Source organism: Scyliorhinus torazame, chromosome 31, assembly GCF_047496885.1.
Source record: "Scyliorhinus torazame isolate Kashiwa2021f chromosome 31, sScyTor2.1, whole genome shotgun sequence".
Classification (NCBI taxonomy): Eukaryota; Metazoa; Chordata; class Chondrichthyes; order Carcharhiniformes; family Scyliorhinidae; genus Scyliorhinus; species Scyliorhinus torazame.
In genome coordinates, this window is record NC_092737.1 from 6,226,295 (window position 1) to 6,370,473 (window position 144,179).

A 144,179-nucleotide genomic window follows, 5' to 3' on the forward strand; every position below is an offset into this window, starting at 1 on the left:
TGCGTGGGCTGGACGGTCCTGACTTGTCTGCGAGACTGTCGGGGATGTGCCGGATCCATGGGTTGAGCCGAACGACAGTGGGCAGCGTAGTGGCCCATCTTGCCACATCTGAGGCACTGTCGGTTTTTTGCAGGACATTGCCCTTTTAAATGTAGAGCTCCACAATTGCCGCACGTCATGACGTCACGGCGTTCGTTGCGCCACTGCGCATGCGCAGTGCGATCTTGCGGTGGGCGCGCCTGCGCAGTGCGTCCCTCGATGTGGCCGTTATTTTTGGCGCGCACCAGCGCGGGAGACCGCGAAAAGCACGGGAAGCGGCCGCTGTCGTCCGGGCCGTGGGTCGGGAAGTAATCGACGGCCTGGATGCGTTCGACGTCGTGGGCGGCCTGGCTTGCCGATTCGACGGCTGGGGACCCCCTCCGTGCCAACTCGGACGCCTGAAATCGGGCAAAACGGCAGGTAGCATTTTCGTGGAGGACACAGGCTTCCACAGCAGATGCTAAGGTGAGGCTTTTTATTTTAAGAAGCTGCTGGCGTAGGCCACTGGAGGCAACGCCAAAAACAATCTGGTCCCTGATCATGGACTCTGTGGTGCTGCCGTAACCGCAGGACTGCGCTAGAATCCGGAGGTGCGTCAAAAAGGGTTGAAAAAGCTCCTCCTTACCTTGCAGGCGTTGCTGAAAGAGGTATCTTTCAAAACTTTCATTTACTTCAACTTTAAAGTGCTGGTCCAGTTTGAGGATGACCGTGTCATATTTGGATTGGTTTTCGCCTTCTTCGAACACCAGTGAGTTGAAGACGTCGAGGGCGTGCTGACCTGCGTAGAAGAGGAGCATTGCAATCTTCGTTTCATCCGAGGCACTCCGTTTTTCGGTGGCACGGATGTACAGGTCAAATCGCTGCCTGAAGAGCTTCCAATTGGTACCTAGGTTCCCCGCGACTTGCAACGGCTGCGGTTTGTCGGTGCGGTCCATGTCCAGAATGGCAGGTTAGTTGGCAGGTATCGATCCACTCCTGTACCATGTGGTGTTGGGTGTTCTGACACACAGATGAGCCAACACGGTTGTATATGGTACAACGCTATTTTATTTAAACTTACTATGTACAGTTTTGTCTTGACACTCTTCACGTGGGGATTCCCTGTTTGTGATTTTGTAACAGCTCTTCTCCGTGTCTTTGTCCCCAGACCTACTGACCACCAGGTGTCGTGCTCGTGCTTTTTATGTGGTTGGTGTTCTTGTGTGTGATTGGTTGTGGTGTTGTGTGCTCTGATTTGCCTGTTGGTGTGTCCATCATGATGTGTGTGTTTGAATATCATGACACCTCTGACAGTGCGGCACTCCCTCAGTACTGACCCTCTGACAGTGCAGCACTCCCTCAGTACTGACCCTCTGACAGTGCAGCCCTCCCCCAGTACTGACCCTCTGACAGTGCGGCACTCCCTCAGTACTGACCCTCTGACAGTGCGGCACTCCCTCAGTACTGACACTCTGACAGTGCGGCACTCCCTCAGTACTGACCCTCTGACAGTGCGGCACTCCCTCAGTACTGACCCTCTGACAGTGCGGCACTCCCTCAGCACTGACCCTTTGACAGTGCGGCACTCCCTCAGTACTGACCCTCTGACAGTGCAGCACTCCCTCAGTACTGACCCTTTGACAGTGCGGCACTCCCTCAGTACTGACCCTCTGACAGTGCGGCACTCCCTCAGTACTGACCCTCTGACAGTGCAGCACTCCCTCAGTACTGACCGTCTGACCGTGCGGCACTCCCTCAGTACTGACCCTCTGACAGTGCAGCACTCCCTCAGTACTGACCGTCTGACAGTGCGGCACTCCCTCAGTACTGACCCTCTGGCAGTGCGGCATCCCTCAGTACTGATGACAGTGCGGCACGCCCTCAGTACTGACACTCTGACAGTGCGGCACTCCCTCAGTACTGACCCTCTGACAGTGCGGCGCTCCCTCAGTACTGACCCTCTGACAGTGCGGCACTCCCTCAGTACAGACCCTCTGACAGTGCGGCACTCCCTCAGTACCGACCCTCTGACAGTGCGGCACTCCCTCAGTACTGACCCTCTGACAGTGCGGCACTCCCTCAGTACCGACCCTCTGACAGTGCGACACTCTGTTCGTACTCTCCCCGAGTTTGGTAACAGGTTTGATATGATCACGGTCCTGGAGTGGAACTATTGATGGTTCAACCTCATGATTCGATAGATGGAGAGCGACCGGTCCTCGATCAGTCACGTCTGATCACATAAATCCCACACACGCACTCTGACCTTTCGCTTACACATTCTCCTGAAGGTGCTGAGCGTCGTTTCAGCTAATCCCTGCTCCTCATCCTGTCCCAGGCAGCTGCCTCCCAATCCCGCAGAGAATCACGTCCTGATCCCAACCTTTCACCCCGTGGTCAGACTGTGTCTCTGTGACTGACAGTTGCTGAGAGGCGATCACACTGAGGATCCACATTTCAAAGGTGCTAGTCATTTAAGTGCCTCGAGCATTTATAAAGAGAGACTTCCCTTTACAGGCCGTCGATCAGTTAACCAGTTTATTTTTATTGGTGCTGAAGAGCATCTGAAGAGAGACTGTGCCATCCACGGTAGCCCATAATATCCAAACTCTGCTGCAAAACCTTGGAATGAAATGTGACTGCAGAGGCAGATTGAGCCACAACAAACAGAGAGAGTAAAACAAAGGAAGTGATTGAAAGTCGCAAAAGTACCAGTGAACATAGAACATCGAACATCGAAAAATACAGCACAGAACAGGCCCTTCAGCCCACAATGTTGTGCCGAACCTTTGTCCTAGATTAATCATAGATTATCATTGAATTTACAGTGCAGAAGGAGGCCATTCGGCCCGTCGAGTCCGCACCGGCTCCCGGAAAGAGCACCCTACCCAAGGTCAACACCTCCACCCTATTCCCACAACTCAGCAACCCCACCCAACACTAAGGGCAATTTTGGACACTAAGGGCAACTTATCATGGCCAAACCACCTAACCTGCACATCTTTGGACTGTGGGAGGAAACCGGAGCACCCGGAGGAAACCCACGCACACACGGGGAGGACGTGCAGACTCCGCACAGACTGTGACCCAAGCTGGAATCGAACCTGGGACCCTGGAGCTGTGAAGCAATTGTGCTATCCACAATGCTACCGTGCTGCCCTTAAGAACAAATTAATCTACACTATAGCATTCTACCGTAATCCATGTACCTATCCAATAGCTGCTTGAAGGTCCCTAATGTTTCCGACTCAACTACTTCCACAGGCCGTGCATTCCATGCCCCCACTACTCTCTGGGTAAAGAACCTACCTCTGACATCCCTCCTATATCTTCCACCATTCACCTTAAATTTATGTCCCCTTGTAATGGTGTGTTCCACCCGGGGAAAAAGTCTCTGACTGTCTACTCTATCTATTCCCCTAATCATCTTATAAACCTCTATCAAGTCGCCCCTCATCCTTCTCCGTTCTAATGAGAAAAGGCCTAGCACCCTCAACCTTTCCTCGTAAGACCTACTCTCCATTCCAGGCAACATCCTGGTAAATCTCCTTTGCACCTTTTCCAAAGCTTCCACATCCTTCCTAAAATGAGGCGACCAGAACTGTACACAGTACTCCAAATGTGGCCTGACCAAGGTTTTGTTCAGCTGCATCATCACCTCACGGCTCTTAAATTCAATCCCTCTGTTAATGAACGCGAGCACACCATAGGCCTTCTTCACAGCTCTATCCACTTGAGTGGCAACTTTCAAAGATGTATGAACATAGACCCCAAGATCTCTCTGCTCCTCCACATTGCCAAGAACTCTACCGTTAACCCTGTATTCCGCATTCATATTTGTCCTTCCAAAATGGACAACCTCACACTTTTCAGGGTTAAACTCCAATGCTTGGTAGACATGCATGATTCTACCTATCTGAATAGAAAATTGAGTCCGCTCTCACTTTTTCCTATCCTCAGTAATTTATCTATTCAAGCCGATTTGCTCAATGAATGGGTCTCTCCAAAATGTTCAAGTGATTGAACCAAATGACACTGTTTATGTACACATGCCTTGGACACGCTCTCAGTGTTGCTCCGCTGGCCATATTCATTCACAACTTTAGTACCATCCCAATCAAAATTTGTGGAAGAATCAGGTAATATGATTAGGAGCATAATATTGGCTCCCTGCTGCACAGGACTGGGAAATGATTGTTTCCCCACGCTCACTGGACTGAATTAACCCAGCACTAGTATAAAGACCATGGCCGTTGTAGAGCCAGCTAACAGGGAGCGAGCAGGGAATCTAGTATAGGGGTAATTGGGGATAGGACGGGAGCAGTGGGGTACGTGGTCTATTGTTTGTGGTTATTTTAGGGGGTATTTTGTGCGTCGACCCGCGCGGTTGTTTTACAAATGTCAATATGTCAAATTGTGAAAATCACAAATGCTTCAATAAAATATTTTCTTACAAAAACAATAAAAAGATGCACGGACTCCCAGACCACCTGCCCCCTCTGTGACCTCGAGGAGTCCGAGTTCCAGGTGCACCTAGTTGTGTGAGATCGCCCCTCGGAATCCTGTTTGTACTTCAGCCGCCCCCCCATGCTCCTGCTCTCTGGCCAGCCTGGTGAGTCGGGGGCAGGTCAGAGTTCACGGGCCTGCTCCCGGGCCTGAGCAAAGTGGCCGTGGACAGGTCCCGGGGGAGGGAGTGACTCCCTTCGCGGCCGGGTGCCCCTGGGAGAGGGGGCGGACGGTGCTCGCCAGTGCGTTTGAGGCCTTCCGTGAGTGGTGGGGGCTGCCGGGGATGGAGGGCACTATCAGCCCCGGGAATGGTATGTTAATCTGATTTGATAAGGTTCCTTCGCGCGGGGGAGAACGTGCAGACTCCGCACAGGCGGTGACCCAAGCCGGGTAATCGAACCAGAGACCCTGGCGGCGTGATGCAGCAGTGCTAGCCACTCTGCCGCCCTGCCGCCATTTGTCCCCGCTTATTCTGTCACGATACCACGTCCTAGGGATCAGTGTGTTATTGTCAAAGGTCCCAGGGGCAACGTGGAGAGCTTTCAATCTGCCCCACACCCCATCACTTTCCAATGAGGGGGGGGGGGGTGCGATCCACAGGTACAGGAATAAACCATTCAGCCCCTCAAGCCCCTAACGTAGGATTGAGGTTCCACAGCCCACTAGGGTGGAGACTTTTGAAGATTTGCCGCCACGTCAGTCACAAATGGCCTGCCACTCATTCCGAGACTGTGCACCCACCCCCCCCCCCCACCCCCGGTTCGAGACACACTGGCCGGGAGGGGAAAACCTTCCCGTATCGAGCCTGTCACACCCTGTGAGGATACAGTAAGTTTGAATGAGGTGGCCTCTCCCTCTTTGACACGCTGAGAGAGAGATACAGGCCCATTTCCCTCATCGCACAGGAGTTGCAACAGGCCATTCGGCCCATCAGATTGCAGAGTCTGGCGGCCGTGTCCTCTCTTTACCGGCGGGGTACACATCCCAAAGGTGGATGTCCCTGTTTGAGATTGACTGACTGGCCTGAGATGGAGCTCGAGAAACCCCCCCCACCACCACCCCGCACCCCGGGGCCGCCATTTTATTTCTGCAGAGTCCGCCCAAGGGCCAATCAGCCTCGAGCCTTGAACCGTCCATCCGCGACGGGGCACCACAGAAAAAACCCACAGGACACAAAGGAGACAATTGTGCAAGAGTTTATTATCGGCAGGAGGTGCAGCAAGCGGGGGGGGGGGGGGGGGGGGGGAGCATGGGAAGGGGAGCAGGGGGTGGTGTTGGAGGGGGGAATGCCGTTTATTGGACCATGGGAAGTTTACAGCGAGAGGACACTGGGCCAATCATGTCTGCCCCAGGCCGAATAAACAGGTCGCCCCCCCCCCCCCCACCCCGGCCTAATCTCCACCCCCCCCAGGGAATATTCCCTGTGGCCTCCCCGATTAACGGGAGGGTGGCTACTCGGCAGCTCGACTTTCAGAACTCTTTGGTCTTCAGCTGGGCGAAGCCACCAGTGAGGATCGACGGGCTGGACGATTGTTTCGGAGCCGGGCAGCTGTGGGACGAGACAGAGTCGTGTTTGAACAGGACCTGGTTGAAGTCCACGGCAACGCCCTGGAGTCGGACGTCCTGCATGCAGCCCGCGTACAGGTACCAGTCATACCCCAGTTTATCCAGGCCTAGACGGAAAGGATAAATGCACAGAGACATCATTGGCTTGGTGACCAAACCCTCCCTATCTCTGTCACCTCCTCCAGTCCCTACAACCCTCCCTATCCCTAACCTCCTCCAGTCCCTACAACCCTCCCTATCTCTGTAACCTCCTCCAGCCCCTATACCCCTCCCTATCTCTGTAACCTCCTCCAGTCCCTACCCCCCTCCCTATCTCTGTAACCTCCTCCAGTCCCTACAACCCTCCCTATCTCTGTAACCTCCTCCAGTCCCTACAACCCTCCCTATCTCTGTAACCCCCTCCAGTCCCTACAACCCTCCCTATCCCTAACCTCCTCCAGTCCCTACACCCCTCCCTATCTCTGTAACCTCCTCCAGCCCCGACAACCCTCCCTATCTCTGTAACCTCCTACTGCCCCCTACACCCCTCCCTATCTCTACACCCTCCCTATCTCTGTAACCTCCTCCAGTCCCTATAACCCTCCCTATCTCTGTAACCTCCTCCAGCCCCTACAACCCTCCCTATCTCCGTAACCTCCTACTGCCCCCTACACCCCTCCCTATCTCTACACCCTCCCTATCTCTGTAACCTCCTCCAGTCCCTACACCCCCTCCCTATCTCTGTAACCTCCTCCAGCCCCTACACCCCTCCCTATCTCTGTAACCTCCTCCAGCCCCGACAACCCTCCCTATCTCTGTAACCTCCTACTGCCCCCTACAACCCTCCCTATCTCTGTAACCTCCTACTGCCCCCTACACCCCTCCCTATCTCTACACCCTCCCTATCTCTGTAACCTCCTCCAGTCCCTACAACCCTCCCTATCTCTGTAACCTCCTCCAGCCCCTACAACCCTCCCTATCTCTGTAACCTCCTACTGCCCCCTACAACCCTCCCTATCTCTGTAACCTCCTACTGCCCCCTACACCCCTCCCTATCTCTACACCCTCCCTATCTCTGTAACCTCCTCCAGTCCCTACAACCCTCCCTATCTCTGTAACCTCCTCCAGCCCCTACAACCCTCCCTATCTCTGTAACCTCCTCCAGTCCCTACAACCCTCCCTATCTCTGTAACCTCCTCCAGCCCCTACACCCCTTCCTTTCTCTGTCACCTCCTCCAGCCCTACAACCCTCCCTATCTCTGTAACCTCCTCCAGCCCCTACAACCCTCCCTATCTCTGTCACCTCCTCCAGCCCTACACCCATCCCTATTTCTGTAACCTCCTCCAGCCCCTACACCCCCCTCCCTATCTCTGTAACCTCCTCCAGCCCTACAACCCTCCCTATCTCTGTAACCTCCTCCAGTCCCTACAACCCTCCCTATCTCTGTAACCTCCTCCAGCCCCTACAACCCTCCCTATCTCTGTAACCTCCTCCAGTCCCTACACCCCTCCCTATCTCTGTAACCTCCTCCAGTCCCTACACCCCTCCTTATCTCTGTAACCCCCTCCAGCCCCTACACCCCTCCCTATTTCTGTAACCTCCTCCAGCCCCTACACCCCCCTCCCTATCTCTGTAACCTCCTCCAGCCCTACAACCCTCCCTATCTCTGTAACCTCCTCCAGCCCCTACAACCCTCCCTATCTCTGTAACCTCCTCTAGCCCCTACACCCCTCCCTATCTCTGTAACCTCCTCCAACCCCTACACCCCTCCCTATCTATGTAACCTCCTCCAGCCCCGACACCCCTCCCTATCTCTGTAACCTCCTCCAGCCCCTACACGCCCTCCCTATCTCTGTAACCTCCTCCAGCCCCTACACCCCCTCCCTATCTCTGTAACCTCCTCCGGCCTCTACACCCCTCCCTATCTATGTAACCTCCTCCAGCCCCTACACCCCTCCCTATCTCTGTAACCTCCTCCAGCCCCTACACCCCCTCCCTATCTCTGTAACCTCCTCCGGCCTCTACACCCCTCCCTATCTATGTAACCTCCTCCAGCCCCTACACCCCTCCCTATCTCTGTAACCTCCTCCAGCCCCTACACCCCCTCCGTATCTCTGTAACCTCCTCCAACCCCTACACCCTCCCTATCTCTGTAACCTCCTCCGGCCTCTACAACCCTCCCTATCTCTGTAACCTCCTCCGGCCTCTACAACCCTCCCTATCTCTGTAACCTCCTCCAGCCCCGACACCCTCCCTATCTCTGTAACCTCCTCCGGCCTCTACAACCCTCCCTATCTCTGTAACCTCCTCCAGCCCCGACACCCTCCCTATCTCTGTAATCTCCTCCGGCCTCTACAACCCTCCCTATCTCTGTAACCTCCTCCAGCCCTACACCCCTCCCTATCTCTGTAACCTCCTCCAGCCCCTACAATCCTCCCTATCTCTGTAACCTCCTCCACTCCCTACAAACCTCCCTATCACTGTAACCTCCTCCTGCCCTACACCCCTCCCTATCTCTGTAATTTCCTCCAGCCCCTACAACCCTCCCTATCTCTGTAACCTCCTCCAGCCCTACACCCCTCCCTATCTCTGTAACCTCCTCCAGCCCCTACAACCCTCCCTATCTCTGTAACCTCCTCCAGCCCTACAACCCTCCCTATCTCTGCAACCTCCTCCAGCCCTACACCCCTCCCTATCTCTGTAACCTCCTCCACTCCCTACAACCCTCCCTATCTCTGTAACCTCCTCCAGCCCTACAACCCTCCCTATCCCTGTAACCTCCTCCAGCCCTACAACCCTCCCTATCTCTGTAACCTCCTCCAGCCCTACAACCCTCCCTATCTCTGTAACCTCCTCCAGCCCTACAACCCTCCCTATCTCTGTAACCTCCTCCAGCCCTACAACCCTCCCTATCTCTGTAACCTCCTCCAGCCCTACACCCCTCCCTATCTCTGTAACCTCCTCCACTCCCTACAACCCTCCCTATCTCTGTAACCTCCTCCAGCCCTACAACCCTCCCTATCTCTGTAACCTCCTCCAGCCCCTACAACCCTCCCTATCTCTGTAACCTCCTCCAGCCCCTACAACCCTCCCTATCGCTGTAACGTCCTCCAGCCCCTAAAACCCTCCCTATCGCTGTAACCTCCTCCAGCCCGCCCTATCTCTGTAACCTCCTCCAGTCTCTACACCCCTCCCTATCTCTGTAACCTCCTCCGGCCCCTACACCCCTCCCTATCTCTGTAACCTCCACCAGCCCCTACACCCCTCCCTATCTCTGTAACCTCCTCCAGCCCCTACACCCCTCCCTATCTCTGTAACCTCCTCCAGCCCCAACAACCCTCCCTATCTCCGTAACCTCCTCCAGCCCCAACAACCCTCCCTATCTCCGTAACCTCCTCCAGCACCAACAACCCTCCCTATCTCTGTAACCTCCTCCAGCTCCTAAAACCCTCGCTATCGCTGTAACCTCCTCCAGCCCCTGCACCCCTCCCTATCTCTGTAACCTCCTCCAGACCCTACACCCCTCCCTATCTCTGTAACCTCCTCCAGCCCCAACAACCCTCCCTATCTCTGGAACCTCCTCCAGTCCCTACAACCCTCCCTATCTCTGTAACCTCCTCCAGACCCTACAACCCTCCCTATCTCTGTAACCTCCTCCAGACCCTACACCCCTCCCTATCTCTGTAACCTCCTCCAGCCCCAACAACCCTCCCTATCTCTGTAACCTCCTCCAGCCCCAACAACCCTCATATCTCCGAAACCTCCTCCAGCCCCAACAACCCTCCCTATCTCTGTTACCTCCTCCAGCCCCAACAACCCTCCCTATCTCTGTAACCTCCTCCAGACCCTACAACCCTCCCTATCTCTGTAACCTCCTACACCCCTCCCTATTTCTGTAATATCCTCCAGCCCCGCAACCCTCCCTATCTCTATAACCTCCTCCAGCCTCTACCACCCTCCCTATCTCTGTAACCTCCTCCAGCCTCTACAACCCACCCTATCTCTGTAACCCCCTCCAGCCCCTACACCCCTCCCTATCTCTGTAACCTCCTCCAGCCTCTACACCCCTCCCTATCTCTGTAACCTCCTCCAGACCCTACAACCCTCCCTATCTCTGTAACCTCCTCCATCACCAACAATCCTCCCTATGTCTGTAACCTCCTCCATCACCTACAACCCTCCCTATCTCTGTAACCTCCTCCAGCCCCTACACCCCTCCCTATCTCTGTAACCTCCTCCAGCCCCTACACCCCCTCCCTATCTCTGTAACCTCCTCCAGCCCCGACAACCCTCCCTATCTCTGTAATCTCCTCCAGCCCCTACACCCCTCCCTATCTCTGTAATCTCCTCCATCACCTACAACCCTCCCTATCTCTGTAATCTCCTCCAGCCCCACACCCCTCCCTATCTCTGTAATCTCCTCCATCACCTACAACCCTCCCTATCTCTGTAACCTCCTCCAGCCCCTACAACCCTCCCTATCTCTGTAATCTCCTCCAGCCCGAACAACCCTCCCTATCTCTGTAACCTCCTCCAGACCCTACAACCCTCCCTATCTCTGTAATCTCCTCCAGCCCCACAACCCTCCCTATCTCTGTAAACTCCTCCAGCCCCTACAACCCTCCCTGTCCCTGTAACCTCCTCCAGCCCCTACACCCCCTCCCTATCTCTGTAACCTCCTCCAGACCCTACAACCCTCCCTATCTCTGTAACCTCCTCCAGCCCCACAACCCTCCCTATCTCTGTAACCTCCTCCAGCCCCACAACACTCCCTATCTCTGTAATCTCCTCCAGCCCCACAACCCTCCCTATCTCTGTAACTTCCTCCAGCCCCTACACCCCTCCCTATCTCTGTAACCTCCTCCAGACCCTACAACCCTCCCTATCTCTGTAACCTCCTACACCCCTCCCTATCTCTGTAATCCCCTCCAGCCCCGCAACCCTCCCTATCTCTATAACCTCCTCCAGCCTCTACAACCCTCCCTATCTCTGTAACCTCCTCCAGCCTCTACAACCCTCCCTATCTCTGTAACCTCCTCCAGCCCCTACACCCCCTTCCCATCTCTGTAACCTCCTCCAGCCCCTACACCCCTCCCTATCTCTGTAACCTCCTCCAGCCCCGCAACCCTCCCTATCTCTGTAACCTCCTCCATCACCTACAACCCTCCCTATCTCTGTAACCTCCTCCAGCCCCTACAACCCTCCCTATCTCTGTAATCTCCATTACCTACAACCCTCCCTATCTCTGTAATCTCCTCCAGCCCCATAACCCACCCTATCTCTGTAACCTCCTCCAGCCCCTACAACCCTCCCTATCTCTGTAACCTCCTCCAGCCTCTACAACTCTCCCTATCTCTGTAACCTCCTCCATCACCTACAACCCTCCCTATCTCTGTAACCTCCTCCAGCCCCGCAACCCTCCCTATCCCTGTAACCTCCTCCAGCCCCTGCAACCCTCCCTATCTCTGTAACCTCCTCCATCACCAACAATCCTCCCTATCTCTCTAACCTCCTCCATCACCAACAATCCTCCCTATCTCTGTAATCTCCTCCATCACCAACAATCTTCCCTATCCCTGTAATCCCCTCCAGCCCCTACAACCCTCCCTATCTCTGTAATATCCTCCATCACCTACAACCCTCCCTATCTCTGTAATCTCCTCCATCACCTACAACCCTTCCTATCTCTGTAATCTCCTCCATCACCTACAACCCTCCCTATCTCTGTAATCTCCTCCATCACCTACAACCCTCCCTATCTCTGTAATCTCCTCCATCACCAGCCCCTACAACCCTCCCTATCTCTCTAATCTCCTCCATCACCAGCCCCTACAATCCTCCCTATCTCTGTAACCTCCTCCATCCACTACAATCCTCCCTATCTCTGTAACCTCCTCCATCCACTACAATCCTCCCTGTCCCTGTAACCCCTCCAGCCCATGCAACCCTCCCTATCTCTGTAACCTCCTCCAGCCCCTACGACACTCCCTATCCCTGTAACCACTCCAGCCCCTGTAACCTCCCTATCTCTATAACCTCCTCCAACTCCTACAATCCTCCCTATCTCTGTAACCGCCTCCAGCCCCTGTAACCCTCCCTATCTCTGTAACCTCCTCCAGCCCCTGCAACCCTCCCTATCTCTGTAATCTCCTCCAGCCCCTGTAACCCTCCCTATCTTCTTAAACTCCAGCCCCTGCAACCCTCCCTATCTCTGTAACCTCCTCCAGCCCCTACACCCCTCCCTATCTCTGTAACCTCCTACACCCCTCCCTATCTCTGTAACCTCCTCCAGACCCCTACAACCCTCCCCATCTCTGTAACCTCCTACACCCCTCCCTATCTCTGTAACCTCCTCCAGACCCTACACCCCTCCCTATCTCTGTAACCTCCTCCAGCCCCTACACCCCTCGCTCTCTGTAACCTCCTCCAGCCCCTACAACCCTCCCTATCTCCGAGGCTGGTGAGTGGGGGGGGGGGCGGGGGGATGTTTGTTTTTCTCACCAGGAACACCTCCCAGGAACATCAAGGTGTCTCTGTTGAACCAGGAAGTCTTCAGCGCTGCGAAGTCGCTGGCGTCCACAGTTTGACGACCGCGCTGATCGCCGATTTGCAATGTCGCCTCGCTCTCGGAGATGGTCAGGTTCAGCTGCTGCCCGTCACAGAGCCTGGCAGGGCTCTCGATGCTGATGGTCGTCGCCGTGCCCAGGGACAGCTTGAATTGCTGAGGAGGCAACCAACACAGCGGATCAAAGAGGCGAATGGACAGTGCTCGAAGGTTTGGCGTTTGGCGCAGGTGAAGGAAGTTGGACATCTGTAAGACTGGATGGCCAACCTTGATTGGTCCCACACGTGGAGGTTTCGTCACATGCCCTCCAATGCATCCCCCCCGCCCCCCACAATCCACTCATTTGCCGGGCGACATGCCCTTCGCCCCAATATCCCAACCTCCCGGGGTGAATTGGAGGACAGACAAATGTTTCCTTGCTTTCTTCCTTGCTATCTTCGCTGTTTGGCCTTTTGAAAGTTCCTGTTGAATCTGCTTAGGCAGCGCCTTCCAGATCCTACTCACCCCCAGTTTGGTCACTGAAACACTTCCTCCTCGTTTCCTCCATCCAAACCCCTCGTGATTTCTGAGCGCATCGATTAAATCTCCCCCTTAACCTTCCCTGCTCCAGGGAGATCGATCAGGTGCACCAGTATGGCGCACAATGGTTCAAAACCCTGACCTTCCCGACTTGGAAATCCACAGGCCGTTCCTTCGCGGTCGCCGGGTCACGACCCTGGAACTCCCCCCTGAGCAGCAAGGTGGGTGGGACCTCGCTATCAGCCTCCTCCCGTTCCCCCTCCACCCAGACTCTCGGCACCCGACGGCTATTTGACGAGTGCGGGAATCCTAATTGCCCGCCAGTGTTAGACTCAGCCATCCTCCACTGGGACAATTTTCGGGATGGGGGATTTGGTGAGCGACGAGGTAGGATGATCATTGGTTAGCAATGTTTCTCCGTTTCCCCCTCCGCAGTCAAGGGACACAGAGCCATATCTAGGTGAGATCGGTCCAGGAAGCCAGGGTGTGGTGATATGCATCACTGTAAATACACAAGGGGTTAATGTGAATACACTACATCTAAGTAAACACTAGAGGGAGCACCAGAGACATCATGACATGCAGACATACAGCTAATGAACACATAGAATAGGACACGACCAATGGGCAGTCAAGACACCCAGAGGTGGCACTACCACAAGGGGGCAACCCATTTAAAAGGACAAGGCATACATGCTCTTCGACAGGTGAAACTTAGAGAGAAGGACAGGGGCAGATCAGATGCATCACACCCACCGCATGGCTTAGAGCAGACTGGTTAGTTAGACTGAGTTACTATAGCAAGATTAGCAGGAGAGTCAAACTCAAGTAGAATTGTTAACTGTTCAATAAATGTGCTAAACCTATCTCCGAGTCGGAACCTTCCGTTGTCAGAGTGCACATCTAGGAAGCAGCTTATGCTACATGAAGAAGCAGAACACAACACAGGGAGCTTCGGCCGTGAGAACGGGGGCGGTTAATGTCCCCCCCCCCTCCCACCTCCCCCACTCAGGGAGGTCTCCCTCGCCAGGTTCCGGGGGAGACAACAACATGATGCAATGTCACTGGGCTGGTATTCCTGAGGCCCGGCCTAACATTGCGGGGACGAGGGTTCAAATCTCGTCCAATATTGATTCAAATTCAATGAATGAAATCTGGAATTGTAAAGTTACTCTCAGTCATGGTGACCATGGAGTTATCATCGATTGACGTTAAATCCCATCTGGTTCACCTTTAGGGAAGGGGAAATCTGCCGTCCCTACCCTGGTCTGGCCTACACGTGACTCCAGACCCACAGCCAATGGGGTTGACTCTTAAATGCCCCCTCTCTCGGAAGTGGGCCGAGCGAGACACTGGGTTCGAGGGCAGTTAGGGGAGGGGGCGACGAAGACTGGCCCAGCCCCCAATGACACTCGCGTCCCCACGAGAGAAGTTACAAAGAAGGTTCACGCACCTCGTGGTTGTCCTGGAGGGAGAACTGAATCTTTAGGAGAGGGTCGTGTCCCCCTGTCAGTAGCGCCATCACAAGGCCGTTGTGTTTGTTCGGACGTATCACCACCTCGAAGCTCAGGGACCAGCTCACCTCGGTCCCGGATGCGTTCAGGAGATCTGGGGGGCGTCAGAGGAGACAGACGTTGGGGTGCCGGCTGGGCATGGGGGGGGGGGGGGTTCATGCAGAGACTCAAGGGGAGGGTTGTCGGGGCGGGGGCGGGAGGGAGGGGTGTAGGGGGCTAATTTCCGAGATTCTCTTACCACTGCATCTGAACACTGCCATTCCCAACCCGGGGAAGAAGGAACCGGTCATGATGTCGGTGTGACACTGCAGGTTGGGGTTCCTGGCCACCTTCTCCTTGATCCATGAGGTGTTTTGCTGCAGCCAATTCCAGTTCACGATGCAGGCGTCCAGAGAGTGCCGGAGCTGAGGGGGGGGCCGGAGATAAAGGTTTGTCACCTCAACCAGGAAGTGCGTCGCCCATCCCTCCCCCACCGGAGACCCCCACCGCGGAACCCCCTCCCCCGCTCCGCTGTAGTCCAGCAAACTTTCCCTTTCCGATTTTTCCCATCCCCTCCGCTGATTGTGCGTCCGGGGGAAACTCACTGGCACCAGGAGGCTGGATTCGTTGATCAGAAGCCCACCCAGGGCAATCCTCATGTCCACCATGCTGTCGTCCAGCCCAATGCTGGGGAAAATCGCAATGACCAGGGCGATCTTGTCATCCACAGTCAGTACAATCTCGTTCTTTTGGCTATTCACAGCTATCTGTTAGGGGTGGGGGGGGGGGGGGGGGGCGAGAAGAACACACAATGACAGCCCGCTTCGTAGACGCTGACATCGAAGATTTACACCGCGGAAGGATGCCGTTCGGCACATCCTGTTCGGAGCTATCCAGTCCCGTCCCACCTCCCACCGCTCGGTCCGCGTGTCGCCTGGGCGCGCAGCATTGTTACGGGCAGAAGGAGGCCATTCAACCCACCGTGTCTCTACTGGTTGGCTGAATGAGCAACCTAGTGAGCATCTAGTGCCACCCCCTTTCCCGCTCTCCCTTCCTCTGCTTATTCTTCTCTAATTACAGTGGAATTTCTTCTCTTAACGCCTCCGCACTCTTCCCAAAGCTGAACACGACACTCCAGCTCACATCGAACCGTTCATTCGGCTGGTTTCTGGGATGGGAGGAGTTGTCCTGCGAGGGAAGGTGGGGCGGGTTGGGGCCTGTACCCAGTGGGACCCCCGGCTGGACGTGCTGGAGAGCATCCCAGGAGGCCGGAGAATCGGCCAGCCTGCCCGATGATGATATTAAGGTGGGGACAGGTCGGGAGACTCACAATGTCCTGAATCCCGTTTCCTGCTTCCCGTCCCATCCTCCGGGTCACCCCCGTTCCCGCCGCTATTTTTGAAGCTGAGATCGATCAATGTTTGTCGGCCGAAGGCATTAAGAAATTTGGGTCGCAAGTCAGCCATGACCTCAGTGAAATCCAAACTGACTCATGGGGCCTGTTTCCTGAGTTCCCCCACGTAGTTAAGGTGAAATTGGTGAGTGGGCGAGTGGGGGGGGGGGGGGCAGCTTACCTTTCTCCATATTCCATCGTTGAGGATGTTGCCAGATGACACCACGAGGCGACAATGTTCATTGCTAATCTGAATTTCCGGCCTTCCGTTTCTTAGTGCCAGAACGAACCAGTTGTTACCAGCGTCAGCATCACCGTAAAACACAACTCCTTCCGGGTCGTAGGTTCGCAGGTAAAACTCGGACTCAAAGCTGAGGCACAGGGAGAAAGGGACAGGTAGATTTTCTATTCACAAGACCCGCAAAACCCACATTTACCCCTGCATGTTTAAAATTATTTCGTGGGATGTGGGCATCGCTTCCCTAATTTTTTAATCGGCACCCTACCACAAACATTCACTTCCTCCACCACCGACGCACAGTGGCAGCCGTGTGTACCGTCTACAAGATGCACTGCAGCAACTCACCGAGGCTCCTTAGGCAGCATCTTCCAAACCCACGGCCTCTACCATCTAGATGGACAAGAGCAGCAGATACCTGGGAACCCCACCACCTGGAGGTCCCCCTCCGAGTCACTCCCCACCCCGACTGGGAAAAATATCGGCCGTTCCTTCACTGTCGCTGGGACAAAATCCTGGAACTCCCTCCCTAACAGCACAGTGGGTGTACCAACATCTGAAGGACTGCAGCCGTTCAAGAAGACAGCTCACCCACCACCTTCTGAAGGGCAACTAGGGGTGAATAAATAATAAATGCTGGAATAACCGCAACGCCCACATCCCATAAATGAATTTTTTTTAAACTCTAGTGAGTGACGGGCCAATCAATGTGAAACTTACGAATTACAACACAAGTGAAATACAAAACTGTGTGAGGATTAATGAGGCGGCAAAAGGCTGATGTGTTATGTACTCTGGGATAACACAGGCTGCAACTCGATGCAGCTTTGACCAAAAGATACTCCAGACTTTGAAGTATGTTCAATGTGATTTATTGAACCATTAGCACAGTTCTCTATGAGTTCAACTCTCCTGCTAATCTTGCTGTAGTATCTCAGTCTAACTAACCAGTCTGCTCTAAGCCACATGGTGGGTGTGATGCTTCTTATCTGCCCCTGTCCTACTCTCTAAGTCTCGCCTGTGGAAAGGGACAGAGCATGTGCCAGAAGACTGGAGGATAGCAAATGTTGTCCCCTTGTTCAAGAAGGGGAGTAGAAACAACCCCGGTAACTATAGACCAGTGAGCCTTACTTCTGTTGTGGGCAAAATCTTGGAAAGGTTTATAAGAGATAGGATGTATAATCATCTGGAAAGGAATAATTTGATTAGAGATAGTCAACACAGTTTTGTGAAGGGTAGGTCATGCCTCACAAACCTTATTGAGTTCTTTGAGAAGCTGACCAAACAGGTGGATGAGGGTAAAGCAGTTGATGTGGTGTATATGGATTTCAGTAAAGCGTTTGATAAGGTTCCCCACAGTAGGCTACTGCAGAAAATACGGAAGCATGGGATTCAGGGAGATTTAGCAGTTTGGATCAGAAATTGGCTAGCTGGAAGAAGACAAAGGGTGGTGGTTGATGGGAAGTGTTCAGACTGGAGTCCAGTTACTAGTGGTGTACCACAAGGATCTGTTTTGGGCCCACTGCTGTTTGTCATTTTTATAAATGACCTGGAGGAGGGCGTAGAAGGATGGGTGAGTAAATTTGCAGATGACACTAAAGTCGGTGGAGTTGTGGACAGTGCGGAAGGATGTTACAAGTTACAGAGGGACATAGATAAGCTGCAGCGCTGGGCTGAGAGGTGGCAAATGGAGTTTAATGCAGAAAAGTGTGAGGTGATTCATTTTGGAAGGAATAACAGGAAGACAGAGTACTGGGCTAATGGTAAGATTCTTGGCAGTGTGGATGAGCAGAGAGATCTCGGTGTCCATGTACATAGATCCCTGAAAGTTGCCACCCAAGTTGAGAGGGTTACATAGAACATAGAACATAGAAAATACAGCACACGATGTTGTGCCGAACCTTTGTCCTAGATTAATCATAGATTATCAGGGTTGTTAAGAGGGCGTATGGTGTGTTAGCTTTTATTGGTAGAGGGATTGAGTTTAGGAGCCATGAGGTCATGTTGCAGCTGTACAAATCCCTGGTGCGGCTGCATTTGGAGTATTGCAATTCTGGTCACCGCATTATAGGAAGGATGTGGAAGCATTGGAAAGGGTGCAGAGGAGATTTACCAGAATGTTGCCTGGTATGGAGGGAAGATCTTATGAGGAAAGGCTGAGGGACTTGAGGCTGTTTTCGTGAGAGAGAAGAAGGTTAAGAGGTGACTTAATTGAGGCATACAAGATGATCAGAGGATTGGATAGGGTGGACAGTGAGAGCCTTTTTCCTCGGATGGTGATGTCTCGCACGAGGGGACATAGCTTTAAATTGAGGGGAGATAGATATAAGACAGATGTCACAGGTAGGTTCATTACTCAGAGAGTAGTAAGAGCGTGGAATACCCTGCCTGCAACAGTAGTGGACTCGCCAACACTAAGGGCATTCAAATGGTCATTGGATAGACATATGGACGATAAGGGAATAGTGTAGATGGGCTTTAGAGTGGTTTCACAGGTCGGCGCAACATCGAGGGCCGAAGGGCCGGTACTGCGCTGTAATGTTCTATGTTCTTTGTTCTATGTGTGCCCTGTCCTTTTATATGGCTTGTGTAATGCCCCCTTGTGGTAATTACGCCACTGGGTGTCTTGACTGCTCATTGGCTGTGTCCTAGTCTAAGTGTTCATTAGCTGCATGTTTGCATATCATGACATCTCTGGTGCTCCCTCTAGTGTTTACTTAGTTGTAGTGTATTTACATTAACCCCTTGTGTATTTACAGTGATGCATATCACCACAAAGGCATGAGTCCTGTTATGATTCCGGACCAGACCTCAACTTCTGTTAGGATATTGGACAACCCTGAGCACTTTTTTTTAAAGATTTGTAAAACTGGGGGAAAGGATTCTTGCCAACAAACTTCATTCTTAACACAGGATTAAACACATTAACATAACAGAAAGTAGCTTCTCAATTAACCGTTAAACAACCCTTCACAACAAACAGAAATACTTTAACTGCGAGTGGCAGGGGATAAGGAGGGGACAGAGGGAGCATCGGGTGTCGCTCTCTGCCGATGACCTCTTGCTGTATGTTTCGGATCCGTTGGAGAATATGGGAAGGATTATGGGCCAGTTGGGGAGGTTTGGAGGGTTCTCGGGATACAAGCTGAATGTAGGGAAAAGCGAGGTATTCCCGGTGAATGAGCTGGCACAGTGGGCTAATTTAAGGGGGATGCCATTTACGGTAGCGAGGGATAGGTTTGGGTACTTGGGGATTCAGGTAGCGAGGGAATGGACGGGGCTCCATAAGTGGAACTTAACGAAGCTGGTGGAGGAGGCCAGGGAGGATCTTAAGAGGTGGGATTCACTGCACTTAACGTTGGCGGGGAGGGTCCTAGTGGTGAAAATGAATATTCTGCCGAGGTTCTTATTTATCTTTCAGGCTCTCCCGATCTTTATACCAAAGGCCTTTTTTCGGAAAGTGGACACGATCATCTCGGACTTTGTATGGGCGGGGAAGGTGCCGAGGGTGGGGAGGACCCTGCTACAGAGGCAGAGGCAGCAGGGGGGGTTGGCGTTGCCAAACTTGCTTCATTATTATTGGGCGGCGAATGTGGACAAGGTGCGGCGGTGGTGGCAAGGACAAGGGGTAGAGTGGGTTAGGATGGAGGAAGAATCTTGTATGGGTCTAGTTTGAGGGCTATGGTGACGGCAGCATTGCCAATGGCTCAGTCCACGGTGCAGTCCACGGTGAAGATATGGAATCAGCTGAGGAGGCATTTTAGGGTGGAAGGGATGTCGGTGCTAACGCTGCTGTGCGAGAATCCTGGGTTTGAGCCGGGGGGGGGGGATAGTGTATACAGGAGGTGGAGGGAAGTGGGGCTGGTCAAGGTGAGGGATCTGTATTTGGAGGAAGGGTTCGCCAGTCTGGAGGAGCTAAGGGGGAGGGTAGAGCTGCCGAGGGGGAGTGAGTTCAGGTGTCTGCAGGTTAGGGACTTTGCACGAAAGGTCTGGAAGGGGTTCCCTAGGTTGCCGGATACACCCTGCTGGAGCGACTGCTGCTACCAGATGTGGAAGGGGAGGGAAGAATTGGGGATATATATAAGTGGCTGGGGGAGCAGGGAGGCGAGCGGGTGGTGAAGATCAAGGAGAAATGGGAAACGGAGTTGGGAGGGGAGATCAATTGGGGAGTATGGAGTGAGGCACTGTGAAGGGTAAACGGGACCTCCTCTTGTGCGAGGATGAGCCTGATACATTTTAAGGTTGTGCACAGGGTGCATATGACTCGGGCGAGAATGAGTGGGTTCTTTCAGGGGTTAGCAGATGAGTGTGAGAGGTGTGGGCGGGGGCCAGCGAATCACATGCACATGTTTTGGGGTTGTGAAAAATTGGGAAGATTCTGGGTGGGAGTGTTCGCGGTCTTAGCCAGGATAGTGGAGGAGGGAGTGGACCCGGACCCTTTGGTGGCGATATTTGGGGTTTCAGAGGAGCCAGAGCTCATGGAGAGGAGGAAGGCCGATATCGTGGCCTTCGACTCTCTGATTGCACAGCGACGAATTTTGCTGGAGTGGCGGTCGGCATCGCCACCGGGGGTAGCAGCATGGTTGGGTGATCCGTACGACTTCCTGCGGTTGGAGAAGATAAAGTATAAGTTAAGGGGCTCAGCATGTGAGTTTGAGAAAAGGTGGGGGATGTTTGTGACCATGTTTGAGGAGCTGTTCGTCGCAGGGGTGGGGGGAGGGGGGGGGGGGGTGGGGAGGGGGGGTGAAAAGGGAGAAAAATCTGTACAAACTGTATAGTTGATTGTTGGGGAGAATGTTTCCCGGGGTGTTTATTTGCTGTAACCTACTTTGATACAAGTTTGAATAAAATGCGTTTTAAAAAAAAGAAATATTTTAACTGCTAAATTACACCTTCTCTCTCTCCAATCAAGCAAAACCCATTACAGGTCAAAAGCCGCTTGTAGTGTAGCCACCTAAGTTGGCCAAGTCCCGATTTAAAATGGCGAACGGCAAAGGCTGCAGGGAAATTCAGCCAACACAGGCAGAAACCAGCAGGTGCCGGTTTGCTGTGTATTTAACTCTGCAAAAGCCCAGACAGCATTGATACCAGCGACCATTAGCATAATAATGTAGCAGCCATCTACATACTAATGCGCAATGCCCGGGTGCAATTGAAACATTTGGGACACACAAAGCCAAGCCAGACTCCCCGGCGCCAGCAGGAGCCAACGCAAAACGGACACCTCAAGACCGCCCATCGTCCAGGGAACCGCTCCAGTATTGGAGAAATCGAACCAAGCGATTGGAACGAAGACCAATCACCTAGAACCAGGTACAGAGTCCGCCCCGAAAGGCGGGAAGCCGCTGGGGACTATAAAGTTAAGCCCCAAGTTCAAATCGCCCTCTCTTCTTCCTGCCCGGGTCACCCAGCAACGCAAACCAATGTTGACCGTGACCGGTGCAGTGATCGCCGAAAGACCGTAAGTCTTAATTCAACGCTCGCTACGAGATAGGCGCTCTTAGCTACCAATCCGTACCAACTTAGAATCCCGCAGGCTCAGAACCCGAACGAAAGGCCATTTATTCCCCTGACCTGGTGGGCCAGTCCGATGTTAAGTATAGGCCTGTTAGTTGTAGAAGTAGCTTAGACATAGAATTTGTGCATGAGTAGCGATTACTGTGTATAATAAATGTGCTTTGATTTAAACCTTACTAATCGGTGTATTGAGTTATTGATCATTACTTGGACTTGAACCTCATGGCGGTATCATAAAGATACCTGGCGACTCGAGAGCAAAGGTAATAAAACAGCAATTGAACCAACCGAAAACTTAGCAACAGTAAATAAAGTGAGCAAACACTGGTCTACATGCTTAGAGATTTCTTGGAAAGAATGCTTGAAGAGAGAGAGAGATCCTGTCAGGAAACAGCCTATAGATCCTTCTGCCCGTGTCAGACTATTGCTTAACCTGATGGCCTTTGTCAAAAGCTGCTGCTCAGCTTCAAAACTCCTAGCAGATTGCCAAGCCCGTATCAAAACTGCAAATCTACAGGCAGACCTGGCTACTCACAATAATTACAGCATCTTTATTGCAGCACGTGGCACGACCTGGGTAAGGCGCTCGCTGCGTGCGATCCAGATAATCATACATAAATTAGCCATTTTTTAATACCATTACTACAACAGAAATATATATATAATACAATCGGTAGAAAAATTGCCTACATTCATCACAGACCATACCTGAAAACTTTCTCCAGCTTCACCGTGACGATCTCGATAGGGATTGGTGCGTCCCACTGGTGAGCTAAAGTTAGAAAGTGTGGATTCTTGTTGATCGACCAGAAGAAGCAGGAACTAAATATCTATTGGTGTTCCAGATAAAAGAGGGAGAAAGATAATATAAACCACATGACAAAATAAAACTGATAATATAAAACTGATAATATAAAACATCTGATAATAGAAAACACCTGATAATATAAAACTAATAATATAAAACACCTGATAATATAAAACTGATAATATAAAACTGATAATATAAATCTGATAATATAAAACGGATAATATAAAACTGATAATATAAACCTGATAATATAAACCACATGACAAAATAAAACTGATAATATAAAACATCTGATAATAGAAAACACCTGATAATATAAAACTAATAATATAAAACACCTGATAATATAAATCTGATAATATAAATCTGATAATATAAATCTGATAATATAAAACTGATAATATAAAACTGATAATATAAAACTGAGAATATAAAACTGATAATATAAAACATCTGATAATATAAAACATCTGATAATATAAAACTGATAATATAAAACTGATAATATAAAACACCTGATAATATAAATCTGATAATATAAATCTGATAATATAAATCTGATAATATAAAACTGATAATATAAAACTGATAATATAAAACTGATAATATAAAACATCTGATAATATAAAACATCTGATAATATAAAACTGATAATATAAAACTGATAATATAAAACACCTGATAATATAAATCTGATAATATAAATCTGATAATATAAATCTGATAATATAAAACTGATAATATAAAACTGATAATATAAAACATCTGATAATATAAAACATCTGATAATATAAATCTGATAATAAAAAACTGATAATATAAAACTGATAATATAAAACACCTGATAATATAAAACACCTGATAATATAAATCTGACAATATAAAACTGATAATATAAATCTGATAATATAAATCTGATAATATAAATCTGACAATATAAATCTGATAATATAAATCTGATAATATAAATCTGATAATATAAATCTGATAATATAAAACTGATAATATAAATCTGATAATATAAATCTGACAATATAAATCTGATAATATAAATCTGATAATATACAACTGATAATATAAATCTGATAATATAAAACTGATAATATAAAACAGATAATATAAATCTGATAATATAAATCTGACAATATAAATCTGATAATATAAATCTGATAATATAAATCTGATAATATAAATCTGACAATATAAATCTGATAATATAAATCTGATAATATAAATCTGATAATAAAAAACTGATAATATAAAACATCTGATAATATAAAACACCTGATAATATAAAACACCTGATAATATAAATCTGACAATATAAAACTGATAATATAAAACTGATAATATAAATCTGATAATATAAATCTGACAATATAAATCTGATAATATAAATCTGATAATATAAATCTGACAATATAAATCTGATAATATAAATCTGATAATATAAAACTGATAATATAAATCTGATAATATAAAACTGATAATATAAAACTGATAATATAAAACACCTGATAATATAAAACACCTGATAATATAAATCTGACAATATAAAACTGATAATATAAAACTGATAATATAAATCTGATAATATAAATCTGACAATATAAATCTGATAATATAAATCTGATAATATAAATCTGACAATATAAATCTGATAATATAAATCTGATAATATAAATCTGACAATATAAATCTGATAATATAAATCTGATAATATAAAACACCTGATAATAGAAAACACCTGATAATATAAAACACCTGATAATATAAATCTGACAATATAAAACTGATAATATAAAACTGATAATATAAATCTGACAATATAAAACTGATAATATAAATCTGATAATATAAATCTGATAATATAAAACTGATAATATAAAACTGATAATATAAAACACCTGATAATATAAAACTGATAATATAAATCTGACAATATAAAACTGATAATATAAATCTGATAATATAAAACTGATAATATAAATCTGATAATATAAAACTGATAATATAAAACACCTGATAATATAAAACACCTGATAATATAAAACACCTGATAATATAAATCTGACAATATAAAACTGTTAATATAAAACTGATAATATAAATCTGATAATATAAAACTGATAATATAAAACTGATAATATAAAACACCTGATAATATAAAACTGATAATATAAAACTGATAATATAAAACACCTGATAATATAAAACACCTGATAATATAAATCTGACAATATAAAACTGATAATATAAAACTGATAATATAAATCTGATAATATAAAACTGATAATATAAAACTGATAATATAAATCTGATAATATAAAACTGATAATATAAAACTGATAATATAAAACTGATAATATAAATCTGATAATATAAAACTGATAATATAAAACTGATAATATAAAACTGATAATATACAACTGATAATATAAAACTGATAATATAAAACTGATAATATAAATCTGATAATATAAATCTGATAATATAAAACATCTGATAATATAAAACACCTGATAATATAAAGCTGATAATATAAATCTGACAATATAAAACTGATAATATAAATCTGATAATATAAAACTGATAATATAAAACTGATAATATAAAACACCTGATAATATAAATCTGATAATATACAACTGATAATACAAAACTGATAATATAAAACTGATAATATAAAACACCTGATAATATAAAACACCTGATAATATAAATCTGACAATATAAAACTGATAATATAAAACTGATAATATAAATCTGATAATATAAAACTGATAATATAAAACACCTGATAATATAAAACACCTGATAATATAAATCGGACAATATAAAACTGATAATATAAAACTGATAATATAAATCTGATAATATAAAACACCTGATAATATAAAACACCTCATAATATAAAACATAATATAAAACTGATAATATAAAACTGATAATATAAAACACCTGATAATATAAAACACCTGATAATATAAATCTGACAATATAAAACTGATAATATAAAACTGATAATATAAATCTGATAATATAAAACTGATAATATGAAACTGATAATATAAAACACCTGATAATATAAAACACCTGATAATATAAAACACCTGATAATATAAATCTGACAATATAAAACTGATAGTATAAAACTGATAATAAAAATCTGATAATATAAAACTGATAATATAAAACACCTGATACTATAAAACACCTGATAATATAAATCTGACAATATAAAACTGATAATATAAAACTGATAATATAAATCTGATAATATAAAACTGATAATATAAAACGCCTGATAATATAAAACTGATAATATAAAACTGATAATATAAAACTGATAATATAAATCTGACAATATAAAACTGATAATATAAAACTGATAATATAAATCTGATAATATAAATCTGACAATATAAATCTGATAATATAAATCTGATAATATAAATCTGACAATATAAATCTGATAATATAAATCTGATAATATAAATCTGACAATATAAATCTGATAATATAAATCTGATAATATAAAACACCTGATAATAGAAAACACCTGATAATATAAAACACCTGATAATATAAATCTGACAATATAAAACTGATAATATAAAACTGATAATATAAATCTGACAATATAAAACTGATAATATAAATCTGATAATATAAATCTGATAATATAAAACTGATAATATAAAACTGATAATATAAAACACCTGATAATATAAAACTGATAATATAAATCTGACAATATAAAACTGATAATATAAATCTGATAATATAAAACTGATAATATAAAACACCTGATAATGTAAAACTGATAATATAAAACTGATAATATAAAACTGATAATATAAAACACCTGATAATATAAATCTGACAATATAAAACTGTTAATATAAAACTGATAATATAAATCTGATAATATAAAACTGATAATATAAAACTGATAATATAAAACACCTGATAATATAAAACTGATAATATAAAACTGATAATATAAAACTGATAATATAAAACACCTGATAATATAAAACACCTGATAATATAAATCTGACAATATAAAACTGATAATATAAAACTGATAATATAAATCAGATAATATAAAACTGATAATATAAAACTGATAATATAAAACTGATAATATAAAACTGATAATATACAACTGATAATATAAAACTGATAATATAAAACTGATAATATAAATCTGATAATATAAATCTGATAATATAAAACATCTGATAATATAAAACACCTGATAATATAAAGCTGATAATATAAATCTGACAATATAAAACTGATAATATAAATCTGATAATATAAAACTGATAATATAAAACTGATAATATAAAACACCTGATAATATAAATCTGATAATATAAAACTGATAATACAAAACTGATAATATAAAACTGATAATATAAAACACCTGATAATATAAAACACCTGATAATATAAATCTGACAATATAAAACTGATAATATAAAACTGATAATATAAATCTGATAATATAAAACTGATAATATAAAACTGATAATATAAAACACCTGATAATATAAAACACCTGATAATATAAATCGGACAATATAAAACTGATAATATAAAACTGATAATATAAATCTGATAATATAAAACTGATAATATAAAACTGATAATATAAAACACCTGATAATATAAAACACCTGATAATATAAATCTGATAATATAAAACACCTGATAATATAAAACACCTGATAATATAAATCTGATAATATAAAACTGATAATATGAAACTGATAATATAAAACACCTGATAATATAAAACACCTGATAATATAAATCTGACAATATAAAACTGATAATATAAAACTGATAATATAAAACTGATAATATAAATCTGATAATATAAAACTGATAATATGAAACTGATAATATAAAACACCTGATAATATAAAACACCTGATAATATAAATCTGACAATATAAAACTGATAGTATAAAACTGATAATAAAAATCTGATAATATAAAACTGATAATATAAAACACCTGATAATATAAAACACCTGATAATATAAATCTGACAATATAAAACTGATAATATAAAACTGATAATATAAATCTGATAATATAAAACTGATAATATAAAACGCCTGATAATATAAAACTGATAATATAAAACTGATAATATAAAACTGATAATATAAATCTGATAATATAAAACTGATAATATACAACTGATAATATAAAACTGATAATATAAAACTGATAATATAAAACTGATAATACAAAACTGATAATATAAAACATCTGATAATATAAAACACCTGATAATATAAATCTGACAATATAAAACTGATAATATAAAACTGATAATATAAATCTGATAATATAAAACTGATAATATAAAACTGATAATATAAATCTGATAATATAAAACTGATAATATAAAACTGATAATATAAAACACCTGATAATATAATACTGATAATATAAAACTGATAATATAAAACTGATAATATAAATCTGATAATATTATACTGATAATATAAAACTGATAATATAAATCTGATAATATAAAACTGATAATATACAACTGATAATATAAAACTGATAATATAAAACTGATAATATAAAACGGATAATATAAAACACCTGATAATATAAAACTGATAATATAAAACTGATAATATAAAACTGATAATATAAAACTGATAATATAAATCTGATAATATAAAAAGGATAATCTCAAACACCTGATAATATAAATCTGATAATATAAAACACCTGATAATATAAATCTGATAATATAAAACTGATAATATAAAACTGATAATATAAAACTGATAATATAAATCTGATAATATAAAACTGATAATATACAACTGATAATATAAAACTGATAATATAAAACTGATAATATAAATCTGATAATATAAATCTGATAATATAAAACATCTGATAATATAAAACACCTGATAATATAAAGCTGATAATATAAATCTGACAATATAAAACTGATAATATAAATCTGATAATATAAAACTGATAATATAAAACTGATAATATAAAACACCTGATAATATAAATCTGATAATATAAAACTGATAATACAAAACTGATAATATAAAACTGATAATATAAAATACCTGATAATATAAAACACCTGATAATATAAATCTGACAATATAAAACTGATAATATAAAACTGATAATATAAATCTGATAATATAAAACTGATAATATAAAACTGATAATATAAAACACCTGATAATATAAAATACCTGATAATATAAATCTGACAATATAAAACTGATAATATAAAACTGATAATATAAATCTGATAATATAAAACACCTGATAATATAAAACACCTGATAATATAAAACTGATAATATAAAACTGATAATATAAAACTGATAATATAAAACACCTGATAATATAAAACACCTGATAATATAAATCTGACAATATAAAACTGATAATATAAAACTGATAATATAAATCTGATAATATAAAACTGATAATATAAAACTGATAATATAAAACACCTGATAATATAAAACACCTGATAATATAAATCGGACAATATAAAACTGATAATATAAAACTGATAATATAAATCTGATAATATAAAACTGATAATATAAAACTGATAATATAAAACACCTGATAATATAAAACACCTGATAATATAAATCTGATAATATAAAACACCTGATAATATAAAACACCTGATAATATAAATCTGATAATATAAAACTGATAATATGAAACTGATAATATAAAACACCTGATAATATAAAACACCTGATAATATAAATCTGACAATATAAAACTGATAATATAAAACTGATAATATAAAACTGATAATATAAATCTGATAATATAAAACTGATAATATGAAACTGATAATATAAAACACCTGATAATATAAAACACCTGATAATATAAATCTGACAATATAAAACTGATAGTATAAAACTGATAATAAAAATCTGATAATATAAAACTGATAATATAAAACACCTGATAATATAAAACACCTGATAATATAAATCTGACAATATAAAACTGATAATATAAAACTGATAATATAAATCTGATAATATAAAACTGATAATATAAAACGCCTGATAATATAAAACTGATAATATAAAACTGATAATATAAAACTGATAATATAAATCTGATAATATAAAACTGATAATATACAACTGATAATATAAAACTGATAATATAAAACTGATAATATAAAACTGATAATACAAAACTGATAATATAAAACATCTGATAATATAAAACACCTGATAATATAAATCTGACAATATAAAACTGATAATATAAAACTGATAATATAAATCTGATAATATAAAACTGATAATATAAAACTGATAATATAAATCTGATAATATAAAACTGATAATATAAAACTGATAATATAAAACACCTGATAATATAAAACTGATAATATAAAACTGATAATATAAAACTGATAATATAAATCTGATAATATTATACTGATAATATAAAACTGATAATATAAATCTGATAATATAAAACTGATAATATACAACTGATAATATAAAACTGATAATATAAAACTGATAATATAAAACGGATAATATAAAACACCTGATAATATAAAACTGATAATATAAAACTGATAATATAAAACTGATAATATAAAACTGATAATATAAATCTGATAATATAAAAAGGATAATCTCAAACACCTGATAATATAAATCTGATAATATAAAACACCTGATAATATAAATCTGATAATATAAAACTGATAATATAAAACTGATAATATAAAACTGATAATATAAATCTGATAATATAAAACTGATAATATACAACTGATAATATAAAACTGATAATATAAAACTGATAATATAAATCTGATAATATAAAACTGATAATATAAATCTGATAATATAAAACTGATAATATAAAACTGATAATATAAAACACCTGATAATATAAATCTGATAATATAAAACTGATAATACAAAACTGATAATATAAAACTGATAATATAAAATACCTGATAATATAAAACACCTGATAATATAAATCTGACAATATAAAACTGATAATATAAAACTGATAATATAAATCTGATAATATAAAACTGATAATATAAAACTGATAATATAAAACACCTGATAATATAAAATACCTGATAATATAAATCTGACAATATAAAACTGATAATATAAAACTGATAATATAAATCTGATAATATAAAACACCTGATAATATAAAACACCTGATAATATAAAACTGATAATATAAAACTGATAATATAAAACTGATAATATAAAACACCTGATAATATAAAACACCTGATAATATAAATCTGACAATATAAAACTGATAATATAAAACTGATAATATAAAACTGATAATATAAAACTGATAATATAAAACACCTGATAATATAAAACACCTGATAATATAAATCTGACAATATAAAACTGATAGTATAAAACTGATAATATAAATCTGATAATATAAAACTGATAATATAAAACACCTGATAATATAAAACACCTGATAATATAAATCTGACAATATAAAACTGATAATATAAAACTGATAATATAAATCTGATAATATAAAACTGATAATATAAAACTGATAATATAAAACACCTGATAATATAAAACACCTGATAATATAAATCTGACAATATAAAACTGATAGTATAAAACTGATAATATAAATCTGATAATATAAAACTGATAATATAAAACACCTGATAATATAAAACACCTGATAATATAAAACTGATAATATAAAACTGATAATATAAAACTGATAATATAAAACTGATAATATAAATCTGATAATATAAAACTGATAATATACAACTGATAATATAAAACTGATAATATAAAACTGATAATATAAAACTGATAATACAAAACTGATAATATAAAACATCTGATAATATAAAACACCTGATAATATAAATCTGACAATATAAAACTGATAATATAAAACTGATAATATAAATCTGATAATATAAAACGGATAATATAAAACTGATAATATAAAACACCTGATAATATAAAACTGATAATATAAAACTGATAATATAAAACTGATAATATAAATCTGATAATATTATACTGATAATATAAAACTGATAATATAAATCTGATAATATAAAACTGATAATATACAACTGATAATATAAAACTGATAATATAAAACTGATAATATAAAACGGATAATATAAAACACCTGATAATATAAAACTGATAATATAAAACTGATAATATAAAACTGATAATATAAAACTGATAATATAAATCTGATAATATAAAACGGATAATCTCAAACACCTGATAATATAAATCTGATAATATAAAACACCTGATAATATAAATCTGATAATATAAAACTGATAATATAAAACTGATAATATAAAACATCTGATAATATAAATCTGATAATATAAAACTGATAATATAAAACAACTGATAATATAAATCAGATAATATAAATCTGATAATCTAAAACTGATAATATAAAACTGATAATATAAAACTGATAATATAAAACTGATAATATAAAACGGATAATATAAAACTGATAATATAAATCTGATAATATAAAACGGATAATCTCAAACACCTGATAATATAAATCTGATAATATAAATCTGACAATATAAATCTGATAATATAAATCTGATAATATAAATCTGACAATATAAATCTGATAATATAAATCTGATAATATAAATCTGACAATATAAATCTGATAATATAAATCTGATAATATAAAACACCTGATAATAGAAAACACCTGATAATATAAAACACCTGATAATATAAATCTGACAATATAAAACTGATAATATAAAACTGATAATATAAATCTGACAATATAAAACTGATAATATTAAGCTGATAATATAAATCTGATAATATAAAACTGATAATATAAAAGTGATAATATAAAACTGATAATATAAAACTGATAATATAAATCTGATAATATAAAACAGATAATATAAAACTGATAATATAAAACTGATAATATAAAACGGATAATATAAAACTGATAATATAAATCTGATAATATAAAACTGATAATATAAAACTGATAATATAAATCTGATAATATAAAACAGATAATATAAATCTGATAATATAAATCTGATAATATAAAACAGATAATATAAAACTGATAATATAAAACTGATAATATAAAAGTGATAATATAAAACTGATAATATAAAACTGATAATATAAATCTGATAATATAAAACAGATAATATAAAACTGATAATATAAAACTGATAATATAAATCTGATAATATAAAACAGATAATATAAATCTGATAATATAAATCTGATAATATAAAACGGATAATATAAAACTGATAATATAAATCTGATAATATAAAACTGATAATATAAAAGTGATAATATAAAACTGATAATATAAAACTGATAATATAAATCTGATAATATAAAACAGATAATATAAAACTGATAATATAAAACTGATAATATAAATCTGATAATATAAAACTGATAATATAAAAGTGAAAATATAAAACTGATAATATAAAACTGATATTATAAATCTGATAATATAAAACAGATAATATAAAACTGATAATATAAAACTGATAATATAAAATGGATAATATAAAACTGATAATATAAATCTGATAATATAAAACTGATAATATAAAACTGATAATATAAATCTGATAATATAAAACTGATAATATAAAAGTGATAATATAAAACTAATAATATAAAACTGATAATATAAATCTGATAATATAAAACAGATAATATAAAACTGATAATATAAAACTGATAATATAAAACGGATAATATAAAACTGATAATATAAATCTGATAATATAAAACTGATAATATAAAACTGATAATATAAAACTGATAATATAAAACAGATAATATAAAACTGATAATATAAAACTGATAATATAAAACTGATAATATAAAAGTGATAATATAAAACGGATAATATAAAACTGATAATATAAATCTGATAATATAAAACAGATAATATAAAACTGATAATGTAAAACTGATCATATAAAAGTGATAATATAAAACTGATAATATAAATCTGATAATATAAAACTGATAATATAAATCTGATAATATAAAACACCTGATAATATAAAACTGATAATATAAAACTGATAATATAAAACTGATAATATAAATCTGATAATACAAAACTGATAATATACAACTGATAATATAAAACTGAAAATATAAAACTGATAATATAAAACTGATAATATAAAACTGATAATATACAACTGATAATATAAAACTGATAATATAAAACGGATAATATAAAACTGATAATATAAATCTGATAATATAAAACTGATAATATAAAACTGATAATATAAAACTGATAATATAAAACTGATAATATAAAACTGATAATATAAAAGTGATAATATAAAACGGATAATATAAAACTGATAATATAAATCTGATAATATAAAACAGATAATATAAAACTGATAATATAAAACTGATAATATAAAACTGATAATATAAATCTGATAATATAAAACTGATAATATAAATCTGATAATATAAAACACCTGATAATATAAAACTGATAATATAAAACTGATAATATAAAACTGATAATATAAATCTGATAATACAAAACTGATAATATACAACTGATAATATAAAACTGATAATATAAAACTGATAATATAAAACTGATAATATACAACTGATAATATAAAACTGATAATATAAAACGGATAATATAAAACTGATAATATAAATCTGATAATATAAAACGGATAATCTCAAACACCTGATAATATAAATCTGATAATATAAATCTGATAATATAAAACTGATAATATAAATCTGATAATATAAAACTGATAATATAAAACTGATAATATAAAACTGATAATATTATACTGATAATATAAAACTGATAATATAAATCTGATAATATAAAACTGATAATATACAACTGATAATAAAAAACTGATAATATAAAACTGATAATATAAAACGGATAATATAAAACTGATAATATAAAACTGATAATATAAATTTGATAATATACAACTGATAATATAAAACTGATAATATAAAACTGATAATATAAAACGGATAATATAAAACTGATAATATAAATCTGATAATACAAAACTGATAATATAAATCTGATAATATAAATCACCTGATAATATAAATCTGATAATATAAAACTGATAATATAAAACTGATAATATAAATCTGATAATATGAAACTGATAATATTATACTGATAATATAAAACTGATAATATAAAACTGATAATATAAATCTGATAATATAAAACGGATAATCTCAAACACCTGATAATATAAATCTGATAATATAAAGCTGATAATATAAAACTGATAATATAAATCTGATAATATAAAACTGATAATATAAAACTGATAATATAAAACTGATAATATAAAACTGATAATATAAAACTGATAATATAAAAGTGATAATATAAAACGGATAATATAAAACTGAAAATATAAATCTGATAATATAAAACAGATAATATAAAACTGATAATATAAAACTGATAATATAAAAGTGATAATATAAAACTGATAATATAAATCTGATAATATAAAACTGATAATATAAATCTGATAATATAAAACACCTGATAATATAAAACTGATAATATAAAACTGATAATATAAAACTGATAATATAAATCTGATAATACAAAACTGATAATATACAACTGATAATATAAAACTGATAATATAAAACTGATAATATAAAACTGATAATATACAACTGATAATATAAAACTGATAATATAAAACGGATAATATAAAACTGATAATATAAATCTGATAATATAAAACGGATAATCTCAAACACCTGATAATATAAATCTGATAATATAAAGCTGATAATATAAAACTGATAATATAAATCTGATAATATAAAACTGATAATATAAAACTGATAATATAAAACTGATAATATTATACTGATAATATAAAACTGATAATATAAATCTGATAATATAAAACTGATAATATACAACTGATAATAAAAAACTGATAATATAAAACTGATAATATAAAACGGATAATATAAAACTGATAATATAAATTTGATAATATACAACTGATAATATAAAACTGATAATATAAAACTGATAATATAAAACGGATAATATAAAACTGATAATATAAATCTGATAATACAAAACTGATAATATAAATCTGATAATATAAATCACCTGATACTATAAATCTGATAATATAAAACTGATAATATAAAACTGATAATATAAATCTGATAATATAAAACTGATAATATAAAACTGATAATATGAAACTGATAATATTATACTGATAATATAAAACTGATAATATAAAATGGATAATATAAAACTGATAATATAAATCTGATAATATAAAACTGATAATATAAAACTGATAATATAAATCTGATAATATAAAACTGATAATATAAAAGTGATAATATAAAACTAATAATATAAAACTGATAATATAAATCTGATAATATAAAACAGATAATATAAAACTGATAATATAAAACTGATAATATAAAACGGATAATATAAAACTGATAATATAAATCTGATAATATAAAACTGATAATAAAAAACTGATAATATAAAACTGATAATATAAAACAGATAATATAAAACTGATAATATAAAACTGATAATATAAAACTGATAATATAAAAGTGATAATATAAAACGGATAATATAAAACTGATAATATAAATCTGATAATATAAAACAGATAATATAAAACTGATAATATAAAACTGATCATATAAAAGTGATAATATAAAACTGATAATATAAATCTGATAATATAAAACTGATAATATAAATCTGATAATATAAAACACCTGATAATATAAAACTGATAATATAAAACTGATAATATAAAACTGATAATATAAATCTGATAATACAAAACTGATAATATACAACTGATAATATAAAACTGAAAATATAAAACTGATAATATAAAACTGATAATATAAAACTGATAATATACAACTGATAATATAAAACTGATAATATAAAACGGATAATATAAAACTGATAATATAAATCTGATAATATAAAACTGATAATATAAAACTGATAATATAAAACTGATAATATAAAACTGATAATATAAAAGTGATAATATAAAACGGATAATATAAAACTGATAATATAAATCTGATAATATAAAACAGATAATATAAAACTGATAATATAAAACTGATAATATAAAAGTGATAATATAAAACTGATAATATAAATCTGATAATATAAAACTGATAATATAAATCTGATAATATAAAACACCTGATAATATAAAACTGATAATATAAAACTGATAATATAAAACTGATAATATAAATCTGATAATACAAAACTGATAATATACAACTGATAATATAAAACTGATAATATAAAACTGATAATATAAAACTGATAATATACAACTGATAATATAAAACTGATAATATAAAACGGATAATATAAAACTGATAATATAAATCTGATAATATAAAACGGATAATCTCAAACACCTGATAATATAAATCTGATAATATAAAGCTGATAATATAAAACTGATAATATTATACTGATAATATAAAACTGATAATATAAATCTGATAATATAAAACTGATAATATACAACTGATAATATAAAACTGATAATATAAAACTGATAATATAAAACGGATAATATAAAACTGATAATATAAAACTGATAATATAAATTTGATAATATACAACTGATAATATAAAACTGATAATATAAAACTGATAATATAAAACGGATAATATAAAACTGATAATATAAATCTGATAATACAAAACTGATAATATAAATCTGATAATATAAATCACCTGATAATATAAATCTGATAATATAAAACTGATAATATAAAACTGATAATATAAATCTGATAACATGAAACTGATAATATTATACTGATAATATAAAACTGATAATATAAAACTGATAATATAAATCTGATAATATAAAACGGATAATCTCAAACACCTGATAATATAAATCTGATAATATAAAGCTGATAATATAAAACTGATAATATAAATCTGATAATATAAAACTGATAATATAAAACTGATAATATAAAACTGATAATATAAAACTGATAATATAAAAGTGATAATATAAAACGGATAATATAAAACTGAAAATATAAATCTGATTATATAAAACAGATAATATAAAACTGATAATATAAAACTGATAATATAAAAGTGATAATATAAAACTGATAATATAAATCTGATAATATAAAACTGATAATATAAATCTGATAATATAAAACACCTGATAATATAAAACTGATAATATAAAACTGATAATATAAAACTGATAATATAAATCTGATAATACAAAACTGATAATATATAACTGATAATATAAAACTGATAATATAAAACTGATAATATAAAACTGATAATATACAACTGATAATATAAAACTGATAATATAAAACGGATAATATAAAACTGATAATATAAATCTGATAATATAAAACGGATAATCTCAAACACCTGATAATATAAATCTGATAGTATAAAGCTGATAATATAAAACTGATAATATAAATCTGATAATATAAAACTGATAATATAAAACTGATAATATAAAACTGATAATATTATACTGATAATATAAAACTGATAATATAAATCTGATAATATAAAACTGATAATATATAACTGATAATAAAAAACTGATAATATAAAACTGATAATATAAAACGGATAATATAAAACTGATAATATAAATTTGATAATATACAACTGATAATATAAAACTGATAATATAAAACTGATAATATAAAACGGATAATATAAAACTGATAATATAAATCTGATAATACAAAACTGATAATATAAATCTGATAATATAAATCACCTGATAATATAAATCTGATAATATAAAACTGATAATATAAAACTGATAATATAAATCTGATAATATAAAACTGATAATATAAAACTGATAATATGAAACTGATAATATTATACTGATAATATAAAACTGATAATATAAATCTGATAATATAAAACTGATAATATAAATCTGATAATATAAAACTGATAATATAAAACTGATAATATGAAACTGATAATATTATACTGATAATATAAAACTGATAATATAAATCTGATAATATAAAACTGATAATATACAACTGATAATATAAAACTGATAATATAAAACTGATAATATAAATCTGATAATATAAAACTGATAATATAAAAGTGATAATATAAATCTGATAATATAAAACTGATAATATAAAACTGATAATATAAATCTGATAATATAAAACTGATAATATAAAAGTGATAATATAAAACTGATAATATAAAACTGATAATATAAAACTGATAATATAAAACTGATAATATAAATCTGATAATATAAAACGGATTATCTCAAACACCTGATAATATAAATCTGATAATATAAAGCTGATAATATAAAACTGATAATATCAATCTGATAATATAAAACTGATAATATTAAGCTGATAATATAAATCTGATAATATAAAACTGATAATATAAAAGTGATAATATAAAACTGATAATATAAAACTGATAATATAAATCTGATAATATAAAACAGATAATATAAAACTGATAATATAAAACTGATAATATAAAACGGATAATATAAAACTGATAATATAAATCTGATAATATAAAACTGATAATATAAATCTGATAATATAAAACAGATAATATAAATCTGATAATATAAATCTGATAATATAAAACAGATAATATAAAACTGCTAATATAAAACTGATAATATAAAAGTGATAATATAAAACTGATAATATAAAACTGATAATATAAATCTGATAATATAAAACTGATAATATACAACTGATAATATAAAACTGATAATATAAAACTGATAATATAAATCTGATAATATAAAACTGATAATATAAAAGTGATAATATAAAACTGATAATATAAATCTGATAATATAAAACGGATAATCTCAAACACCTGATAATATAAAAATGATAATATAAAGCTGATAATATAAAACTGATAATATCAATCTGATAATATAAAACTGATAATATTAAGCTGATAATATAAATCTGATAATATAAAACTGATAATATAAAAGTGATAATATAAAACTGATAATATAAAACTGATAATATAAATCTGATAATATAAAACAGATAATATAAAACTGATAATATAAAACTGATAATATAAAACGGATAATATAAAACTGATAACATAAATCTGATAATATAAAACTGATAATATAAAACTGATAATATAAAACAGATAATATAAATCTGATAATATAAATCTGATAATATAAAACAGATAATATAAAACTGATAATATAAAACTGATAATATAAAAGTGATAATATAAAACTGATAATATAAAACTGATAATATAAATCTGATAATATAAAACTGATAATATAAATCTGATAATATAAAACAGATAATATAAATCTGATAATATAAAACAGATAATATAAATCTGATAATATAAATCTGATAATATAAAACGGATAATATAAAACTGATAATATAAATCTGATAATATAAAACTGATAATATAAAAGTGATAATATAAAAGTGATAATATAAAACTGATAATATAAATCTGATAATATAAAACAGATAATATCAAACTGATAATATAAAACTGATAATATAAAACTGATAATATAAATCTGAGAATATAAAACTGATAATATAAAAGTGATAATATAAAACTGATAATATAAAACTGATAATATAAATCTGATAATATAAAACAGATAATATAAAACTTATAATATAAAACTGATAATATAAAACGGATAATATAAAACTGATAATATAAATCTGATAATATAAAACTGATAATATAAAACTGATAATATAAATCTGATAATATAAAACAGATAATATAAATCTGATAATATAAATCTGATAATATAAAACAGATAATATAAAACTGATAATATAAAACTGATAATATAAAACTGATAATATAAAACTGATAATATAAAACTGATAATATAAATCTGATAATATAAAACAGATAATATAAAACTGATAATATAAAACTGATAATATAAAACGGATAATATAAAACTGATAATATAAATCTGATAATATAAAACTGATAATATAAAACTGATAATATAAAACTGATAATATAAAAGTGATAATATAAAACGGATAATATAAAACTGATAATATAAATCTGATAATATAAAACAGATAATATAAAACTGATAATATAAAACTGATAATATAAAAGTGATAATATAAAACTGATAATATAAATCTGATAATATAAAACTGATAATATAAATCTGATAATATAAAACACCTGATAATATAAAACTGATAATATAAAACTGATAATATAAATCTTATAATATAAAACTGATAATATAAAACTGATAATATAAAACTGATAATATAAAACTGATAATATAAAAGTGATAATATAAAACGGATAATATAAAACTGAAAATATAAATCTGATAATATAAAACAGATAATATAAAACTGATAATATAAAACTGATAATATAAAAGTGATAATATAAAACTGATAATATAAATCTGATAATATAAAACTGATAATATAAATCTGATAATATAAAACACCTGATAATATAAAACTGATAATATAAAACTGATAATATAAAACTGATAATATAAATCTGATAATACAAAACTGATAATATACAACTGATAATATAAAACTGATAATATAAAACTGATAATATAAAACTGATAATATACAACTGATAATATAAAACTGATAATATAAAACGGATAATATAAAACTGATAATATAAATCTGATAATATAAAACGGATAATCTCAAACACCTGATAATATAAATCTGATAATATAAAGCTGATAATATAAAACTGATAATATAAATCTGATAATATAAAACTGATAATATAAAACTGATAATATAAAACTGATAATATTATACTGATAATATAAAACTGATAATATAAATCTGATAATATAAAACTGATAATATACAACTGATAATAAAAAACTGATAATATAAAACTGATAATATAAAACGGATAATATAAAACTGATAATATAAATTTGATAATATACAACTGATAATATAAAACTGATAATATAAAACTGATAATATAAAACGGATAATATAAAACTGATAATATAAATCTGATAATACAAAACTGATAATATAAATCTGATAATATAAATCACCTGATAATATAAATCTGATAATATAAAACTGATAATATAAAACTGATAATATAAATCTGATAATATAAAACTGATAATATAAAACTGATAATATGAAACTGATAATATTATACTGATAATATAAAACTGATAATATAAAATGGATAATATAAAACTGATAATATAAATCTGATAATATAAAACTGATAATATAAAACTGATAATATAAATCTGATAATATAAAACTGATAATATAAAAGTGATAATATAAAACTAATAATATAAAACTGATAATATAAATCTGATAATATAAAACAGATAATATAAAACTGATAATATAAAACTGATAATATAAAACGGATAATATAAAACTGATAATATAAATCTGATAATATAAAACTGATAATATAAAACTGATAATATAAAACTGATAATATAAAACAGATAATATAAAACTGATAATATAAAACTGATAATATAAAACTGATAATATAAAAGTGATAATATAAAACGGATAATATAAAACTGATAATATAAATCTGATAATATAAAACAGATAATATAAAACTGATCATATAAAACTGATCATATAAAAGTGATAATATAAAACTGATAATATAAATCTGATAATATAAAACTGATAATATAAATCTGATAATATAAAACACCTGATAATATAAAACTGATAATATAAAACTGATAATATAAAACTGATAATATAAATCTGATAATACAAAACTGATAATATACAACTGATAATATAAAACTGAAAATATAAAACTGATAATATAAAACTGATAATATAAAACTGATAATATACAACTGATAATATAAAACTGATAATATAAAACGGATAATATAAAACTGATAATATAAATCTGATAATATAAAACTGATAATATAAAACTGATAATATAAAACTGATAATATAAAACTGATAATATAAAAGTGATAATATAAAACGGATAATATAAAACTGATAATATAAATCTGATAATATAAAACAGATAATATAAAACTGATAATATAAAACTGATAATATAAAAGTGATAATATAAAACTGATAATATAAATCTGATAATATAAAACTGATAATATAAATCTGATAATATAAAACACCTGATAATATAAAACTGATAATATAAAACTGATAATATAAAACTGATAATATAAATCTGATAATACAAAACTGATAATATACAACTGATAATATAAAACTGATAATATAAAACTGATAATATAAAACTGATAATATACAACTGATAATATAAAACTGATAATATAAAACGGATAATATAAAACTGATAATATAAATCTGATAATATAAAACGGATAATCTCAAACACCTGATAATATAAATCTGATAATATAAAGCTGATAATATAAAACTGATAATATAAATCTGATAATATAAAACTGATAATATAAAACTGATAATATAAAACTGATAATATTATACTGATAATATAAAACTGATAATATAAATCTGATAATATAAAACTGATAATATACAACTGATAATAAAAAACTGATAATATAAAACTGATAATATAAAACGGATAATATAAAACTGATAATATAAAACTGATAATATAAATTTGATAATATACAACTGATAATATAAAACTGATAATATAAAACTGATAATATAAAACGGATAATATAAAACTGATAATATAAATCTGATAATACAAAACTGATAATATAAATCTGATAATATAAATCACCTGATAATATAAATCTGATAATATAAAACTGATAATATAAAACTGATAATATAAATCTGATAATATGAAACTGATAATATTATACTGATAATATAAAACTGATAATATAAAACTGATAATATAAATCTGATAATATAAAACGGATAATCTCAAACACCTGATAATATAAATCTGATAATATAAAGCTGATAATATAAAACTGATAATATAAATCTGATAATATTAAACTGATAATATAAAACTGATAATATAAAACTGATAATATAAAACTGATAATATAAAAGTGATAATATAAAACGGATAATATAAAACTGAAAATATAAATCTGATAATATAAAACAGATAATATAAAACTGATAATATAAAACTGATAATATAAAAGTGATAATATAAAACTGATAATATAAATCTGATAATATAAAACTGATAATATAAATCTGATAATATAAAACACCTGATAATATAAAACTGATAATATAAAACTGATAATATAAAACTGATAATATAAATCTGATAATACAAAACTGATAATATACAACTGATAATATAAAACTGATAATATAAAACTGATAATATAAAACTGATAATATACAACTGATAATATAAAACTGATAATATAAAACGGATAATATAAAACTGATAATATAAATCTGATAATATAAAACGGATAATCTCAAACACCTGATAATATAAATCTGATAATATAAAGCTGATAATATAAAACTGATAATATAAATCTGATAATATAAAACTGATAATATAAAACTGATAATATAAAACTGATAATATTATACTGATAATATAAAACTGATAATATAAATCTGATAATATAAAACTGATAATATACAACTGATAATAAAAAACTGATAATATAAAACTGATAATATAAAACGGATAATATAAAACTGATAATATAAATTTGATAATATACAACTGATAATATAAAACTGATAATATAAAACTGATAATATAAAACGGATAATATAAAACTAATAATATAAATCTGATAATACAAAACTGATAATATAAATCTGATAATATAAATCACCTGATAATATAAATCTGATAATATAAAACTGATAATATAAAACTGATAATATAAATCTGATAATATAAAACTGATAATATAAAACTGATAATATGAAACTGATAATATTATACTGATAATATAAAACTGATAATATAAATCTGATAATATAAAACTGATAATATAAATCTGATAATATAAAACTGATAATATAAAACTGATAATATGAAACTGATAATATTATACTGATAATATAAAACTGATAATATAAATCTGATAATATAAAACTGATAATATACAACTGATAATATAAAACTGATAATATAAAACTGATAATATAAATCTGATAATATAAAACTGATAATATAAAAGTGATAATATAAATCTGATAATATAAAACTGATAATATAAAACTGATAATATAAATCTGATAATATAAAACTGATAATATAAAAGTGATAATATAAAACTGATAATATAAAACTGATAATATAAAACTGATAATATAAAACTGATAATATAAATCTGATAATATAAAACGGATTATCTCAAACACCTGATAATATAAATCTGATAATATAAAGCTGATAATATAAAACTGATAATATCAATCTGATAATATAAAACTGATAATATTAAGCTGATAATATAAATCTGATAATATAAAACTGATAATATAAAAGTGATAATATAAAACTGATAATATAAAACTGATAATATAAATCTGATAATATAAAACAGATAATATAAAACTGATAATATAAAACTGATAATATAAAACGGATAATATAAAACTGATAATATAAATCTGATAATATAAAACTGATAATATAAATCTGATAATATAAAACAGATAATATGAATCTGATAATATAAATCTGATAATATAAAACAGATAATATAAAACTGCTAATATAAAACTGATAATATAAAAGTGATAATATAAAACTGATAATATAAAACTGATAATATAAATCTGATAATATAAAACTGATAATATACAACTGATAATATAAAACTGATAATATAAAACTGATAATATAAATCTGATAATATAAAACTGATAATATAAAAGTGATAATATAAAACTGATAATATAAATCTGATAATATAAAACGGATAATCTCAAACACCTGATAATATAAATCTGATAATATAAAGCTGATAATATAAAACTGATAATATCAATCTGATAATATAAAACTGATAATATTAAGCTGATAATATAAATCTGATAATATAAAACTGATAATTTAAAAGTGATAATATAAAACTGATAATATAAAACTGATAATATAAATCTGATAATATAAAACAGATAATATAAAACTGATAATATAAAACTGATAATATAAAACGGATAATATAAAACTGATAACATAAATCTGATAATATAAAACTGATAATATAAAACTGATAATATAAAACAGATAATATAAATCTGATAATATAAATCTGATAATATAAAACAGATAATATAAAACTGATAATATAAAACTGATAATATAAAAGTGATAATATAAAACTGATAATATAAAACTGATAATATAAATCTGATAATATAAAACAGATAATATAAAACTGATAATATAAAACTGATAATATAAATCTGATAATATAAAACAGATAATATAAATCTGATAATATAAATCTGATAATATAAAACGGATAATATAAAACTGATAATATAAATCTGATAATATAAAACTGATAATATAAAAGTGATAATATAAAAGTGATAATATGAAACTGATAATATAAATCTGATAATATAAAACAGATAATATCAAACTGATAATATAAAACTGATAATATAAAACTGATAATATAAATCTGATAATATAAAACTGATAATATAAAAGTGATAATATAAAACTGATAATATAAAACTGATAATATAAATCTGATAATATAAAACAGATAATATAAAACTTATAATATAAAACTGATAATATAAAACGGATAATATAAAACTGATAATATAAATCTGATAATATAAAACTGATAATATAAAACTGATAATATAAATCTGATAATATAAAACAGATAATATAAATCTGATAATATAAATCTGATAATATAAAACAGATAATATAAAACTGATAATATAAAACTGATAATATAAAACTGATAATATAAAACTGATAATATAAAACTGATAATATAAATCTGATAATATAAAACAGATAATATAAAACTGATAATATAAAACTGATAATATAAAACGGATAATATAAAACTGATAATATAAATCTGATAATATAAAACTGATAATATAAAACTGATAATATAAAACTGATAATATAAAAGTGATAATATAAAACGGATAATATAAAACTGATAATATAAATCTGATAATATAAAACAGATAATATAAAACTGATAATATAAAACTGATAATATAAAAGTGATAATATAAAACTGATAATATAAATCTGATAATATAAAACTGATAATATAAATCTGATAATATAAAACACCTGATAATATAAAACTGATAATATAAAACTGATAATATAAATCTGATAATACAAAACTGATAATATACAACTGATAATATAAAACTGATAATATAAAACTGATAATATAAAACTGATAATATACAACTGATCATATAAAACTGATAATATAAAACGGATAATATAAAACTGATAAAATAAATCTGATAATATAAAACGGATAATCTCAAACACCTGATAATATAAATCTGATAATATAATGCTGATAATATAAAACTGATAATATAAATCTGATAATATAAAACTGATAATATAAAACTGATAATAGAAAACTGATAATATTATACTGATAATATAAAACTGATAATATAAATCTGATAATATAAAACTGATAATATAGAACTGATAATAAAAAACTGATAATATAAAACTGATAATATAAAACGGATAATATAAAACTGATAATATAAATTTGATAATATACAACTGATAATATAAAACTGATAATATAAAACTGATAATATGAAACTGATAATATTATACTGATAATATAAAACTGATAATATAAATCTGATAATATAAAACTGATAATATAAAACTGATAATATGAAACTGATAATATTATACTGATAATATAAAACTGATAATATAAATCTGATAATATAAAACTGATAATATACAACTGATAATATAAAACTGATAATATAAAACTGATAATATAAATCTGATAATATAAAACTGATAATATAAAAGTGATAATATAAAACTGATAATATAAATCTGATAATATGAAACTGATAATATTATACTGATAATATGAAACTGATAATATTATACTGATAATATAAATCTGATAATATAAAACTGATAATATAAAACTGTTAATATAAAACTGATAATATGAAACTGATAATATTATACTGATAATATAAAACTGATAATATAAATCTGATAATATAAAACTGATAATATACAACTGATAATATAAAACTGATAATATAAAACTGATAATATAAATCTGATAATATAAAACTGATAATATAAAAGTGATAATATAAAACTGATAATATAAATCTGATAATATAAAACGGATTATCTCAAACACCTGATAATATAAATCTGATAATATAAAGCTGATAATATAAAACTGATAATATCAATCTGATAATATAAAACTGATAATATTAAGCTGATAATATAAATCTGATAATATAAAACTGATAATATAAAAGTGATAATATAAAACTGATAATATAAAACTGATAATATAAATCTGATAATATAAAACATATAATATAAAACTGATAATATAAAACTGATAATATAAAACGGATAATATAAAACTGGTAATATAAATCTGATAATATAAAACTGATAATATAAAACTGATAATATAAATCTGATAATATAAAACAGATAATATAAATCTGATAATATAAATCTGATAATATAAAACAGATAATATAAAACTGATAATATAAAACTGATAATATAAAAGTGATAATATAAAACTGATAATATAAATCTGATAATATAAAACAGATAATATAAAACTGATAATATAAAACTGATAATATAAATCTGATAATATAAAACTGATAATATACAACTGATAATATAAAACTGATAATATAAAACTGATAATATAAATCTGATAATATAAAACTGATAATATAAAAGTGATAATATAAAACTGATAATATAAATCTGATAATATAAAACGGATTATCTCAAACACCTGATAATATAAATCTGATAATATAAAGCTGATAATATAAAACTGATAATATCAATCTGATAATATAAAACTGATAATATTAAGCTGATAATATAAATCTGATAATATAAAACTGATAATATAAAAGTGATAATATAAAACTGATAATATAAAACTGATAATATAAATCTGATAATATAAAACAGATAATATAAAACTGATAATATAAAACTGATAATATAAAACGGATAATATAAAACTGATAATATAAATCTGATAATATAAAACTGATAATATAAAACTGATAATATAAATCTGATAATATAAAACAGATAATATAAATCTGATAATATAAATCTGATAATATAAAACAGATAATATAAAACTGATAATATAAAACTGATAATATAAAAGTGATAATATAAAACTGATAATATAAAACTGATAATATAAATCTGATAATATAAAACAGATAATATAAAACTGATAATATAAAACTGATAATATAAATCTGATAATATAAAACAGATAATATAAATCTGATAATATAAATCTGATAATATAAAACGGATAATATAAAACTGATAATATAAATCTGATAATATAAAACTGATAATATAAAAGTGATAATATAAAACTGATAATATAAAACTGATAATATAAAACAGATAATATAAAACTGATAATATAAAACTGATAATATAAAACGGATAATATAAAACTGATAATATAAATCTGATAATATAAAGCTGATAATATAAAACTGATAATATCAATCTGATAATATAAAACTGATAATATTAAGCTGATAATATAAATCTGATAATATAAAACTGATAATATAAAAGTGATAATATAAAACTGATAATATAAAACTGATAATATAAATCTGATAATATAAAACAGATAATATAAAACTGATAATATAAAACTGATAATATAAAACGGATAATATAAAACTGATAATATAAATCTGATAATATAAAACTGATAATATAAAACTGATAATATAAATCTGATAATATAAAACAGATAATATAAATCTGATAATATAAATCTGATAATATAAAACAGATAATATAAAACTGATAATATAAAACTGATAATATAAAAGTGATAATATAAAACTGATAATATAAAACTGATAATATAAATCTGATAATATAAAACAGATAATATAAAACTGATAATATAAAACTGATAATATAAATCTGATAATATAAAACAGATAATATAAATCTGATAATATAAATCTGATAATATAAAACTGATAATATAAATCTGATAATATAAAACTGATAATATAAAACTGATAATATAAAACTGATAATATAAAACTGATAATATAATTCTGATAATATAAAACAGATAATATAAAACTGATAATATAAAACTGATAATATAAAACTGATAATATAAAAGTGATAATATAAAACGGATAATATAAAACTGATAATATAAATCTGATAATATAAAACAGATAATATAAAACTGATAATATAAAACTGATCATATAAAAGTGATAATATAAAACTGATAATATAAATCTGATAATATAAAACTGATAATATAAATCTGATAATATAAAACACCTGATAATATAAAACTGATAATATAAAACTGATAATATAAAACTGATAATATAAATCTGATAATATAAAACAGATAATATAAAACTGATAATATAAAACTGATAATATAAATCTGATAATATAAAACAGATAATATAAATCTGATAATATAAATCTGATAATATAAAACGGATAATATAAAACTGATAATATAAATCTGATAATATAAAACTGATAATATAAAAGTGATAATATAAAACTGATAATATAAAACTGATAATATAAATCTGATAATATAAAACAGATAATATAAAACTGATAATATAAAACTGATAATATAAAACTGATAATATAAATCTGATAAAATAAAACTGATAATATAAAAGTGATAATATAAAACTGATAATATAAAAGTGATAATATAAAACTGATAATATAAAACTGATAATATAAATCTGATAATATAAAACAGATAATATAAAACTGATAATATAAAACTGATAATATAAAATGGATAATATAAAACTGATAATATAAATCTGATAATATAAAACTGATAATATAAAACTGATAATATAAATCTGATAATATAAAACAGATAATATAAATCTGATAATATAAATCTGATAATATAAAACAGATAATGTAAAACTGATAATATAAAACTGATAATATAAAAGTGATAATATAAAACTGATAATATAAAACTGATAATATAAATCTGATAATATAAAACAGATAATATAAAACTGATAATATAAAACTGATAATATAAAACGTATAATATAAAACTGATAATATAAATCTGATAATATAAAACTGATAATATAAAACTGATAATATAAAACTGATAATATAAAACAGATAATATAAAACTGATAATATAAAACTGATAATATAAAACTGATAATATAAAAGTGATAATATAAAACGGATAATATAAAACTGATAATATAAATCTGATAATATAAAACAGATAATATAAAACTGATAATATAAAACTGATAATATAAAAGTGATAATATAAAACTGATAATATAAATCTGATAATATAAAACTGATAATATAAATCTGATAATATAAAACACCTGATAATATAAAACTGATAATATAAAACTGATAATATAAAACTGATAATATAAATCTGATAATACAAAACTGATAATATACAACTGATAATATAAAACTGAAAATATAAAACTGATAATATAAAACTGATAATATAAAACTGATAATATACAACTGATAATATAAAACTGATAATATAAAACGGATAATATAAAACTGATAATATAAATCTGATAATATAAAACGGATAATCTCAAACACCTGATAATATAAATCTGATAATATAAAGCTGATAATATAAAACTGATAATATAAATCTGATAATATAAAACTGATAATATAAAACTGATAATATAAAACTGATAATATTATACTGATAATATAAAACTGATAATATAAATCTGATAATATAAAACTGATAATATACAACTGATAATAAAAAACTGATAATATAAAACTGATAATATAAAACGGATAATATAAAACTGATAATATAAATTTGATAATATACAACTGATAATATAAAACTGATAATATAAAACTGATAATATAAAACGGATAATATAAAACTGATAATATAAATCTGATAATACAAAACTGATAATATAAAACTGATAATATAAAAGTGATAATATAAAACGGATAATATAAAACTGATAATATAAATCTGATAATATAAAACAGATAATATAAAACTGATAATATAAAACTGATAATATAAATTTGATAATATACAACTGATAATATAAAACTGATAATATAAAACTGATAATATAAAACGGATAATATAAAACTGATAATATAAATCTGATAATACAAAACTAATAATATAAAACTGATAATATAAAAGTGATAATATAAAACGGATAATATAAAACTGATAATATAAATCTGATAATATAAAACAGATAATATAAAACTGATAATATAAAACTGATAATATAAAATTGATAATATAAAACGGATAATATAAATCTGATAATACAAAACTGATAATATAAAAGTGATAATATAAAACGGATAATATAAAACTGATAATATAAATCTGATAATATAAAACAGATAATATAAAACTGATAATATAAAACTGATAATATAAAAGTGATAATATAAAACGGATAATATGAAACTGATAATATAAATCTGATAATATAAAACAGATAATATAAAACTGATAATATAAAACTGATAATATAAAAGTGATAATATAAAACTGATAATATAAAACTGATAATATAAAACTGATAATATAAATCTGATAATACAAAACTGATAATATAAAACTGATAATATAAAAGTGATAATATAAAACGGATAATATAAAACTGATAATATAAATCTGATAATATAAAACAGATAATATAAAACTGATAATATAAATCTGATAATATAAAACTGATAATATAAAACTGATAATATAAAACTGATAATATAAATCTGATAATACAAAACTGATAATATAAAACTGATAATATAAATCTGATAATATAAAACTGATAATATAAAACTGATAATATAAAACTGATAATATAAAACTGAATATAAATCTGATAATACAAAACTGATAATATAAAACTGATAATATAAAAGTGATAATATAAAACGGATAATATAAAACTGATAATATAAAACTGATAATATAAATCTGATAATACAAAACTGATAATATAAAACTGATAATATAAATCTGATAATATAAAACTGATAATATAAAACTGATAATATAAAACTGATAATATAAATCTGATAATACAAAACTGATAATATAAAACTGATAATATAAAAGTGATAATATAAAACGGATAATATAAAACTGATAATATAAATCTGATAATATAAAACAGATAATATAAATCTGATAATATAAAACGGATAATATAAAACTGATAATATAAATCTGATAATATAAAACAGATAATATAAAACTGATAATATAAATCTGATAATATAAAACTGATAATATAAAACTGATAATATAAAACTGATAATATAAAACTGATAATATAAATCTGATAATACAAAACTGATAATATAAAACTGATAATATCAATCTGATAATATAAAACTGATAATATAAAACTGATAATATAAAACTGATAATATAAAACTGATAATATAAAAGTGATAATATAAAACGGATAATATAAAACTGATAATATAAATCTGATAATATAAAACAGATAATATAAAACTGATAATATAAAACGTATAATATAAAAGTGATAATATAAAACTGATAATATAAAACTGATAATATAAAACGGATAATATAAAACTGATAATATAAATCTGATAATATAAAACTGATAATATAAAACTGATAATATAAAACTGATAATATAAATCTGATAATATAAATCTGATAATATAAAACAGATAATATAAAACTGATAATATAAAACTGATAATATAAAACGGATAATATAAAACTGATAATATAAATCTGATAATATAAAACTGATAATATAAATCTGATAATATAAAACTGATAATATAAAACTGATAATATAAAACTGATAATATAAATCTGATAATATAAAACGGATAATATAAAACTGATAATATAAATCTGATAATATAAAACTGATAATATAAAAGTGATAACATAAAACTGATAATATAAAACTGATAATATAAATCTGATAATATAAAACAGATAATATAAAACTGATAATATAAAACTGATAATATAAAACTGATTATATAAATCTGATAATATAAAACAGATAATATAAAACTGATAATATAAAAGTGATAATATAAAACTGATAATATAAAACTGATAATATAAAACAGATAATATAAAACTGATAATATAAATCTGATAATATAAAACAGATAATATAAATCTGATAATATAAATCTGATAATATAAAACAGATAATATAAAACTGATAATATAAAACTGATAATATAAAAGTGATAATATAAAACTGATAATATAAAACTGATAATATAAATCTGATAATATAAAACAGATAATATAAAACTGATAATATAAATCTGATAATATAAAACTGATAATATAAATCTGATAATATAAAACTGATAATATAAAACTGATAATATAAAACTGATAATATAAAACTGATAATATAATTCTGATAATATAAAACAGATAATATAAAACTGATAATATAAAACTGATAATATAAAACTGATAATATAAAAGTGATAATATAAAACGGATAATATAAAACTGATAATATAAATCTGATAATATAAAACAGATAATATAAAACTGATAATATAAAACTGATAATATAAAAGTGATAATATAAAACTGATAATATAAAACTGATAATATAAAACGGATAATATAAATCTGATAATATAAACCTGATAATATAAAACTGATAATATAAAACTGATAATATAATTCTGATAATATAAAACAGATAATATAAAACTGATAATATAAAACTGATAATATAAAACTGATAATATAAAAGTGATAATATAAAACGGATAATATAAATCTGATCATATAAAACGGATAATATAAAACTGATAATATAAATCTGATAATATAAAACTGATAATATAAAAGTGATAACATAAAACTGATAATATAAAACTGATAATATAAATCTGATAATATAAAACAGATAATATAAAACTGATAATATAAAACTGATAATATAAAACTGATTATATAAATCTGATAATATAAAACAGATAATATAAAACTGATAATATAAAAGTGATAATATAAAACTGATAATATAAAACTGATAATATAAAACAGATAATATAAAACTGATAATATAAAACTGATAATATAAAACGGATAATATAAAACTGATAATATAAATCTGATAATATAAAACTGATAATATAAAACTGATAATATAAATCTGATAATATAAAACAGATAATATAAATCTGATAATATAAATCTGATAATATAAAACAGATAATATAAAACTGATAATATAAAACTGATAATATAAAAGTGATAATATAAAACTGATAATATAAAACTGATAATATAAATCTGATAATATAAAACAGATAATATAAAACTGATAATATAAATCTGATAATATAAAACTGATAATATAAATCTGATAATATAAAACTGATAATATAAAACTGATAATATAAAACTGATAATATAAAACTGATAATATAATTCTGATAATATAAAACAGATAATATAAAACTGATAATATAAAACTGATAATATAAAACTGATAATATAAAAGTGATAATATAAAACGGATAATATAAAACTGATAATATAAATCTGATAATATAAAACAGATAATATAAAACTGATAATATAAAACTGATAATATAAAAGTGATAATATAAAACTGATAATATAAAACTGATAATATAAAACGGATAATATAAATCTGATAATATAAACCTGATAATATAAAACTGATAATATAAAACTGATAATATAATTCTGATAATATAAAACAGATAATATAAAACTGATAATATAAAACTGATAATATAAAACTGATAATATAAAAGTGATAATATAAAACGGATAATATAAAACTGATAATATAAATCTGATAATATAAAACAGATAATATCAAACTGATAATATAAAACTGATAATATAAAACAGATAATATAAAACACCTGATAATATAAAACTGATAATATAAAACTGATAATATAAAACTGATAATATAAAACTGATAATATAAAACTGATAATATAAAACTGATAATATAAAAGTGATAATATAAAACGGATAATATAAAACTGATAATATAAAACTGATAATATAAAACAGATAATATCAAACTGATAATATAAAACTGATAATATAAAACTGATAATATAAAAGTGATAATATAATACGGATAATATAAAACTGATAATATAAATCTGATAATATAAAACAGATAATATAAAACTGATAATATAAAACTGATAATATAAAACTGATAATATAAAAGTGATAATATAAAACTGATAATATAAAACTGATAATATAAAACGGATAATATAAATCTGATAATATAAACCTGATAATATAAAACTGATAATATGAAACTGATAATATTATACTGATAATATAAAACTGATAATATAAATCTGATAATATAAAACTGATAATATAAAACTGATAATATAAAACTGATAATATAAATCTGATAATATAAATCTGATAATATAAAACAGATAATATAAAAGTGATAATATAAAACTGATAATATAAAACTGATAATATAAAACTGATAATATAAAACGGATAATATAAATCTGATAATATAAAACTGATAATATAAAACTGATAATATAAAACGGATAATATAAATCTGATAATATAAAACTGATAATATAAAACTGATAATATAAAACGGATAATATAAAACTGATAATATAAAACTGATAATATAAAACTGATAATATAAAACGGATAATATAAATCTGATAATATAAAACTGATAATATAAAACTGATAATATAAAACTGATAATATAAAACAGATAATATAAAAGTGATAATATAAAACTGATAATATAAAACTGATAATATAAAACTGATAATATAAAAGTGATAATATAAAACTGATAATATAAAACTGATAATATAAAACGGATAATATAAATCTGATAATATAAAACTGATAATATAAAACTGATAATATAAAACGGATAATATAAATCTGATAATATAAAACTGATAATATAAAACGGATAATATAAAACGGATAATATAAAACTGATAATATAAAACGGATAATATAAATCTGATAATATAAAACTGATAATATAAAAGTGATAATATAAAACTGATAATATAAAACTGATAATATAAAACTGATAATATAAAACGGATAATATAAAACTGATAATATAAAACTGATAATATACAACTGATAATATAAAACTGATAATATAAAACTGATAATATAAAACTGATAATATAAAACTGATAATATAAAACGGATAATATAAAACTGATAATATAAAACTGATAATATAAAACGGATAATCTCAAACACCTGATAATTCTATGCATCTGATGATCTAAAAACCTGCCTATTTTCAATGTCTTGGTGCGAGAACGATGCTTCTCTGATGTGATGCTGATAAAGTTATTTTTCTCTCCTTGATCTTCGTTCCGACTGTTGGAAAATGTTGGCACTCTAACCGTTCCCTCGACATTGTCTGACCAGTTGTTGTGTCTGCCACCTTGAACCTTGACTGATGGACAATTTTCCCCGTCAGTCCCTGCTGCGCTTTACCTTCTCAGAATGAATAAATCCTCCACGTTGATAGAGTTCGAAATCTCCCAGGGCAGTGCTGAGGGAGAGCAGGAGCAGCAGACAGGAGGGGTGCATGGTAATGGCAGAATGTGAGACCTTGAGGAGTGACGGGGGTCTGCGCTCAGCGTTGTGCTGTCCCGCTGACCACCAGGAAAGGCTGGCAAGCAAATGGACAGATCTTCTTGGCATTTGGGTTTTATACGTGTCTCCTAGTGATTGGAGCGATTTCTCAAGAGCACCCGTGTGGCTGGCAGTAAACTGTGTTCTGATAAACTGCAGCCTCATTCTATTCATTGCCTGTGTTGTGTACAGAGGCTGGACTCGAACAGGAGGAGCAGGGACAACCAACGTGACGAAATCTGAACCCGTTTCTGCCGCTTCGAGATCTGCCGTAGATATCGAGCTTCCCGGAGATCAGAGAGGGAGCGAGCTGCCAGGTAACAGAAATCAGCACAGCGCGAGCCACACGATTAGTGGTCTCAATATCCTCAGCCGCTTATTGTTGGCCATGAATCGAGCTGTTGCCTCTGCCCGTAACGGGTGTTTGGCGAGGTGTGTCTGTGCTGGTGTGGGAGAGGCTGGTGGAAATCGCCCAGGGGTCTGGTGGCGGGGGGGGGGGAAGTCATTGCCGGCTGCCCGCCTGCCACCTCAAGGTGCCCCGTAGGCGGGCACTGTGACACTGATGCTTGTTCCTTCCAGTGTCACCAGACGTGTGAGGGACTTGCTTTGGGATTGTGTCGCCCGTCATTAGGCCGCGATAAGCCCATTTTCCTGATCGCCCCTCACCCCACTGCCCAGTGTCCCAGTCATCACTGCGGGCGTACCGGAGGCTGCGGGCCCCGCAGTGGTGGAATTGGCAACTCCTACCCATTGCCCAATGGGGGATCAGGTGGTCAGACCCCCGCGGGACCCCATGGATCTGCCGTGTGGGATGGGAATGGCGGAGTTTTCCAAGCCTAACCCCCTCCCCGTGACGGTGGGCAGCAGAGCGACCAATCCGGCGGTAACTAATCGTCCGCATCCCAAGGGAATGAAGGTGAAAACGTGCGCTCCGACCTGTCACAGTGCGGGCGAATTGCGGGATCTTTCTCTACGCTGCGGGCTCCGGGAAACAGCCCACTCGCTAAACGCACTGTTGAGCCGATTTTACGTCGACTCCGCTGAATCGCGCCCCACAGAGGCTCCCATAAATTCTTGCCTCCATCGAAATTGGCGCCACATCCCAGACCTCCATTCGACATCGGACGACATCAATCAAACCACATTCTCCCTTTAGCTTCATCCGGGGCCTTCACTTCTGGAGCCTCCACCCGATGGCGCGCATCGATAGGCACTGCGGCACGCCCTCACCGCCAATCGTGGCGGGCGTCCACCTCACCGTGTGCACACCAGTTACCTTCAATCGTAAACTTGAACATTCTCATTTCCCGCCGCAGGGGAGCTTAATTCCGACAACCGGGACTTTTAATCGGCATTCACCAGACGCACTGTCAGAGGGTCAGTGCTGAGGGAGTGTCGCACTGTCAGAGGGTCAGTACTGAGGGAGTGCTGCACTGTCAGAGGGTCAGTACTGAGGGAGTGCTGCACTGTCAGAGGGTCGGTACTGAGGGAGTGTCGCTCTGTCAGAGGGTCAGTACTGAGGGAGTGCTGCACTGTCAGAGGGTCAGTACTGAGGGAGTGCCGCACTGTCAGAGGGTCAGTACTGAGGGAGTGTCGCACTGTCAGAGGGTCAGTACTGAGGGAGTGCTGCACTGTCAGAGGGTCAGTACTGAGGGAGTGCTGCACTGTCAGAGGGTCGGTACTGAGGGAGTGTCGCTCTGTCAGAGGGTCAGTACTGAGGGAGTGCTGCACTGTCAGAGGGTCAGTACTGAGGGAGTGCCGCACTGTCAGAGGGTCAGTACTGAGGGAGTGTCGCACTGTCAGAGGGTCAGTACTGAGGGAGTGCTGCACTGTCAGAGGGTCAGTACTGAGGGAGTGCCGCACTGTCAGAGGGTCAGTACTGAGGGAGTGCCGCACTGTCAGAGGGTCAGTGCTGAGGGAGTGCTGCACTGTCAGAGGGTCAGTACTGAGGGAGTGTCGCACTGTCAGAGGGTCAGTACTGAGGGAGTGCCGCACTGTCAGAGGGTCAGTGCTGAGGGAGTGCCGCACTGTCAGAGGGTCAGTACCGAGGGACTGCTGCACTGCCAGAAGGTCAGTACTGAGGGAGTGCCGCACTGTCAGAGGGTCAGTACTGAGGGAGTGCTGCACTGTCAGAGGGTCAGTACTGAGGGACTGCTGCACTGTCAGAAGGTCACTACTGAGGGAGTGCTGTATTGTCAGAAGGTCAGTACTGAGGGAGTGCTGTACTGTCAGAGGGTCAGTACTGAGGGAGTGCCGCACTGTCAGAGGGTCAGTACTGAGGGTGTGCCGCACTTTCAGAGGGTCAGTACTGAGGGAGTGCCGCACTGTCAGAGGGTCAGTACTGAGGGACTGCTGCACTGTCAGATGGTCAGTACTGAGGGAGCGCCTCACAGTCAGAGGGTCAGTACTGAGGGAGTGCCGCACTGTCAGAGGGTCAGTACCGAGGGACTGCTGCACTGCCAGAAGGTCAGTACTGAGGGAGTGTCGCACTGTCAGAGGGTCAGTACTGAGGGAGTGTCGCACTGTCAGAGGGTCAGTACTGAGGGAGTGCTGTACTGTCAGAGGGTCAGTGCTGAGGGAGTGCCGCACTGTCAGAGGGTCAGTACTGAGGGAGTGCCGCACTGTCAGAGGGTCAGTACTGAGGGACTGCTGCACTGTCAGAAGGTCACTACTGAGGGAGTGCTGTATTGTCAGAAGGTCAGTACTGAGGGAGTGCTGTACTGTCAGAGGGTCAGTGCTGAGGGAGTGCTGCACTGTCAGAGGGTCAGTACTGAGGGAGTGCCGCACTCTCAGAGGGTCAGTACTGAGGGAGTGCCGCACTGTCAGAGGATCAGTACTGAGGGAGTGCCGCACTGTCAGAGGGTCAGTACCGAGGGACTGCTGCACTGTCAGAGGGTCAGTACTGAGGGAGTGCCGCACTGTCAGAGGGTCAGTACTGAGGGAGTGCCGCACTGTCGGAGGGTCAGTACTGAGGGAGTGCCACACTGTCAGAGGGTCAGTACTGAGGGAGTGCCGCACTGTCAGAGGGTCAGTACTGAGGGAGTGCCGCACTGTCAGAGGGTCAGTACTGAGGGAGTGCCGCACTGTCAGAGGGTCAGTACCGAGGGAGTGCTGCACTGTCAGAGGGTCAGCACTGAGGGACTGCCGCACTGTCAGAGGGTCAGTACTGAGGGAGTGCTGCACTGTCAGAGGGTCAGCACTGAGGGAGTGCAGCACTGTCAGAGGGTCAGTACTGAGGGAGTGCCGCACTGTCAGAGGGTCAGCACTGAGGGAGTGCCGCACTGTCAGAGGGTCAGTACTGAGGGAGTGCCGCACTGTCAGAGGGTCAGCACTGAGGGAGTGCCGCACTGTCAGAGGGTCAGTACTGAGGGAGTGCCGCACTGTCAGAGGGTCAGTACTGAGGGAGTGCCGCACTGTCAGAGGGTCAGCACTGAGGGATTGCTGCACTGTCAGAGGGTCAGTACTGAGGGAGTGCCGCACTGTCAGAGGGTCAGTACTGAGGGAGTGCCGCACTGTCAGAGGGTCAGCACTGAGGGATTGCTGCACTGTCAGAGGGTCAGTACTGAGGGAGTGCCGCACTGTCAGAGGGTCAGTACTGAGGGAGTGCCGCACTGTCAGAGGGTCGGTACTGAGGGAGTGCCGCACTGTCAGAGGGTCAGTACTGAGGGAGTGCCGCACTGTCAGAGGGTCAGTACTGAGGGAGTGCTGCACTGACAGAGGGTCAGTACTGAGGGAGTGCCGCACTGTCAGAGGGTCAGTACTGAGGGAGTGCCGCACTGTCAGAGGGTCAGTGCTGAGGGAGTGCCGCACTGTCAGAGGGTCAGTACTGAGGGAGTGCCGCACTGTCAGAGGGTCAGTACTGAGGGAGTGCCGCACTGTCAGAGGGTCAGTACTGAGGGAGTGCCGCACAGTCAGAGGGTCAGTACTGAGGGAGTGCTGCACTGTCAGAGGGTCAGTACTGAGGGAGCGCCGCACTGTCAGAGAGTCAGTACTGAGGGAGTGCCGCACTGTCAGAGGGTCAGTACTGAGGGAGTGCCGCACTGTCAGAGGGTCAGTACTGAGGGAGTGCCGCACTGTCAGAGGGTCAGTACTGAGGGAGCGCCGCACTGTCAGCCTTTCTATCAAAGTGGTGTTCCCACCAGATTCCTCGGGCCAACCTTGAGCAAACGTCCCACATCCCTTTCCCAGGTCACAGAGCTGCTAAATGGGTCAGAGTGTGCCAAAATGCAGCATTTCCCACACCGAAATAGTCAGCACACTGCGGACAGTGTTTCCACGGATGCAGGAAGCTGCTTTGGGGACATCTAAGTCTGGGGACATGCGCTGGTAAAATGCATGTTTATTGTTATTGCCCCCGGACAATGGAGATGTAGGGGAATGGGAAGATCCCGTTGAGGTTTACCCAGTGCCCGGTACCTCCACCCCACCCCCACCCCGCACAGGTCCGAGAAGGACAGATGTCCAATCGCAGGTCCAGTCAATGATCGCAGCGCTCAGCTAAATCCAGTGCGACGTCCTCGATTCGAACCTTTGCCCTCGGTGAGGTCAGTGCCTCCACGGGCAATTTAGCCCTCCGAGTTGTTGTTGGAATTTCCTCCCCTCCTTGGCTGGCTGACGGACTTAGCGAACCGTCTATCGCCGTCATGGCCATGTGAGTGGGAGCAAGGGCAAATTGATCGAACAAACAAATCTTCTGTTAATGAATGATTTTTGTCATCGCTTCGATTCGAGCCTTGATAAAATTCTCAGCTCCAGTGGCCTACTTCGGGGAGGACAGACTTAAAGGCCAGGGTGCAGGACATCACGGGCCAGAAGATAGTCAAGAGCATACCGGTTCTGCATTGCAAACAACCGCAGCTGAGACAATTCCTTGGTTACTGCCCCGAGGGCTCCCAAGGTTTCGTTTCCCAGGATGGTAAGGCCACAAATAAAACTCGAGATGGATTTGTAGGCATAGTATTATTTATTTTTAACCAACTTGCAAGTCTGACTCGCTTCTCAGGGACACAGAACCAGTCTCCTGGACCCCTTGGAACCGAGTGAGGTCGGAGACAAAGGGATCTCTGCAAATACGTTCAAATGGCATCAAGTTTCACATACACGATTCCCATAGGTCATCCTATACCCCTCCTGACCTGGCCATACATCCTGATTGGCTCACTTCTCATTCCTTAACCCTGGGCCTCTTGTTACCCAGCATCCTTTTCTCCTCCTCTACCAGACACCCCTCCCCCTCCTTTGCCATGCGTGTGAAATCCTTTGTCCTTTGTGAACTCACTAGAATTAGACCGGCCTCTATCTACATTACTGTAACTAATATAAACTAACTATTTTATATCACATCCGTCAGCTTTACCCCTCGATTTGTAGCCCAGAACCCTCCAGGCTAATGCTCTGCAGAGGCAGGTTCAATTCCCACCAGGACAGCTGGGAAAACCCAATGAGCAAATCTGCAATTATAAAGTTAGTCTCAGCGTTGGTGACTGTGGCAAATATTGTCGCCAAAACCCATCTGGTTCACTAATGTCCTTTAGGGAAGAAAATCTGCCGTCCTTACCCGGTCTGGCCTACACGTGACTCCAGACCCCACAGCGACGTGAGGTGGAACTTTCCATTCTCGCGATTAAGGCCAGGATCATCCACCCATGTTTGGGTTGGGAGGGTTTGGCGGCAAGAGGGGGGCCAAGGTAGCGTTTCACCTTGACGTGAAAGCAGCAGGAAGCGATCGTCCCCTCCCCCTTCACCCCCCTCGCTCCCCTCCCCCTTCTCCCCCCTCACCCTATAGCTGGCCACCTTTCCCACCCTGCTTTGATACCAACCTCAAAATTTATATGCATTCTTGTTACGATTGACAGCTGATCGCCACTGCAAAAGGAGTTAAGTGCTTTCTGCTGTGAATAAGAGGAAGTGAAGCCACTTGGCTCCTTTTGATGTGGTGAGGAGCTGTCAATCATAGCAAGTGTTTGTAAATGTTGTGGTTAGCAGCGAAGCAGGTAATGGTGGTGCCCTCCAGCGTGAAGGGAACGATAGATAAACAATCCACCCGTCTCTGGAGTCATAAAAGTGTTCGGAGGAGTCTCTGACACTTGGAACAGCTAATGCTTCAAACACTTTTGTCTGAGGCAGCAGATGTTGGGGAAGGGTGAGTGATCTTTCGTTGCGGCTACCTGAGCTGCTTTTCAACTTTCAGACAGGGGTGACTGATGGAGAGGTCTGATGGGTCGGGGGGTCAGATGGAGGGCTGATGGGGGGCAGATGGGGTGACTGATGGGGGGATCTGATGGGTCTGGGGGTCGGATGGGGATTGGATGAGGGATCTGATGGGAGTCTTTGGTGGGGGTCTGATGGGGGTAACAGATCTGTTTGTCTGATGGGAGGGTGACTGATGGGGGGGTCTTCGATGGGGATTTTATGGGGGTGACAGATGGCACATGAAGAGGACGTGTTAACTCTGCTCAGAGCATCCACCCACACACCCGCCCTTACCTCCTTACCCAGCTCATCTTCCCATTTACGCTTTACCTCGCCTATCTCGCGTTCATTAACAGAGGGATTGAATTTAAGAGCCGTGAGGTGATGATGCAGCTGTACAAAACTTTGGTAAGGCCACATTTGGAGTACTGTGTACAGTTCTGGTCGCCTCATTTTAGGAAGGATGTGGAAGCTTTGGAAAAGGTGCAAAGAAGATTTACCAGGATGTTGCCTGGAATGGAGAGTAGGTCTTACGAGGAAAGGTTGAGGGTGCTAGGCCTTTTCTCATTAGAACGGAGAAGGATGAGGGGCGACTTGATAGAGGTTTATAAGATGATCAGGGGAATAGATAGAGTAGACAGTCAGAGACTTTTTCCCCGGGTGGAACAAACCATTACAAGGGGACATAAATTTAAGGTGAAAGGTGGAAGATATAGGAGGGATATCAGAGGTAGGTTCTTTACCCAGAGAGTAGTAGGGGCATGGAATGCACTGCCTGTGGAAGTAGTTGAGTCGGAAACATTAGGGACCTTCAAGCAGCTATTGGATAGGTACATGGATTACGGTAAAATGATATAGTGTAGATTTATTTGTTCTCAAGGGCAGCACGGTAGCATTGTGGGTAGCACAATTGCTTCACAGCTCCAGGGTCCCAGGTTCGATTCCGGCTTGGGTCACTGTCTGTGCGGAGTCTGCACGTCCTCCCCGTGTCTGCGTGGGTTTCTTCCGGGTGCTCCGGTTTCCTCCCACAGTCCAAAGATGTGCGGGTTAGGTGAATTGGCCAATGATAAATTGCCCTTAATGTCCAAATTGCCCTTGGTGTTGCGTGGAGGTGTTGAGTTTGGGTAGGATGCTCTTTCCAAGAGCCGGTGCAGACTCAAAGGGCCGAATGGCCTCCTTCTGCACTGTAAATTCAATGATAATCTATGATTAATCTAGGACAAAGGTTTGGCACATCGTGGGCCGAAGGGCCTGTTCTGTGCTGTATTTTTCTATGTTCTATGTTCTATGTTCTATCTGGGTTTCCTCCCACTCCGTCAGTTCTTTATAGATTTCCAATACCTTCCCCTCCCCCACTCCCGTTCTAGAAACGACCTTGTCCTGTATCCCCTGTGGCGGTAGCAGCGGAAATCTGCCTTCGCACAAAGTCTCTCACCTGCAGATAGCGAAACCCATTCCCCCCCCCCCGGCAATTCAAACTCCTCCTCCAGATCCTCCAAACCGGGAAAGCTCCCATCGATAAACAGATCCCCCAGCCTCTCAATCCCTGCTCTCTGTCACCTCCGAAACCCCCCCACCCAGCCTCCTCGGGACAAACTGGTGGTTGCCACAAATTGGAGCCCACGCCGACTCTCCCTCCGCTCCCATGTGCTTCCGCCGCTGCCCCCAAACTCTCAGAGCCGCCACTACCACCGGGCCTGTGGCGTACCGGGCCGGCGAGAACGGCAGAGGAGCCATTGTCCAGCGCCCCCAAACTTGTGCCCCTTACACGATGCCGCCTCTACCCGCTCCCACATCGAACCCTCCCCCGCTACCCACTTCCTAATCGTGGCTATGTTTGCCGCCTAGTAATAGTTCCTGAAGTTCGGCAGTGCCAACCCTCTCCCCCCCGCGGCTCTGTTCCAACAACACTTTTCTTCACTCGCAGGGTTTCATTCTGTCCACCTGGAGGATCTCCCTAACCAACCTATCCAACTCTGTCCGTTCCACCTTCTCCCTGTGAGCCCGTATCGAAATCAGCTCCCCCCTAACACCCGCCTTCAGCACCTCCCATACCGCTGCTGCCGAAACCTCCCCCGTGTCATTTATCTCCAAATAATCCTGGATGGCCTCCTTCACCCGATCACACCCCCCCCTCATCCGCTAACAGTTCTATGTCCAATCTCCATTGCGGGTGCTGACCCCCCCCCCCCACCCCACATCGCTCACCCGTAAATCCGCCCAGCGTGGAGCATGGACCGACACAACAATCGTTGAATTAGGGCAGCACGGTAGCATTGTGGTTAGCACAATTGCTTCACAGCTCCAGGGTCGCAGGTTCGATTCCCGGCTTGGGTCACTGTCTGTGCGGAGTCTGCACGTCCTCCCCGTGTCTGCGTGGGTTTCCTCCGGGTGCTCCGGTTTCCTCCCACAGTCCAAAGATGTGCAGGTTAGGTGGATTGGCCGTGATAAATTGCCCTTAGTGTCCAAAATTGCCCTTAGTGTTGGGTGGGGTTACTGAGTTATGGGGATAGGGTGGAGGTGTTTACCTTGGGTAGGGTGTTCTTTCCAAGAGCCGGTGCAGACTCGATGGGCCGAATGGCCTCCTTCTGCACTGTAAATTCTATGATAATTCTATGAATACTAGGCATCCACCAGCCCCCCCGCCAGAAAAGCCCTGTTCAAAATGAAAAAATCACTCCGGGAGTACACTTTGTGGACATGGGAGAAAAAAGGAAACTCCCTCGCTCTTGGCCGTCCGAACCTCCACAGGTCCACCCCCACATCTCTTCCATAAACCCCTTTAGCTCCTTTGCTACAGCTGGCACCCTCCCTGCTCTTGACCTCGACCGATCCAGCCTCGGGTCAAGGACCGTATTGAAGTGTCCCCCCCCCATGATCAGCCTGTGCGAGTCCAGGTCCGGGATCGTCCCAACACCCGCCTCATAAACTCCACGTCGCCCCAGTGTTGCTGCATAGATATTCGCTAATACCGCCAGCATCCGCTGCAGCTTCCCGCTCTCCATAACGTACCTGCCCGCCGAGTCTGACAGGATGCGCCCTACCGCCAATGACACCCGTTTATTGATCGAGAGCGCTACCCCTCCTAGTCCCGAATGTGAAATACCTGCCCGACCCACCCCTTCCTCAGGCTGGTCTGATCCACTACCCTCCAGTGTGTGTCCTGTCCGCCTTCAAACTCTTAGCTGGGCCGTGCTCGGAATGTCCACTGCCCATAATTATGAGGGAGCCCCTTAAATCAGGCGACAATTGCACTCGTTGAGTCCTCCCACACACCCTCAAACTCCTCCCCGACAATGTTTTTCCAAGTGTTATTTTCCAACTGGGTCATTCCAAGGGGGGGGGGGGGGGGGGGGGGGGAGGGGATGCTGTGGTTTATCCGGGCGATCAGCTTTCAACCCCCCTCCCCCCCGACCTCCCCCCCCCCCTCACCTTACCTCCGAGGCCCCCCCAATCCTCCTCCTGCATCCCCTGTACCTTTGCTCCCATCCTTCCCCTGGAGCCAATCTTTCTTCGTCAGATGTTCCTCCTCCTCTCTCCCCCCCCCCCCCCCCCCCCCCCCCCCCACCCGCCCGCCCGCCCGCCACACCCTGCCCACCACCACACGACTTACCAACTCCCTATTTACAGGTTTGCCGGAGCCTCCTCCGCCCGTGATTGCGCCCCCTGCAAACCCCAGAACCGAAATCTGCCACCGAATGACCACGCTGGCCGCCCCAGAGAGGCCCCCCCCCCCCCCCAGGGCCAAGACCAAGCCACGGGTGGCAGGAAGAAACCTCGAGGACGGCCTGACCCAGGCCTGTCTTTGGAATCCTCCCCCCCCCACCCCCCCTCAAAGCGGGGTCTCAGGGCCCAGGACATTCTCACGCTCGTCCCCTCTGTCGGTTCAACACACCACCCCTCCCTCCGGGAACCCCCCCGGAAACAGCATCCAGCAACCTCGACAACCGCCACGGCCCTGAGACCATCTGACCCGGTCGGCGGCTTTCCAGCCTGGGGCGAGAACGCTCGTGATGCAAAAGTGGCTCCCGGCTGGGGTCGGGCGGGGATGTTGACCAGCCAGCCGGGGATCAGAATTCCGAACTACATTCCGCTCCGGCGGCAAAGTGGCTTTTCCCGTCACTCCAAACCCCTGCCGCCAAAGGCCTCGCCACTGGCAGGAATGGTAAGTACTACCCGGGGCCGACCCTGAGCCGACCCCCGTAATGTCCCAGCAGGGCGGTCAGTTCCCGGGATGCTGAAGAAGGGGAGACAAAGATTGGCCCAGGTGGGGGCAGCACTGCTGCCTCGCGGCGCCAAGGTCCCGGGTTCGATCCCGGCCCCGGGTCCCTGTCCGCGTGGAGTTTGCACATTCTCCCCCGTGTCTGCGTGGGTCTCGCCCCCACGACCCAAAAGATGTGGATTGGCCGCGCTAAATTGCCCCTTAATTGGGAAAAATGAATTGGGCGCTCTAAATGTATTCAAAGAAAAGATTTGCCCCGGGCCCGGGGCGCGACAGAGTGGCTTCACCGTCATGGAGGAAATACCTGCAGCGGCTAAGATTTCTGAGTCATTACCCCCCCCCCCAACCCCGCCCGCACAACATGGCATTTCCCATATTCGCTGGGGCAAGGACCGGGGGCTCCAGACGGGATTCACGGATGCCCGATGGGCGGGAGGCAGCTGGCCACTCCCATTTGCTGAGCTGCCTTCCCGGAAGTGCGAGTTTGGGAAAAGCTGCGTGGAATCCGGGACATTCAGAATGGAACAGGTAAGAGGAGATGGGAACTTGACGGTTGTATTTGGGAAACCCAGGCACCCTTTGGGAGAGGTGGGGAATTCTTTGGAGGGATAAGGCGCCCTCTGAGGCTGTTAAAAGTGAACCTGAATCTGCACTTTTTGGGGCACACAGGATCATTGCCGAGCTGTCAAAGAGCTGTCCAGCTGTCAAGGAACTGTCCAGCTGTCGAAGAAATGTTCAGGAGGACGTCCAGATGTCAAACCTGTCAAAGCCAACCAATAAATGTCAAAGCTGTCAAGGACCTGACCAAGAATACAAGGTGGGTTGTGGGAGGGTAAGGGCAAAGGGTGGTAGGCGGGGTGGGGGAGGGCATGTTGGCATAGAGGGCTTGCGGGCATGAGGGCCTTGGAAAGTGGGTAGAGGAGCGCTGAGTTGGCATGGGGTATGAGGGGCAATGGGGAGGGGGAGTGGGTGACATGGGTGGGCACGAATTGGCATGGATGGAGAAGAGGGAGTGTGTGAGGTGAAGGGTGGGGGGGGGGAGTGGGTGGCTGAGGGCTTTTTGATTTTTATTGCTTATTTATTTCAAACACAGCACCCGGGACGTTGAGACAGGACCTGCTCCCAGACGCACCTGGCTGTCTTGGGTTTGTTCCGGAGTCGTCCCACCTCCCTCCTGCCTCAGCTGTGCCCTTGCGGAAGGTACGCCAGGCGGCGGGGGGTGGGGGGGGGGGTTTGATGGTGGAGTTCGCCAAGCCGAGATATCTTCGTGACTCAACAGTCCAGACTCCAAGAATGATACAACCAAGGAAGCTCCTCCGCAGGGGAGGGACTCACCCACGTCCCGGGAAGAGTTAACAAGCTCCCAGACATTGAGCACCAGAGTTGAAAGAGGGCATGTGGACACTGGGTAAATATTACACCCCCAGCTTCAGACAACAAGTATTTAAAAATTAAACCGCTCAGGCACCTGATTTTGGCGTTGTAAGTATTAACAAAAGCAAAGTCCCAATGCAAAGTGTTTCTCAATCCCAAATGTTTGCCGGGCCAAAGTGGATTCAGTGACCTTCAGCTCCGCTGCATTCCTACCCATGGTTTTAAATGGATTGATGCGATTAACGTTAAGGGCTTGACGGGGGGCTGGGGTGGGGGGGGGCGGGGGGGTGGGGGGGGGGGGGGAGTGAAGGGCCTCAGAATTAACTCCATTTCCTGATATCACTGCATCAGAAACTGAACTGGACAAGACGTTAAATCTTGCGTCCACAACGTCAGGTCAGTGGCGAGCGACCTTGCGGACGGTAACTCTCCTTCTAACTCGCTGTCAGCATCCAGCTCGGAGCCAGGGGGACACTCCCTCTAGATACCCACACCCACATTATGCCCTCACATCACACCAATGAAATTACCAATGGCGGACGCCCTAATTCTCGTTGATAAATAGACATCTAGACTCAAAACATTAGGTCCCTTATCGCTCCACACGTGCTGTCAGACCGGCTGAGGGTCAGTACTGAGGGAGTGCCGCACTGTCAGAGGGTCAGTACTGAGGGAGTGCCGCACTGTCAGAGGGTCAGTACTGAGGGAGTGCCGCACTGTCAGAGGGTCAGTACTGAGGGAGCGCCGCACTGTCAGAGGGTCAGTACTGAGGGAGTGCCGCACTGTCAGAGGGTCAGTACTGAGGGAGTGCCGCACTGTCAGAGGGTCAGTACTGAGGGAGTGCCGCACTGTCAGAGGGTCAGTACTGAGGGAGCGCCGCACTGTCAGAGGGTCAGTACTGAGGGAGTGCCGCACTGTCAGAGGGTCAGTACTGAGGGAGTGTCGCACTGTCAGAGGGTCAGTACTGAGGGAGTGCCGCACTGTCAGAGGGTCAGTACTGAGGGAGTGCCGCACTGTCAGAGGGTCAGTACTGAGGGAGTGCCGCACTGTCAGAGGGTCAGTGCTGAGGGAGTGCCGCACTGTCAGAGGGTCAGTACGGAGGGAGTGCCGCACTGTCAGAGGGTCAGTACTGAGGGAGTGCCGCACTGTCAGAGGGTCAGTACTGAGGGAGTGCCGCACTGTCAGAGGGTCAGTACTGAGGGAGCGCCGCACTGTCAGAGGGTCAGTACTGAGGGAGTGCCGCACTGTCAGAGGGTCAGTACTGAGGGAGTGTCACACTGTCAGAGGGTCAGTACTGAGGGAGTGCCGCACTGTCAGAGGGTCAGTACTGAGGGAGCGCCGCACTGTCAGAGGGTCAGTACTGAGGGAGTGCCGCACTGTCAGAGGGTCAGTACTGAGGGAGCGCCGCACTGTCAGAGGGTCAGTACTGAGGGAGTGTCGCACTGTCAGAGGGTCAGTACTGAGGGAGTGCCGCACTGTCAGAGGGTCTGTACTGAGGGATTGCCGCACTGTCAGAGGGTCAGTACTGAGGGAGTGCCGCACTGTCAGAGGGTCAGTATTTAGGGAGTGCCGCACTGTCAGAGGGTCAGTACTGAGGGTGTGCCGCACTGTCAGAGGGTCAGTACTGAGGGAGTGCCGCACTGTCAGAGGGTCAGTACTGAGGGAGTGCCGCACTGTCAGAGGGTCAGTACTGAGGGAGTGCCGCGCTGTCAGAGGGTCAGTACTGAGGGAGTGCCGCACTGTCAGAGGGTCAGTACTGAAGGAGAGCCGCACTGTCAGACGGTCAGTACTGAGGGAGTGCCGCGCTGTCAGAGGGTCAGTACTGAGGGAGTGCCGCAGTGTCAGAGGGTCAGTACTGAGGGAGTGCTGCACTGTCAGAGGGTCAGAACTGAGGGAGTGCCGCACTGTCAGAGGGTCAGTACTGAGGGAGTGCTGCACTGTCAGAGGGTCAGTACTGAGGGGGTGCCGCACTGTCAGAGGGTCAGTATTGAGGGAGTGCCGCACTGTCAGAGGGTCAGTACTGAAGGAGAGCCGCACTGTCAGTCGGTCAGTACTCAGGGAGTGCCGCACTGTCAGAGGGTCAGTACTAAGGGAGTGCTGCACTGTCAGAGGGTCATTACTGAGGGAGTGCTGCACTGTCAGAGGGTCAGTACTGAGGGAGTGCTGCACTGTCAGAGGGTCAGGACTGAGGGAGTGCCGCACTGTCAGAGGGTCAGTGCTGAGGGAGTGCTGCACTGTCAGAGGGTCAGTACTGAGGGAGTGCCGCACTGTCAGAGGGTCAGTACTGAGGGATTGCCGCACTGACAGCGAGTCAGTACTGAGGGAGCGCTGCACTGTCAGAGGGTCAGTACTGAGGGAGTGCCGCACTGTCAGAGGGTCAGTACTGAGGGAGTGCTGCACTGTCAGAGGGTCAGTACTGAGGGAGTGCCGCACTGTCAGAGGGTCAGTACTGAGGGAGTGCCGCACTGTCAGAGGGTCAGTACTGAGGGAGTGCTGCACTGTCAGAGGGTCATTACTGAGGGAGTGCTGCACTGTCAGAGGGTCAGTACTGAGGGAGTGCCGCACTGTCAGAGGGTCAATACTGAGGGAGTGCCGCACTGTCAGAGGGTCAGTACTGAGGGAGTGCTGCACTGTCAGAGGGTCAGTACTGAGGGGGTGCCGCACTGTCAGAGGGTCAGTATTGAGGGAGTGCCGCACTGTCAGAGAGTCAGTACTGAGGGAGAGCCGCACTGTCAGACGGTCAGTACTGAGGGAGTGCCGCACTGTCAGAGGGTCAGTACTGAGGGTGTGCCGCACTGTCAGAGGGTCAGTACTGAGGGAGTGCCGCACTGTCAGAGGGTCAGTACTGAGGGAGTGCCGCACTGTCAGAGGGTCAGTACTGAGGGAGTGCCGCGCTGTCAGAGGGTCAGTACTGAGGGAGTGCCGCACTGTCAGAGGGTCAGTACTGAAGGAGAGCCGCACTGTCAGACGGTCAGTACTGAGGGAGTGCCGCGCTGTCAGAGGGTCAGTACTGAGGGAGTGCCGCAGTGTCAGAGGGTCAGTACTGAGGGAGTGCTGCACTGTCAGAGGGTCAGAACTGAGGGAGTGCCGCACTGTCAGAGGGTCAGTACTGAGGGAGTGCTGCACTGTCAGAGGGTCAGTACTGAGGGGGTGCCGCACTGTCAGAGGGTCAGTATTGAGGGAGTGCCGCACTGTCAGAGGGTCAGTACTGAAGGAGAGCCGCACTGTCAGTCGGTCAGTACTCAGGGAGTGCCGCACTGTCAGAGGGTCAGTACTAAGGGAGTGCTGCACTGTCAGAGGGTCATTACTGAGGGAGTGCTGCACTGTCAGAGGGTCAGTACTGAGGGAGTGCTGCACTGTCAGAGGGTCAGGACTGAGGGAGTGCCGCACTGTCAGAGGGTCAGTGCTGAGGGAGTGCTGCACTGTCAGAGGGTCAGTACTGAGGGAGTGCCGCACTGTCAGAGGGTCAGTACTGAGGGATTGCCGCACTGACAGCGAGTCAGTACTGAGGGAGCGCTGCACTGTCAGAGGGTCAGTACTGAGGGAGTGCCGCACTGTCAGAGGGTCAGTACTGAGGGAGTGCTGCACTGTCAGAGGGTCAGTACTGAGGGAGTGCCGCACTGTCAGAGGGTCAGTACTGAGGGAGTGCCGCACTGTCAGAGGGTCAGTACTGAGGGAGTGCTGCACTGTCAGAGGGTCATTACTGAGGGAGTGCTGCACTGTCAGAGGGTCAGTACTGAGGGAGTGCCGCACTGTCAGAGGGTCAATACTGAGGGAGTGCCGCACTGTCAGAGGGTCAGTACTGAGGGAGTGCTGCACTGTCAGAGGGTCAGTACTGAGGGGGTGCCGCACTGTCAGAGGGTCAGTATTGAGGGAGTGCCGCACTGTCAGAGAGTCAGTACTGAGGGAGAGCCGCACTGTCAGACGGTCAGTACTGAGGGAGTGCCGCACTGTCAGAGGGTCAGTACTGAGGGTGTGCCGCACTGTCAGAGGGTCAGTACTGAGGGAGTGCCGCACTGTCAGAGGGTCAGTACTGAGGGAGTGCCGCACTGTCAGAGGGTCAGTACTGAGGGAGTGCCGCGCTGTCAGAGGGTCAGTACTGAGGGAGTGCCGCACTGTCAGAGGGTCAGTACTGAAGGAGAGCCGCACTGTCAGACGGTCAGTACTGAGGGAGTGCCGCGCTGTCAGAGGGTCAGTACTGAGGGAGTGCCGCAGTGTCAGAGGGTCAGTACTGAGGGAGTGCTGCACTGTCAGAGGGTCAGAACTGAGGGAGTGCCGCACTGTCAGAGGGTCAGTACTGAGGGAGTGCTGCACTGTCAGAGGGTCAGTACTGAGGGGGTGCCGCACTGTCAGAGGGTCAGTATTGAGGGAGTGCCGCACTGTCAGAGGGTCAGTACTGAAGGAGAGCCGCACTGTCAGTCGGTCAGTACTCAGGGAGTGCCGCACTGTCAGAGGGTCAGTACTGAGGGAGTGCTGCACTGTCAGAGGGTCATTACTGAGGGAGTGCTGCACTGTCAGAGGGTCAGTACTGAGGGAGTGCTGCACTGTCAGAGGGTCAGGACTGAGGGAGTGCCGCACTGTCAGAGGGTCAGTGCTGAGGGAGTGCTGCACTGTCAGAGGGTCAGTACTGAGGGAGTGCCGCACTGTCAGAGGGTCAGTACTGAGGGATTGCCGCACTGACAGCGAGTCAGTACTGAGGGAGCGCTGCACTGTCAGAGGGTCAGTACTGAGGGAGTGCCGCACTGTCAGAGGGTCAGTACTGAGGGAGTGCTGCACTGTCAGAGGGTCAGTACTGAGGGAGTGCCGCACTGTCAGAGGGTCAGTACTGAGGGAGTGCCGCACTGTCAGAGGGTCAGTACTGAGAGAGTGCCGCACTGTCAGAGGGTCAATACTGAGGGAGTGCCGCACTGTCAGAGGGTCAGTACTGAGGGAGTGCTGCACTGTCAGAGGGTCAGTACTGAGGGGGTGCCGCACTGTCAGAGGGTCAGTATTGAGGGAGTGCCGCACTGTCAGAGGGTCAGTACTGAAGGAGAGCCGCACTGTCAGACGGTCAGTAGTGAGGGAGTGCCGCGCTGTCAGAGGGTCAGTACTGAGGGAGTGCCGCAGTGTCAGAGGGTCAGTACTGAGGGAGTGCCGCACTGTCAGAGGGTCAGTACTGAAGGAGAGCCGCACTCTCAGACGGTCAGTAGTGAGGGAGTGCCGCGCTGTCAGAGGGTCAGTACTGAGGGAGAGCTGCACTGACAGAGGGTCAGTACTGAGGGGGTGCCGCACTGTCAGAGGGTCAGTATTGAGGGAGTGCCGCACTGTCAGAGAGTCAGTACTGAGGGAGAGCCGCACTGTCAGACGGTCAGTACTGAGGGAGTGCCGCACTGTCAGAGGGTCAGTACTGAGGGAGTGCCGCACTGTCAGAGGGTCAGTACTGAGGGAGTGGCGCACTGTCAGGGGGTCAGTACTGAGGGAGCGCCTCACTGTCAGAGGTTCAGTACTGAGGGAGTGCTGCACTGTCAGAGGGTCAGTACTGAGCGAGTGCTGCACTGTCAGAGGGTCAGTACTGAGGGAGTGCTGCACTGTCAGAGGGTCAGTACTGAGGGAGTGCCGCACTGTCAGAGGGTCAGTACGGAGGGAGTGCTGCACTGTCAAGGGGTCAGTACTGAGGGAGTGCTGCACTGTCAGAGGGTCAGTACTGAGGGAGTGCCACACTGTCAGAGGGTCAGTACTGAGGGAGTGCCACACTGTCAGAGGGTCAGTACTGAGGGAGTGCTGCACTGTCAGAAGGTCAGTACTGAGGGAGTGCCGCACTGTCAGAGAGTCAGTACTGAGGAAGTGCCGCACTGTCAGAGGGTCAGTACTGAGGGAGTGCCGCACTGTCAGAGGGTCAGTACTGTGGGAGTGCCGCACTGTCAGAGGGTCAGTACTGAGTGAGTGCCGCACTGTCAGAGGGTCAGTACTGAGGGAGTGCTGCACTGTCAGAGGGTCAGTACTGAGCGAGTGCCGCACTGTCAGAGGGTCAGTACTGAGGGAGTGCTGCACTGTCAGAGGGTCAGTACTGAGGGAGTGCCGCACTGTCAGAGGGTCAGTACTGAGGGAGTGCTGCACTGTCAGAGGGTCAGTACTGAGGGAGTGTCGCACTGTCAGAGGGTCAGTACTGAGGGAGCGCCGCACTGTCAGAGGGTCAGTACTGAGGGAGTGCCGCACTGTCAGAGGGTCAGTACTGAGGGAGTGCCGCACTGTCAGAGGGTCAGTACTGAGGGAGTGCCGCACTGTCAGAGGGTCAGTACGGAGGGAGTGCTGCACTGTCAAGGGGTCAGTACTGAGGGAGTGCTGCACTGTCAGAGGGTCAGTACTGAGGGAGTGCCACACTGTCAGAGGGTCAGTACTGAGGGAGTGCCACACTGTCAGAGGGTCAGTACTGAGGGAGTGCTGCACTGTCAGAAGGTCAGTACTGAGGGAGTGCCGCACTGTCAGAGAGTCAGTACTGAGGAAGTGCCGCACTGTCAGAGGGTCAGTACTGAGGGAGTGCCGCACTGTCAGAGGGTCAGTACTGTGGGAGTGCCGCACTGTCAGAGGGTCAGTACTGAGTGAGTGCCGCACTGTCAGAGGGTCAGTACTGAGGGAGTGCTGCACTGTCAGAGGGTCAGTACTGAGCGAGTGCCGCACTGTCAGAGGGTCAGTACTGAGGGAGTGCTGCACTGTCAGAGGGTCAGTACTGAGGGAGTGCCGCACTGTCAGAGGGTCAGTACTGAGGGAGTGCTGCACTGTCAGAGGGTCAGTACTGAGGGAGTGTCGCACTGTCAGAGGGTCAGTACTGAGGGAGTGCTGCACTGTCAGAGGGTCAGTACTGAGCGAGTGCCGCACTGTCAGAGGCTCAGTACTGAGGGAGTGCTGCACTGTCAGAGGGTCAGTACTGAGGGAGCGCCGCACTGTCAGAGGGTCAGTACTGAGGGACTGCTGCACTGTCAGAGGGTCAGTGCTGAGGGATAGCCGCACTGTCAGAGGGTCAGTACTGAGGGAGTGCCGCACTGTCAGAGGGTCAGTACTGAGGGAGTGCCGCACTGTCAGAGGGTCAGTGCTGAGGGATAGCCGCACTGTCAGAGGGTCAGGAATGAGCGAGTTCTGCACTGTCAGAGGGTCAGGACTGAGGGAGTGCCGCACTGTCAGAGGGTCAGTACAGAGGGAGTGCTGCACTGTCAAGGGGTCAGTACTGAGGGAGTGCTGCACTGTTTACAACGTCATCCTTTAAATGGGAATTAAACCAAAGTCCCCTCCCTATCTGTGTGCTCTGTAAATAAAACCCGGTGCCACTACCCCGAGGGACATCTCCTCTTTCCCGACCATCATTTACCCTCGCTCTGGATCCCGAGAACAGGGTGTGGTGAACGTATTCTGGTAATCATTCATCACTGTACTGCACTGTATCACGCTGGTGCCCATGTGGGCTCCACCTATGGACCATTGCACTGTACTACACTGATTGTATCATGTTGGTGCCCTTGTGGGCTCCGCCCCTGGCTCCGCCCCCTAGAGGGGAGGTTTAAGAGCAGCTGCCCTGTAGGCGGCTCTCATTGCAGAGCAGTCGCAGGCAGGCCCTGTTCTGGGTGACTGAAGCCTCTGTTCACTTCTATTCTCTGTCCCGAGTGAATTGAAGGTTGCATGACAGGGATACGTGGCGAGTTATCAGGTTGCACTTTTGGGCAACGTGAAACGTGGAAATGAAACATGTCCTGCTTGGCGACAGTGCCCGGCACTCAGAAGGTTGCTGGGTCGGGCGGGACGCATTCCGTGCGACCCCGAGATAGTGACAGGCGCTAGGAAAATGCAGTTGGGGGTGTTTCGTCAGGGAACCTCTGTACATACCCAGGTCCAAACTAAAACAGGACTCAGAAGACAAGTGTGGCTGTGTTGATTGTGGAGATTATACTTTATTTTGTGATGTTCATTTATTGTAACATACACACATATATATATATATTATATATATATATAGAGAGAGAAGCAATCTGCCAGTTTATCTATACACAGGTTCGACATGGACAAAAGCCTCATTTTGAACAATGACCAAAAGCCTAATACGAATAATGTGGAATAATGATTCAGCTACTAAAAATAGCAAATACATTCAGTAGCAAATAGAAGGGATTTCTCAGGCTTCAGTGACAAAGTGCAAGTTACTTCGAGTATTCCAAACAAATTTTAAGAAAAGAAATGAGTGACCTCCATTCTAATTCAACCTACCCTAGCGCACGCACACGCACACACACACCCACACACACACACACACACACATGGAAATCTAGAAACGCGTTGGTCTCTTCGGGGGCCCCCAAGTGTGTCAGGAGTATTTCAGTCTTCCCCGCCTGGTTCGCTGCCCTCCGAGCAGTCACAGTACCCCAGACCAGGGGTTCCGGCAAACAAAAAATTAACAATCTCTTGGAGCCCCTTCGGTGCCAGGTGTCCTTCGGAGCTGGCAAGGTAGTCTCAGAATGTGCATCGGGTACTTTACATACGTGCAGCATTAAAGGGTAAAGTGTACTTCATGTCACATACCCCGGGGGTGAGTTACAGACTGGAATCTAATCGAGGGGTTTGGGGTGGTTTATATATAGAATAACAGATACCCGGGAGTGAGTTACAGACTGGAATCTAATCGAGGGGTACGGGGTGGTTTATATATAGAATAACAGATACCTGGGAGTGAGTTACAGACTGGAATCTAATCGAGGGGTTCGGGGTGGTTTATATATAGAATAACAGATACCCGGGAGTGAGTTACAGAATCTAATCGAGGGGTTCGGGGTGGTTTATATATAGAATAACAGATACCCGGGAGTGAGTTACAGACTGGAATCTAATCGAGGGGTTCGGGGTGGTTTATATATAGAATACCAGATACCCGGGAGTGAGTTACAGACTGTAATCGAATCGAGGGGATCGGGGTGGTTTATATATAGAATAACAGATACCTGGGAGTGAGTTACAGACTGGAATCTAATCGAGGGGTTCGGGGTGGTTTATATATAGAATAACAGATACCCGGGAGTGAGTTACAGACTGGAATCTAATCGAGGGGTTTGGGATGGTTTGTATATAGAATAACAGATACCCAGGAGTGAGTTACAGACTGGAATCTAATCGAGGGGTTCAGTGTGGTTTATATATAGAACAACAGATACCCGGGAGTGAGTTACAGACTGGAATCTAATCGAGGGGTTGAGGGTGGTTTATATATAGAATAACAGATACCCGGGAGTTACAGACTGGAATCTAATCGAAGGGTTCGGGGTGGTTTATATATAGAATAACAGATACCCGGGAGTGAGTTACAGACTGGAATCTAATCGAGGGGTTGAGGGTGGTTTATATATAGAATAACAGATACCCGAGAGTGAGTTACGGACTGGAATCTAATCAAGGGGTTCGGGTTGGTTAATATATTGAATAACAGATACCCGGTAGAGAGTTTCAGACTGGAATCTAATCGAGGGGTTCGGGGTAGTTGACAGAGAGAATAACAGATACCCGGTAGAGAGTTACAGACTGGAATCGAATCGATGGGTTCGGGGTGGTTTATATATAGAATAACAGATACCCGGGAGTGAGTTACAGACTGGAATCTAATCGAGGGTTTCAGGGTGGTTTATATATAGAATAACAGATACCCGGGAGTGAGTTACAGACTGGAATCTAATCGAGGGGTTCAGGGTGGTTTATATATAGAATAACAGATACGCGGGAGTGAGTTACAGACTGGAATCTAATCGAGAGGTTCAGGGTGGTTTATATATAGAATAACAGATACCTGGGAGTGAGTTACAGACTGGAATCTAATCGAGGGGTTCGGGGTGGTTTATATATAGAATAACAGATACCCGGGAGTGAGTTACAGACTGGAATCTAATCGAGGGGTTCGGGGTGGTTTATATATAGAACAACATATACCTGGGAGTGAGTTACAGAATCTAATCGAGAGGTTCAGTGTGGTTTATATATAGAATAACAGATACCCGGGAGTGAGTTACAGACTGGAATCTAATCGAGGGTTTCAGGGTGGTTTATATATAGAATAACAGATACCTGAGAGTGAGTTACAGACTGGAATCTAATCGAGGGGTTCGGGGTGGTTTATATATAGAAGAACAGATACCCGGGAGTGAGTTACAGACTGGAATCTAATCGAGGGGTTCGGGGTGGTTTATATATAGAACAACAGATACCTGGGAGTGAGTTACAGAATCTAATCGAGGGGTTCAGTGTGGTTTATATATAGAATAACAGATACCCGGGAGTGAGTTACAGACTGGAATCTAATCGAGGTGTTCGGGGTGGTTTATATATAGAATAACAGATACCCGGGAGTGAGTTACAGACTGGAATCTAATCGAGAGGTTCGGTGTGGTTTATATATAGAATAAGATACCCGGGAGTGAGTTACAGACTGAAATCTAATCGAGGGGTTCGGGGTGGTTTATATATGGAATAACAGATACCCGGGAGTGAGTTACAGATTGGAATCTAATCGAGGGGTTCAGGGTGGTTTATATATGGAATAACAGATACTCGGTAGTGAGTTACAGACTGGAATCTAATAAAGGGGTTAAGGTGGTTTATATATAGAATAACAGATATCCGGGAGTGAGTTACAGACTGGAATCTAATCGAGGGGTTCGGAGTGGTTTATATATGGAATAACAGATACCCGGGAGTGAGTTACAGACTGGAATCTAATCGAGGGGTTCGGGATGGTTTATATACAGAATAACAGATACCCGGGAGTGAGTTACAGACTGGAATCTAATCGAGGGGTTCGGGGTGGTTTATATTTAGAATAACAGATACCCGGGAGTGAGTTACAGATTGGAGTCTAATCGAGGGGTTCAGGGTGGTTTATATATAGAATAACAGATACCCGGGAGTGAGTTACAGACTGGAATCTAATCGAGTGGTTTGGGGTGGTTTATATATAGAATACCAGATACCCGGGGGTGAGTTACAGACTGGAATCTAATCGAGGGGTTTCGGGTGGTTTATATATAGAATACCAGATACCCGGGACTGAGTTACAGACTGGAATCTAATCGAGGGGTTCGGGATGGTTTATATATAGAATACCAGATACCCGGGAGTGAGTAACAGACTGGAATAAAATCAAGGGGTTCGGGGTGGTTTATATATAGAATAGCAGATACCCGGGGGTGAGTTACAGACTGAAATCTAATCGAGGGGTTTGGGGTGTTTTATATATGGAATAACAGATACCCGGGCGAGAGTTACAGACTGGAATCTAATCGAGGGGTTCGGGGTGGTTTATATACAGAATAACAGATACCCGGGAGTGAGTTACGGACTGGAATCTAATCGAGAGGTTCGGGGTGGTTTATATATAGGATAACAGATACCCGGGAGTGAGTTACAGACTGGAATCTAATCGAGGGGTTCAGGGTGGTTTATTTATAGAATAACAGATACCCGGGAGTGAGTTACAGACTGGAATCTAATCGAGGGGTTCGGGGTGGATTATATATAGAATAACAGATACACGGGAGTGAGTTACAGACTGGAATTTAGTCAAGGGGTTCGGGTGGTTTATATATAGAATAACAGATACACGGGAGTGAGTTACAGACTGGAATTTAGTCAAGGGGTTCGGGGTGGTTTATATATAGAATAACAGATACCCGGGAGTGAGTTACAGAGTGGAATTTAGTCAAGGGGTTCGTGGTGGTTTATATATAGAATAACAGATACCCGGGAGTGAGTTACAGACTGGAATCTAATCGAGGGGTTCGGGGTGGTTTATATATAGAACAACAGATACCTGGGAGTGAGTTACAGAATCCAATCGAGGGGTTCAGTGTGGTTTATATATAGAATAACAGATACCCGGGAGTGAGTTACAGACTGGAATCTAATCGAGGTGTTCGGGGTGGTTTATATATAGAATAACAGATACCCGGGAGTGAGTTACAGACTGGAATCTAATCGAGAGGTTCGGTGTGGTTTATATATAGAATAAGATACCCGGGAGTGAGTTACAGACTGAAATCTAATCGAGGGGTTCGGGGTGGTTTATATATAGAATAACAGATACCCGGGAGTGAGTTACAGATTGGAATCTAATCGAGGGGTTCAGGGTGGTTTATATATGGAATAACAGATACTCGGTAGTGAGTTACAGACTGGAATCTAATAAAGGGGTTAAGGTGGTTTATATATAGAATAACAGATATCCGGGAGTGAGTTACAGACTGGAATCTAATCGAGGGGTTCGGAGTGGTTTATATATGGAATAACAGATACCCGGGAGTGAGTTACAGACTGGAATCTAATCGAGGGGTTCGGGATGGTTTATATACAGAATAACAGATACCCGGGAGTGAGTTACAGACTGGAATCTAATCGAGGGGTTCGGGGTGGTTTATATTTAGAATAACAGATACCCGGGAGTGAGTTACAGATTGGAGTCTAATCGAGGGGTTCAGGGTGGTTTATATATAGAATAACAGATACCCGGGAGTGAGTTACAGACTGGAATCTAATCGAGTGGTTTGGGGTGGTTTATATATAGAATACCAGATACCCGGGGGTGAGTTACAGACTGGAATCTAATCGAGGGGTTTCGGGTGGTTTATATATAGAATACCAGATACCCGGGACTGAGTTACAGACTGGAATCTAATCGAGGGGTTCGGGATGGTTTATATATAGAATACCAGATACCCGGGAGTGAGTAACAGACTGGAATCAAATCAAGGGGTTCGGGGTGGTTTATATATAGAATAGCAGATACCCGGGGGTGAGTTACAGACTGAAATCTAATCGAGGGGTTTGGGGTGTTTTATATATGGAATAACAGATACCCGGGCGAGAGTTACAGACTGGAATCTAATCGAGGGGTTCGGGGTGGTTTATATACAGAATAACAGATACCCGGGAGTGAGTTACGGACTGGAATCTAATCGAGAGGTTCGGGGTGGTTTATATATAGGATAACAGATACCCGGGAGTGAGTTACAGACTGGAATCTAATCGAGGGGTGCAGGGTGGTTTATTTATAGAATAACAGATACCCGGGAGTGAGTTACAGACTGGAATCTAATCGAGGGGTTCGGGGTGGATTATATATAGAATAACAGATACACGGGAGTGAGTTACAGACTGGAATTTAGTCAAGGGGTTCGGGTGGTTTATATATAGAATAACAGATACACGGGAGTGAGTTACAGACTGGAATTTAGTCAAGGGGTTCGGGGTGGTTTATATATAGAATAACAGATACCCGGGAGTGAGTTACAGAGTGGAATTTAGTCAAGGGGTTCGTGGTGGTTTATATATAGAATAACAGATACCCGGGAGTGAGTTACAGACTGGAATCTAATCGAGGGGTTCGGGGTGGTTTATATACAGAATAACAGATACCCGGGAGTGAGTTACAGAGTGGAATTTAGTGAAGGGGTTCGGGGTGGTTTATATATAGAATAACAGATACCCGGTAGTGAGTTATAGAGTGGAATTTAGTCAAGGGGTTCGGGGTGGTTTATATATAGAATAACAGATACCCGGGAGTGAGTTACAGACTGGAATCTAATCGAGGGGATCGGCTTGGTTTATATATCGAACAGATACCCGGGCGAGAGTTACAGACTGGAATCTAATCGAGGGGGTCGGGGTGGTTTATATATAGAATAACAGATACCCGGGAGTGAGTTACAGACTGGAATCTAATCGAGGGGTTCAGTGTGGTTTATATATAGAACAACAGATACCCGGGAGTGAGTTACAGACTGGAATCTAATCGAGGGGTTCGGGGTGGGTTATATATAGAATAACAGATACCCGGGAGTGAGTTACAGACTGGAATCTAATCGAGGGGTTGAGGGTGGTTTATATATAGAATAACAGATACCCGGGAGTGAGTTACAGACTGGAATCTAATCAAAGGGTTCGGGGTGGTTTATATATAGAATAACAGATACCCGGGAGTGAGTTACAGACTGGAATCTAATCGAGGGGTTCGGGGGGTTTATATATAGAATAACAGATACCCGGGAGTGAGTTACAGACTGGAATCTAATCGAGAGGTTCGGTGTGGTTTATATATAGAATAAGATACCCGGGAGTGAGTTACAGACTGAAATCTAATCGAGGGGTTCGGGGTGGTTTATATATAGAATAACAGATACCCGGGAGTGAGTTACAGATTGGAATCTAATCGAGGGGTTCAGGGTGGTTTATATATGGAATAACAGATACTCGGTAGTGAGTTACAGACTGGAATCTAATAAAGGGGTTAAGGTGGTTTATATATAGAATAACAGATATCCGGGAGTGAGTTACAGACTGGAATCTAATCGAGGGGTTCGGAGTGGTTTATATATGGAATAACAGATACCCGGGAGTGAGTTACAGACTGGAATCTAATCGAGGGGTTCGGGATGGTTTATATACAGAATAACAGATACCCGGGAGTGAGTTACAGACTGGAATCTAATCGAGGGGTTCGGGGTGGTTTATATTTAGAATAACAGATACCCGGGAGTGAGTTACAGATTGGAGTCTAATCGAGGGGTTCAGGGTGGTTTATATATAGAATAACAGATACCCGGGAGTGAGTTACAGACTGGAATCTAATCGAGTGGTTTGGGGTGGTTTATATATAGAATACCAGATACCCGGGGGTGAGTTACAGACTGGAATCTAATCGAGGGGTTTCGGGTGGTTTATATATAGAATACCAGATACCCGGGACTGAGTTACAGACTGGAATCTAATCGAGGGGTTCGGGACGGTTTATATATAGAATACCAGATACCCGGGAGTGAGTAACAGACTGGAATCAAATCAAGGGGTTCGGGGTGGTTTATATATAGAATAGCAGATACCCGGGGGTGAGTTACAGACTGAAATCTAATCGAGGGGTTTGGGGTGTTTTATATATGGAATAACAGATACCCGGGCGAGAGTTACAGACTGGAATCTAATCGAGGGGTTCGGGGTGGTTTATATACAGAATAACAGATACCCGGGAGTGAGTTACGGACTGGAATCTAATCGAGAGGTTCGGGGTGGTTTATATATAGGATAACAGATACCCGGGAGTGAGTTACAGACTGGAATCTAATCGAGGGGTGCAGGGTGGTTTATTTATAGAATAACAGATACCCGGGAGTGAGTTACAGACTGGAATCTAATCGAGGGGTTCGGGGTGGATTATATATAGAATAACAGATACACGGGAGTGAGTTACAGACTGGAATTTAGTCAAGGGGTTCGGGTGGTTTATATATAGAATAACAGATACACGGGAGTGAGTTACAGACTGGAATTTAGTCAAGGGGTTCGGGGTGGTTTATATATAGAATAACAGATACCCGGGAGTGAGTTACAGAGTGGAATTTAGTCAAGGGGTTCGTGGTGGTTTATATATAGAATAACAGATACCCGGGAGTGAGTTACAGACTGGAATCTAATCGAGGGGTTCGGGGTGGTTTATATACAGAATAACAGATACCCGGGAGTGAGTTACAGAGTGGAATTTAGTGAAGGGGTTCGGGGTGGTTTATATATAGAATAACAGATACCCGGTAGTGAGTTATAGAGTGGAATTTAGTCAAGGGGTTCGGGGTGGTTTATATATAGAATAACAGATACCCGGGAGTGAGTTACAGACTGGAATCTAATCGAGGGGATCGGCTTGGTTTATATATCGAACAGATACCCGGGCGAGAGTTACAGACTGGAATCTAATCGAGGGGGTCGGGGTGGTTTATATATAGAATAACAGATACCCGGGAGTGAGTTACAGACTGGAATCTAATCGAGGGGTTCAGTGTGGTTTATATATAGAACAACAGATACCCGGGAGTGAGTTACAGACTGGAATCTAATCGAGGGGTTCGGGGTGGGTTATATATAGAATAACAGATACCCGGGAGTGAGTTACAGACTGGAATCTAATCGAGGGGTTGAGGGTGGTTTATATATAGAATAACAGATACCCGGGAGTGAGTTACAGACTGGAATCTAATCAAAGGGTTCGGGGTGGTTTATATATAGAATAACAGATACCCGGGAGTGAGTTACAGACTGGAATCTAATCGAGGGGTTCGGGGGGTTTATATATAGAATAACAGATACCCGGGAGTGAGTTACAGACTGGAATCTAATCGAGGGGTTCGGAGTGGTTTATATATAGAATAACAGATACCCGGGAGTGAGTTACAGACTGGAATCTAATCGAGGGGTTGAGGGTGGTTTATATATAGAATAACAGATACCCGAGAGTGAGTTACGGACTGGAATCTAATCAAGGGGTTCGGGTTGGTTAATATATTGAATAACAGATACCCGGTAGAGAGTTCCAGACTGGAATCTAATCGAGGGGTTCGGGGTAGTTGACAGAGAGAATAACAGATACCCGGTAGAGAGTTACAGACTGGAATCGAATCGATGGGTTCGGGGTGGTTTATATATAGAATAACAGATACCCGGGAGTGAGTTACAGACTGGAATCTAATCGAGGGTTTCAGGGTGGTTTATATATAGAATAACAGATACCCGGGAGTGAGTTACAGACTGGAATCTAATCGAGGGGTTCGGGGTGGTTTATATATAGAATAACAGATACCCGGGAGTGAGTTACAGACTGGAATCTAATCGAGGGTTTCAGGGTGGTTTATATATAGAATAACAGATACCTGGGAGTGAGTTACAGACTGGAATCTAATCGAGGGGTTCGGGGTGGTTTATATATAGAATAACAGATACCCGGGAGTGAGTTACAGACTGGAATCTAATCGAGGGGTTCGGGGTGGTTTATATATAGAACAACAGATACCTGGGAGTGAGTTACAGAATCTAATCGAGAGGTTCAGTGTGGTTTATATGTAGAATAACAGATACCCGGGAGTGAGTTACAGACTGGAATCTAATCGAGGGTTTCAGGGTGGTTTATATATAGAATAACAGATACCTGAGAGTGAGTTACAGACTGGAATCTAATCGAGGGGTTCGGGGTGGTTTATATATAGAACAGATACCCGGGAGTGAGTTACAGACTGGAATCTAATCGAGGGGTTCGGGGTGGTTTATATATAGAACAACAGATACCTGGGAGTGAGTTACAGAATCTAATCGAGGGGTTCAGTGTGGTTTATATATAGAATAACAGATACCCGGGAGTGAGTTACAGACTGGAATCTAATCGAGGGGTTCGGGGTGGTTTATATACAGAATAACAGATACCCGGGAGTGAGTTCCAGACTGGAATCTAATCGAGGGGTTTGGGGTGGTTCATATATAGAATAACAGATACCCGGGAGTGAGTTACAGACTGGAATCTAATCGAGGGGTTCGGGGTGGTTTATATATAGAATAACAGATACCCGGGAGTGAGTTCCAGACTAGAATCAAATCGAGGGGTTCGGGGTGGTTTATATATAGAATAACAGATACCCGGGAGTGAGTTACAGACTGGAAACTAATCGAGGGGTTCGGGGTGGTTTATATATAGAATAACAGATACTCGGGAGTGAGTTACAGACTGGAATCTAATCGAGGGGTTCGGGGTGGTTTATATATAGAATAACAGATACCCGGGAGTGAGTTCCAGACTGGAATCTAATCGAGGGGTTCTGGGTGGTTTATATACAAAATAACAGATACCCGGGAGTGAGTTCCAGACTGGAATCTAATCGAGGGGTTCGGGGTGGTTTATATATAGAATACCAGATACCCAGGGGTGAGTTACAGACTGGAATCTAATCGAGGGGTTCGGGGTGATTTATATATAGAATAACAGATACCCAGGAGTGAGTTACAGACTGGAATCTAATCGAGGGGTTCGGAGTGGTTTGTATATAGAATAACAGATACCCGGGAGTGAGGTACAGACTGGAATCTAATCGAGGGGTTCGGGGTGGTTTATATTTAGAATAACAGATACCCGGGAGTGAGTTACAGATTGGAGTCTAATCGAGGGGTTCAGGGTGGTTTATATATAGAATAACAGATACCCGGGAGTGAGTTACAGACTGGAATCTAATCGAGTGGTACGGGGTGGTTTATATATAGAATACCAGATACCCGGGGGTGAGTTATAGACTGGAATCTAATCGAGGGGTTTAGGGTGGTTTATATATAGAATACCAGATACCCGGGACTGAGTTACAGACTGGAATCTAATCGAGGGGTTCGGGATGGTTTATATATAGAATACCAGATACCCGGGAGTGAGTAACAGACTGGAATCAAATCAAGGAGTTCGGGGTGGTTTATATATAGAATAGCAGATACCCGGGGGTGAGTTACAGACTGAAATCTAATCGACGGGTTTGGGGTGTTTTATATATGGAATAACAGATACCCGGGCGAGAGTTACAGACTGGAATCTAATCGAGGGGTTCGGGGTGGTTTACATACAGAATAACAGATACCCGGGAGTGAGTTACAGACTGGAATCTAATCGAGAGGTTCGGGGTGGTTTATATATAGAATAACAGATACCCGGGAGTGAGTTACAGACTGGAATCTAATCGAGGGGTTCAGGGTGGTTTATTTATAGAATAACAGATACCCGGGAGTGAGTTACAGACTGGAATCTAATCGAGGGGTTCGGGATGGTTTATATATAGAATAACAGATACCCGGGAGTGAGTTACAGACTGGAATCTAATCGAGAGGTTAAGGGTGGTTTATATATAGAATAACAGATACCCGGGAGTGAGTTACAGACTGGAATCTAATCGAGGGGTTCAGGGTGGTTTGTATATTGAATAACCGATACCCGGGAGTGAGTTACAGACTGGAATCTAATCGAGGGGTTCGGGGTGGATTATATATAGAATAACAGATACACGGGAGTGAGTTACAGATTGGAATTTAGTCAAGGGGTTCGGGGTGGTTTATATATAGAATAACAGATACACGGGAGTGAGTTACAGACTGGAATTTAGTCAAGAGATTCGGGGTGGTTTATATATAGAATAACAGATACCCGGGAGTGAGTTACAGAGTGGAATTTAGTCAAGGGGTTCGGGGTGGTTTATATATAGAATAACAGATACCCGGGAGTGAGTTACAGACTGGAATCTAATCGAGGGGTTCGGGATGGTTTATATATAGAATAACAGATACCCGGGAGTGAGTTACAGACTGGAATCTAATCAAGGGGTTCAGGGTGGTTTATATATAGAATAACAGATACCCGGGAGTGAGTTACAGACTGGAATCTAATCGGGGGGTTCGTGGTCGTTTATATATAGAATAACAGATACCTGGGAGTGAGTTACAGACTGCAATCTAATCGAGGGGATCGGGGTGGTTTATATATAGAATAACAGATACCCGGGAGTGAGTTACAGACTGGAATCTAATCGAGGGGTTCGGGGTGGTTTATATATAGAATAACAGATACCCGGGGGTGAGTTACAGACTGGAATCTAATCGAGGGGTTCAATGTGGTTTATATATAGAATAACAGATACCCGGGAGTGAGTTACAGACTGGAATCTAATCGAGGGGTTCAGGGTGGTTTATATATAGAATAACAGATACCCGGGAGTGAGTTACAGACTGGAATCTAATCGAGGGGTTTGGCGTGGTTTATATATAGAATAACAGATACCCGGGAGTGAGTTACAGACTGGAATCTAATCGAGGGGTTCGGGGTGTTTCATATATAGAATAACAGATACCCGGGAGTGAGTTACAGACTGGAATCTAATCGAGGGGTTCGGGGTGTTTCATATATAGAATAACAGATACTCGGGAGTGAGTTACAGTCTGGAATCTAATCTAATTGGATACCTGTTACTCTATGTCAAACCCACCAGAACCCCTCAATTAGATTCTGTATCTCACTCCCAGGTGTTGGTTGAACAAACATCTGGACAGGTGGGGAGACTGGTGTAAGTTCTCTCCTATTGGGTGAGGAATGTATCTTTAATGTGGCTGAATCCCAATGTAAGTCGCGCCTCACTGGTAACGAAGTTGTCATCCACTGAGCGTCTCCATGGCAAGATGGAGGTCTTTCAATGGAAGGATGCCATAGGGGAAACATAGGGAAGGTGTCTCCACTTGTGAGGGAGACGACTACTGAGGGAGGCTTCCCGCATAAGACACACACACAGTAACCCAATGAGGAATTCAGGAGGAACCACTTTCCCCAAGGAGTGGGGAGAACGTGGGGCTCACTCCCACGGGGAGTGGGGAGAACGTGGGACTCCCTCCCACGGGGAGTGGGGAGAATGTGGGACTCGCTCCCACGGGGAGTGGGGAGAACGTGGGACTAGCTCCCACGGGGAGTGGGGAGAACGTGGGGCTCGCTCCCACGGGGAGTGGGGAGAACGTGGGACTCCCTCCCACGGGGAGTGGGGAGAATGTGGGACTCGCTCCCACGGGGAGTGGGGAGAACGTGGGACTAGCTCCCACGGGGAGTGGGGAGAACGTGGGACTAGCTCCCACGGGGAGTGGGGAGAATGTGGGACTCGCTCCCACGGGGAGTGGGGAGAATGTGGGACTCGCTCCCACGGGGAGTGGGGAGAACGTGGGGCTCGCTCCCACGGGGAGTGGGGAGAACGTGGGACTCGCTCCCACGGGGAGTGGGGACAACGTGGGGCTCGCTCCCACGGGGAGTGGGGAGAACGTGGGGCTCGCTCCCACGGGGAGTGGGGAGAATGTGGGACTCGCTCCCACGAGGAATGGGGGAGAATGTGGGACTCGCTCCAACGGGGAGTGGGGAGAATGTGGGACTCGCTCCCACTGGGAGTGGGGAGAATGTGGGACTCGCTCCCGCGGGGAGTGGGGGAGAATGTGGGACTCGCTCCCACGGGGAGTGGGGAGAATGTGGGACTCGCTCCCGCGGGGAGTGGGGAGAATGTGGGACTCGCTCCCGCGGCGAGTGGGGAGAATGTGGGACTCGCTCCCACGGGGAGTGGGGGAATGTGGGACTCGCTCCCACGGGGAGTGGGGAGAATGTGGGACTCGCTCCCGCAGGGAGTGGGGGAGAATGTGGGACTCGCTCCCACGGGGAGTGGGGAGAATGTGGGACTCGCTCCCACGGGGAGTGGGGAGAATGTGGGACTCGCTCCCGCGGGGAGTGGGGAGAATGTGGGACTCGCTCCCACGGGGAGTGGGGAGAATGTGGGACTCGCTCCCGCGGGGAGTGGGGAGAATGTGGGACTCGCTCCCACGGGGAGTGGGGAGAATGTGGGACTCGCTCCCACGGGGAGTGGGGAGAATGTGGGACTCGCTCCCACGGGGAGTGGGGAGAATGTGGGACTCGCTCCCGCAGGGAGTGGGGGAGAATGTGGGACTCGCTCCCACGGGGAGTGGGGAGAATGTGGGACTCGCTCCCACGGGGAGTGGGGAGAATGTGGGACTCGCTCCCACGGGGAGTGGGGAGAATGTGGGACTCGCTCCCACGGGGAGTGGTCGAAGGTGAAAAGTATCGAGACATTTAAGGGGGGAAAGTTGGATAAAGTGAAGAGGGAGAGGGGAATCTGCTGATAGGGTGAGATTGGGCTGGGTGGGAGGAGGCTGGTGTGGGGCAGAGACACCAGTAGGGGGCAGATGGGCCGAATGGCCTGTTTCTGTGCTGTAGACTCGCTGGAATTCTATGCCTGGAGGACCCAGAGACTAATGTGAAGACGATTCATCGGCTCAATGCAGTGACGCACCGGGTACACCACTGACCGCACCCCCTCTGCCTCCCGCACCTTCACCCCCGTGGTCTCAGTGAGTGGCGGGGGGGGGGGGGGGGGCGGGGGGGGGGGGGGGGGGGGGGTTGTTGGTGAAGGTCAAAACATCACGAGAAAACAGGACCGATAAATCGGATTCAGGCACGCCGGGGGATCTGTCCAGAAAACCTCATTCGAAGCCTGGCTCCTGCACGCACTGAGGGAATACAGGTCCACGGGCCTGCCCGACATTCGCCGGGGGCAGCTGGTAATCTGCCGGGGGGGGGGGGCAACGACCAGGCGGGTGGGGTGGAGGTGGGGTGAGGGGGCGAGGGGGGCAGCTCCTACTGGTCTATATTGCAAATGATCACAAGTTTCAAGAACGTTTTCTACACCCATCATGGCCAACACAGCTTCCGATCGAACACGAGACAATAACAAACAATTACATTGGAAGTGGCGATCTTCGTAAGATTGGTAAGAGTCGAGTGGTCCCGAAATCGAGGTCCAGCGTGTTCTATTTGTCTTTGTGCCCGCACACCTGTCGCACAGGTAATAACAAGAGAAATTTGAAGCGTCTGAGCAATATGGTGATGTCCCCACGGTGCACAGGGGGGCGCTGGGGATGTGGAAGGTGCGGGGGGGGGGGGGGGGGGGGGGCATCAGACAACCCAAGTACAGTTACAGGACAAAAATGGTTCGGAATCTGGGTGCTTTCCGATTGGCCCGTCGCTCGCCAGGCCAATAACGCATACTCTGCTTGGCGGTAGGCCGTTGGCGCCATTGCCTCGGGCGGGGTCAGGCCATCAGCAGTCCCGCTGACGGGCCATGTCCATCCCTCCAATCTTCATCCCATCTCCCGAAACGGACGTCATGTTACACTCACCGCAGGACCCAAGAGGTGGCTTCCAATCCAGCAGAAAGATTATTCTTTCAATAGCTTTGGCACTGTCATGGTGGACCTTATTAGTTACTTAGGCACAGGGATTAGATACAGAGTAAAGCTCCCTCTACACTGTCCCCATCAAACACTCCCAGGACAGGTACAGCACGGAGTTAGATACAGAGTAAAGCTCCCTCTACACTGTCCCCATCAAACACTCCCAGGACAGGTACAGCACGGGGTTAGATACAGAGTAAAGCTCCCTCTACACTGTCCCCATCAAACACTCCCAGGACAGGTACAGCACGGGGTTAGATACAGAGTAAAGCTCCCTCTACACTGTCCCCATCAAACACTCCCAGGACAGGTACAGCACGGGGTTAGATACAGAGTAAAGCTCCCTCTACACTGTCCCCATCAAACACTCCCAGGACAGGTACAGCACGGGGTTAGATACAAAGTAAAGCTCCCTCTACACTGCCCCCATCAAACACTCCCAGGACAGGTACAGTGGGGGTTCGATACAGAGTAAAGCTCCCTCAACACTGTCCCCATCAAATACTCCCAGGACAGGTACAGCACGGGGTTAGATGCAGAGTAAAGCTCCCTCTGCACTGTCCCCATCAAACACTCCCAGGACAGGTACAGCACGGGGTTAGATACAGAGTAAAGCTCCCTCTACACTGTCCCCATCAAACACTCCCAGGACAGGTACAGCACGGGGTTAGATGCAGAGTAAAGCTCCCTCTACACTGTCCCCATCAAACACTCCCAGGACAGGTACAGCACGGGGTTCGATACAGAGTAAAGCTCCCTCTACACTGTCCCCATCAAACACTCCCAGGACAGGTACAGCACGGGGTTAGATACAGAGTAAAGCTCCCTCTACACTGTCCCCATCAAACACTCCCAGGACAGGTACAGCACGGGGTTAGATACTGAGTAAAGCTCCCTCTACACTGTCCCCATCAAACACTCCCAGGACAGGTACAGCACGGGGTAAGATACAGAGTAAAGCTCCCTCTACACTGTCCCCATCAAACACTCCCAGGACAGGTACAGCACGGGGTTAGATACTGAGTAAAGCTCCCTCTACACTGTCCCCATCAAACACTCCCAGGACAGGTACAGCACGGGGTGAGATACAGAGTAAAGCTCCCTCTACACTGTCCCCCATCAAACACTCCCAGGACAGGTACAGCACGGGGTTAGATACAGAGTAAAGCTCCCTCTACACTGTCCACATCAAACACTCCCAGGACAGATACAGCACGGGTTTGGATACAGAGTAAAGCTATCTCTACACTGTCCCCGTCAAACACTCCCAGGACAGGTACAGCACGGGGTTAGATACTGAGTAAAGATTCCTCTACACTGTCCCCATCAAACACTCCCAGGACAGGTACAGCACGGGGTTAGATACAGAGTAAAGCTCCCTCTACACTGTCCCCATCAAACACTCCCAGGACAGGTACAGCACGGGGTTCGATACAGAGTAAAGCCCCCTCTACACTGTCCCCATCAAACACTCCCAGGACAGGTACAGCACGAGGTTAGATACAGAGTAAAGCTCCCTCTGCACTGTCCCCATCAAACACTCCCAGGACAGGTACAGCACGGGGTCAGATACAGAGTAAAGCTCCCTCTACACTGTCCCCATCAAACACTCCCAGGACAGGTACAGCACGGGGTTAGATACAGAGTAAAGCTCCCTCGACACTGTCCCCATCAAACACTCCCAGGACAGGTACAGCACGGGGTTAGATACAGAGTAAAGCTCCCTCGACACTGTCCCCATCAAACACCGTCATCCCCCTAACCCCCCAGCAACCAGGAATGAAATATAAAGTTTGTCAAGGTGAAGGCAGATAGCCCACGTAGAAATGTCCCCCCATCGCTCGGCCATTTTGTGATGGTCCCCCTCAGTCACAATATAATAATATTCCAGGAACAAATCCCCTTTGACGACTGGACAAACACGTGTAATATTGACTCTAAACTACAAAAATAAACTCTGAAACAACTTTGTATATATAATATATATAGAAAAATAAAAAATCTTAAACGCTCTGCTTCTCCTACGCCCTCTTAGATTCTAATCATCCTTCCTTAAATCATTCTTTTTACGAATCTTATGCTTCCTTTTTGTGCTAATTATTGCCCCTCTATTCTTTGGAAAAATAAGCTTCAACACTTTATATGCCTACTTGGTCCGATAACTGTCTCAGTGTCGATTCTGGAGATTGGAGTGAAATGCCTACAAGTCCGTCACCCCCCCCATTGTCAAGGGTCCTGGTTTTGACCCCGAGGCTTAATTTGTTAAACTTAATTTAGGGGCTTTGCTGTACCTGCTCTAGGCCGGGGACACGGTCTCAGAGTAAAGGGATTGGCCATTTAGGGACTAAGATGAGGAGGCGGCCAGTCTTGGGAACTCTCTACCCCAGAAGGTCAGTCGTAGAGGGTTGTCAAGACAAAGAGAGCGATGGATTTCTGGGTATTGAAAGCGTCAAGGGCTACAGGGATAGTGCCGGTGGGGGGGGGGGGGGGGGGGGCTGTGTTTCGTTCACCGCCCACCCCACCCCCAACACCGGGCATTGGGGAGGGTGAATAGTCTGTGTGTGAGAGAGGGAGTGAGAGAGAGAGGGGGAGTGAGAGAGAGAGGGAGAGTGTGTGAGAGAGAGGGAATGAGGGAGAGAGGGAGGGAGAGTGTGTGAGAGAGAGGGAATGAGGGAAAGAGGGAGTGAGAGAGGGAGGGAGAGTGTGTGAGAGGGAATGAGGGAGAGAGGGAGTGAGAGAGGGAGTGTGAGAGAGATGTGGTAAACCACTGTTAGATGTGGTAAACCACTGCCTGATGGCACCTCCCCTCGGGCTCGGTATAAAGGTTCACTGCTCGCCTCGTGTTAATTGATGGCACATCAATTTAATAAGCTGAACAGAAAACCTCCTGGCAACTGATCCCGAACTGGGGCAGGGCCAGAGGTCAGCCACCTTTATACCGGGCCCGAGGGGAGGAGCCACAGGCGGTGCCAGCAGGCAGTGGTTTACCACAATACATGTAGTGCAGTAACCATTTACCACAATACATACAATACACTAACAGTGGTTTACCACAAGAGAGGGAGTGAGAGTGAAGAAATGAGAGAGGGAGTGTGAGAGAGAGGGAGTGAGAGAGAGAGGGAGTGTGAGAGAGAGAGACGGGGTGAGAGAGAAAGGGAGTGTGAGAGAGAGAGGGAGTGAGAGAGAGGGACTGAGAGGCAGTGAGAGAGAGGAAGTGATAGAGGGAGTGTGAGCGAGGGAGTGAGAGAGAGGAAGTGAGAGAGCAGTGTGAGAGAGAGGGGGACTGAGAGAGGGGGTGTGAGAGAGAGAGTGTGAGACAGAGAGAGGGAGAGGGAGTGATAGAGGGTGTGAGAGAGGGAGTGAGAGAGGGAGTGAGAGAGAGGGAGGAAATGAGAGGGAGAGAGAGAGAGAGGGAGAGAGACAGGGAGCGTGAGAGAGAGGGAGTGAGAGGGGGAGAGAGGGAGTGAGAGAGGGAGTGAGAGAGGGAATGAGAGAGAGAGAGTTGGAGAGTGGGAGAGAGAGGGAGAGGGAATGAGAGAGGGAGAGACAGAGAGTGGGAGAGGGAGTGATAGAGGGAGTGAGAGAGAGGGAGGGAATGAGAGAGAGACGGAGAGAGGGAGGGAGAGGGAGTGAGAGGGAGAGAGGGAGGGGGAGTGAGTGAGAGAGGGAGAGAGGAGAGAGGGAGAGAGAGAGGGAGATGGACTGAGGAAGTGAGGGAGTGAGAGTGTGAGAATGTGAGAGTGGAAGTGAGAGAGACGGAGGGAGGGAGAGAGGGAATGAGAGGGAGAGGGAGTGAGAGAGGGAGACGGGGAGAGGGAGTGAGAGAGGGAGGGAGGAAGAGAGGGAATGAGAGGGAGAGGGAGTGAGAGACACAGAGGGAGAGAGGGAGGGAGAGAGGGAGGGAGGGAGGCAGAGAGGGTGAGGGAGTGAGAGAGACAGAGGGAGAGAGGGAGGGAGGGAGAGAGGGAGGTGGGAGGCAGAGAGGGAGAGGGAGTGAGAGAGACAGAGGGAGAAAGGGAGGGAGGGAGGGAGAGAGGGAGAGGGACTGAGAGAGAGAGGGAGAGAGGGAGAGAGGGAGGGAGGGAGGGAGAGAGGTAGAGGGACTGAGAGAGACAGAGGGAGAGAGGGAGGGAGAGAGGGAGAGGGAATGAGAGAGACAGAGGGATAGGGAGTGAGAGAGACAGAGGGAGAGAGGGAGGAAGAGAGTGAGAGAGGGACGGAGAGAGAGGGGGAGGGAGGGAGAGAGAAAGGGACGGAGAGAGAGGGGGAGGGAGGGAGAGAGGGAGGGAGGGAGAGAGGGAGGGAGGGAGAGAGGGACGGAGAGAGAGGGGGAGGGAGGGAGAGACGGAGAGAGGGACGGAGAGAGAGGGGGAGGGAGGGAGAGAGGGAGGGAGGGAGAGAGGGACGGAGAGAGAGGGGGAGGGAGGGAGAGAGGGAGGGAGGGAGGGACGGAGAGAGAGAAGGAGGGAGGGAGAGAGGGAGAGGGAGTGAGAGAGACAGAGGGAGAGAGGGGCGGAGAGGGAGGGGGAGGGAGGGAGAGAGGGAGAAACGTAGAGTGTATATCAGCGGTTGGCTGAGAGTCAGTGAAGGAAATTCTGAGTCACCAGATTGCAAACAGGAGGCTGCGTCGGTTCCAATTGGCGGAGATTGAGGTTTGAAGAATAAAACATTAAAGAGAAGACCAATAACTAGAGACAGACAGCAGAGGGAGCAAGTGAGCAGGGAGCGAGGGAAGGGAAGGGAAAGAGGGAAGGGGAGGGAAAGAGGGAAGGGGAGGGAAAGAAGGAGGAAGGGGAAGGGAAGAGGGCGGGGAGGGGAAGAGGGAGGGGAGGGAAAGAGGGAGGGGAAGAGGGAGGGGAGGGGGGAGGGGAAGAGGGAGGGAAAGAGGGAGGAAGGGAGTGAGTAGGAGAGAGAGGGAGAGGAGAGGGCAGGACAGAGTGAAAGGGGAGGGTAGGGAGGGTGGGGGACAGACAGGAGGAGAGAGAGTGAGGGGGCGGAGGAAGAGAGGGGGAGGCAGGGATGGAGGGAGGGGAGAGTGGGAGGAGACGAGGGAGAGAAGGCAGAGAGAGGGGGGGATAGAGAGTAGGAAGGGAGGAGGGAGGAGGGAAGAGAGAGCGAGGGGACAGAGAGAGGAGGGATGAGGGATGGAGGGGGTCGGGGAGGGGGGTGGGAGGATGAGAGGGGTGAAGGAGGCAGGGGAAGGAGATAGAAAAGTGGGAGGAAAGAGGGAGCGGAGATGGAGATGGGGAGAGACAAGGTGATGAAGGAGGGCAAGAGGATGGGAGTCGGGTGGGATCAGGGTATTGAACTTGATGATCAGTCATGATCAAAATGAATGTAGGGGCCGGAGGAGGTTACAGAGATAGGGAGGGTAGTCGGGGGCTGGAGGAGGTTACAGAGATAGGGAGGGTTGTACGGGCTGGAGGAGGTTACAGAGATAGGGAGGGTTGTAGGGGCTGGAGGAGGTTACAGAGATAGGGAGGGTTGTAGGGGCTGGAGGAGGTTACAGAGATAGGGAGGGTTGTCGGGGCTGGAGGAGGTTACAGAGATAGGGAGGGGTGTAGGGGCTGGAGGAGGTTACAGAGATAGGGAGGGGTGTAGGGGCTGGAGGAGGTTACATAGATAGGGAGGGTTGTAGGGGCTGGAGGAGGTTACAGAGATAGGGAGGGTTGTAGGGGCTGGAGGAGGTTACAGAGATAGGGAGGGTTGGAGGGGCTGGAGGAGGTTACAGAGATAGGGAGGGTTGTTGGGGCTGGAGGAGATTACAGAGATAGGGAGGGTTGTTGGGGCTGGAGGAGGTTACAGAGATAGGGAGGGTTGTAGGGGCTGGAGGAGATTACAGAGATAGAGAGGGTTGGAGGGGCTGGAGGAGGTTACAGAGATAGGGAGGGTTGTTGGGGCTGGAGGAGGTCACAGAGATAGGGAGGGTTGTAGGGGCTGGAGGAGATTACAAAGATAGGGAGGGTTGGAGGGGCTGGAGGAGGTTACAGAGATAGGGAGGGTTGGAGGGGCGGGAGGAGGTTACAGAGATAGGGAGGGGTGTAGGGGCTGGAGGAGATTACAGAGATAGGGAGGGGTGTAGGGGCTGGAGGAGGTTACAGAGATAGGGAGGGGTGTAGGGGCTGGAGGAGATTACAGAGATAGGGAGGGCTGTAGGGGCTGGAGGAGGTTACAGAGATAGGGAGGATTCATAGATTATCATAGATTATCATAGAATTTACAGTGCAGAAGGAGGCCATTCGGCCCATCGAGTCTGCACCGGCTCTTGGAAAGAGCACCCTACCCAAGGTCAACACCGCCACTCTATCCCCATAACCCAGTAACCCCACCCAACACAAAGGGCAATTTTTTGGACACTAAGGGCAATTTATCATGGCCAATCCACCTAACCTGCACATCTTTGGACTGTGGGAGGAAACCGGAGCACCCGGAGGAAACCCACGCACACACGGGGAGGATGTGCAGACTCCACACAGACAGTGACCCAAGCCGGAATATAACCCGGGACCCTGGAGCTGTGAAGCAATTGTGCTATCCACAATGCTACCGTGCTGCCCCTTATTGTAGGGGCTGGAGGAGGTTACAGAGATAGGGAGGGTTGTAGGGGCTGGAGGAGGTTACAGAGATAGGGAGGGGTGTAGGGGCTGGAGGAGGTTACAGAGATAGGGAGGGGTGTAGGGGCTGGAGGAGGTTCTAGAGATAGGGAGGGGTGTAGAGTATGGAGGAGGTTATAGAGATAGGGAGGGTTGTAGGGGCTGGAGGAGGTTACAGAGATAGGGAGGGTTGTAGGGGCTGGAGGAGGTTACAGAGATAGGGAGGGTTGTAGGGGCTGGAGGAGGTTACAGAGATAGGGAGGGTTGTAGGGGCTGGAGGAGGTTACAGAGATAGGGAGGGTTGTAGGGGCTGGAGGAGGTTACAGAGATAGGGAGGGTTGTAGGGGCTGGAGGAGGTTACAGAGATAGGGAGGGTTGTAGGGGCTGGAGGAGGTTACAGAGATAGGGAGGGTTGTAGGGGCTGGAGGAGGTTACAGAGATAGGGAGGGGTGTAGGGGCTGGAGGAGGTTACAGAGATAGGGAGGGGTGTAGGGGCTGGAGGAGGTTATAGAGATAGGGAGGGGTGTAGGGTATGGAGGAGGTTATAGAGATAGGGAGGGTTGTAGGGGCTGGAGGAGGTTACAGAGATAGGGAGGGTTGTAGGGTATGGAGGAGGTTACAGAGATAGGGAGGGTTGTAGGGTATGGAGGAGGTTACAGAGATAGGGAGGGGTGTAGGGGCTGGAGGAGGTTACAGAGATAGGGAGGGGTGTAGGGAGTGGAGGAGGTTACATAGATAGGGAGGGGTGTAGGGTATGGAGGAGGTTACAGAGATAGGGAGGGTTGTCGGGTATTGAGGAGGTTACAGAGATAGGGAGGGGTGGAGGGTATGGAGGAGGTTACAGAGATAGGGAGGGTTGTTGGGTATGGAGGAGGTTACAGAGATAGGGAGGGTTGTAGGGTATGGAGGAGGTTACAGAGATAGGGAGGGGTGTAGGGTATGGAGGAGGTTACAGAGATAGGGAGGGTTGTTGGGTATGGAGGAGGTTACAGAGATAGGGAGGGTTGTAGGGTATGGAGGAGGTTACAGAGATAGGGAGGGGTGTAGGGTATGGAGGAGGTTACAGAGATAGGGAGGGTTGTTGGGTATGGAGGAGGTTACAGAGATAGGGAGGGTTGTAGGGTATGGAGGAGGTTACAGAGATAGGGAGGGGTGTAGGGGCTGGAGGAGGTTACAGAGATAGGGAGGGGTGTAGGGTATGGAGGAGGTTACAGAGATAGGGAGGGTTGTTGGGTATGGAGGAGGTTACAGAGATAGGGAGGGTTGTAGGGTATGGAGGAGGTTACAGAGATAGGGAGGGGTGTAGGGAGTGGAGGAGGTTACATAGATAGGGAGGGGTGTAGGGAGTGGAGGAAGTTACAGAGATAGGGAGGGGTGGAGGGTATGGAGGAGGTTACAGAGATAGGGAGGGTTGTTGGGTATGGAGGAGGTTACAGAGATAGGGAGGGGTGTAGGGAGTGGAGGAGGTTACATAGATAGGGAGGGGTGTAGGGAGTGGAGGAAGTTACAGAGATAGGGAGGGGTGGAGGGTATGGGGGAGGTTACAGAGATGGGAGGGGTGTAGGGACTGGAGGAGGTTACAGAGATAGGGAGGGGTGTAGGGACTGGAGGAGGTTACAGAGATAGGGAGGGGTGTAGGGAGTGGAGGAAGTTACAGAGATAGGGAGGGGTGTAGGGTATGGAGGAGGTTACAGAGATAGGGAGGGGTGTAGGGAGTGGAGGAAGTTACAGAGATAGGGAGGGGTGTAGGGTATGGAGGAGGTTACAGAGATAGGGAGGGTTGTAGGGGCTGGAGGAGGTTATAGAGATAGGGAGGGGTGTAGGGGCTGGAGGAGGTTACAGAGATAGGGAGGGGTGTAGGGTATGGAGGAGGTTACAGAGATAGGGAGGGGTGTAGGGAGTGGAGGAGGTTACATAGATAGGGAGGGGTGTAGGGAGTGGAGGAAGTAACAGAGATAGGGAGGGGTGTAGGGGCTGGAGGAGGTTACAGAGATAGGGAGGGGTGTAGGGACTGGAGGAGGTTACAGAGATAGGGAGGGGTGTAGGGAGTGGAGGAAGTTACAGAGATAGGGAGGGGTGTAGGGTATGGAGGAGGTTACAGAGATAGGGAGGGGTGTAGGGACTGGAGGAGGTTACAGAGATAGGGAGGGGTGTAGGGAGTGGAGGAAGTTACAGAGATAGGGAGGGGTGGAGGGTATGGGGGAGGTTACAGAGATAGGGAGGGGTGTAGGGACTGGAGGAGGTTACAGAGATAGGGAGGGGTGTAGGGACTGGAGGAGGTTACAGAGATAGGGAGGGGTGTAGGGAGTGGAGGAAGTTACAGAGATAGGGAGGGGTGTAGGGTATGGAGGAGGTTACAGAGATAGGGAGGGGTGTAGGGAGTGGAGGAAGTTACAGAGATAGGGAGGGGTGTAGGGTATGGAGGAGGTTACAGAGATAGGGAGGGTTGTAGGGGCTGGAGGAGGTTATAGAGATAGGGAGGGGTGTAGGGGCTGGAGGAGGTTACAGAGATAGGGAGGGGTGTAGGGGCTGGAGGAGGTTACAGAGATAGGGAGGGTTGTAGGGGCTGGAGGAGGTTATAGAGATAGGGAGGGTTGTAGGGGGCTGGAGGAGGTTACAGAGATAGGGAGGGGTGTAGGGGCTGGAGGAGGTTACAGAGATAGGGACGGGTGTAGGGTATGGAGGAGGTTACAGAGATAGGGAGGGTTGTAGGGGCTGGAGGAGGTTACAGAGATAGGGAGGGGTGTAGGGTATGGAGGAGGTTACAGAGCTAGGGAGGGGTTGTTGGGTATGGAGGAGGTTATATAGAGAGGGAGGGGTGTAGGGTGGTGATTTGAAGATGATGAATATTTTAAAATTGAGGAAGAGCTCGGTGTGAGGGCCGGATGGGCACTGTCTCCGAAGGTCTCTGCCCTCAGAGACTCAGGGTGACAAAGTGTTCCGTGACGATCTGTACGGGCGTCTGGGCTCTGGGGGGGGGGGTTGTGGATGCCGTGAGCCGGTAAGGGTGGTAGGGATTCCCATAGCGCTGCGAGCGGACTCTACACTGCGCCCTCGTGACTCAAAGCCACTGCCAACATCCCCGGGTCTGTCTGACGGGCAGAGTGTTTGCCACATCTTTGCACGTAGTGAGTGACGGAGATGGCGCGGGCACACTCCATGGTATTGCGTGACGGTGTCGCCACAACACAGAAGGAGGCCATTCACCCGTCGGGTCCATGCTGTCTCCCTGTGGGGCAGTCCTGCGCAGGAACGGTCCGGGGGACTGAGAGGGATGTGTAAGAGAGGGTGGAGGGGAAAGGTGTGGAGGGGTTGGAGTGGGGTAGAGCAGGGGACAGTCGGTTCGAGTGGCCGGTCTCCGTGGGCAGCTGTGCCCTTCGCTCGAACTCGCTCCGTGTTTGCGGGGTCAGGACTGGACCCCGCTACCCGGGGCTAGGGTGTGAAATCCGTCACGTCGCCCCAAACCAGTGACCCGCCTTGGGAGAGCTTCCTGGGTGGCCCACCTCTCTCTCACTGGAAGCCCCCTCTTGATGGTGGTCCCTGGCGAATGTGACATAACGCCCCCATGGTGCCTCAGAGTGTCAATACTCCATCTACTTCCCCGGGGGTCAGTTTTGGTGGGGGGGGGGGGGGGGTGTGGACGTGAGAGAATGGCCCAGCTACATCTGAGGTACTATGCTGGCTCCCCCCCCTTCACGCCCCTCCGCAAGGGGGCCGGGCTCAGTACATCGGTCCCCCCTTCTCGCCAGCCAGCAGCTGGTGAGCCGCTTCGTCGCGGCTCCCATTGGGTGACGGCGGGGGGGCCAGGGCCAGGGCGGGGGCTTCGTCGCGGCAGGGGGTGGGGTAGACGAACATCCTGTGCAGGAGGGGCAACTGCTGCCCCTTCTCGTCCCTGATGACCATGTTGAGAGCCACGGGGAGCGGCGAGACGTGAGCGAAGTTGTACGGGTAGGCTCCCGTCAGCAGCTGGTGGCCGTACACCAGCTGGTAGGGGTCTTGGTAAAACGCCACCTTGCTCAGATCCTCGCCTCCTTCCTTGAACCGGACGGTGCCCGGCTGGAACGCCAGCGCCTTGCCACCCTCGGTGTGCGAGCGGAAGTTGCCGCTGGTGATCAACGGGATGGGGTAGTCCTGGGTGGGGTAGTCGAAGTCCCGGGCCGCCTCCAGGCCCGGCTCGCTCTGCTCGAACACTGCCACCTCCCGGGGGATCATGGGCTCCAGCGTGTGGAAGTCCCGGCCCTGGTCCCTGGCGTCCCGCAGTGGTGAGCGCTCGGTGTGCGGCACCGCCGCCCGCTCCTGGCCGTGCACTGCCGCGGGCGAGCCGGGCACACTTTGCCCACTGGCCCCCCTCGAATGCGCCGGGTGCATCTCTTGCGCCTGGGCCTCCGGGGCGCTGGCGTTGGCGTAGGGCGCCTGGGCCTCTGGCGTATCAGCGGCACGAGACTCCTCTCCGTGAAGCCTCAGCATTGAACCCACGGGATTGACGGCCAAGGCGGGTCCCACTTCCCGTCCTGGGACCTCGTCGCCACTGGCCCTGGAAATGTGCAGTGGATTCTGGGCAGCGATGGAGGGGCTGCCTCCAGGAGGGCACATCTCAGTTTCCTGGGTATTCTCCGCCCTGGCGCAGTCCTCGGCATAAGGTGCAATGGGTGTCCTCTGAAGCAGCTCAACACTCCCTGCCCCTCTTGTGCTCGCCGCCCCTGTAACTCCATTTCTGTCCCCTCGTGTTGGGAGGGCACCGTCCTCCTCGAGGGGCCGAGGGCAATGGACGGTGATGGCTGCTCTTTCGAACGGTTCCGAGGAACCTCCATCTTGCCCCGGCCTGGATGCTTCACCCGCCGGAGCCACCGCGGACCTCTCCTCTGCCTGGTGCCATTTCTGGTGCCTCCCCAGGGCCGCGGCGGTCTTGCACGTTTTGGAGCAGTGGGCACAGGGGTGCTTGCTCGCCGCCCTCCTACCGCCGCCGTGGGTGGGCGGCTTGGGGGCTTCCCCGGGGGGCTGGGGCGGAGGGGCCCAGAGTTTCTGGCAACCGTGCGTCTTCTCGTGCTTCCTCAGGGTCTTGGGCAAGGTGAAGACCCTGGCGCAGAAGCGGCAGCTCAGCTCTGCGGGCGTCAGGTGGGCCTCCTCGTGTTTCCGCAGGTTCTTGAGGGCCGAGAACTCCTTCCCACAGGTGGGGCAGGTGAAGACCCTCCCGGCGCTCTTGGCCCACCTGTCCTGCTCCGGCGATGGCCGATCGCAGAGGGTCTTGGAGCAGGAGGAGCCGCCGGGTTGGCTGGGATTCTCTGGCTCCTTGGTGCCTTCCTCGTCCTGGGGACTGCAGTCCATGGGGTCCAGCAGGGCCTCTCGATCTTTGGCCGCTCGCTGCAGCCACCGGGTGGAGTGCCTGTACCGCAGTTTGCGCCTCCAGCCTGATTTCTTCGCCTTGTGGAACCCGCCGGACCTCCTCTTGGGCTTGTAGGAGTAATAGGGACGCCAGAGGTTGTCATCCGTGTCGTTATCGCTGATCTCATCCCCCGTCTCGTTGCCCAGGAAGTAGTCGCTCTTGTGTTGGGACTCCCGCTCGGCCCCGTCCTTACAGTTCCTCTTCCCCCCCGCCTGGGGGTCCTCGCCCCGCCTCCCCTTGCCGCTGCTACCCGTGTCCCGGATCAGATCCGACTCCGAGATCCTTCTCTTCACGATGGCCTCTTCGCCGATGCGCATGGTAATCTGGCAGAGCGGGGCTCCCCGGCTCTCCGCGGCAGCTCCCGAGCAGGCTGGCTTGGCCACGTAGGTCGTCCCCTTGGCCGACGGGAAGTGTTTCTTTGGCTTGTGGCTCCGGGCTTCCTTCTGGTGATGGTGTCTTTGGTTGGTGGCTGCGCCCGGGCCGGAGGGCTTTTCCTGCGGCTGGGCGGAGTCCTTCCAGGCCTGCTTCTTCGGGGGCCGGGCGGCCACGGGCTGGCGGGGGGGGGGCGAGGGGTCGCCCGCCCCCCTCTCTCGGGCGCACCTGCCGTTGTAGGCGATGACCGAGGACTGGCTCCGGTGGGCGACGGCGGGCCGCAGGGCGTTGCTGTGCACGATCACCGAGGAGGCGGGGCGGCCGTACGTGATGACGGAGGAGACCGGCGGGGGGCTGGAGACGGCCGGGGGTGGCTGCGGCGCCTCCCCTTCGCCCGGGGGGCAGCCCCCGCCCGGCGCCGCCTCCCCGTGTGCGGCGGCGGAGGCCCCGGGGGGCGGCGAGATCCCGTCCCGGGCGCTCCCTGCCGGGGACGCTCGCTGCATCGGCCTGCCGAGCACGTCCTGCGCCGAGGGAATTCCCCGTCCCTCGGGGACCCGCGAGCGAATGGGTTGGCTTTCCCCCTGAATGGATTGGGCTGGCGAGGGTTGAGATAAAGTGGCGAGGTCGCTCTCGGCAGGGGCGTCGGCTGGCAAAGGCGCGGGTGCGTTCTGGGCGTACTTTAGGAGCTCAGCTGACATGGCGTGGCTGTACGTTTTATACGGGCGTTTCGGCGACCTCATAGGCAACAAGCGGTACAGCTTAAACGCGTTGAGTTTTGGTTTATATCCCCCATTGGGGGTCTTCTGGCTAATAGTGAGCCCAGGGTCAACGCCGTGGAAGGATTTTTGGTGTGTTTTTAGGTTGTAATAGGTCACAAATGTCTCCCAGCAGAAGATGCACTGGTATCTCCTCTCGCCCGTGTGCCATACCTCGTGTTTCGTTCTGTACTCTGCAAGGGCGAACACCTTCTCGCAGTAACGGCAGGGGTACTTGCGACGCCAGGAGTGGACGTTCGCGTGCCGCTTGAGGCTGGAGAGGGTGATGTAGGAGCGCTCACACACGGCGCAGAAGTAGAGCAGGTGCCCGTCCACCACCTTCATGAAGTGCTCCTCCTCGGTCAGGATGTCCATCCTTGGCAGGGCCCGCCGCTTCCTGTCCCCGCCTCCGGCCAGCAGCAGGCCCAGGGGCCGCCCGGGGCTCCCCTCCGCCCCCGTCCCCCCCGGGCTCTCCTGGCCCCCCGGGGACGGGAGGCCCCCAGGGGAGGGGGCCCTTTCGGACCGGCGACACAGCATCTGGTGGGTGTGCAGCCGCTTGACGTGGATGAAGGTCTTGTGGCAGTAGCGGCAGCTGAGGGCCTTGCCGGCCCGGTGGAGTCTGCCGTGCAGGCTGAGGGCGGCGTTGGTGCTGAAGGAGCGGGCACAGAGGCCGCAGGTAGGGACGCTGGGCGGGTAGCTCACGGCCGCCGCCATATCGGCCGGCGGGACTTTGGTGATGCCCAACTCCTCCTCCTCTGATGGGCTGTTAACCGGTGGCAGAGCCCAGGCAGCATCAGGTTCTGTCACGACCACCTCCGGCTCCTTATCCGGGGGGGCGTTGGAATTGCCCGAATCCTCTACACTGAACCCCAACCCTCTGAAGGCCAGGGTGCTGAGGGTGTATAGCGTTTTCTCCGCCTCACTGGCATCCACTGCCGGCTCCTGCGACGCTCCGTTTCGGAAATCCGCCTGGAAGAGGCCATTTAGTGAGGTGCTCTCGTTGGCACAGCATCCACTGCCCTCTTGGCTTGGAGGAGGGTCACCTCCCTCCCGTTCTGGGCTCACTGCGCCGGAACGTTCCGCCGGATGGTCCCCCGCGCCGTCTGGCCGGCTGGATGTACTTTGGGAATGGTAGGGGCGAGGAGTCCTCTCCTCGTCGCCACTCCGCCTGCTGGTGGGCGGCGTGAGGTCAGTCGGGAAGGGCCGGCCCACCAACGCGTCTGACGGGAACGGCGGATCGGCTGGCCAACGGCGGAGGGGCGCGGCGTCGTCCTCGAAGTCCGTGCCGCCGCCGCGGCGTCGACGGCCCTCTTTCGGGCCCTGCGACATCTGGGAGAGGTCAGGCGATTGGGCGAGGGAAGAGGGCGTGGAGGAGGAGGAGGAGGTGGCCGGCCTGTCGATGCAGGTTCCCGCCCGGGAGGACGCCTCGAGCAAATCTTTCAGGAAGTGTATCCCCAGCTGGCGGCCAGCGCTGGCCAAATCGTTGGCCTCCTCCAGCCGCTCCACCACCACCCTGGAACTGTAGATGAAGTTGAGGATCTTGGCGAAGACCTCGGCCCTCATCTCCCTCAGCTCCAGCACCGGGTCCCGGGCCCAGTTGCTCTGGCCGGCCAACAGCTCCTTGAAGTAACGGCTGAAGGCGGCGAGGATGTTCTTGTGGGCTTTGAACTTGCTGTCCTGCACCACGATGGTCACATCGCAGAAGACGCCTCGAATTCGCTGCTCGTTCAGCTCGTGAAGGAGGACCTTGGAATGACCTCTGTCCATCACCTCAAAGCTGGAAGCCATCTTGTCTTTGAACCTGCCAACGAAACACACACAAAAAAAAGAGACCATTAGAGGTGCTTAAAGATCCATTCGGCCCGTCCATTCAACCCATCGTTCATAAGTCGCGAACTCGATCCAATTGGTTCATTTCCCACAGGAAGGTTCAAGAACAGTCCTTCGCGCTCTAGGAGGTAAATCAAGGGAACTATCTGCCTCTCCCGTCCAGCCCCGTACTCTGCCGAATTTCAACCCCCCTCTCGAGATATACCCATCATCCAGACCCTCTACCCCAAGGTTTGCCGGGTTGTAAGGTGGGATATTGGGCCTGTGTGTTTGAGGCCATGGAGCTGGGACATGATTACTCAATATGTCCAGGGGGGCAGGTCCTGGCTGAATGGGCAGCTTGTCTGTGGCCCGATAGATTCGGAGGAGGTTACAGAGATAGGGAGGGTTGTCGGGGCTGGAGGAGGTTACAGAGATAGGGAGGGGTGTAGGGGCTGGAGGAGGTTACAGAGATAGGGAGGATTGTAGGAGCTGGAGGAGGTTACACAGATAGGGAGGGGTGTAGGGGCTGGAGGAGGTTACCGAGATAGGGAGGGTTGTAGGGGCTGGAGGAGGTTACAGAGATAGGGAGGGTTGTAGGGGCTGGAGGAGGTTACCGAGATAGGGAGGGTTGTCGGGGGCTGGAGGAGGTTACCGAGATAGGGAGGGTTGTAGGGGCTGGAGGAGGTTACAGAGATAGGGAGGGTTGTAGGGGCTGGAGGAGGTTACCGAGATAGGGAGGGTTGTCGGGGGCTGGAGGAGGTTACAGAGATAGGGAGGGTTGTCGGGGGCTGGAGGAGGTTACAGAGATAGGGAGGGTTGTAGGGGCTGGAGGAGGTTACAGAGATAGGGAGGGGTGGAGGGGCTGGAGGAGGTTACAGAGATAGGGAGGGGTGTAGGGGGCTGGAGAAGGTTACAGAGATAGGGAGGGGTGTAGGGGGCTGGAGGAGGTTACAGAGATAGGGAGGGGTGTAGGGGCTGGAGGAGGTTACAGAGATAGGGAGGATTGTAGGAGCTGGAGGAGGTTACAGAGATAGGGAGGGGTGTAGGGGCTGGAGGAGGTTACCGAGATAGGGAGGGTTGTAGGGGCTGGAGGAGGTTACAGAGATAGGGAGGGTTGTAGGGGCTGGAGGAGGTTACCGAGATAGGGAGGGTTGTCGGGGGCTGGAGGAGGTTACCGAGATAGGGAGGGTTGTAGGGGCTGGAGGAGGTTACAGAGATAGGGAGGGTTGTAGGGGCTGGAGGAGGTTACCGAGATAGGGAGGGTTGTCGGGGGCTGGAGGAGATTACAGAGATAGGGAGGGTTGTCGGGGGCTGGAGGAGGTTACAGAGATAGGGTGGGTTGTAGGGGCTGGAGGAGGTTACAGAGATAGGGAGGGGTGTAGGGGCTGGAGGAGGTTACAGAGAAAGGGAGGGTTGTCGGGGGCTGGAGGAGGTTACAGAGATAGGGAGGGTTGTAGGGGTTGGAGGAGGTTACAGAGATAGGGAGGGGTGTAGGGGCTGGAGGAGGTTACAGAGATAGGGAGGGGTGTAGGGGCTGGAGGAGGTTACCAAGATAGGGAGGGTTGTAGGGGCTGGAGGAGGTTACAGAGATAGGGAGGGTTGTAGGGGCTGGAGGAGGTTACCGAGATAGGGAGGGTTGTAGGGGCTGGAGGAGGTTACAGAGATAGGGAGGGTTGGAGGGGGCTGGAGGAGGTTACAGAGATAGGGAGGGGTGTAGGGGCTGGAGGAGGTTACAGAGATAGGGAGGGGTGTAGGGGCTGGAGGAGGGTACAGAGATAGGGAGGGTTGGGGCTGGAGGAGGTTACAGAGATAGGGAGGATGGTAGGGGCTGAAGGGGGTTACAGAGATAGGGAGGGGTGTATGGGCTGGAGGAGGTTACAGAGATAGGGAGGGGTGTAGGTGCTGGAGGAGGTTACACAGATAGGGAGGGTTGCAGGAGCTGGAGGAGGTTACAGAGATAGGGAGGGTTGTAGGGGCTGGAGGAGGTTATAGAGATAGGGAGGGGTGTAGGGGCTGGAGGAGGTTACAGAGATAGGGAGGGTTCTAGGGGCTGGAGGAGGTTACAGAGATAGGGAGAGTTGTGGGGACTGGAGGAGGTTACAGAGATAGGGAGGGTTGTAGGGGGCTGGAGGAGGTTACAGAGATAGGGAGGGTTGTAGGGGTTGGAGGAGGTTACAGAGATAGGGAGGGTTGTAGGGGCTGGAGGAGATTACAGAGATAGGGAGGGTTGTCGGGGGCTGGAGGAGGTTACAGAGATAGGGAGGGTTGTCGGGGGCTGGAGGAGGTTACAGAGATAGGGAGGGTTGTAGGGGCTGGAGGAGGTTACAGAGATAGGGAGGGTTGTAGGGGTTGGAGGAGGTTATAGAGATAGGGAGGGTTGTAGGGGCTGGAGGAGGTTACAGAGATAGGGAGGGGTGTAGGGGCTGGAGGAGGTTACAGAGATAGGGAGGGTTGTCGGGGGCTGGAGGAGGTTACAGAGATAGGGAGGGTTGTAGGGGTTGGAGGAGGTTACAGAGATAGGGAGGGTTGTCAGGGGCTGGTGGAGGTTACAGAGATAGGGAGGGTTGTCGGGGGCTGGAGGAGGTTACAGAGATAGGGAGGGGTGTAGGGGCTGGAGGAGGTTACAGAGATAGGGAGGGGTGTAGGGGCTGGAGGAGGGTACAGAGATAGGGAGGGTTGGGGCTGGAGGAGGTTACAGAGATAGGGAGGATTGTAGGGGCTGAAGGAGGTTACAGAGATAGGGAGGGGTGTAGGGGCTGGAGGAGGTTACACATATAGGGAGGGTTGCAGGAGCTGGAGGAGGTTACAGAGATAGGGAGGATTGTAGGGGCTGAAGGAGGTTACAAAGATAGGGAGAGGTGTAGGGGCTGGAGGAGGTTACAGAGATAGGGAGAGTGTAGGGGCTGGAGGAGGTTACAGAGATAGGGAGGGTTGCAGGAGCTGGAGGAGGTAACAGAGCTAGGGAGGGCTGTAGGGGCTGGAGGAGGTTATAGAGATAGGGAGGGTTCTAGGGGCTGGAGGAGGTTACAGAGATAGGGAGGGTTCTAGGGGCTGGAGGAGGTTACAGAGATAGGGAGAGTTGTGGGGACTGGAGGAGGTTACAGAGATAGGGAGGGTTGTCGGGCTGGAGGAGGTTACAGAGATAGGGAGGGGTGTAGGGGCTGGAGGAGGTTACAGAGATAGGGAGGGTTGGGGCTGGAGGAGGTTACAGAGCTAGGGAGGGGTGTAGGGGCTGGAGGAGGTTACAGAGATAGGGAGGGGTGTAGGTGCTGGAGCAGGTTACACAGATAGGGAGGGTTGCAGGAGCTGGAGGAGGTTACAGAGATAGGGAGAGGTGTAGGGGCTGGAGGAGGTTACAGAGATAGGGAGAGTGTAGGGGCTGGAGGAGGTTACAGAGATAGGGAGGGTTGCAGGAGCTGGAGGAGGTAACAGAGATTGGGAGGGTTGTAGGGGCTGGAGGAGGTTACAGAGATAGGGAGGGTTGTAGGGGCTGGAGGAGGTTACAGAGATAGGGAGGGGTGTAGGGGCTGGAGGAGGTTATAGAGATAGGGAGGGGTGTAGGGGCTGGAGGAGGTTACAGAGATAGGGAGGCTTCTAGGGGCTGGAGGAGGTTACAGAGATAGGGAGGGGGGTAGGGCTGGAGGATGTTACAGAGATAGGGAGGGGTGTAGGTGCTGGAGGAGGTTACACAGATAGGGAGGGTTGCAGGAGCTGGAGGAGGTTACAGAGATAGGGAGAGGTGTAGGGGCTGGAGGAGGTTACAGAGATAGGGAGAGTGTAGGGGCTGGAGGAGGTTACAGAGATAGGGAGGGTTGCAGGAGCTGGAGGAGGTAACAGAGATTGGGAGGGTTGTAGGGGCTGGAGGAGGTTACAGAGATAGGGAGGGTTGTAGGGGCTGGAGGAGGTTACAGAGATAGGGAGGGGTGTAGGGGCTGGAGGAGGTTATAGAGATAGGGAGGGGTGTAGGGGCTGGAGGAGGTTACAGAGATAGGGAGGGGGGTAGGTTTGGAGGATGTTACAGAGATAGGGAGGGTTGTGGAGACTGGAGGAGGAAACATAAGTCCTTGGAAACACAGGTCCATGGAAACACAGGCCCATGGTAATACAGGTCCATGGAAACACAGGTCCATGGTAATACAGGTCCATGGAAACGCAGGCCCATGGAAACACAGGCCCATGGTAATACAGGTCCATGGAAACACAGGTCCATGGAAACACAGGTCCATGGAAAGACAGGTCCATGGTAATACAGGTCCTTGGAAACACAGGCCCATGGTAATACAGGTCCATGGAAACACAGGTCCATGGTAATACAGGTCCATGGAAACACAGGCCCATGGTAATACAGATCCATGGTAATACAAGTCCATGGAAACACAGGCCCATGGTAATACAAGTCCATGGTAATACAGGTCCATGGAAACACAGGCCCATGGTAATACAGGTCCATGCAAACACAGGTCCATGGTAATACAGGTCCATGGTAATACAAGTCCATGGAAACACAGGCCCATGGTAATACAGGTCCATGGTAATACAGGTCCATGGAAACACAGGCCCATGGTAATACAGGTCCATGGTAATACAAGTCCATGGAAACACAGGCCCATGGTAATACAGGTCCATGGAAACACAGGTCCATGGTAATGCAGGTCCATGGTAATACAGGTCCATGGAAACACAGGCCCATGATAATACAGGTCCATGGTAATACAAGTCCATGGAAACACAGGCCCATGGTAATACAGGTCCATGGTAATACAGGTCCATGGATACACAGGTCCATGGTAATGCAGGTCCATGGTAATACAGGTCCATGGAAACACAGGCCCATGATAATACAGGTCCATGGTAATACAAGTCCATGGAAACACAGGCCCATGGTAATACAAGTCCATGGAAACACAGGCCCATGATAATACAAGTCCAACATAGCACTAGCCAACAACACAATCCCAAAACACAGGCCACGTACTAATCATCCTGCCACAATGCATGCTAATCACAACACGGACCCATAAATAAAACATAAAACACAGGCCCCTAAAACACAAACCCATCACAGCACAGGCCCAACATTACACAGGCCAATAAAATGTGGATGTAATTTAACGGAAAGGAAGCAGAGTTCTGCACCGAGGGCGTTTAGCCGGTGTTTCCCAGCGCAGGCAGCGCCAAGAACAACCCCACTACTAACCGGGATCTGCTTCAATTCTGGGCCTCAGGGAGGAACGTTGGCCGAGGCAGCACTTAGTCCCATTTCCTGCGTTAACGAACTCCGCTCGCCTGCGCAGGGCGAAACTCCCAGGCGCCATTTTTATATGGTGACCTAATCTCTAGACACCTAACCGTGGCCTCCGGACCCCCCATCACCCAAATGAGGGGGTCATCGAGCACCCGCACCCCACCTCATAACGGCAGGGCACTCCCAGGCCTGATCTCCGGCTCCTCAGCTCTGCTCAGAGCCAGACCACCCAAGGGCCCCCGATCACGTGGGAGATGCTCCCAGGTGCTGGTACGGCTGTTCCACGTTTGTGTTAAACGGTGCCCGCTGAGGGTCTCCGAGGCAAGGCCGTTAGGTCCCGGGTCAGTCTGGGATAGGCACATTCAAGTGAGACTAACTCCTCACTTGAAGATGGAAATCAGGGTCCCGTCCTCAACACCTAGCGCGATCGCGTTAGATTCACCTCTCGCGAGAATTACTGCGCCCCTAGACAGGCGCAACAAGGACAATAAATCCCGCCCCGCAAATCCATCACAACGCAGGCCCCATCACTACACAAGACCTGAAATACAAAACCAACACAGGCCCCATCACTACACAAGACCTGAAATACAAAACCAACACAGGCCCCATCACTACACAAGGCCTGAAATACAAAACCAACACAGGCCCCATCACTACACAAGGCCTGAAATACAAAACCAACACAGGCCCCATCACTACACAAGGCCTGAAATACAAAACCAATACAGGTCCCAACTCTACACAAGACCTGAAATACAAAACCAACACAGGCCCCAACTCTACACAAGACCAGAAATACAAAACCAACACAGGCCACATTACTACACAAGACCTGAAATACAAAACCAGCACAGGCCCCATCACTACACAAGGCCTGAAAAACAAAACAAATACAGGCCCCATCACTACACAAGGCCTAAAATACGAAACCAACACAGGCCCCAACTCTACATAAAACCTGAAATACAAAACCAACACAGGCCCCAACTCTACACAAGGCCTGAAATACAAAACCAACACAGGCCCCATCACTACACAAAGCCTGAAATACAAAACCAACACAGGCCCCATCACTACACAAGGCCTGAAATACAAAACCAACACAGGCCCCATCACTACACAAGGCCTGAAATACAAAACCAACACAGGCCCCATCACTACACAAGGCCTGAAATACAAAGCCAACACAGGCCCATCATTACACAGGCCAATAAAAACAAACACATCGTACAGCTTTGGATACTGTTGAGGGGAATGGCCTCTCAGGGGAAAGTAGCAACGGGTAAATTCGGTACACCAGGGTTAGTGCCCCCTGCTGCAGAGGGGAGGAGGAACAAGTGCGGGAATGGAGGGATGGTGGGACTGACGTATGAGGTGTCGGTCAGGATTGTATTCACTGGGGTTCAGAAGAATGAGGGGGGATCTCATAGAAACCTATAAAAGTCTAACAGGACTGGACAGGGTGGATGCAGGAAGGATGTTCCCGATGGTGGGGGGGGACTGGACAGGGTGGATGCAGGAAGGATGTTTCCGATGGTGGGGGGGGACTGGACAGGGCCGATGCAGGAGGGATGTTCCCGATGGTGGGGGGGACTGGACAGGGTCGATGCAGGAAGGATGTTCCCGATGGTGGGTGTGTCCAGAACCAGGGGTCACAGTCTGAGGATACGGGGAGACCATTTAGGACAGAGATGAGGAGACATTTCTTCACCCAGAGAGTGATCGGCCTGTGGAATCCGTTACCACAGGAAGCAGTTGAGTCCAAACATTGTCTGTTTACAGGAAGCAGTTAGATATCGCACTGAGGACGAAGGGGATCAAAGACTAGGGGGAAGCGGGATTGGGCTATTGAGTCGGATGATCAGCCATGATGGTGATGAATGGCAGAGGAGGCTCGAAGGGCCGAATGGCCTCCCCCTGCTCCTATTTTCTATGTAACATAGGTCTATTATTACACAGGTCCTAAAATGCAAACCCATCACAACACAGGCCCTTCATGACACAGGCCCTGAAATACAAACCCATCACAAACAGGCCCTAAAATACAAACCCGACACAACACAGGCCCCTCATTACACAGGCCCTAAAATACAAACCCATCACAACACAGGCCCCTCATTACACAAGCCCTAAAATACAAACCCGGCACAACACAGGCTCATCATTACACAAGCCCTAAAATACAAACCCGGCACAACACAGGCTCATCATTACACAGGCTCCTAAATACAAACCCATCACAACACTGATACAGTACAATACAGCAACACAGGCCAGCCTGAAGCAAGCCTATCACTACCCAGGTCCAACAGAGCGCAGCCAATCCCAACACAATCCCCAAACTACACAAGCCCTCACACTAATCAGGCCCTTCGTAACACAGGCCCACCACAATACAGGTCACCACAATACACTGCCATGAACACAGGTCTTCACAGCACAGCAATACTAAGTGGACCCAATTTTGCTCTGTGGGCCAAGATGTGGCAGATGCAGTTTAACGTGGATAAGTGTGAGGTCATGCATTTTGGTCGGAAAAATGGAAGGGCGGCTTATTATCCAAATGGGGAGATTCCAGGGTACTCGAGGGATCTGGGGGTCCTTGTGTATGAGTCACGGAAAACGAGCACGCAGGCGCAGCAGGTAATGAGGGAAGGGAACGGAACATTGGCATTAATAGCTAAAGGAATTGAGTATAAAGGTAAGGAAGTATTGTCGCAACTGTACAAGGCATTGGTAAGACCGCACCTGGAGTACTGGGCACAGTTTTGGTCCCCTTATGCGAGGAGGGATGTAGTGGCGTTGGAGGCAGTTCAGAGGAGGTTCACTGGATTGATTCCAGAGATGAGGGGGTTTGTCGTAGGAGGAGATTCTTGTAGGTTCGAACCTTGGAATGTGCCACTTGGGGGACCCCAATTTACAAAAATGGGTGGAGAGGCATTAGAGGCAGCACAAATGATGATAATAATAATAATCTTTATTATTGTCACAAGGAGGCTCACATTAACGCTGCAATGAAGTTACTGTGAAAATCCCCTCGTCGCCACACTCCGGCGCCTGTTCGGGTACACAGAGGGAGAATTCAGAATGTCCAATTTACCCACAAGCACGTCTTTCGGGACTTGTGGGAGGAAACCGGAGCACCCGGAGGAAACCCACGCAGACACGGGGAGGACGTGCAGACTCCGCACGGACAGTGACCCAAGCCGGGAATCGAACCCGGGACCCTGGCGCTGTGAAGCAACAGTGCTAACCACTGCGCTACCGTGCTGCCAAAGGGCGTGGGTGAGCAAGAACCGACTCCACATTCCGGTCAATCCGCTCTACGCACCCCCCCTTCCAACGTCCTTCATGTTCGAGAGAGTGAGAGAGAAAGTGAGAGAGTGAGCGTGAGAGAGCGAGAGAGAGTGTGAGAGAGTGAGAGAGAGAAAGAGAGAGAGAGAGTGAGAGAGCGTGAGAGTGAGAGAGAGAGGGAGAGAGAGTGAGAGAGCATGACAGACACAGAGAGAGAGAGCGTGAGAGAGAGTGAGAGAGAGAGAGAGAGATAGTGAGAGAGAGTGAGAGCATGAGAGAGAGAGAGAGCGAGAGAGTGAGAGAGAGAGGGAGAGAGAGAGAGAGTGAGAGAGAGCGCGAGAGAGAGAGTGACAGAGAGAGCGTGAGGGAGAGAGGGAGAGCATGAGAGAGAGTGCTAGAGAGAGAGAGCGTGAGAGAGAGAGTGTGAGAGAGTGTGAGAGAGAGTGAGAGAGAGAGCGTGAGAGTGTGAGAGGGAGAGAGCGTGAGAGAGAGTGCTAGAGAGAGAGAGCGTGAGAGAGTGTGAGAGGGAGAGAGCGTGAGAGAGAGTGAGAGAGAGAAAGAGCGTGAGAGAGAGTGTGAGAGGGAGAGAGCGTGAGAGAGAGTGCTAGAGAGAGAGAGAGCGTGAGAGAGAGAGAGTGTGAGAGAGAGTGAGAGAGAGAGAGAGCGTGAGAGAGTGTGAGAGGGAGAGAGCGTGAGAGAGAGAGAGAGAGAGAGAGAGTGAGAGAGCGTGAGAGAGTGTGAGAGGGAGAGAGCGTGAGAGAGAGAGAGAGAGAGTGAGAGGGAGAGAGAGCGTGAGAGAGTGTGAGAGGGAGAGAGCGTGAGAGAGAGTGAGAGAGAGAGAGGGAGAGAGAGAGTGAGAGAGAGAGGGAGAAAGAGAGTGAGAGAGAGAGAGAGAGAGCGTGAGAGAGTGTGAGAGGGAGAGAGCGTGAGAGAGAGAGAGAGAGTGGGAGAGAGAGAGTGAGAGAGAGAGAGAGAGAGAGAGTGAGAGAGAGAGTGAGAGAGAGAGGGAGAGAGAGAGTGAGAGAGAGTGAGAGAGAGAGAGAGAGTGAGAGAGAGCGTGAGAGAGTGTGAGAGGGAGAGAGCGTGAGAGAGAGAGAGAGAGAGAGGGAGAGAGAGAGTGAGAGAGAGAGGGGGAGAGAGAGTGAGAGAGAGAGAGAGAGCGTGAGAGAGTGTGAGAGGGAGAGAGCGTGAGAGAGAGAGAGATAGAGGGAGAGAGAGGTGAGAGAGAGAGAGAGAGTGAGAGAGCGTGAGAGAGTGTGAGAGAGTGTGAGAGGGAGAGAGCGTGAGAGAGAGAGAGAGAGGGAGAGAGAGAGGGAGAGAGAGAGTGAGAGAGAGTGAGAGAGAGAGAGAGAGTGAGAGAGCGTGAGAGGGAGAGAGCGTGAGAGAGAGAGAGAGAGAGAGAGTGAGAGAGAGAGAGAGCGTGAGAGAGAGAGAGAGAGAGTGTGAGAGGGAGAGAGTGTGAGAGAGTGAGAGAGAGAGTGAGAGAGAGAGGGAGAGAGAGAGTGAGAGAGAGTGAGAGAGAGAGAGAGAGTGAGAGAGAGCGTGAGAGAGTGTGAGAGGGAGAGAGCGTGAGAGAGAGAGAGAGAGAGAGGGAGAGAGAGAGTGAGAGAGAGAGGGGGAGAGAGAGTGAGAGAGAGAGAGAGAGCGTGAGAGAGTGTGAGAGGGAGAGAGCGTGAGAGAGAGAGAGATAGAGGGAGAGAGAGGTGAGAGAGAGAGAGAGAGTGAGAGAGCGTGAGAGAGTGTGAGAGAGTGTGAGAGGGAGAGAGCGTGAGAGAGAGAGAGAGAGGGAGAGAGAGAGGGAGAGAGAGAGTGAGAGAGAGTGAGAGAGAGAGAGAGAGTGAGAGAGCGTGAGAGGGAGAGAGCGTGAGAGAGAGAGAGAGAGAGAGAGTGAGAGAGAGAGAGAGCGTGAGAGAGAGAGAGAGAGAGTGTGAGAGGGAGAGAGTGAGAGAGAGAGAGAGAGGGGGGGGGACAGAAAGCCTGACGCAGAAGGAAGCACGCAAAGTAAAGCTCACGGTGAAGGTTGAAGACAGAACCTGTGCCAATTTGCGCGTGAACAGGATTCAGGATATGGTTGTAAATCCGCTCCCGTCACTGCTGAGCCTGCACCATCGCGCACAGACAGGTCATGCGAAGGCCCACATAGCTGAAGAGCCCGTTTGTAAATCGGTGGAATGGGGGGGGGGGGGGGGGGGGGGGGTCGGTGCTCCCAGCAGGAAAGATGCAGAATTCCAGTTTCACTGCCTTTTCCTCCTGCGGGAAGTGTTGGTTCGAGCGTATTAAAAGGGGTGGGTGGGTTTCAAAGGCAGCCTGGGGCCTGCTTGGCCCGATGGGTTGTTGTTGTTTTGTGCCCAGCCCCTGGGTTTATTTACGAGTCAGATCTGGAATATATTCCGTCCTGACTGTTGGGGGTGCCATGCCTCCCAGATACCCCTGCTGCACCATTCCTATCCCGGAGGAGTGTCTTCCCAATGATCCACTTCCTGGCAGGCTAGGGTCAGTCAAGGCCCAACAGGAATGGGGTTTCCATGGCGACGGGTCTTTCATTATCTTCACAGAGAGTTCAAGTGTATGTGTGTGCGTGAGAGAGAGAGGGAGGGGGAGAGAGAGAGACGGAGAGAGAGAGAGACGGAGAGCAAGAGAGACAGAGACAGGGAGAGAGAGGGAGCGAGGGAGAGAGAGAGAGACAGGGAGACAGACAGTCAGAGAGAGAGAAAACAGAGAGAAAGAGAGGAGAGAATAGAGAGTCAGAGAGAGGGACAGACAGGAGAGAGAGACAGACAGGAGAGAGAGAGAGAGGGGGAGAGGGGAAAGCATAGAGAGAGAGAGAGACAGACAGGAGAGAGAGAGAGGGGGAGAGGGGAAAGCATAGAGGGAGAGACAGACAGACAGAGAGGGGGAGGGGAAAGCATAGAGAGACAGAGAGAGAGAAAATAACACAGAGTGAGAGAGAGAGAGAAACAGACAGAGAGAGAAACTGAGAGAGAGAACAGAAAGAGACACAGAGAGAGAGAAAGAGACATAGAGAGAGAGAGAGACAGAGAGATAGAGAGAGATAGAGAGAGACAGAGATAGAGAGAGACAGAGAGATAGAGAGAGACAGAGACAGACAACACAGAGAGGGAGAGAGAGAGAGAAAACAGAGCGAGAGAGACAGAAAATAACAGGGCTGTGAGACGGAGAGGGTGCAAGAGAGTGAGAGAGAGGAGGAGAATCAGACCGAGAGGGAGAAACTGGATAACAATGTTAGACAGAGATGGACAAAGGACAAAATAGTCAGAGAAAAATGCAGAGAGACACAAGGATATTGAAGGCAACGAAAGTCCGCTCCACAATATTAAAGGTCAACGGTAAGGAAAACAAAGAGTACATCACTAATGAGGTTCACCAGCGGCATTGAAGGGGTTAAACACACTAATCTTTCCTCGGTATTGAAGAGGTTAAACAGGATGATAAGGGATCAGTATTAAAGGGGTTAATCCCTCTGATCCAGACTCGGTATTGAAGGGGTTGAACACTCTACTAAAGGCTCAGCTTTGAAGGGGTTAAACTGACACAATCTTGATATTAAAGAGCTTACACACTCTGACAGGCTCCGTATTGAAGGGGTTAAACTCTGACAGGCTCCGTATTGAAGGGGTAAAACACTGACACAGTCTCGGTATTGAAGGGGTTAAACCCTGACAGTCTCGGTGTTGAAGGGGTTAAACTCTGTCAGGCTCGTTATTGAAGGGTTAAACTCTGTCAGGCTCGGTATTGAAGGGGTTAAACTCTGACAGGCTCGGAATTGAAGGGGTTAAACACTGCCAGGCTCGGTATTGAAGGGGTTAAACTCTGACCGGCTCGGTATTGAAGGGGTTAAACTCTGACACAGACTCGGTATTGAAGGGGTTAAACTCTGACAGGCTCGGTATTGAAGGGGTTAAACTCTGACAGGCTCGGTATTGAAGGGGTTAAACTCTGACAGGCTCGGTATTGAAGGGGTTAAACTCTGACAGCTCAGGATTGAAGTAGTTAAACTCTGACAGCTCGGTATTGAAGGGGTTAAACTCTGACAGGCTCGTATTGAGGGGGTTAAATTCTGACAGGCTCGGTATTGAAGGGGTTAAACTCTGTCAGGCTCGGTATTGACGGGGTTAAACTCTGACAGCTCGGTATTGAAGGGGTTAAACTCTGACAGCTCGGTATTGAAGGTGTTAAACTCTTGACAGCTCGGTATTGAAGGGGTTAAATGCTGACAGGCTCGGTATTGAAGGGGTTAAACTCTGACAGCTCGGTATCGAAGGGGTTAAACTCTGACAGCTCGGTATTGAAGGAGTTAAAATCTGACAGGCTCGTATTGAAGGGGTTAATCTCTGACATGCTCGGTATTGAAGGGGTAAAACTCTGGCAGCTCGGTATTGAAGGTGTTAAACTCTGACAGCTCGGTATTGATGGGGTTAAACTCTGTCAGGCTCGGTATTGAAGGGGTTAAACTCTGACAGGTCGGTATTGAAGGGGTTAAATTCTGACAGACTCGGTATTGAAGGGGTTAAACTCTGACAGCTCGGTATTGAAGGGGTTAAACTCTGTCAGGCTCGGTATCGAAGGGGTTAAACTCTGACTGCTCGGTATTGAAGGGGTTAAACTCTGGCAGCTCGGTATTGAAGGGGTTAAACTCTGACAGGCTCGATATTGAAGGGGTTAAACTCTGACAGCTCGGTATTGAAGGGGTTAAACTCTGACAGCTCGGTTTTGAAGGGGTTAAACTCTGACAGCTCGGTATTGAAGGGGTTAAACTCTGACAGCTCGGTATTGAAGGGGTTAAACTCTGACAGGCTCGATATTGAAGGGGTTAAACTCTGTCAGGCTCGGTATTGAAGGGGTTAAACCCTGACAGCTCGGTATTGAAGGAGTTAAAATCTGACAGGCTCGTATTGAAGGGGTTAATCTCTGACATGCTCGGTATTGAAGGGGTAAAACTCTGGCAGCTCGGTATTGAAGGTGTTAAACTCTGACAGCTCGGTATTGATGGGGTTAAACTCTGTCAGGCTCGGTATTGAAGGGGTTAAACTCTGACAGGTCGGTATTGAAGGGGTTAAATTCTGACAGACTCGGTATTGAAGGGGTTAAACTCTGACAGCTCGGTATTGAAGGGGTTAAACTCTGTCAGGCTCGGTATCGAAGGGGTTAAACTCTGACTGCTCGGTATTGAAGGGGTTAAACTCTGGCAGCTCGGTATTGAAGGGGTTAAACTCTGACAGGCTCGATATTGAAGGGGTTAAACTCTGACAGGCTCGATATTGAAGGGGTTAAACTCTGTCAGGCTCGGTATTGAAGGGGTTAAACTCTGACAGCTCGGTATTGAAGGGGTTAAACTCTGACAGCTCGGTATTGAAGGGGTTAAACTCTGACAGCTCGGTATTGAAGGGGTTAAACTCTGACAGCTCGGTATTGAAGGGGTTAAACTCTGACAGGCTCGATATTGAAGGGGTTAAACTCTGTCAGGCTCGGTATTGAAGGGGTTAAACTCTGACAGCTCGGTATTGAAGGGGTTAAACTCTGTCAGGCTCGGTATTGAAGGGGTTAAACTCTGACAGACTCAGTATTGAAGGGGTTAAACTCTGACCGGCTCTGTATTGAAGGGGTTAAACTCTGACAGCTCGGTATTGAAGGGGTTAAACTCTGACAAGCTCGGTATTGAAGGGGTTAAACTCTGACAGGCTCGGTATCGAAGGGGTTAATCTCTGACAGCTCGGTATTGAAGGGGTTAAACTCTGACAGGCTCGGTATTGAAGGGGTTAAACTCTGACAGGCTCGGTATTGAAGGGGTTAAACTCTGTCAGGCTCGGTGTTGAAGGGGTTAAACTCTGACAGGCTCGGTATTGAAGGAGTTAAACTCAGTCAGGCTCGGTATTGAAGGGGTTAAACTCTGTCAGGCTCGGTATTGAAGGGGTTAAACTCTGACAGCTCGGTATTGAAGGGGTTAAACTCTGACAGGCTCGATATTGAAGGGGTTAAACTCTGTCAGGCTCGGTATTGAAGGGGTTAAACTCTGACAGCTCGGTATTGAAGGGGTTAAACTCTGACAGACTCGGTATTGAAGGGGTTAAACTCTGACAGGCTCTGTATTGAAGGGGTTAAACTCTGACAGCTCGGTATTGAAGGAGTTAAACTCTGACAAGCTCGGTATTGTAGAGGTTAAACTCTGTCAGGGTCGGTATTGAAGGGGTTAAACTCTGACAGGCTCGGTATCGAAGGGGTTAATCTCTGACAGCTCGGTATTGAAGGGGTTAAACTCTGACAGGCTCGGTATTGAAGGGGTTAAACTCTGTCAGGCTCGGTATTGAAGGGGTTAAACTCTGACAAGCTCGGTATTGTAGAGGTTAAACTCTGTCAGGGTCGGTATTGAAGGGGTTAAACTCTGACAGGCTCGGTATCGAAGGGGTTAATCTCTGACAGCTCGGTATTGAAGGGGTTAAACTCTGACAGGCTCGGTATTGAAGGGGTTAAACTCTGTCAGGCTCCATATTGAAGGGGTTAAACTCTGTCAGGCTCGGTATTGAAGGGGTTAAACTCTGACAGGTTCGGTATTGAAGGGGTTAAACGCTGTCAGGCTCGGTATTGAAGGGGTTAAACTCTGTCAGGGTCGGTATTGAAGGGGTTAAACTCTGACAGGCTCGGTATCGAAGGGGTTAATCTCTGACAGCTCGGTATTGAAGGGGTTAAACTCTGACAGGCTCGGTATTGAAGGGGTTAAACTCTGTCAGGCTCGGTATTGAAGGGGTTAAACTCTGACAGCTCGGTATTGAAGGGGTTAAACGCTGTCAGGCTCGGTATTGAAGGGGTTAAACTCTGTCAGGGTCGGTATTGAAGGGGTTAAACTCTGACAGGCTCGGTATCGAAGGGGTTAATCTCTGACAGCTCGGTATTGAAGGGGTTAAACTCTGACAGGCTCGGTATTGAAGGGGTTAAACTCTGTCAGGCTCGGTATTGAAGGGGTTAAACTCTGACAGCTCGGTATTGAAGGGGTTAAACTCTGACAGGCTCAGTATTGAAGGGATTAGACTCTGACAGCTCGGTATTGAAGGGGTTAAACTCTGACAGGCTCGGTATTGAAGGGGTTAAACTCTGACAGGCTCGGTATTGAAGGGGTTAAACTCTGACAGGCTTGGTATTGAAGGGGTTAAACTCTGACAGGCTCGGTATTGAAGGGGTTAAACTCTGACAGCTCGGTATCGAAGGTGTTAAACTCTGACAGGCTCGGTATTGAAGGGGTTAAACTCTGTCAGGCTCGGTATTGAAGGGGTTAAACTCTGACAGCTCGGTATTGAAGGGGTTAAACTCTGACAGCTCGGTATTGAAGGGGTTAAACTCTGACAGGCTCGGTATTGAAGGGATTAGACTCTGACAGGCTCGGTATTGATGTTCTGGGTGCTATCTGAGTGAAGGTTGTTGTTGTTAACTGGTGTCAGGCATGCTGGGTAGAGCTCTCGCTGCTATGTGACGGAGTTAATCCAGGAATTGTTTACCGTAACTGGGCCCAGGCGCAACATTCCCGGTCAGCTCATCCCAGCGTTCCCACTGGTGCGCTAAAGAAAAAAGCTGCATTTGTATATCGCCGGTCATATCTGCAGTTTGCTGTTCAATGATTCACCTGATAAATGTAATTACTCAGAAGCAGCCATGCAGTAACCGGCAAGATCCCACAGACAGCACCATGATTGGATAAATCCTTTCTTTGCCAGGAAACAAGGTTATGAAGCTGGTCGAAAACTCCGCACCTTTCACCAATGTTATAGGATTACTCACATCAACTCAGGTCAACATACCAGCACCAATTCTCTGACAGTGCAGGACACCCTCAGTACTGACCCTCCAACAGTGCAGCACTCCCTCAGTGCTGACCCTCTGACAGTGCAGCACTCCCTCAGAACTGACCCTCTGACAGTGCGGCACTCCCTCAGTACTGACCCTCTGACAGTACGGCACTCCCTCAGTACTGACCCTCTGACAGTGCGGCACTCCCTCAGTACTGACTCTCAGACAGTGCGGCACTCCCTCAGTACTGACCCTCTGACAGTGAGGCACTCCCTCAGTACTGACCCTCTGACAGTGCGGCACTCCCTCAGTACTGACCCTCTGACAGTGCGGCATCCCACAGTACTGACCCTCTGACAGTGTGGCATTCCCTCAGTACTGACCCTCTGACAGTACGGCACTCCATCAGTACTGACCCTCTGACAGTGCAGCTCCCTCAGTACGGACCCTCTGACAGTGCGCCACTCCCTCCGTACTGACCCTCTGGCAGTGCGGCACTCCCTCAGTACTGACCCTCTGACAGTGAGGCACTCCCTCAGCACTGACCCTCAAACACTGCACCACTCCCTCAGTACTGACCCTCTGACAGTGCGGCACTCCCTCAGTACTGACCCCTCTGACAGTCCAGCACTCCCTCAGCACTGACCCTTTGACAGTGCAGCAGTCCCTCAGTACTGACCCTCTGACAGTGCGGCACTCCCTCGGTACTGACCCTCTTACAGTGCGGCACTCCCTCGGTACTGATCCTCTGACAGTGCGGCACTCCCTCGGTACTGACCCTCTGACAGTGCGGCACTCCTTCGGTACTGACCCTCTGACAGTGCGGCACTCCCTCGGTACTGACCCTCTGACAGTGCGGCACTCCCTCGGTACTGACCCACTGACAGTGCGGCACTCCCTCAGTACTGACCCTTTGACAGTGCGGCACTCCCTCAGTACTGACCCTCTGACAGTGCGGCACTCCCTCAGTACTGACCCTCTGACAGTGCGGCACTCCCTCAGTACTGACCCTCTGACAGTGCGGCACTCCCTCAGTACTGACCCTCTGACAGTGCGGCACTCCCTCGGTACTGACCCTCTGACAGTGCGGCACTCCGTCAGTACTGTCCCTCTGACAGTGCGGCACTCCCTCGGTACTGACCCTCTGACAGTGCGGCACTCCCTCAGTACTGACCCTCTGACAGTGCAGCACTCCCTCAGTACTGACCCTCTGACAGCGCAGCACTCCCTCAGTACTGACCCTCTGACAGTGCGGCACTCCGTCAGTACTGTCCCTCTGACAGTGCGGCACTCCCTCGGTACTGACCCTCTGACAGTGCGGCACTCCCTCAGTACTCACCCCGGCTGTGCAGCACTCCCTCAGTACTGACCCTCTGACAGTGCAGGACACCCTCAGTACTGACCCTCCGACAGTGCAGCACTCCCTCAGTGCTGACCCTCTGACAGTGCAGCACTCCCCCAGAACTGACCCTCTGACAGTGCGGCACTCCCTCAGTACTGACCCTCTGACAGTGCGGCACTCCCTCAGTACTGACCCTCTGACAGTGCGGCACTCCCTCAGTACTGACTCTCTGACAGTGCGGCACTCCCTCAGTACTGCCCCTCTGACAGTGAGGCACTCCCTCAGTACTGACCCTCTGACAGTGCGGCACTCCCTCAGTACTGACCCTCTGACAGTGCGGCATCCCACAGTACTGACCCTCTGACAGTGCGGCATTCCCTCAGTACTGACCCTCTGACAGTACGGCACTCCATCAGTACTGACCCTCTGACAGTGCAGCTCCCTCAGTACGGACCCTCTGACAGTGCGGCACTCCCTCCGTACTGACCCTCTGGCAGTGCGGCACTCCCTCAGTACTGAACCTCTGACAGTGAGGCACTCCCTCAGCACTGACCCTCAAACACTGCGCCACTCCCTCACTACTGACCCTCTGACAGTGCGGCACTCCCTCAGTACTGACCCCTCTGACAGTCCAGCACTCCCTCAGCACTGACCCTTTGACAGTGCAGCAGTCCCTCAGTACTGACCCTCTGACAGTGCGGCACTCCCTCGGTACTGACCCTCTTACAGTGCGGCACTCCCTCGGTACTGACCCTCTGACAGTGCGGCACTCCCTCGGTACTGACCCTCTGACAGTGCGGCACTCCCTCGGTACTGACCCTCTGACAGTGCGGCACTCCCTCGGTACTGACCCACTGACAGTGCGGCACTCCCTCAGTACTGACCCTCTGACAGTGCGGCACTCCGTCAGTACTGTCCCTCTGACAGTGCGGCACTCCCTCGGTACTGACCCTCTGACAGTGCGGCACTCCCTCAGTACTCACCCCGGCTGTGCAGCACTCCCTCAGTACTGACCCTCTGACAGTGCAGGACACCCTCAGTACTGACCCTCCGACAGTGCAGCACTCCCTCAGTGCTGACCCTCTGACAGTGCAGCACTCCCCCAGAACTGACCCTCTGACAGTGCGGCACTCCCTCAGTACTGACCCTCTGACAGTGCGGCACTCCCTCAGTACTGACCCTCTGACAGTGCGGCACTCCCTCAGTACTGACTCTCTGACAGTGCGGCACTCCCTCAGTACTGACCCTCTGACAGTGAGGCACTCCCTCAGTACTGACCCTCTGACAGTGCGGCACTCCCTCAGTACTGACCCTCTGACAGTGCGGCATCCCACAGTACTGACCCTCTGACAGTGCGGCATTCCCTCAGTACTGACCCTCTGACAGTACGGCACTCCATCAGTACTGACCCTCTGACAGTGCAGCTCCCTCAGTACGGACCCTCTGACAGTGCGGCACTCCCTCCGTACTGACCCTCTGGCAGTGCGGCACTCCCTCAGTACTGAACCTCTGACAGTGAGGCACTCCCTCAGCACTGACCCTCAAACACTGCGCCACTCCCTCAGTACTGACCCTCTGACAGTGCGGCACTCCCTCAGTACTGACCCCTCTGACAGTCCAGCACTCCCTCAGCACTGACCCTTTGACAGTGCAGCAGTCCCTCAGTACTGACCCTCTGACAGTGCGGCACTCCCTCGGTACTGACCCTCTTACAGTGCGGCACTCCCTCGGTACTGACCCTCTGACAGTGCGGCACTCCCTCGGTACTGACCCTCTGACAGTGCGGCACTCCCTCGGTACTGACCCTCTGACAGTGCGGCACTCCCTCGGTACTGACCCACTGACAGTGCGGCACTCCCTCAGTACTGACCCTTTGACAGTGCGGCACTCCCTCAGTACTGACCCTCTGACAGTGCGGCACTCCCTCAGTACTGACCCTCTGACAGTGCGGCACTCCCTCAGTACTGACCCTCTGACAGTGCGGCACTCCCTCAGTACTGACCCTCTGACAGTGCGGCACTCCCTCGGTACTGACCCTCTGACAGTGCGGCACTCCGTCAGTACTGTCCCTCTGACAGTGCGGCACTCCCTCGGTACTGACCCTCTGACAGTGCGGCACTCTCTCAGTACTGACCCTCTGACAGTGCGGCACTCCCTCAGTACTGACCCTCTGACAGTGCAGCACTCCCTCAGTACTGACCCTCTGACAGTGCAGCACTCACTCAGTACTGACCCTCTGACAGGGCAGCACTCCCTCAGTACTGACCCTCTGACAGTGCGGCACTCCCTCAGTACTGACCCTCTGACAGTGCAGCACTCCCTCAGTTGTGACCCTCTGACAGTGCGGCACTCCCTCACTCCTGAACCTCTGACAGTGCGGCACTCCCTCAGTACTGACCCCGGCTGTGCAGCACTCCCTCAGTACTGACCCTCTGACAGTGCAGCACTCCCTCAGTGCTGACCCTCTGACAGTGCAGCACTCCCTCAGTACTGACCCTCTGACAGTGCGGCACTCCCTCAGTACTGACCCTCTGACAGTGCGGCACTCCCTCAGTACTGACCCTCTGACAGTGCGGCACTCCCTCAGTACTGACTCTCTGACAGTGCGGCACTCCCTCAGTACTGACCCTCTGACAGTGTGGCACTCCCTCAGTACTGACCCTCTGACAGTGCGGCACTCCCTCAGTACTGACCCTCTGACAGTGCGGCATCCCACAGTACTGACCCTCTGACAGTGCGGCATTCCCTCAGTACTGACCCTCTGACAGTACGGCACTCCTTCAGTCCTGACTCTCTGACAGTGCAGCACTCCATCAGTACTGACCCTCTGACAGTGCAGCTCCCTCAGTTCGGACCCTCTGACAGTGCGGCACTCCCTCCGTACTGACCCTCTGGCAGTGCGGCACTCCCGCAGTACTGACCCTCTGACAGTGAGGCACTCCATCAGCACTGACCCTCAAACACTGCGGCACTCCCTCAGTACTGACCCTCTGACAGTGCGGCACTCCCTCAGTACTGACCCCTCTGACAGTCCAGCACTCCCTCAGTACTGACCCTCTGACAGTGCAGCACTCCCTCAGTACTAACCCTCTGACAGTGCGGCAATCCCTCAGTACTGACCCTCTGACAGTGCGGCACTCCCTCAGTACTGACCCTCCGACAGTATGGCACTCCCTCAGTACTGACCTTCTGACAGTGCGGCACTCCCTCAGCACTGACCCTCTGACAGTGCAGCACTCCCTCAGTACTGACCTTCTGACAGTGTAGCACTCCCTCAGTACTGACCCTTTGACAGTGCAGCACTCCCTCAGTACTGACCCTCTGACAGTGCGGCACTCCCTCAGTACTGACATCTCTGACAGTGCAGCTCTCCCTCAGTACTGACCCTTTGACAGTGCAGCACTCCCTCAGTACTGACCCTCTGACAGTGCAGCACTCCATCAGTACTGACCCTCTGACAGTGCAGCTCCCTCAGTACGGACCCACTGACAGTGCGGCACTCCCTCAGTACTGACCCTCTGACAGTGCAGCACTCCCTCAGTACTGACCCTCCGACAGAATGGCACTCCCTCAGTACTGACCTTCTGACAGTGCGGCACTCCCTCAGTACTGACCCTCTGACAGTGCATCACTCCCTCAGCACTGACCCTCTGACAGTGCAGCACTCCCTCAGTACTGACCTTCTGACAGTGTGGCACTCCCTCAGTACTGACCCTTTGACAGTGCAGCACTCCCTCAGTACTGACCTGCTGACAGTGCGGCACTCCCTCAGTACTGACATCTCTGACAGTGCAGCTCTCCCTCAGTACTGACCCTTTGACAGTGCAGCACTCCCTCAGTACTGACCCTCTGACAGTGCAGCACTCCATCAGTACTGACCCTCTGACAGTGCAGCTCCCTCAGTATGGACCCTCTGACAGTGCGGCACTCCCTCAGTACTGACCCTCTGACAGTGCAGCACTCCCTCAGTACTAACCCTCTGACAGTGCGGCAATCCCTCAGTACTGACCCTCTGACAGTGCGGCACTCCCTCAGTACTGACCCTCCGACAGAATGGCACTCCCTCAGTACTGACCATCTGACAGTGCGGCACTCCCTCAGCACTGACCCTCTGACAGTGCAGCACTCCCTCAGTACTCACCTTCTGACAGTGTGGCACTCCCTCAGGACTGACCCTTTGACAGTGCAGCACTCCCTCAGTACTGACCCTCTAACAGTGCGGCACTCCCTCAGTACTGACCCTCCGACAGTATGGCACTCCCTCAGTACTGACCTGCTGACAGTGCGGCACTCCCTCAGTACTGACACCTCTGACAGTGCAGCTCTCCCTCAGTACTGACCCTTTGACAGTGCAGCACTCCCTCAGCACTGTCCCTCTGACAGTGCAGCACTCCCTCAGTACTGACCCTCTGACAGTGCGGCAATCCCTCAGTACTGATCCTCTGACAGTGCGGCACTCCCTCAGCACTGACCCTCTGACAGTGCAGCTCTCCCTCAGTACTGACCCTTTGACAGTGCGGCACTCCCTCAGTACTGACCCTCTGACAGTGCGGCACTCCCTCAGTACTGACCCTCTGACTGTGCAGTGCTCCCTCAGCACTGACCCTCTGACAGTGCAGCGCTCCCTCAGTACTGAACCTCTGACAGAGCGGCACTCCCTCAGTACTGACCCTCTGACAGTACGGCATTCCCTCAGTACTGACCCTCTGACAGTGCGGCACTCCCTCAGTACTGACCCTCCGACAGTATGGCACTCCCTCAGTACTGACCTTCTGACAGTGCGGCACTCCCTCAGTACTGACCCTTTGACAGTGCAGCACTCCCTCAGTACTGACCCTCTGACAGTGCAGCACTCCCTCAGCACTGACCCTCTGACAGTGCAGCACACCCTTAGTACTGACCCTCTGACAGTGCAGCACTCCCTCAGTACTGACCCTCTGACAGTGCGGCGCTCCCTCAGTACTGACCCTCTGACAGTGCGGCGCTCCCTCAGTACTGACCCTCTGACAGTGCGGCGCTCCCTCAGTACTGACCCTCTGACAGTGCGGCACTCCGTCAGTACTGACCCTCTGACAGTGCGGCGCTCCCTCAGTACTGACCCTCTGACAGTGCGGCACTCCCTCAGTACTGACCCTCTGACAGTGCAGCACTCCCTCAGCACTGACCCTCTGACAGTGCAGCACACCCTTAGTACTGACCCTCTGACAGTGCAGCACTCCCTCAGTACTGACCCTCTGACAGTGCGGCGCTCCCTCAGTACTGACCCTCTGACAGTGCGGCGCTCCCTCAGTACTGACCCTCTGACAGTGCGGCGCTCCCTCAGTACTGACCCTCTGACAGTGCGGCACTCCGTCAGTACTGACCCTCTGACAGTGCGGCACTCCCTCAGTACTGAACCCGGCTGTGCAGCACTCCCTCAGTACTGACCCTCTGACAGTGCAGGACTCCCTCAGTACTGACCTTCTGACAGTGTGGCACTCCCTCAGTACTGACCCTTTGACAGTGCAGCACTCCCTCAGTACTGACCCTCTGACAGTGCGGCACTCCCTCAGTGCTGACCCTCCGACAGTATGGCACTCCCTCAGTACTGACCTGCTGACAGTGCGGCACTCCCTCAGTAATGACACCTCTGACAGTGCAGCTCTCCCTCAGTACTGACCCTTGGACAGTGCAGCACTCCCTCAGCACTGTCCCTCTGGCAGTGCAGCACTCCCTCGGCACTGACCCTCTGACAGTGCAGCTCTCCCTCAGTACTGACCCTTTGACAGTGCAGTGCTCCCTCAGTACTGACCTTCTGACAGTGTCGCACTCCCTCAGTACTGACCCTCTGACAGTGCGGCACTCCCTCAGTACTGACCCTCTGACAGTGCAGCACTCCCTCAGTACTGACCCTCTGACAGTGCGGCACTCCCTCAGTACTGACCCTCTGACAGTGCGGCACTCCCTCAGTACTGACCCTCTGACAGTGCGGCACTCCCTCAGTACTGACCCTCTGACAGTGCAGCACTCCCTCAGTACTGACCCTTGCTGTGCAGCACTCCCTCAGTACTGACCCTCTGACATGCAGGACTCCCTCAGTACTGACCTTCTGACAGTGTGGCACTCCCTCAGTACTGACCCTTTGACAGTGCAGCACTCCCTCAGTCCTGACCCTCTGACAGTGCGGCACTCCCTCAGTACTGACCCTCCGACAGTATGGCACTCACTCAGTACTGACCTGCTGACAGTGCGGCACTCCCTCAGTACTGACACCTCTGACGGTGCAGCTCTCCCTCAGTACTGACCCTTGGACAGTGCAGCACTCCCTCAGCACTGTCCCTCTGACAGTGCAGCACTCCCTCAGCACTGACCCTCTGACAGTGCAGCTCTCCCTCAGTACTGACCCTTTGACAGTGCAGTGCTCCCTCAGTACTGACCTTCTGACAGTGTCGCACTCCCTCAGTACTGACCCTCTGACAGTGCGGCACTCCCTCAGTACTGACCCTCTGACAGTGCAGCACTCCCTCAGGACTGACCATCTGACAGTGCAGCACTCCCTCAGTACTGACCCTCTGACAGTGCGGCACACCCTCAGTACTGACCCTCTGACAGTGCGGCGCTCCCTCAGTCCTGACCCTCTGACAGTGCGGCGCTCCGTCAGTACTGACCCTCTGACAGTGCGGCACTCCCTCAGTATTGACCCTCTGACAGTGCGGCACTCCCTCAGTACTGACCCTCTGACAGTGCGGCGCTCCCTCAGTACTGACCCTCTTGACAGCACGGCGCTCCCTCAGTACTGACCCTCTGACAGTGCAGCACTCCCTCAGTACTGACCCTCTGACAGTGCGGCACTCCCTCAGTACTAACCCCGGCTGTGCAGCACTCCCTCAGTACTGACCTTCTGACAGTGTGGCACTCGCTCAGTACTGACCCTTTGACAGTGCAGCACTCCCTCAGTACTGACCCTCTGACAGTGCGGCACTCCCTCAGTACTGACCCTCCGACAGTATGGCACTCCCTCAGTACTGACCTGCTGACAGTGCGGCACTCCCTCAGTACTGACACCTCTGACAGTGCGGCACTCCCTCAGTACTGACCCTTGGACAGTGCAGCACTCCCTCAGTACTGACTCTCTGACAGTGTGGCACTCCCTCAGTACTGACACTTTGACAGTGCAGCACTCCCTCAGTACTGACCCTCTGACAGTGCGGCACTCCCTCAGTACTGACCCTCCGACAGTATGGCACTCCCTCAGTACTGACACCTCTGACAGTGCAGCTCTCCCTCAGTACTGACCCTCTGACAGTGCAGCTCTCCCTCAGTACTGACCCTTGGACAGTGCAGCACTCCCTCAGCACTGTCCCTCTGACAGTGCAGCACTCCCTCAGCACTGACCCTCTGACAGTGCAGCTCTCCCTCAGTACTGACCCTTTGACAGTGCAGTGCTCCCTCAGTACTGACCTTCTGACAGTGTCGCGCTCCCTCAGTACTGACCCTCTGACAGTGCGGCACTCCCTCAGTACTGACCCTCGGACAGTGCAGCACTCCCTCAGTACTGACCCTCTGACAGTGCGGCACGCCCTCAGTACTGACCCTCTGACAGTGCAGCACTCCCTCAGTACTGACCCCTCTGACAGTCCAGCACTCCCTCAGTACTGACCCTCTGACAGTGCGGCACTCCCTCAGTACTGACCCTCTGACAGTGCGGCACTCCCTCAGTACTGACCCTCTGACAGTGCGGCACTCCCTCAGTACTGACTCTCTGACAGTGCGGCACTCCCTCAGTACTGACCCTCTGACAGTGTGGCACTCCCTCAGTACTGACCCTCTGACAGTGCGGCACTCCCTCAGTACTGAACCTCTGACAGTGCGGCATCCCACAGTATTGACCCTCTGACAGTGCAGCGCTCCCTCAGTACTGACCCTCTGACAGTGCGGCACTCCCTCAGTACTGACATCTCTGTCAGTGCGGCACTCCCTCAGTACTGACCCCCTGACAGTGTGGAACTCCCTCAGTACTGACCCTCTGACAGTGCGGCATCCCACAGTATTGACCCTCTGACAGTGCGGCATTCCCTCAGTACTGACCCTCTGACAGTACGGCACTCCTTCAGTACTGACTCTCTGACAGTGCAGCACTCCATCAGTGCTGACCCTCTGACAGTGCAGCTCCCTCAGTACGGACCCTCTGACAGTGCGGCACTCCCTCCGTACTGACCCTCTGGCAGTGCGGCACTCCCTCAGTACTGACCCTCTGACAGTGAGGCACTCCCTCAGCACTGACCCTCAAACACCGCGGCACTCCCTCAGTACTGACCCTCTGAAAGTGCGGTACTCCCTCAGGACTGACCCCTCTGACAGTCCAGCACTCCCTCAGTACTGACCCTCTGACAGTGCAGCACTGCCTCAGTACTAACCCTCTGACAGTGCGGCAATCCCTCAGTACTGACCCTCTGACAGTGCGGCACTCCCTCAGTACTGACCCTCCGACAGTATGGCACTCCCTCAGTACTGACCTTCTGACAGTGCGGCACTCCCTCAGCACTGACCCTCTGACAGTGCAGCACTCCCTCAGTACTGACCTTCTGACAGTGCGGCACTCCCTCAGTACTGACCCTTTGACAGTGCAGCACTCCCTCAGTACTGACCCTCTGACAGTGCGGCACTCCCTCAGTACTGACCCTCCGACAGTGCGGCACTCCCTCAGTACTGACCCTCTGACAGTGCGGCACTCCCTCAGTGCTGACCTGCTGACAGTGCGGCACTCCCTCAGCACTGACACCTCTGACAGTGCAGCTCTCCCTCAGTACTGACCCTTTGACAGTGCAGCACTCCCTCAGTACTGACCCTCTGACAGTGCAGCACTCCCTCAGTACTGACCCTCTGACAGTGCAGCACTCCCTCAGTACTGACCCTCTGACAGTGCCGCACTCCATCAGTACTGACCCTCTGACTGTGCATCTCCCTCAGTACTGACCCTCTGACAGTGCGGCACTCCCTCAGCACTGACCCTCAAACACTGCGGCACGCCCTCAGTACTGACCCTCTGACAGTGCAGCACTCCCTCAGTACTGACCCTCTGACAGTGCAGCACTCCCTCAGTACTGACCCTCTGACAGTGCGGCACTCCCTCAGTACTGACCTTCTGACAGTGCGGCACTCCCTCAGCACTGACCCTCTGACAGTGCAGCACTCCCTCAGCACTGACCCTCTGACAGTGCGGCACTCCCTCAGTACTGACCTTCTGACAGTGTGGCACACCCTTAGTACTGACCCTCTGACAGTGCGGCACTCTCTCAGTACTGACCCTCTGACAGTGCGGCATTCCCCCAGTACTGACCCTCTGACAGTGCGGCACTCCCTCAGTACTGACCCTCTGACAGTGCGGCGCTCCCTCAGTACTGACCCTCTGACAGTGCGGCACTCCCTCAGTACTGACCCTCTGACAGTGCGGCACTCCCTCAGTACTGACCCTCTGACAGTGCGGCACTCCCTCAGTACTGACTCTCTGACAGTGCGGCACTCCCTCAGTACTGACCCTCTGACAGTGTGGCACTCCCTCAGTACTGACCCTCTGACAGTGCGGCACTCCCTCAGTACTGAACCTCTGACAGTGCGGCATCCCACAGTATTGACCCTCTGACAGTGCAGCGCTCCCTCAGTACTGACCCTCTGACAGTGCGGCACTCCCTCAGTACTGACATCTCTGTCAGTGCGGCACTCCCTCAGTACTGACCCCCTGACAGTGTGGCACTCCCTCAGTACTGACCCTCTGACAGTGCGGCATCCCACAGTATTGACCCTCTGACAGTGCGGCATTCCCTCAGTACTGACCCTCTGACAGTACGGCACTCCTTCAGTACTGACTCTCTGACAGTGCAGCACTCCATCAGTGCTGACCCTCTGACAGTGCAGCTCCCTCAGTACGGACCCTCTGACAGTGCGGCACTCCCTCCGTACTGACCCTCTGGCAGTGCGGCACTCCCTCAGTACTGACCCTCTGACAGTGAGGCACTCCCTCAGCACTGACCCTCAAACACCGCGGCACTCCCTCAGTACTGACCCTCTGAAAGTGCGGTACTCCCTCAGGACTGACCCCTCTGACAGTCCAGCACTCCCTCAGTACTGACCCTCTGACAGTGCAGCACTCCCTCAGTACTAACCCTCTGACAGTGCGGCAATCCCTCAGTACTGACCCTCTGACAGTGCGGCACTCCCTCAGTACTGACCCTCCGACAGTATGGCACTCCCTCAGTACTGACCTTCTGACAGTGCGGCACTCCCTCAGCACTGACCCTCTGACAGTGCAGCACTCCCTCAGTACTGACCTTCTGACAGTGCGGCACTCCCTCAGTACTGACCCTTTGACAGTGCAGCACTCCCTCAGTACTGACCCTCTGACAGTGCGGCACTCCCTCAGTACTGACCCTCCGACAGTATGGCACTCCCTCAGTACTGACCTGCTGACAGTACGGCACTCCCTCAGTACTGACACCTCTGACAGTGCAGCTCTCCCTCAGTACTGACCCTTTGACAGTGCCGCACTCCCTCAGTACTGACCCTCTGACAGTGCAGCACTCCATCAGTACTGACCCTCTGACTGTGCATATCCCTCAGTACGGACCCTCTGACAGTGCGGCACTCCCTCAGCACTGACCCTCAAACACTGCGGCACTCCCTCAGTACTGACCCTCTGACAGTCCAGCACTCCCTCAGTACTGACCCTCTGACAGTGCAGCACTCCCTCAGTACTAACCCTCTGACAGTGCGGCAATCCCTCAGTACTGACCCTCTGACAGTGCAGCACTCCCTCAGTACTGACCCTCCGACAGTATGGCACTCCCTCAGTACTGACCTTCTGACAGTGCGGCACTCCCTCAGCACTGACCCTCTGACAGTGCGGCACTCCCTCAGCACTGACCCTCTGACAGTGCGGCACTCCCTCAGTACTGACCTTCTGACAGTGTGGCACACCCTTAGTACTGACCCTCTGACAGTGCGGCACTCTCTCAGTACTGACCCTCTGACAGTGCGGCACTCCCCCAGTACTGACCCTCTGACAGTGCGGCGCTCCCTCAGTACTGACCCTCTGACAGTGCGGCACTCCCTCAGCACTGACCCTCTGACAGTGCGGCACTCCCTCAGTACTGACACTCTGACAGTGCAGCGCTCCCTCAGTACTGACCCTCTGGTCGTGCAGCACTCCCTCAGTACTGACCCTCTGACAGTGCGGCACTCCCTCAGTACTGACCCTCTGACAGTGCGGCACTCCCTCAGTACTGACCCTCTTGACAGCACGGCACTCCCTCAGTACTGACCCCTCTGACAGTCCAGCACTCCCTCAGTACTGACCCTCTGACAGTGCAGCACTCCCTCAGTACTAACCCTCTGACAGTGCGGCACTCCCTCAGTACTGACCCTCCGACAGTATGGCACTCCCTCAGTACTGACACCTCTGACAATGCAGCTCTCCCTCAGTACTGACCCTCTGGCAGTGCGGCACTCCCTCAGTACTGACCCTCTGACAGTGAGGCACTCCCTCAGCACTGACCCTCAAACACCGCGGCACTCCCTCAGTACTGACCCTCTGAAAGTGCGGTACTCCCTCAGGACTGACCCCTCTGACAGTCCAGCACTCCCTCAGTACTGACCCTCTGACAGTGCAGCACTCCCTCAGTACTAACCCTCTGACAGTGCGGCAATCCCTCAGTACTGACCCTCTGACAGTGCGGCACTCCCTCAGTACTGACCCTCCGACAGTATGGCACTCCCTCAGTACTGACCTTCTGACAGTGCGGCACTCCCTCAGCACTGACCCTCTGACAGTGCAGCACTCCCTCAGTACTGACCTTCTGACAGTGCGGCACTCCCTCAGTACTGACCCTTTGACAGTGCAGCACTCCCTCAGTACTGACCCTCTGACAGTGCGGCACTCCCTCAGTACTGACCCTCCGACAGTATGGCACTCCCTCAGTACTGACCTGCTGACAGTGCGGCACTCCCTCAGTACTGAACCTCTGACAGTGCAGCTCTCCCTCAGTACTGACCCTTTGACAGTGCAGCACTCCCTCAGTACTGACCGTCTGACAGTGCAGCACTCCCTCAGTACTGACCCTCTGACAGTGCAGCACTCCCTCAGTACTGACCCTCTGACAGTGCAGCACTCCATCAGTACTGACCCTCTGACAATGCGGCACTCCCTCAGTACTGACCCTTTGACAGTGCAGCACTCCCTCAGTACTGACCGTCTGACAGTGCAGCACTCCCTCAGTACTGACCCTCTGACAGTGCAGCACTCCCTCAGTACTGACCCTCTGACAGTGCAGCACTCCCTCAGTACTGACCCTCTGACAGTGCATCTCCCTCAGTACGGACCCTCTGACAGTGCGGCACTCCCTCAGTACTGACCCTCTGACAGTGCGGCAATCCCTCAGTACTGACCCTCTGACAGTGCGGCACTCCCTCAGTACTGACCCTCCGACAGTATGGCACTCCCTCAGTACTGACCTTCTGACAGTGCGGCACTCCCTCAGCACTGACCCTCTGACAGTGCGGCACTCCCTCAGCACTGACCCTCTGACAGTGCGGCACTCCCTCAGTACTGACCTTCTGACAGTGTGGCACACCCTTAGTACTGACCCTCTGATAGTGCGGCACTCTCTCAGTACTGACCCTCTGACAGTGCGGCACTCCCCCAGTACTGACCCTCTGACAGTGCGGCACTCCCTCAGTACTGACCCTCTGACAGTGCGGCGCTCCCTCAGTACTGACCCTCTGACAGTGCGGCACTCCCTCAGTACTGACCCTCTGACAGTGCGGCACTCCCTCAGTACTGACCCTCTGACAGTGCAGCGCTCCCTCAGTACTGACCCTCTGGTCGTGCAGCACTCCCTCAGTACTGACCCTCTGACAGTGCGGCACTCCCTCAGTACTGACCCTCTGACAGTGCGGCACTCCCTCAGTACTGACCCTCTTGACAGCACGGCACTCCCTCAGTACTGACCCCTCTGACAGTCCAGCACTCCCTCAGTACTGACCCTCTGACAGTGCAGCACTCCCTCAGTACTAACCCTCTGACAGTGCGGCACTCCCTCAGTACTGACCCTCCGACAGTATGGCACTCCCTCAGTACTGACACCTCTGACAATGCAGCTCTCCCTCAGTACTGACCCTTTGACAGTGCAGCACTCCCTCAGTACTGACCCTCTGACAGTGCGGCACTCACTCAGTACTGACCCTCTGACAGTATGGCACTCCCTCAGTACTGACCCTTTGACAGTGCAGCACTCCCTCAGTACCCACCCTCTGACAGTGCGGCACTCCCTCAGCACTGACCCTCTGACAGTGCGGCACTCCCTCAGTACTGACCCTCTGACAGTGCGGCACTCCCTCAGTACTGACCCTCTGACAGTGCGGCACTCCCTCAGTACTGACCCTCTGACAGTTCGGCACTCCCTCAGCACTGACCCTCTGACAGTGCGGCACTCCCTCAGTACTGACCCTCTGACAGTGCGGCACTCCCTCAGTACTGACCCTCTGACAGTGCGGCACTCCCTCAGTACTGACCCTCCGACAGTATGGCACTCCCTCAGTACTGACCTTCTGTCAGTGCGGCACTCCCTCAGTACTGACCCTCCGACAGTATGGCACTCCCTCAGTACTGACCTTCTGACAGTGCGGCACTCCCTCAGTACTGACCCTCCGACAGTATGGCACTCCCTCAGTACTGACCCTCCGACAGTATGGCACTCCCTCAGTACTGACACCTCTGACAGTGCAGCACTCCCTCAGCACTGACCCTCTGACAGTGCAGCACTCCCTTAGTAGTGACCCTCTGACAGTGCGGCACTCCCTCAGTACTGACCCTCTGACAGTGCGGCGCTCCCTCAGTACTGACCCTCTGACAGTGCGGCGCTTCCCTCAGTACTGACCCTCTGACAGTGCGGGACTCCCTCAGTACTGACCCTCTGACAGTGCGGCACTCCCTCAGTACTGACCCTCTGACAGTGCGGCGCTCCCTCAGTACTGACCCTCTGGTCGTGCAGCACTCCCTCAGTACTGACCCTCTGACAGTTCGGCACTCCCTCAGTACTGACCCTCTGACAGTGCGGCACTCCCTCAGTACTGACCCTCAGACAGTGCGGCGCTTCCCTCAGTACTGACCCTCTGACAGTGCGGCGCTCCCTCAGTACTGACCCTCTGACAGTGCGGCACTCCCTCAGTACTGACCCTCTGACAGTGCGGCACTCCCTCAGTACTGACTCTCTGACAGTGCGGCACTCCCTCAGTACTGACCCTCTGACAGTGTGGCACTCCCTCAGTACTGACCCTCTGACAGTGCGGCACTCCCTCAGTACTGAACCTCTGACAGTATGGCACTCCCACAGTATTGACCCTCTGACAGTGCAGCGCTCCCTCAGTACTGACCCTCTGACAGTGCGGCACTCCCTCAGTACTGACATCTCTGTCAGTGCGGCACTCCCTCAGTACTGACCCCCTGACAGTGTGGCACTCCCTCAGTACTGACCCTCTGACAGTGCGGCATCCCACAGTATTGACCCTCTGACAGTGCAGCATTCCCTCAGTACTGACCCTCTGACAGTACGGCACTCCTTCAGTACTGACTCTCTGACAGTGCAGCACTCCATCAGTGCTGACCCTCTGACAGTGCAGCTCCCTCAGTACGGACCCTCTGACAGTGCGGCACTCCCTCCGTACTGACCCTCTGGCAGTGCGGCACTCCCTCAGTACTGACCCTCTGACAGTGAGGCACTCCCTCAGCACTGACCCTCAAACACCGCGGCACTCCCTCAGTACTGACCCTCTGAAAGTGCGGTACTCCCTCAGGACTGACCCCTCTGACAGTCCAGCACTCCCTCAGTACTGACCCTCTGACAGTGCAGCACTCCCTCAGTACTAACCCTCTGACAGTGCGGCAATCCCTCAGTACTGACCCTCTGACAGTGCGGCACTCCCTCAGTACTGACCCTCCGACAGTATGGCACTCCCTCAGTACTGACCTTCTGACAGTGCGGCACTCCATCAGTACTGACCCTCTGACAGTGCGGCACTCCCTCAGTACTGACCCTCTGACAGTGCGGCACTCCCTCAGCACTGACCCTCTGACAGTGCGGCACTCCCTCAGCACTGACCCTCTGACAGTGCAGCACTCCCTCAGTACTGACCTTCTGACAGTGCGGCACTCCCTCAGTACTGACCCTTTGACAGTGCAGCACTCCCTCAGTACTGACCCTCTGACAGTGCGGCACTCCCTCAGTACTGACCCTCCGACAGTATGGCACTCCCTCAGTACTGACCTGCTGACAGTGCGGCACTCCCTCAGTACTGACACCTCTGACAGTGCAGCTCTCCCTCAGTACTGACCCTTTGACAGTGCAGCACTCCCTCAGTACTGACCCTCTGACAGTGCAGCACTCCCTCAGTACTGACCCTCTGACAGTGCGGCACTCCCTCAGCACTGACCCTCAAACACTGCGGCACTCCCTCAGTACTGACCCTCTGACAGTGCGGCGCTTCCCTCAGTACTGACCCTCTGACAGTGCGGCACTCCCTCAGTACTGACCCTCTGACAGTGCGGCACTCCCTCAGTACTGACCCTCTGACAGTGCGGCGCTCCCTCAGTACTGACCCTCTGGTCGTGCAGCACTCCCTCAGTACTGACCCTCTGACAGTTCGGCACTCCCTCAGTACTGACCCTCTGACAGTGCGGCACTCCCTCAGTACTGACCCTCAGACAGTGCGGCGCTTCCCTCAGTACTGACCCTCTGACAGTGCGGCACTCCCTCAGTACTGACCCTCTGACAGTGCGGCACTCCCTCAGTACTGACCCTCTGACAGTGCGGCACTCCCTCAGTACTGACTCTCTGACAGTGCGGCACTCCCTCAGTACTGACCCTCTGACAGTGTGGCACTCCCTCAGTACTGACCCTCTGACAGTGCGGCACTCCCTCAGTACTGAACCTCTGACAGTGCGGCATCCCACAGTATTGACCCTCTGACAGTGCAGCGCTCCCTCAGTACTGACCCTCTGACAGTGCGGCACTCCCTCAGTACTGACATCTCTGTCAGTGCGGCACTCCCTCAGTACTGACCCCCTGACAGTGTGGCACTCCCTCAGTACTGACCCTCTGACAGTGCGGCATCCCACAGTATTGACCCTCTGACAGTGCAGCATTCCCTCAGTACTGACCCTCTGACAGTACGGCACTCCTTCAGTACTGACTCTCTGACAGTGCAGCACTCCATCAGTGCTGACCCTCTGACAGAGCAGCTCCCTCAGTACGGACCCTCTGACAGTGCGGCACTCCCTCCGTACTGACCCTCTGGCAGTGCGGCACTCCCTCAGTACTGACCCTCTGACAGTGAGGCACTCCCTCAGCACTGACCCTCAAACACCGCGGCACTCCCTCAGTACTGACCCTCTGAAAGTGCGGTACTCCCTCAGGACTGACCCCTCTGACAGTCCAGCACTCCCTCAGTACTGACCCTCTGACAGTGCAGCACTCCCTCAGTACTAACCCTCTGACAGTGCGGCAATCCCTCAGTACTGACCCTCTGACAGTGCGGCACTCCCTCAGTACTGACCCTCCGACAGTATGGCACTCCCTCAGTACTGACCTTCTGACAGTGCGGCACTCCCTCAGCACTGACCCTCTGACAGTGCAGCACTCCCTCAGTACTGACCTTCTGACAGTGCGGCACTCCCTCAGTACTGACCCTTTGACAGTGCAGCACTCCCTCAGTACTGACCCTCTGACAGTGCGGCACTCCCTCAGTACTGACCCTCCGACAGTATGGCACTCCCTCAGTACTGACCTGCTGACAGTGCGGCACTCCCTCAGTACTGACACCTCTGACAGTGCAGCTCTCCCTCAGTACTGACCCTTTGACAGTGCAGCACTCCCTCAGTACTGACCCTCTGACAGTGCAGCACTCCCTCAGTACTGACCCTCAAACACTGCGGCACTCCCTCAGTACTGACCCTCTGACAGTGCGGCACTCCCACAGTACTGACCCCTCTGACAGTCCAGCACTCCCTCAGTACTGACCCTCTGACAGTGCAGCACTCCCTCAGTACTAACCCTCTGACAGTGCGGCAATCCCTCAGTACTGACCCTCTGACAGTGCAGCACTCCCTCAGTACTGACCCTCCGACAGTATGGCACTCCCTCAGTACTGACCTTCTGACAGTGCGGCACTCCCTCAGCACTGACCCTCTGACAGTGCAGCACTCCCTCAGTACTGACCTTCTGACAGTGTGGCACACCCTTAGTACTGACCCTCTGACAGTGCGGCACTCTCTCAGTACTGACCCTCTGACAGTGCGGCACTCCCCCAGTACTGACCCTCTGACAGTGCGGCACTCCCTCAGTACTGGCCCTCTGACAGTGCGGCGCTCCCTCAGTACTGACCCTCTGACAGTGCGGCACTCCCTCAGTACTGACCCTCTGACAGTGCGGCACTCCCTCAGTACTGACCCTCTGACAGTGCAGCGCTCCCTCAGTACTGACCCTCTGGTCGTGCAGCACTCCCTCAGTACTGACCCTCTGACAGTGCGGCACTCCCTCAGTACTGACCCTCTGACAGTGCGGCACTCCCTCAGTACTGACCCCTCTGACAGTCCAGCACTCCCTCAGTACTGACCCTCTGACAGTGCAGCACTCCCTCAGTACTAACCCTCTGACAGTGCGGCACTCCCTCAGTACTGACCCTCCGACAGTATGGCACTCCCTCAGTACTGACACCTCTGACTGTGCAGCTCTCCCTCAGTACTGACCCTTTGACAGTGCAGCACTCCCTCAGTACTGACCCTCTGACAGTGCGGCACTCACTCAGTACTGACCCTCTGACAGTATGGCACTCCCTCAGTACTGACCCTTTGACAGTGCAGCACTCCCTCAGTACCCACCCTCTGACAGTGCGGCACTCCCTCAGCACTGACCCTCTGACAGTGCGGCACTCCCTCAGTACTGACCCTCTGACAGTGCGGCACTCCCTCAGTACTGACCCTCTGACAGTGCGGCACTCCCTCAGTACTGACCCTCTGACAGTTCGGCACTCCCTCAGCACTGACCCTCTGACAGTGCGGCACTCCCTCAGTACTGACCCTCTGACAGTGCGGCACTCCCTCAGTACTGACCCTCCGACAGTATGGCACTCCCTCAGTACTGACCTTCTGTCAGTGCGGCACTCCCTCAGTACTGACCCTCCGACAGTATGGCACTCCCTCAGTACTGACCTTCTGACAGTGCGGCACTCCCTCAGTACTGACCCTCAGACAGTATGGCACTCCCTCAGTACTGACCCTCCGACAGTATGGCACTCCCTCAGTACTGACACCTCTGACAGTGCAGCACTCCCTCAGCACTGACCCTCTGACAGTGCAGCACTCCCTTAGTAGTGACCCTCTGACAGTGCGGCACTCCCTCAGTACTGACCCTCTGACAGTGCGGCGCTCCCTCAGTACTGACCCTCTGACAGTGCGGCGCTTCCCTCAGTACTGACCCTCTGACAGTGCGGCACTCCCTCAGTACTGACCCTCTGACAGTGCGGCACTCCCTCAGTACTGACCCTCAGACAGTGCGGCGCTTCCCTCAGTACTGACCCTCTGACAGTGCGGCACTCCCTCAGTACTGACCCTCTGACAGTGCGGCACTCCCTCAGTACTGACCCTCTGACAATGCGGCGCTCCCTCAGTACTGACCCTCTGACAGTGCGGCTCTCCCTCAGTACTGACCCTCTGACAGTGCGGCGCTCCTTCAGTACTGACACTCTGACAGTGCAGCACTCCCTCAGTACTGACCCTCTGACAGTGCGGCACTCCCTCAGTACTGACCCTCTGACAGTGCGGCACTCCCTCAGTACTGACCCTCTGACAGTGCGGCACTCCCTCAGTACTGACCCTCTGACAGTGCGGCACTCCCTCATACTGACCCTCTGACAGTGCGGCACTCCCTCAGTACTGACCCTCTGACAGTGCGGCACTCCCTCAGTACTGACTCTCTGACAGTGCGGCACTCCCTCAGTACTGACCCTCTGACAGTGCGGCACTCCCTCAGTACTGACTCTCTGACAGTGCGGCACTCCCTCAGTACTGAGGTGGGGCAGACCTGTGACTGAACCTATTAGCCTCTGTCTGACGGACACAAATTGACAAATGGTTCACATCAGGAAGTGACATTTCACAGACGGTTAGTACCTTGTTCAGCTATTTAGCTTAATTGTGATTTAAAGAGAGTTTGGCTGTGAGGGTAGCTGCTGATCCCTCAGGCAGGCCTGAATCAAATGGGCCGTACATGGCTGTCTAACTTGCCAGAGATGTGCGTGTAAGCCAGGTCTGACCTGCAGATCGTTCCCA

The 144,179-nt window shown here is 45.3% G+C and overlaps 3 protein-coding genes and 1 long non-coding RNA gene across 4 annotated transcripts in view; 2 read left to right on the top strand and 2 right to left on the bottom strand.

Annotated features, from left to right (window-relative positions):
• Positions 1 to 5,705: 5,705 nt before the first annotated feature.
• Positions 5,706 to 57,996, bottom strand: shbg (sex hormone-binding globulin). The gene is made up of 8 exons (XM_072493240.1): positions 57,687 to 57,996; positions 22,504 to 22,625; positions 16,222 to 16,411; positions 15,253 to 15,414; positions 14,907 to 15,072; positions 14,608 to 14,762; positions 12,572 to 12,791; positions 5,706 to 6,197 (listed from the first exon to the last, which is right to left on the bottom strand). Exons 1-8 carry the CDS (start codon positions 57,990 to 57,992, stop codon positions 5,995 to 5,997), a joined length of 1,524 nt encoding a protein of 507 aa, XP_072349341.1. The 5' UTR covers positions 57,993 to 57,996; the 3' UTR covers positions 5,706 to 5,994.
• Positions 57,970 to 69,713, top strand: LOC140404633 (uncharacterized). Its single transcript, XR_011938543.1, has 3 exons — positions 57,970 to 58,144; positions 68,911 to 69,058; positions 69,335 to 69,713. It is a non-coding gene; the product is annotated as an uncharacterized lncRNA (long non-coding RNA).
• Positions 69,714 to 99,269: 29,556 nt separating this feature from the next.
• Positions 99,270 to 144,179, bottom strand: part of zbtb4 (zinc finger and BTB domain containing 4) — a 74,035-nt gene continuing 29,125 nt past the window's right edge. The window contains exon 3 of the mRNA XM_072493241.1: positions 99,270 to 107,130. Coding sequence (XP_072349342.1) covers positions 102,540 to 107,117 — 4,578 coding nt within the window. The 5' untranslated portion in view covers positions 107,118 to 107,130 and the 3' untranslated portion in view covers positions 99,270 to 102,539. The remainder of the gene's footprint in view (positions 107,131 to 144,179) is intronic.
• LOC140404635 (solute carrier family 35 member G3-like) overlaps positions 118,608 to 144,179 on the top strand; it is an 81,397-nt gene continuing 55,825 nt past the window's right edge. The window contains exon 1 of the mRNA XM_072493244.1: positions 118,608 to 119,030. The gene's annotated coding sequence lies outside the window, so the exon portion shown is untranslated. The remainder of the gene's footprint in view (positions 119,031 to 144,179) is intronic.

Coding starts and splice junctions, on each gene's coding strand:
- shbg (XM_072493240.1), bottom strand. CDS start 57,992: ATGAGGCTGCAGTTTATCAGAACACAGTTTACTGCCAGCCACACGGGT. Junction 22,626..57,686: donor GATTTATTCATTCTGAGAAG/GTAAAGCGCAGC, acceptor GAACACCAATAG/ATATTTAGTTCCTGCTTCTT. Junction 12,792..14,607: donor CCCTCCAGGACAACCACGAG/GTGCGTGAACCT, acceptor TTGCCTCCTCAG/CAATTCAAGCTGTCCCTGGG.